The sequence below is a fragment of the Mauremys mutica genome, chromosome 8, assembly GCF_020497125.1.
Source record: "Mauremys mutica isolate MM-2020 ecotype Southern chromosome 8, ASM2049712v1, whole genome shotgun sequence".
In the NCBI taxonomy this organism is placed as follows: domain Eukaryota; kingdom Metazoa; phylum Chordata; order Testudines; family Geoemydidae; genus Mauremys; species Mauremys mutica.
In genome coordinates, this window is record NC_059079.1 from 37,878,479 (window position 1) to 38,005,609 (window position 127,131).

Genomic DNA, 127,131 nt, shown 5'->3' on the forward strand with positions numbered 1-127,131 from the left:
AGGGGCTTTTGGCCCCGGGGGCGGGGGGGGGAGTTTGGGAATGTATGGTAAGCACATTAGCTGGATATTTCTGCTAATGTGATCAGCAGTAACATAATTAAATGCTGACAGTTAAATTGTCATCTTTAATTAATAACCCAATGAGAATGAAGAATTTCATCCCTCTCTTAGAACTTTTGTTTCAGACTCTCTGCAGACTCAGGAGGACAACACTATAGCAATTTACATTCTGTTTATGTTTTCAAGGTTGTCTGTACAAAGATCAGAAATAAAAAAACCCAAACCAAAAGTCTAGATTCTACAGTCGGGGTGGAACTCATGAATCCCTGTCTATGACTCAGCTCAAACACAAGTTCCTCTGAAATAAACCAGAAGAAGAGAGAGGCAATATTCCTTATAGGATCAAGGTACTAGGTTTACAGTCACTGTCTCATGACCTACGTCTCCCCTAGCTGCCTTTGTACAATGTCTTACCAATATTATAGCAAACACAAACATGTAACTAGCCTTATCAGTATTGTTTTAAAACTGATGGTGCACTGTAGTGACACTGTTAGCATTACACCTTCCCACAAAGCCTTTTTAAAAATATCAGATGGCACAATCCAGCTTCATTTGGCTCTTTTGGAGAGGGAGGATGCAGGGGGAACTTACTAGCATCCCCCCGAATTGAATGTTCCATGCTGCAATACTGGAGTGAAACAGTGAAAAGCTGAAGACAGGAGTCATGGAGCCAAAGTGAAATAGAATAGAATATATGGTACTTTCACTTGTATGTGTATTTTCCCATAGATTTTAGCCAATAAATGTTGCTTTAAGCCATCACCCCTCAAAAGTTTTATGTATCCCAATAGCAGTCATGGCTTTAAGGTCAGAGAAGACATGACTCATTTGTGATCAGTATGTGTTGTTATTGCCCCATCTGAATGGGAGAATTCCATCTGTTGTGTCCTAATTTCCACGGTGGAGATGCCAAGTGTCACTGATTGGCTGCTTGCCTTTCCCCACCCTGTCTGTGATTGGTGGATCCTCCCACATCTGCCTTGATTTCTGTCTCCTTCTTTGCTCAGGTTCTTGCATTTCACAGCTGCAGCTGTTCTACACTGACCACAGAGGGACCAGGGGTTGCTCACTGATCAGGACTCAACCAATAAGGTACATTGCTGGGATTTTGGAGGGAAGATGTAATCTGATCAGATGCTATTTGTTCCCAAAGGTTTAAGAGTAGTGGTGGGCCACCAGGGGGCCTACCACTGCTTTAGAGTGTATGTATGGCTAATGAACAGGATTTAGGACTAATAAGGGAAGGAGAAGGATGTTTGAAAAGAATGAGTCTGGGAAGAGGGTGTCTGTTGGGTTTAGGGATGCAGGATTGACCCCTAAACTGCAAGCATGGAAGGGCTCATCCAGGCTATATTTCAAAGGGAAATGTTTAGATTTAATTAAAGTGACATTGTTCATTATATTTTAAGGCTTTGTTTTTAAACAATTTTAGTCTTGATTTAAGGGTTTGCCCAAGATTCTATGGGACAATGGGAATCAAGTCACCCAATTGTCTGTATCTGAAACCCGCCCCCCAGATTTAGGACAGGGGAAGGGTCAATACTGAAATAATTAAATATATCTACAAGGACTTATGTTGGTGTGAAGTTATGCTAAATTAAATGTGGCTGGAGGTTTTGAAGGCCAGGGATTAGAGACTACAGTGATGAGGGCCATGTAAGTATTTAGAAGAGAATGTATCCAGGATGAGGATTGCAAAGAAAAGAATTAGAATTTTCCCATTAGATATGTGCCATATAGATCACTGCAATCAGTGGGGGCTGACTACATGTATCTGAGGGCACAGTTAATGTTTTGTATATTTAAAAAAAAAACCTCTTAGACGCATGAAAATAACATTTTTCCCTAAAATTTGCCTGTTTGCATTTGACAAATATTAATTTTTAGGTTTGTATCAGAAGGATGTTTTCATGGAAAAAATTATAGCTTTATACCAGCAAGAAATTATAATTACACTGGAATCTCTGTACTAAAACAACATTTCCATGGGAGTTTTTTTTCTTTAAGATAGCCACCATTTTTGCTCATTTTTAACCTAGTTCCCCGAGATGCCATGTCACAGATATATCTCCTGACCAGAATGAATAGACCTCCTTTTACAAGTTCTTTGCATTGCTTTTCATCTGAAGGATCAGAGGGCTGATGCAGACAGAAGTCCCTATCACTCATGGTTCAGCATGCTGCCTTTGGTCCTCAGTCTCCTTACCATCCAGAAATTGAGAAAATAAGAAACTTAAGGCCAGTTTTCTTGCATGACAGACCAGAGTACATCTAACTACAGAATAGCTCCAGAAAACACATATTTTAGGGTGAATTTTCTAGTCTCAGCTAATTTAAATGCCATGGATGCTATGCTTAAAAATAAAGCAACTAATTAGAAACCAAAACACTTCTACCTATGATATGAGTCAAACAGAAGAATCTCAACAACACAAAGACTAGTTCTTATTAAATCACAGCTTTTTGCAGCAGTTAATACAGTAGCACCACTTGCTCTACTTAAATTTTAATTAGAAGTGGGCTAAGTCAAAATTTTCACAGGGAAGTTAGTAACCGCACCCAACTGAACACTTCTGAACATCATACTTACAAGATTTCCATTTAAACAGCATTTTCCATGAGAGTTTTGGGGAGAGAGTCTCTTCTTTAAAAGACATGGTTATTTGTTTAGACATCTTATTGATTGTGGCATTTCACAAACCCTCATCAGCTTCTCCTCATGGGATGGATTATGATCCAGACCTCATAACTGTCCATTTTGTTATCTGCTTACATGGTGCCTTGTTGGCAAGGCATTCAATTTCAGTTCAAAGTTAACCCAGTATATTGTTGGTCCCTTGCATCAGCTTTTTAGATTTTTCTTACATCTGATTCTGCCTTCCCCTTTTTACAAGATAGTTTACTCTTTTTTCCACATATGTACAAAATCAAATATTCCTCTATTCTAAATGTGGATGCAGAAATATGGCTCAGTGGGAAAAGGACAGGCATCCCTAGTAGACAGTGTTAGAAATCCTTTAAGAAATCTTGAGCCAATTTCTCCTTTTTGATTTATTCTATAGCCTAACATGTCACCACAAGACAACCCACCAACAGGCAGAGATGAAAAATAGGGAGGGCTTTTAAATAATATTTGGGATTTCAGAATGTATCTGCACAATTATAACTGGGACAGAGTAGAATATTCATGAGGTTTAATGACTGTATCAAATTATGCGGTGGCATGACTCAATATTAAGATTGCTTAGACAGTTGGGCAATAAAATCTAATTTTACAGGCTTTAGCAAACTTTTGGAAAATGTTCTCTCTGTTCTTCAAGAGATTGCACCATTTGTGCCACCACTGGGGTGAATTACAATAATACTTCCTTCTCCCCCAACTTTTTATCTCATTGAAGTTCTCTGTTGAAGTTCTCTGCAGTATGGATGTATTTTCACTCCTGCTCTCCATCATTATTTTTTGTGAAGTGGAACGTCTGAGTGACATTTAGTCTTAACTTATCTGAGACATATACAGTAACAAAAAAATCAAGTAAGAGTTTAACAGGGGATTTAACAATAAATTTCCTGGCAACCATTTGGCAGTGGAAGGGATGGGAAGAAACTCTGCCAGTCATGATTTTTCTTAACAAGAAGCATGCTGAGGGACAGGCTTTTAAACTGGATATGGCTTGACTATAGAGAGGCCTGAACCAAAACGTGGGATCCACAGACCTGGGGGTTTAGTAAAGGCCTCTTTCTAGTTTTGAGAGGCCATCATGAAACCAAAGAACTGGAGAGAAATATTGGTTAGGATCATTTACTGCACCTAAAAGGTTTGTTCTGTTTTCTGGTCTGGGGAACAAGAGCAAGTATGACAGCTGTTGATAGGGGCTGGTCTACAGTGAAAAGTTACATCAGCATAGCTACGTCTCTCAGGTGTGTGAAAAATCCACACCCCTGGAAAAGTAGTTAGGCCAGCCTAACCCCTGGTGCAGACAGCACTTAAGTTGACAAAAGAAGGGCTGGCCTATGCTAGAAAATTAGATCAACCCAGCAACATTGCTCAGGGGTGTCAAAAATCCACACCCTAAGTGACCTAGTTAAACCTACCTAAGACCCTATGTAGAATTCTTCCGTTGACTTAGCTACTGCCTCTCTGGGAGGTGGACAATTACAGTGATGGGAGAACGTCTCCTGGTGCTCTTTTAAGTGTCTATGTTGAAGCGCTACAGTGGTGCAGCTGCACCACTGTTCCATTTTAAGTGTAGATATAGCCATAGCAACTTCTCTATGCTTTCTGTTTTTCCACAGATGGACAGATATCCCTTCTTCGTGTTTGTGTTGTGTGGGGTATTTTTGCCAAGAGTCCTTTGTTTTCCACATGAAAACCTTACAATAGATTGTGATACTATGCTACCGCACCGTGGAGGCGAACCACAAAAATCCACTCCACCATATGTTATTTCTGTATCTTTTGATAAATATGATCCAGGAAACGAAATTGAAGGTAAACTATATAACTCATTTTAAAAACTCTTGTCTGCATGTAAAGATGCAGGCAGTCCTTGAGCGCCCTCTTGCAGCCTGGTGTGGCCTTACAGGTGTGCCCTTCCTTCATTTCCCTAAGTGGAGCAGCAGTAGATTTCAGTTTAACAGCACCGGGGCAAGGAGGAGCTGCCAAAGATTAACAAAATGCCCTCACATTTTAATCAGGTTTCAGGCCAGGAATCTTTACAACAAACAGTTCATCAGACCCCAGGTTCAGGGCATCCAAATTTTATAGTCCTCCACACCCAAGTCTCTGAATCAGGTTAAACTTGTCTCCAAGTGCCTGAGTAAGAAACTAACTGCCTGCTCACTCCCCTGTTCTGCTTCCAGTCCTGTTCCTGTTTATATGGCTCAGCCCTCAAGATGGGCATGGCCTCCTTAATTATCCCCAGGCTGCATGTTGTGGGCTCTTGCCAGTCAATTAAAGGGCTAGTACCCTTTTCCCCAGACACTCTTTCACTCTTCTTCTCCTACTGAATTCAGGCTGCACCAAAATTCCACCTGGTTTCCTTCTGCAGCATCTCCAAAATATATCCCTTTCTTTCATCCCCACTCATCCATACCCAGGTCATATCTTGCCTATTGTTTTTCCCTTGCCTATTGGGCAAATATGATTCCATCCCATTACACAATGTCTGTGATGAAACTAAAGTCAACTATGCTATTATTTATTTGATTTCATTTCATTTGTTGAACACTGGTTGTATGCTGAGCGCTGTACAGAAGAAAGGGGAACTACCCTCAACTTGCTACAATACTGCAGGAGAGTAAAATTTGCCTACACAACTCAACGTGTTAGAGCTCCAAGGGTGGCTTTGTATGTTGTGCCTTTCAGAGGCTCAGCACAGAATTAGCAGCCCAGGCTTTACATCACCTTTGCACCTGCCCAGTCCTGGGCTGGGGCAGCACCTGGTGTAATTTAGACATCCCTGTTTAGGTGGCAGCAGCACTGCTCAGATTCTCACTATTACCAGCCTGAAGCATTCAACACGCATGAGTCAGACCCTGAAATTTCATGAGATTGGATGAAAAGTCATGAGATTTCTAAAAATAATACATTTTTGGGTGCTTTTTATTTGCCTTCTGGTTTCTGAGTCTCCAGGTCATGCTCACTTCATGTTTTCAAGCTTTTTCTGAGCAACTGCGAGGGCTAGAAGCTTTCACTTAGAAAACAAAAACAAAAAAAACACACTAAGATTCTCCTGCAATCTTGAGTCCACCAGCTGGGGCTTTAAGGAATACACCAAAACTTTTGAGACTTGTGATTTTTTTTTCTGAGAGTTGGAAACAATGTCCACAGTTTTGCATGCTACAGCCCCACCCCGACACATTCTTCCTGCCACCATTCCTGACCTCAGCACACCTTCTATGCCGAGGTTTGAAAAGGGGTCCTCAGAAGGAGCGCAGTTCTGGCTCTTTCAAGGGGACAGAGCAGGGGTGAGAGTCTCTCTGAAACCACAAGAAGCTGGGGGCCCAGCTGAGCACATCTCAAGCCTGCTCCCCAGCGCTGATCTGCGGGCCCCTCGCAGCTTGGTGGCAAGGCTCCTAAAGCAACTTCATGACTATTGACTAACTCCAACAACAAGCCCCCACTAAGATGAGCAGGCGGTATGAAAGGGAGTTAGTCAGGTCAGTTTCCACTCTGAAATCCAGGCAGCTCAAAATAGAGAAAAGAGCAGCTGCTGTCCTACTGTGCCCCTAGAATCCCTTTGGAATCCCAGGAATCCAGTCCGATGGAGTTGAGCTGGAGGGGCTTTCATGGGGGACAGGATACCAGGGGCAACATGTGGCTCATTGTGACTGGAAACGTCAGGCAGAATCCATGCAGCTCTAAAAAGAGGTTTTGTTAATAGCTCCTCCAAAGATGGCAGGGCCGTTAGACTACTCAGAAGCGCCTGTGAGTTCTAAAACAATTCTCAGCAACAAAATGATGGTGGATTTTAAAGGAACATTTAGGTGTGGGAGAACAGTCCCATCACATTATAACATTAAGAAACAGTAAAACAAGCAATGGGCCTTAGCAGCTACTAAGATCTTCCTTTCCTGTCCCTCTGGCCTTGCCCTTTTTAAATCCTGCCACTGGCTCCCTATTTTCCATTGCTTCAGGTTTTAAGGTTCCTACACTTGCCTTCAAGACCCTACATAATTCTGCCTCTGCCTGCTCATCTGCTCTTGTCTCTTTTTTTACATTGTCCCCAGCTCCACCAGCGACGTACTCTTTATCTGCTTCTTTTACAGCCACTTCTGTGCCTTAGTCCACACTGCCCCCCAGTGTATGGAATGCCTTCACCTGACTTGGCCTCTAGGCCACTACTCTTGACACCTACAAGAAAGTAGTTGACTAATTATGGGCAGCTTGAGGATTAATTGGAGATAGTCGACTATATTTTTTTAATGTTTGCCCAAGTACAGTATTATCAAGATGTAGCCAATCACTACCTTAACCTTGACTTTTATGTTGTCCCGTGGGTCCTCTATCATTCCTTTGGCTATCTTTGTCTGCAAGACAAGTTCTTTGGGAAAGGGACCAGGCTTTCTATTATATTTGGGAAAACACCTAGTACTTTGTTGGCATTACCTGAATACATTTATAATAATAAAAACTTGTCTGTGTCCCTTTAAAGTATAGTTTCACTTTGCAAAGTGACTCTTCAAAAATGACATTGGGCGGTTCTCTGTTTATTGTCTCTCGATTCTTTCAATAACAAACATAATAGTTTATGAGTAAATCAGTGTGTTTCCTAACTTACAACTCTGCATACTCAGCAGCCTGGTAGCTGAGAGTCAAGTTGGGTTTTTTCCTACCTTGTACATCACTGAAAATAAAGATTCTGCAGCTGGAACTTAGCTAACAAAACACTAGTCCCATACTTCTGGAACTCAGACAGAAGAGAAACCATCTCTCTCTCAATACCTCTTAGCCCCCTGCAGTGTTGGCTCTGCAGGCCTAACAAGTAAAAATAGAAAATCTTTGTCACTAAAGCCAGTAGGTAGAACTCTGAATACACACAAGGAGCAGGTTGAATGAATAAGATTTTGGTTTTATAGTTCACTGTGTAGAGAATCTGTATTGCATTTTAAAGTTCTTTGTAAATTATATGGAGTGTTAAGTTACTTCACAAATGTATTTAGTAATATGTCACACAGATGCCTATGCTACCTTTCCTTTGTTTCTTTTCCTCCTTGTCAGTCTCAGTATTGCTAATAAAAACTGCAGTTAGACATAACATTTTATTTTTATATGCTTTATATATATATATATATATCTACAATAATGCCTTTTATATGGCATTATTGTAGATGCAGGATGCTTTGATGCACGGGAAATGTGATGTTAAGTATTATTTAAGACAGCGCCACAGCATGTGAAACTTACATTTCTTTAAATGACTGTTTTCTCAGTGACTCTAGAGGGAACTGCAGAGCGTGGTTTTCAAGGATTTCATCTACAGGCTCGAGAACTTGAAGGAGATACTCCTGTTGGTTCCTTTAAAATTACAGATCCAAGCACGCAAGCCCTTGCATGTCATAATGTTTCGGTATGTGCTCACTCATTCAGATTAGTTACTTAGCTTGGTTAACTTTTACATACTTCTGTTGATACTGATCAAAAGAAACATACATTTTTCATTTTGCAATACATGTGAAATTATATCAGAACTCCAGGATTCCGGCTCACAGAAAGAAAAGGACTCTTGTTCAGACAAATCAAGAGAACTGTTCACCTGTTTATGGCCTATGATTTCCAAGCCTGTTCGCTATATGACATGTGGGATTTCACAGTGACTAGAATTCAATGTCTAGAAGACACATTTGGATGCAGATCAATACCTTTGGATTTTTAAGCACAATATTGCAGAGGGTCAACTGCAAAATCAGAGTAAAATGGTTGTGGTGCATGGCCCAATTCTTAGTACCAAACTAATGTTCCAGCATGGCATAGATCCAAAGTCCTGACCTCTTGTGGTAGTGAAAGATCATTTGTCATGGCTTTTTTTTTTTTTAACAAAAATCATGCAACAGTCATGCTAAATTTAGTAAAAAAAACATGGGCTTAAGGGGAAATAGTGTGTAAAGTCATGGGTATGGACAGAGAAGGGGGATGGATTCTGTGCACAACCCTGTGCACCAGATCACCACGTCACTTACTCAGTTTGGTCTGGCCACCCTCCATCATGACAGAGGGGCATCTGCGCCAAATCTGAGTGGTGCTGTGACCCCATGTACCATGTCAGAACTCCTTGAGCGGGAAGTTAGGTCCAATCCTGTGGGACAGGAGCTGCTGCTGTGGGGTGAGTGCCAGTAGGTTCACTGTCCAAACCCTCTTCTTCTCCCACACCCTGGGGTCTCCCCTCTGCATGGGTGCTTTATTAAAATCATGGACAGAAAGAAAAATCATGGACAGAGAAATCACTATATCTGTGACTTTTCAACCACCGTGACAAATCTGCAGCCCTACCCATGGTGTTGTAGCCAAATTCCTTTACTAATACATGCAAGCACATATAGATTAAAAAATGCTTTTGCTTTTCATATTTACTTTTTTATTACAGAATTCATCGGTAAGCCACACAAATTCAGAGGTGAAGCACAAAGTTACAACAACTTGGATTGCACCTTCGGACACAAAGAGTATTCAATTTAGGTATATATTTGATTTTTTTGCTTTGATATTTTATTTTCATGGGACAATTCAATATGGTTTCCTTGGGTGTACACTTTCATTCTGGCATAACCATTCTATGCTCTCCATATGTTTTCCCTGATATTGTTTTATTTCATTGTTTGCATTATCTTCCATTGTATTTGTATAATAAAACCACCACCATTTTTATGTAAACTTTGTTAAAAGTAACTACTGTATATGTGGCCCAGTCCTACAAACCTCTACTCACACAAATAGTTCCAAGAAGGTCCATAGCATTACTAGTGGACCCTGGCTCAGAAAGCAATTTTTACCCTTTAGGTCCCCATTCCTTATGCATGTGAGAAACTATATGCATGTGAGTAGTCCCATACATGAGAGAGGCCTTTTATTGATTCCAGTGGGCTTTGGCTCAGGCCCTAATACGACACTGATAAAAATGTTTGCTTTTTTTTAATAAAATTTCTTTCATATTGAGTATGGAAAAAATAATGATTAGAGGTGAGAACCCTTGAAGGCTAATTTTAAACATCACTTTATTTATTTAATTCTGATATTTTCATAACCTGTTCTCAGCAAATATTTTGTTCGTGCCCTTTTGTGGAAATGACCCAAGACACACACTGATTGAGTGAAGAAAGCTGCTAAAGCCAAATGTATGCCATGTTTTATGTAACTTTAATTAGCCTGGCATATTACAAAGTATTGATTAACACTTGGCAAACATATTGTTAGCCCCAGATGTTGTTTTTGTTAATCAAAATCCATTTGAAACAGCTGAGATATTAAACTTCTGAAATCTGAAGTTTACAGTAGAAAGGCCAAATCAGTAACTCCCTTAAGTCCTTACACGTACAAAGAGGAGCAAAAAGACACACAAATGGAGTAACTCTTCCACAGTATGATCATCTCCTCTCCCTGGTCCAATCAAAGCCATGCTTCAGCCATAGGTTGAGACTATATGAAAGCTGAGAAGGTCTGCCAAGGCCTCTCCAACACTGGTGGATATTTGAGCAGATATCCAGACAGGATTCTATGCTTCTCCAAGCAGCTTTCATTCCTCTTCCGTGCCTTCTAACCTTCTATTTTGTTGATCCTTAGCATGATGTTGGACATTAATATAGGAATTAGAAAATACAAAAAATTCTAAGATTTAATTACATACTCTTGAAACTTTTTTCTTACACCTTTTCTTGAAGGCTGCAACACGAATTCATACTGAAAATCATACATTTTCAAATAACTCTAACAAGCCTGAGTTTTCTTAGCTGAAAGAAATCTTGTGACTATATTTCATAATATACTGAAATATAATTTTCTAGAGAAAGTAAATTGTACTGATCTTATTTTCCCTCTAGAGCAACATTTGTTCAAGATTCAAAGAACTTCTGGGTTGGAGTTCTCAGCAAAACTGTCACTCCTAAACATTCTCAGTCAGCCAATGTCACAGAAAGAAGGAATAAGAAGAAGGTATGTTTTGAGTTTATCTTTGTCTGAGTAGCATAAATAAATGTGGAAGTCAAAATATACTCCCATGACAGTGAGCCCCATCTGAGGTATTTCAAATTGGGCATCCATAAACTGAGTCAGGCAAAATCAGTAGCTGCTTTGGAAAATTTGACCCTACCTACTTAATCCTCACAATACTTGAGTTACAGTAAGTATTATTATCCCATCTGACAGTAAGGAAACTGAGTCATTCTAGCCAATGAATACCATACAAGGAACAGGATCGGGGTTAAATTACAGAGCCAGGTGATCCAAGAGGCATAAGCCACATCATAAGTCCTTCATGGCTACCTCGGGCCATAAGGATTGGGTGACTACACTGGATGTTCTTAGCAATGAAAGTTTAAGTATCCAGTTAATTTTCATTTTCAAAGAACTCCACATACTAAACTTTCCCATAGTGTAGGGAGGTGAAGTGTGAAGGAAGAATAAACCAGGGGAGCAGATCTTCCGCTGATGTAAATCACCATTGTTCCATTGAGTTCAATGAAGCAATGCTGGTTTGCACCAGCTGCTGATCTAACCAAGAGCGAACATCTTTCTCTGGCCCTTTGTCTCACCAAGTAAATGGGAGTTTCTATCCCAGGAAATATAATACTCAAACAAGCTCTTTTACAAAGTAATAACTGGCTTCTGTTTTCTTTTTAGGCTTCACGGATTGTGATTGAGATGGAATGTACCAAAGTAAGAACTATTTCTCTACATTTTCCCAGTGTCTTTTATTTTTTAATTGTATTGTGCTATTATTTGTTTTGTGGGAGCATTTAAAAAAGAATATCACCATGTGCATAAATATTTTTCTCCTGAATGTTTGGTGTGGCTCTTACAGAAAATCTTAATAAGACAGACTGACTTTTAAAGGACTGGCATTAATTTGAGGCTTTGATTATCTCAACTTTAGAATTCCCATCCTTCATACTCCTCATCCAGTAATTTCTGTTCCATTCATTCTATTGATGCTATAGGAGGACATGGACAATGCTATTCAAACACTTTCACAAAAAGCTGACACTCTCTGTGGTTTCTACTCAAATCTGAGTGCATCAGTATCCAGTTTGTTTTTATTTTTGGAGAGAGACCCTATCAGTTCTCATCAGACCAATTAGAGTGATAGAATGAAAACAAACTCCTCTGGTCCTTCACTCAAACCAAGCATGAAAAAGTGTTTATTTTCCTGAAACAATATGGTATTTATACAAGCTCTTTAAGAAGAAGTAACTGGATTCTGCTTTTCTTACAGAAAGGAGGCACTTACTCAACTAGTGGCGGATGTATTCAGGTAAACATTCCTTCTCCAGAGAGCACTGATTCACTACTTGCCATCCACAAATGACAAGAATTGCTTACTTAGAGTTTCTCTCTCTTAAATTTGAACTGGTTGCAGCAAGGAGAAATGATCACTCCCCATTCATCAGAATTTCTAAGAATGTTTCTACTTGTGATAGGCAAAGCTATCACAGAAACTGACCTATATCATGTAGTATCTCTAACTCAATTTATTCTTTCCATTTGACAATTTGCCTTTGGGTGAATAAAATCTGCCAAAACTTCTAGATATCTGTCATTCCTGCTATATCCTCCAGATGTTTCTCTCTAAGGTCAAATAAGCTCAAGATTTTCTGCTGTCAGCTTGTTTCCTTTATCTTCACTTTCCAGCCATAATGATTCCTTCAGGTTTTGTAGTTCTACCAATATCACTTACCTCACGTATTCTGAAATCTTCCTTTCAATATACAATAATTTCAAATATGAAATGAATATGAAATGAATAAAATATTAATTTTGTTTAAGAAACAATAGGTGACAGTTCAGTGAAGATCTTTTGTTTTGCCTTTCTTGCTTCCAGCAACTATGCTATACATTTCATACACTCCAATGGTTGTGTAGTCATATTACTAAATAGCTGCGTACAATCACTTTTCATCTGAACATTACTTAGTTTGGACTGCCTAAAAGAATTACCAGCTCAGGCTCACTCCTAGTTCTGGGCATTAAATATAAGGCTGAAACCTCATATTTAGTAAGTAAATGGAATAATGCCAATATAAACCCACTGAAGATCTAGCCCAATATGTATATTTAGGTTTGTTTGTGTGGAGAGGGGAATAGGTTAAGTTCTCTGTAGTACACTTTTTAATGGTGTAGGCTGGTGGAATGAAAGGACCAAAAAATGTCCCCTGTGGTATTTCATTCCACAAGGTAATTCTTTTCTTTTCCTGAAGCAGCAGTTTATATAGAACTAGTCCTTTGCAAAATTAATAATTGATTTCTGATTTGTTCACAGGGTGGATCCTCTGGTTCCTCTCAGACTAGCTATTCTATTGGTCAGGTAAGTACCCTAGCTCCTCTCTATTTATAATTTTTCCCCAGGGTAGATCTTCGTATACTTGAGTATCCAAAATTATAGAGATAGAGACTGACTGATGTTATTCAATACTGTGGTAAAATATGTCTCTGTCAGTAAGCTCAGGGATTCCAAACAGTTACTGATCCACAAATGCATAGTAATAGTCAATCATACAAGAACTAAGTCCTTGCAGGTTAACTTGTTACTTCACTCAGAACTCACCATCCATATCCTCACAACAAACATGGCCACCTCTACTTTATTAACCAAGCATTACACTGATACTGTCAACAAAACAATAAATAGATCCTTGTTTCCTTATTTGTGGTGTTAATGCTATCTGGAATTATTAAAAAATGAAATTATTCCACGTAGCTAACTTGTTGTTTCACCCCTTTAATAGTCACCTTTTTTTTTCATTCCACTTGGACAATAAAAATAGAATGTGCAGTTTCTCTTTTGTTTCTAGGCATTTTCATTTTTTCCTTTTAATTCATTTACAAAATGTTACAAAACTTTCTGACCTAACGTCCTTGACATTCACTTAATTCAATAATATTTGCAACACCATCTCTAGTGCACAGCACATGACCCCTTCAACGTGGGAGTACTTTTGTTACAAGGAAATATATTATTTCCAATTTCTTTATAATTTATCCACGTTTCACAGGACAGCAACAGCTATTCCCAAGTCAGCCCTCTTTCTCTAGTTTGTAGAGGGTATCCCCACGATGCAACTTTTAGTAACTTCCCAGGTGGAGAATTGGTTCCTCACTTCTGTTGTGAGGGGTTTGATGAAGGGCTACATGCCTAAGGATAAAATTGTATGGAAACTAAGAAGATGGCTGAGGTTATCCTACTGAAATGGAATTGTTCCGGGCAGTCACATCATATGTGTGTGCCACAGTTACTGACTCAAACGGTATAATAACATCCACCCATACGTATCCCCAGTCTCCACATATGGCTGAATGGCAATACATACTTTTGGTGCTGAAAATTGCAGCTTTCTTTTCCTGTGTTTCATAAAGCATGGAAATAACTAGCATCTTCTTTCTTTCAGGTTGGAGTCATTTCTCCAGGAGGCAGCCGGGGTGGATGTGTCCCAGTAAGCACTTTTCTCATCTTCACTGAATTTTGTCCCAGTGTGACTATTTTAACTACATGCTTAGCTATCAGTTACATTAGTGTTAATGTAGGAGCTTTTGTTTTATAGTAAAAGTAATGTAGAAAAACTAAGAGATGATTTTGACAATGTACTCAAGTAGAATAGACTCAGCTAATCAGAAAGCGAGGATGCTGCCCAGTTTGTAGACTCATAACATTCATAGACTATGCCTGTCTGTACATTCTGATTTTGCTGCTGACCTCAGAATTCAGCAGCTGTAACTCCACAATAAATATCACTACTTCCATTTTATATTCCTTCCTGTATTAAAGGAACACTGTCAGGTTAAAAATCTAGACAACTAAATCCAATTAGCCGGTAAAGCGCTAAGCACACTCAGTTTCTACTGAAGTCTGTGGGTTGAGAACACTCAGCACCTCACAGGACTGAGCGCTTGGAGAACATCTGAAATGTTCATATCATGAGAGGTTGGAATAAATAAAACTCACTTCTGTATGAATTTTGAATCAGCAGAGAGAAACTAAAATTTAGTAATCAGTGTTTACCTTTATTTTGGAAAAAAAAATCCTTGCTTGTGTTACTAATAACACATAAGATTGTTACTGTTAAAAGAACTTTTAAAATGTACACTACTTTTCACCATATACAGCGGATATGGCTGTAGAGATGTAAGTATTTGTTCGCCTCTTATGCTGGTTCTTGACATATTATGGCATATACAGCGGATATGGCTGTAGAGATGTAAGTATTTGTTCGCCTCTTATGCTGGTTCTTGACATTGAACATTTCATTCACTTTGAACAATGAAAATAGAAGGCTCGATTTAACTTTTATTTCTATTCAGTTTAAGCTCTCTGTTTTACATGCACCAGCAAAATACTTCAATGTTGGGCTGTGCAATGGGGTCTACAAACCGCATGCTGAGCGTAAACAGAAGGGAGAGGAGAGTCTCTCCTGTTTACAAGCAAGCAGTCAGAGAGGCCGGCACGCACAGCTGCAAGGAAACAAGGCCTGCTATAAAGGGGGAGAGTACAGAGAAGGAGGAGGAGGAGGCAGAAAGGCCTGGGACAGCAAAGGGGCAACAGACTGCTAGGTCCAAGAACTGCCCTGACTGAGCGCAAAGTAAGGAGGGCCAGCCAGGAGAAGCAGAAGTCCCTCAAAAGACCATACCAGGAGACAGTGGCAGGCTGCAAACATAATGTGGGCACTTTTTAAAAGCAAACTTAAATTATTTTTCTATTAAATCTATTTACAAAAATCTGTCAAACATTTCTGTTAATATCAGCATATATTAATTTATTTAGGGCCAGAACGTGCCTAGCCCTTTTGTGGAGGTACAGTGCAGAACTGGGGATCTTTTGTATCTCCCAGACTTGAGGACCAGCCAAAGTTGAGGTTCTGTGTACTTGGGCTTACTTTCCTCTAGTAATTACAACAAGAATAACAAAATAAGTGCTTTCTGTTTCCTCTACAGGGCACTGATGGCATATACAGCGGATATGGCTGTAGAGATGTAAGTATTTGTTCGCCTCTGTATTTGATGTTTTCTCCCAAAATGCTACTCAATAACTCAACAGTTTGTTGCAGACTATATTAGCTCCATTACAGTGGTGTTCCAGAGTTGGATTACTCTGGATAAAGATGAGGCAGGAGCTAGAGGATGTCTGAGGTTAGTTAGCATTATCCTGAAACAAAATAGTCTCATCTAACCAAGCACAAACATGTTGTAGGGTTACTGACTCAAAAGTATATGCTAATTGTCAATAACCATTCATTGATTTGTTAGAGGTCTGATATGTCAACATCCGTATCTCTAAAACAAGAAAGGCAACCATAACTGTTAGTTTCTATCCCCAGTTCCATATTCTGCATAACTATTCCCTACCTGCATCTGAGATGATGCTCTTTGTATTATTCTTAGTCAAGTACTGTCTGCTTTTAGGATTCCTCTTTTAAATATTGTCATCCACCCCATATTGTGTAGTATATCACACTCTCACTGATCAATTTAGTCCTTCTTTTCTTGGTGGAGTTCCCTTTGCATGGCTGAAAAACATAATCAACATAATATCAGTTGATTCTTTTAGCAACACTTTTTTTTTTATTTTTTGTATTAATCTAGAGAATTTATGTACTATCAACTTCCCTTTTTTCTTATAATTATATTGAAATGACATTTTCTATTTCTATTTTGAATGCCATAGAAACAAGCAAAATATTTTCACCAGAAAGGTGGCACTTTCTCTGATGTCTACTGAGAACTAAGGCCCTGATCTAGCAAAGCACTGTTTACAATGGGACTACTGCCATGCTGTGCTTAAAGTTAGGCTTGTATTTACATGCTGTGCTGAATCATGACCTAAACATATGAGTGTCAACTTTAATTTCAAAAGAACACCATCCATTAAACTTACATATGATGTAATGCAGTTGAATGTTGGAAGAGTCTGATCTCTGGATTTACACCAAAGTTACTGAGTAGTTTAAATGAAGTCAGAGGAGTTACTCTGAATTTATTCAGATGTATCTGAAATCAGAATTTAGCTTAATATTTGTACCTTCCCCTAGTCCTCCACACCACCAAACAAAGAATTCCATATAAGTTTTATTTCCAAAAATGGTATTTTATTGAAACACACCATTTTACAAAGAAATAACTAGTCTGTGATTTGTTTACAGAGTGCTGTCTCAATTAACACCGGCATGTCCTATGGCCAGGTAGGAACACATTTTCTCTGTTTAGAGTTTAAACTTTCTATGCAACTCAGTAATTAAACAGGTAGGCTCAAATGTTGCCCTACTGTGGAGAAATCCATGGGAGGACCTCAGAGAGGGATGTCCTGAAATTATTAGGTATTATTACTAGCCCAAATGATTTCAGCAGATTAATGCTGCATTTATGGGGCATTACATAGCTCCACCTTGTTAGTTTCCTTCTTCCTGGTTAAACTGACCCTGAGTTAGTCTTTTTTTTTTTCTGCATGTGGACAGCAGATATTTTCTATCTTGATTACTATTGGAAACAAACAAAATATTTTCACCAGAAAGGTTTTATCTGGTGGATACTCAGAACAAAAAGTAAAGCTTACACATAGGAGTTTCCTCTGCTTCTGTCATATGGGAAGTGTATGTGTGGGTCAGTGTTGTGGGAGGTTCCTGGAAATTGTTTTAAACTTCATAAAAACATTTCTGTTCATATGGAGAATTCCATTACTTCCAGCTGGCTCTGTTCCTACAGTCTTCTATGTTCTCCTGATGTTTCTACCTCTGATTAAGGGAATCAAGGTCTAATTTTCTACTGTCAATGTATGACTTATCTTCCATTTCAAATAATCATTTAACTCTACCTAACATTCCACCTAGATTTGTTACTTCTACTATTTGAAACTTTCTTTTCAACATAAATTTGTTGAAATAAATTTGGCAGAAATAACTGGGTATTGTGCTAGAAACAATGGCGACAACTGGGTTACTCTTTTCCCTCTTGTGCTCCCATTAATCTGTTGCCTATGTTATTCATTAATTGCCTCACATAAGAATACTTTTCTTTCGAATGTTTCATGGTTTGGCAATCCAAGCAGATCTTAGAGCTATCACTGTCTCCTGTCTGATAGGTAGTGAATTAAATTTGGCAAACTCTTTTCTGAGTAAATAATTTGTTTCTGTATTCTTCACAGTCTGTCTCCTCAGGCAGTGGTGTTCAAAAGGTAAGCACTCATTCTCTGTTGAATTTAAAGGGCCATGTTCTCTGCAGGTGTAAATCGGTATAGCACCTTTAATTTTAATGAAACTTTACTAGTTTACACCAGCTGAGATGCTGGCTCAAAGCTGTTTCCCATATTATCTCTCAGTAACTGAATATTTGGTTTACTAAATGTCAAATGCATTAGGCTCATTAGTTATATTATGGCGACTGTACTGTGGATAAAATAGTATAGTAAAAAAAATGCATAGACAGCTTTATAAGACATCCTAGGATGGAAGGCACTATAGTTATTGTTACAAAGGGAACTTTAGGATGAGATGGATCTAAATTCATCCCTGGTGTAAAGCCAGTGGAATTGGCACCAGGGATTAATTTGGCCCATAATATTGAAACTGAATAGTCTCAGACAAACAATTGGAGTACAAGGATGTTGTACAGGGACTGACTCACTATTGTATGGAAATGATCGATAAACCCATAGTAGGCAAATCCCTACACACAGATTTGTGACTGGTCAGACCTCTCCATCCAAATCACCATAACCTTGGTCACTTCAATTTTCTATTTATTCCAGCATTAAAATAATCGTCAGGTTTTTTTAAATTACCTATTTTTAAAATCAAACTACTCAGTCCTCCCTCTCATCAGAATTCCCTTGTATATGTGATTAAAATCACTTCCTGTCACAGTAATTATTCCACTCATGGATACGGGCTATTTTCCTTTTTTAATTCAGTCAAAACAAACTTTTCACCAGAAAAATAACATTAAGATCAAAACAACATATTACTATTGAGTTTACTTTAATTTTCAAAGGATGTCCATATTAAACCTTCCCACAGAATAGGAGTCAATGAAAGGACACAAAACAGAGTGTGTCCTCTTTTGGCCTTCCATCCAAAGGACCAGTGGATATGTGAGGATATGTCTACACTGCAGAGCAGCAGCAGGCTGCTTCAGCAAGTCTCCAAGTCCGGGTCTATAGATTCAAGTTTGTGGGGCTCATGCTAAGAACAGCTATGTAGACCTTGCAACTAGGGCTGGAGTTCAGGATCTGAAGCCCACCCTCCACCCTAGGCTTCAGATTCCAAGCTCCAGCCCAAGCCTGAACATCTACACAACTATTTTTAGCACTGTAGCACAAGCTCCTCCAGCCTGAGTCTGTAGGCCCAGGTTATGAGACTCACTGCTGGGGGCTGCCACTTGCTTCCCAGTGACTCACTGTTGGCCTTGGGCAAGTCACTTAGCTCTTGGTGCTTCAGTTCACCCATCTGTAAAATGGGGATAATAATACTTTTTGTAACATGGTTTCAGATATATAAAAACGCTATATTGTGCAGGTGCTAATCATTATCATTCCATCAGACTTTTAAGTGCAGAGAGATTTCTTTTCATGAAACAATACTGCATTTTAAATAAACCCCCATTATGAGAAAATAACTTGTTTCTGGTTTCATTACAGCCAGTGTCCTATCCCGACAGCAAACCCTACCCACCTGTGGTAAGCATCCTTTCTCCACAACTCTTAGAGTTATGAATCTAAGTGCTTCTGAATAGCCACATGCTTAGCACTCAGGTAGATACAGCAGTCTGGTTGTTGGACGGAAGCTTTTGTTGAGCGGGATTATATTACTGATGCAATTGTGCATAGAGAAAGAGGCTGGCTAAATAATTAAAAGTTACATCCAGATCTAAGAGATCACTGCAATGATTTGATGTTATACAGAAATGAAATTTTCTCAGTCAGGCTACAGGAATGTTGTTATTGACTCACAAGTATATGATTACGTTCTGTAATTGTATAGTGGTCTGATTCACTGCTGATCCCAGAACTCACTATCCATTATATCTATCTCAAACAAGGCCACTGTTTCTATTGCAACTTTCTTTTGTAAACTTACTTCAGTCTTTAGTTTCCAGCTGTTGTAATTCTACTGTACCTATTCACTTTGAAATCTTTCTTTCAGACTAAAATAATTTCTGCCTAAAAGTGGATGAAATATTTAGGGCTTGTTTCAGAACGAAATGTGACAAAAAACCCTTTTTTCCATTTGCCTCCAGTAACCTTCCTTAGTACTAAATCCTTCAGATTCCTTTGTTCTTGGTGTAGTCAGCTGACTGAAAAGCTGCACATATCTCACAAATGATGGGTCTAAATGTATGGGGCTATGGACACCTCACTGTGCATCAGAATTCTCCCCCCACACCTCCGCACCCACAATATTCTAAGGTACAAAGAGACTCCAACAGACTCCCGGGCTTTGGCTCAGACTCTGTGTACTCTATAGGAAGACATAGACTACTATCATTTTAGTTGCCATTCAAATGAACACTAGGGGACAAAAAGTGTCATAATATCTACTGTGTACTCAAAACCGAATGGAGAAGTATACACACTACTTTAATTTTCAGAGAACCATCAGACATGGTAAACCTTTCCATAGTGTAGATGGTGCAATGAAGAGAAACAAAATAGGCTGTGCACTTGCCTTTGGTCTTTCACTTCACCCAGGCAATAGAGTTCTTTTTCTGAAGCAGTATTCTATCTTAAACCTTACACAAAATAATCATGTTTCTGGTTTCTTTTACAGCGTGAAACTTTCCCATCGGTAAGCACATTTTTGTTTGTTTGTTTGTTTTTCTTCTGTATTTATAATGTCATGCTATTATGAGCGCAAATCCTGTGCCTGGTTTCTCCCATATGGAAGGATGTCCATGATTCCTGCAGAACCAGTGGGACCGAGCTGTATGGGAGTGGCATAGGGTTCTGGGTGAATTGCTGTTAGGAGGTGGAATGGAGCTTCACCTGAACATTTTCATTACCCTAGATAAAATGATCAAAGGACAGATACTATGCATCCATATAAGGCCCAGGCAGAGAGGGTGAGGGAGATAAAGGCTCGTCCCCAACCTATCCTGGCCCACATAAAGGTGAGGCAGAGTTCCAGTTTGTTCAAGGGCAGCTCTATCCCTATTCACATTGCAAAAAGGCTCCAACCGCCACCTCCCCCCCAAGCACCAACAAGCTGAGCACTGTGGCACTGTCGGTCACAAAGGGCTGTAGTAGCAGGCACTCTAAGGCTATGTCTACACTGTGAGCTAGGGTGTGAGTCCCAGCTCACGTAGACATACTTGTGCTAGCTCTCATCATGTGGCAACACAGGCTAGCTGTGCCAAGTACAACCCCACCTGAAGCCGGTGAGGTACATACTCAGTATCACTAGCCTGTGCCACTGCCTGTGCTACCATGGCTATGCTTCTATTTTTAGCACACTAGCTCAATGAGAGCTAGTGTGAGAGTGTCTGCATGAGCTGGGAATCACGCCCTCAGCTCTGAGTGTAGACATACCCTAAGTTATGCTAGGGACCTGCCAGCTTGCTTCCTGAGCATATATGCAGAGCATATATCAGCCACATCGGAAGATCTAGCCCAGAACTGTATCCATTTTATTTTTAATTTCAAAGAATCTCTATAGTAAACCTTTCCATAAGTATTGTGTGGTGGAAATGGGGAGACACAATCAAGTTTCACTTGCTGCTTTACTTCCTTGAGCAGGGAAGTACAAATCATTCTTTTCCTGAAAGTATATTTCATTTAAACAATTTCAATTCAATAGCCCCTGGTTTCTTTACAGATCTTGGCCAACTCTGGATATGGCAGCCGCATTATCCATTCACAAGTAAGCACGCTTTCCTGATTGTGTTTAGAGTTTCATCCCAACATATCTCTAAGTGAACTGAATGCTTATTCAGCTCCAGTGGATTAGTTGAATGGGAGCCTTCATTGAAAATGGACAAACTATGGACAGAGAGCTAGGGGATGTCTAAGATTATCTGACAGTGGTCTCAGCAAGTCAAAGATGCTATAAATTAGTGACTCAAGACTATGCCATTATTTTTAGTAACAATACAATATGGAAACCTTTGATTCTTTAGTGCTCTCAATATCTACGTGACCTTAAGCATATAAGCCTGCACGTCTTCCAAGGCCAGACCACAAGGTGGTGTAACCTGGCAAAGCTCCACTGGAGTCCATGAAGATAGATTGATTTGTACCAGCTGAGGATTCTGGCCCTCCGTTTTATTCAGTATTAAAAAGATTTTGCAGGTTACAAGTCAAAATTGTAACCTGAAAGTTTACAGGCTCTTTTACATGGTAATAACTAGTTTGATTTCTCTACAGAGTTCTTCCTCTTATGAAATGAAAGTCCATACTCAAATGAGCATTTTCCCTTCTGTACTTATAGTTTTTGTGTCAGCATGTCTCTTTGTAACTGAACAATTAATTAATTAGCAATTAGATTATGCCCATTACTTTTATTAAAGGGTTACATCATACTTTTATATCCTATGAGGAGATAAATGGCTTCTGGATTATATGTAATCTTACCCACAAGGCAAACAGTCACCTGCCCTCTACTCTTCTTCCCTATTATAATCAGTAAGGGCATGGGCCAGATTGTCAGTTTCACTGAAGTAGCTACACCAGTTTACACAAGCTGGCCCAGTGTGTTTATGACTTTTATGGCAAAAAGCAGTTACTTTAAGGATATTTTAATACATTTGCCAGCCCAGTATGGAGAGAGATCCCTCCATGGTTTTTTTTGTTTGTTTTTTGTTGTTTGGGGGTTTTTTTTGTCTAATTTGGCTCTATAAATGGTCACTAGAGGATTATTTGTTTTTTTAAATGGTTTTAAACAACATTATGTTGTAAAGTGAAGATTTGTCTCATAATTGCACATGATTTTTATTTTAAGGTTGTATACCATGGCTTTTTTTCCTTTTTTTTTTTTTAAAAAAAAATCTATAATTAAATGTTTTCATTTTGCATTTGGCCCTGGCAAATCTGTATTAAGACAAATCTGTGTTTGGTAAACAGGATTATTTGGACTCCTTGGAAATACTATAAAGTCAAACAGAACTTATTCTATAAAATGACATATTTTCAGAGAAAATATAACAACTGGCACTAGATGGAGTGGTGGAATAACAGGAGGGAAAACTGAACCTCGTCTAGTTTTTCATACCATAAGTATAGTATGGTTTCTTTTCTTGAAACAATATACTATCTGAACAGTTCCTCATCCAAAAGAAATTGGCTTCTGGGCTCTTTATAGAGTGGACACTGTTTCTCGGGCAGCAGCAGTATTTATGTAAGCAACACATGAAGAACTTTGCCATTGACTTGAGCAGGAACAGTAGAATTTTGAAACTGCTTCCCCAATATTTTATCCATTGTTTAATTCTATTTTAGGTTTCCCAGAACCTTTTTTAAATGTATTTATGTGTATGGTTTATTTTTTTCTGAAAAATCATCTTTATGTTCCCTAATAGATGCGTGTAAAATGTCAGGGCCCCAAAACATCCTTTATCCATATTTTTGTGTGTGATAAGTAACAGCAAATCAGTATATTCCACTCAGAAGAGGACATAGTCCACTTTCTCTTTGGAAAAATTACATAAATAACCAGAATTATCTTGCTGAAAGATGACGTTTTCTCTTACTTGGAAAGAACCCCAACATGAAAACTTCCCATAGATGTTCTTCTTACAAACAGTACACTCTTGTAACAAACCCCGTTTCCAGGTGATAGCTGGTTTCTGATTTCTTTTAAGGAGCTCACAAAAAAGCCAGTCCTATGGCTGAGTAAGCCTCTCCCACCGCAGTTTTACTTCAATGTGCTGCTTTCTAACTAAACATGTGCTTACCATTTGATTCTGGCTAACTGTTATGGTTGTTGGAGCCTTGCTTAAAGAATTAAATAAATGTGATTTAAAAATTGAGAGAGATGAGTGAGACTCTGGGAAAGCTCATCTCGTTAGCCAGTTTGGGATTCCCATGTCATGTAGAGCCAATATGGCCAGCGCATCACCTTCTAGTGTATGTAGAATGATGTAGTACATTACTTAGCCCCCCACCCCTAAGCCCAACGTAGTAGGTGTTGCAGGAAGAGGGAACATGGCCAAAACATTGCTGTGCTCTATCAGTTGCCAGCTATGGAACAGTCCCTTGCGGAGATTCAGGTGTTGTCTACACTAGATCTGACACTACCACCAGTGTGTTAGAATAGACAGGACTTGCCCATTTTTACCACAGTTTACTGATGTGGTGATAAAACTACTTGTGCCTGTTCTACAGTAGTGCATCATCTGGTACTTGCAGGAGGGTAGCACATCCCACTGGGAGTAATGCATGAAAATGTCTAGTGTAGACATGGCTACAGTGGAGTCTTCTCTCTCCTCTAGTCTTTCCCTCCCACATATAGGCAAATAAAAATAGGTGTCTTTTGAGCAAGCAGTAAAACATTCAACATACAGACCCATTTACAAAGAAATAAATGGTTTCTTCACAAGGTTGTCTTCATCACAGAGCGGCAGTATCTTTGGCCAGGTAACCACCTTACAAACAAACAGATCCTATTTGACTAAAAATATTACGTTTCTCAAAATTAAAATTGTCTTTATATTCAGTTTATTTAATATTTGGAGGAATCCCACCCATACTAAACCAATCCATAGTGCAGGGTGGATGAACAAAGGGAGGCAAACCTGGAACCTCCTGTGGTCCTTCACTCCACCAAACCATTTATACATTTCTTTAATTACAACACTGTTTCAAGAAAACAATCTATTTTACAAGGAAATGACTAGGTTTCTGGTTTCTTTACAGGGTGGACAGAGAGTCAATCCTTGTGATCGAGTGAGTATTCTTCCCTTCCCTACTTCCTCCCACTGTACTTGTGTTTTTACCTAACTTGCCTCTTAGTCCAACTCGCAACAAAACGTTTATTTACTACTTCCATTAATTGTTGTGTGGCAGCTTTTGTTGAAAGGTAGCATTACTATGGATAAAGTAATAGAGAAATCTAGAGGATGATGGTGGCTACTTAAATGATAAGTACAGGATTCTTCCTTTTTTTATGAGGTAATAACAATATCCTGGGTTGAGTAAACTCTGAGGCTGAAAATCAAGGTGTATAGAAGGAAAACAACTCCTTGGCCAGAGGTGGAGTTTACTAGCCATTATATGATTTATTACCAAGTTGAAAGGTTGTTCAATTATTATTATTTATTACACTGACATTTTTAATTTGTTTTTTAAAGTTTCAATTAAATAGAAGAAAAATACAAATAAACCGGGCTGTAAAACTGCTGAGACACAAATTGTTTAAAAATGAATTTCCTACTCCATGTCGTTATTTATTTATATTTTCCTTACCCAGGTCAGTAAGGCATTTCTCCACCGTATAACTCTAATATGTGTGTTTACATTGCATTGCAAGACTGAATTGGGGTGCTCGAAAGACCAGAATTTTCTCACTGTTTAAAAAAAAAAAATGAAGATGGGGGTAGTTGGCCCATTAGGGAGAAGACTGTTATCCAAACATTGGATACATCCCCTGAGGAGTGACTTCAGGGCAGGAAACTTTCTATGTGGAAACCATATATACCAAGGGGGAAATTTTCAAAGGAACATGGACTAGTTGGACTCCAGTGGTCACCTTACTCTTATTTTTGCCTTTAAAAAATCTGCCCCGAAGTCCTCTAGGCACACAGGTTTCAAATTTTTATCCGAAGTAAGGCACCTACAGAAAAGTGGCCTGATTTTTCCAGAGGTGCTGAGTACTCACCTCTCCTATAGACATGAGTGGTAGCTAAAGATGCTCATCACCTCTGAAAGTCATCAGTTTTATTTAGATGCCTATAATATGGATTTGGAGGCCTATCATTAGAGACAGATTTGAAAATATTGGCCTTAGTACTTAGGTGCCACACTGCAATTTATACAGGACATTTTGCAGAGCTAGACCAGCATAGGGAGATTTTGGGAATTGTGCTGAAATTGTGCCTCCTAGAGCCCCCAGGGCTACAAACTACCCAAAGTGGGCCTGGAGAGAGGAGTACAAGTTGGGACCATACCTTCTTTCCCCTCTCTAAACACCAGGCAGTGTCAAAGCGCTCTGGTTGTGACGCATTCCCCCTGGCAACTTCTTCTAGATTGGTATGGCTTGGCAGTGTCCTTCATATAGACCAATGTATAATTCACTAATTTGACCCATAATTATCCAGGGTATTTTTGGTTTTGGTGTCCGGTGGTGATCAGTAGGAGCAAAATAAGGACTAGGCAACTCTCTGCAGGCTCTCTCCTAACTGTGTAGATAAATGCAAATCATTTTCTTTTCCTAAAATGTGGTTGTATTCAAACAACCCTGCATCCACGGAAGTAACTGTTGGGTTTCTTTACAGAGTTCATCCTCCTACAACGTCATTATCTGTAAACTGGTAAGCACAATCTTACCACTGTGTTTAAAGATTTGTCCTGATGTGCCTCTCACGGTAACCAGAGATGTAGGGCTAGATTCTGGATGGTCGTTACACAGTCATGCAGTGGGGGGAGGGGGAGAGAGCTTTTTGAAGGATTACCGCAAAGAGAGTGACCAGAATTGCTGCCCCTTCACAAAGGGGAGCACTGTACCCTGAAAGGGCAGATAGGAAGGAGCATAAGTTAACCATGACTCTACCCTCCCCATGGTGGGACATGTGTATGATGTACCCCTTTATAGGGGTGTAGCAGTTTGCACCTCACACACTGCACTGGAGAAGTGTGGGAAGCTTTGAGACAGAATGTGTCGTCACAGCTCCCTATCAATGGTGAAAAGTAAAATAGGGGCTTATCCAACACCTGTTAACTCAAGCAAAACTCTCATCAGGTTAATATTCTGGCAAAACACTTCAGATTCCTCTGAAGTTAAATAACCTGTGTATATACATTTGTCTGACTTTCCTAGGAGATGTTGTTAGCTCAGATTGACACCTAAAGAATGATCATTGAATGTACACACACCTGGACACATCAATGTTCATTAGAATTTGCCTCTTCTATGCCTCTGTATAGATTCAAGGCCACTCAGTATATTTTCTCTGGAGGAGATTTGATTACCATTCAGTAAAAGCAGCAAAGAGTCTTGTGGCACCTTATAGACCAACAGACGTTTTGGAGAATGAGCTTTCGTGGGTGAATACCCACTTCGTCGGATGACATGCATCCGATGAAGTGGGTATTCACCCACAAAAGCTCATGCTCCAAAACGTCTGTTGGTCTATAAGGTGCCACAAGACTCTTTGCTGCTTTTACAGATCCAGACTAACATGGCTACCCCTCTGATACCATTCAGTAAATGGTATTCTTTCACCAGATATGACCCTTTCGTAGAAGTATACTCTCAACTTTCCATACTGTAGCCTAATGGAACAGAGACAAAGCTTGTACCAGTCTCTGTATATTCCTTCCGCCATCCAGATAAGTACAGATGGGTTTCTTTTCCTGAGACAGTATGGCATTTAATCAAGCCTTTTCACAACAAAATTACTGATTTATGGTTTCTTTACAGAGTCAATCTTCTACCTCACAGAACAGCAATACCAAAGGCCAAGTATGTACTTTTATATCCATTCTATGGGGGTTTTTTGTGTGTTTTTTGTTTTGTTTTGCTTTTAAGCACGGCAAGCTTCTAAGCAGCCAAAATCTTAAAAGACAGATTTGGCATATTGGTACCATTGGTGGTGTCAGAGCTGTAAAGAAGGGGGAAAAATGTATATAACTACAGCAATCAAATTTACTTCTATGAATAGTCTAGCAAACCATGTGCCTTTGTGGTGAGCCAACACAAATGGTCCAAAGTCAAATAAAGATCCATTGGGTTGACTGCAATTATTTGTGTTGCTCTTAAACAAGAGCAGAAGGATGCTGTGTAATTACTGACAGTTAACAGATGTATCCATGCAGTGGATAAATCCCTTTATGGTTATTTGTTCCTCTCAGAACTCAATATATACAGATCAATAACAGCTAGAACCTCCGCGGTTTCTTGTTTCTGTCTAACATTAATGTTAATTTAATCTTAACTTAGATATGTTTTCAAGTTGCTGAGGTTCATACAATTAATTTAAAAACCAAGGAACCATTTTTCACTTCTCTGCTTATTCAGACAGTCCTCTTTTTACTCCTGTCCTAACTTTGTTTATTATTGAATAATTCTGAAACAGTTTCCACTTCCTCTGTTTCTTTTTCTTTCATCTTTTTGGCCTCTCCCAGTTTTTCCCAAATTAATTTCAGCAAGCACATTTTAAAAAGGAAACACACTTATTTGCATTAGGGTCACTATTGCTTAGGGAAGCTGTCATATAGTTTCCAATCCTTTTGCAATTCTAGTCATGTCCTCTGTGTTATTCAAATGCCAAGAATCATTTCATAGTTAGATTCTTTCTTAAATGTTGTACGGATGCGATCATGTGGTTTATCCTTTCACAAAAAAATAACTGGCTTCTTTAGAGAAATCAGTCCTCCTCACAAAGCCAGGTAAACCATATTTATTTTTCTCTCATTTTTTCCCCTGAATGTTGCTTGCAGTAGCTGAGCACTCATAAGAAAACTTACTAGCTCAGACCAAAATCTAAAGGATGGTCATTCCATTGATGGGATCATGGATCTCTCATACCTCATTAAAGGCTCAGGTGCACTAACTACACAGACTCCATATATTCACATGAATACAATGTAAATGAACAGCACTTTTCCATCTGAAAATCAAAACGGTCTCTGTGTGCTCAAAACACAACATAACATCACTTTAACTTCTGCAGGTCCCATATTAAATTAGTGGAGTGGAGTCAAAGGTCACTAATACAGTGTTTTCCACCTGTTCCTTTCCTTTCACAAGTAGGAAAATACCAACAGGCATCCCTTGCACAAATAGTATAGTATTCAAATATGCTGCTTCTTTTTTTTTTTTTTACAAATGAAATAAATGGCTTCTGCTTCCTTCACAGGATCCGTCCACTTTCTCACAGGGCAGCCAAGTAATCTCACAGGGCAGCCAAGTAAGCAATCTTTTTTTCTCCCTGCTCTTAGTTATCTTCTGAATAATCAATCGCTTCCCTACTGTCTGGATTATGTCCTTTTAGTTTTGGTATAATTTGTTGTTGCAGGGTTAAATTACTCTAGGTTAATATAGACAGAGGGCTGATGGTAGGGGATACAGAAATGCTGTTTGCAACTGGTCCAAACTAGAACCGTCACAACATAGGCAAATCACTGCACTCTTCTTCACTAGTGCCCTGAAATTATGTCAAAATCTATGGGCCAAATTCTCTACTGGGGTAAATTGGCACCACTCTATTGAAATCAATAATGCTATGACAATTTATATCACCAAAGAATTTGGCGTTATTTGTCTCTGTCAAACATGACTTCCTTGGCTTCTTGTTTCTTCCTGTTGAACGGCATTCAAAGATCTAGTAATGCATTTTCACCAGAAGAGCAGTGATAGCTGAGCTTTGGAGCAAGTGGTGCAGAGCAGGGGGGGGGGGGGGAAGTCTGGTCCTGTGAATAACCTACCTGGCCCCTGGAGTCTGCACCAGGGCATGTGAAGCTGGTCCCTGAAGTGTATATGTGGACTGGAGGGGAGTTAACTGTAGAGTGCTCTAAAACTGTTGCAAGCTAACTTCTCCACGTTGGCCCTGCTGGCGCACTCTAGATCAGTGGATCTCAACCTATTTACCATTGTGGGCCACTTTGCAGCTCTCTGTGTGTTGTGGGCTGCATCCACATACCATATATGTATATAGATAGCGTGTGTATATATATTATCTTCCTGAGGATGTCACATGGGCTGCAGCTGCGTGCTGATTGGGCCACAAACAGCCCAAGGACCATCGGTTGAGAACCACTGCTCTAAAGGGTACCTAGAGCACGTTAACATAGTCCTGATTGAAAGGAGACTACATCCATGAGAACTAGGTACGTTTTAGGCCCTCAGCAGGGTTTAACGTGGGTCAGTAAGATATGAACACTTTAGTGACACACTATAGTCACTGCAGCTTGTGGCTTGGGAATTGAATCCAGTACCTTAAACCCCACTGAAAATCAGTGTTGGCTTCACCTTTGGTTAGACCTTAACTACACATGTGCCTGAGGAGTGGTGGTGGAGGAGAACATCTTGCTACTAAATACGAATTACAAACACTGCAAATCTGTAGCAGGCTTTCTGTGTTGCGATTCATATTTAGTCGCATGCGGGTGCTCTCTCTCGTTCTCTCTCTCTCTCTCACATACATTCTATATGTGTGGACTTGCATACTTTGTTGGGGCAGTGTCCCCAGTGCCCTCTATACTCTTCTGCAATGGCAGCTTTTGTAACGTCTGTTTTCAGTGTATTCACAACCAAGGGCCAGGGGTAGAATTTTCAGTCATCTGAGTGACTTAGGACCCTGACTCACATTTTCAAGAATTTATTTAGACACTTAAGAGCCTAAATCCCATTTGACTTTCAATGAGACTTAAGCTCCTAAAGTAACCTGAGTCTCTTTGGAAAATAGGAGTTAGTTTCCTAAGTCACTCAAGTGCTTCTGAAAATTTTATCCCAGGTCCAAACCCCATTGCAGTCAATGAGACTTTCCATGGATTTCAGTGGACATTGGATCGGGCCCTAAATGTATAAGTACCTTCTTCACTTTCATTTTGAAAGGTAAATCTTTCCATAGTGTAGAATGGCAAGATAAAGGGAGGTAAGTTGAAGAACTTACTAGCCTCTGGTGCTTCTCTCCTTCAAACAGAACCCTGTATATTTATCTGCTTGAAGCATCATTTCTACAATGAAAATAAATTGTTGGGATTTTTTTTTTTTCAGCAGGGTGGATTGTCTTCCTCGGGAGTCAGTACAGGTTGTGGAGAGGTAAGTCCCTTTCCTCCTCTATATGTGGAGATTTGTCTCAATTTATTACTAGTATTAAAACATTTTGTTATAAATTGGATTGTGCCCATTAACTGAAGTAGGAGCTTTTTGTTTCCATTGTTGTGCCTGAAATTATACAGTGCAGAGAACCAGAGAGATGGAACCTTGGCTATTGTACTGAACAGGAATGGCCTCAGTTAGACACTAGTATATAAATAATAGGTACAGTTAATGACCCATCCATTTTGAGACTAATCATTAACCATATAGTTCATAAGTACCTGAATTCGGATTCTCTACTCCTCTAAAATCACAAACAAGTACAGACATGTGTGAGTATTTCTCAACTAAATGTTGCTTTATTTAATACAACTACAATCAGAGATACTTTCTCAGGCTGACTCCTCAAGAATGAGAGTTGAATTAGTAGTTTCCTGGTCAAAGACAACCCTTCGTTAGAATTTCATTTCCCCATGTGCACACTTGAAATGAGCTCAGGTTCAGTAACACTGTATTGAATAGTGAGAACCTGGCTATGTGAGGAGAAAAAGGGAGTCAAATATAAGGTCAAAGTAGTGATAGTGAAACTAGGTAAAAATATAGTGGAGTTAATAGTGAAAAAGACAGATTGAGAGTAGAAGCTTCAGCAGGAAAGATGAGTTGTTTGCAAGGAAATGAATGATTTGAGTGTCTTTTTACACAGGGTACTTCATACGACAGCAATCCCTGCCACCAGGTGAGTAAGCTTTCTCCATTGTTTTTAAGGTTAGCCTTAAACCGGTTTTAGTAATGGAATGTGTCATAAATTTAATTTCTTGTTCTCAAACGGTGGAACAATGCTGCAAACAATTTCTCTGAAAAGTATGTACAAACCTCATTGGATTTAGTTTTTTAAAAAAGCACACACTTTAGAAACTACATAACTTTAGAAAATTTGACTTGTCACTAAAGTGCCTAAATGATTTAGGGCAAAATTTGAAGAACACCTAACTTACTTGGCAGTTTCTTTTTAACTTAATTAAATTGTAGATCCAGATCAGGGCCGGCTCCAGGCACCAGCAGAGGAAGCATGTGTCTAGGGTGGAACATGCTAAGGAGCGGCATTCCATCCATTTTTGGGGCAGCACAGTCCGAGCATGTGTGTGGCGGTTTTTTTTGTTTTTGGTTTGTTTGTTTGTTTGTTTGTTTGTTTTTGCTTGGGGCAGCAAAAATGGTAGAGCTGGCTCTGATCCAGATCATCCCCCTGTCCTACCTGTAGGAGGAGGTGTGGGGAAGGAAGTAGGTGGGGGTCCTTTCACAGTGATCCCCCTCCCCAACACCAATGTCGCCCCTTTGAGGCAGTGAGTTTGGCCCCCTCTACTGGACCCAAGCTTAGCTATGTCTCTGGCCCCTGGCTCCCTGTCATCATGACAACACTAAAGCCATACCCAACAGTATTTTTATATTTTGAAACTCATGTTAAGCACAAGAAGAGAGGGACCCTCACTGTGCTGGGTGCTGGTGAAGAAGCAGCTCCTCAGCACCAGAGAACTGAAAGACAAGTGACCAAAGAATAGAACATTAGCAAAGACAGAATTCCACGGCCTTGTATTGGGAGTGGGTTGTGCCCCTAGCGGAGCAAGAACTAGTCCACAGTTCCCCTTGTGTCTCATGTCTGTGGTCAGCATTAGGGGAACCCAGGCTCTCTCACTCCTCCAGGTTCCGACCTGGGGCCCTGGGACTGTCAGTTCAGGCATGCAGCCTGGGCAAGAGTATCACCATCCCTGTTCCCTGGATCACTTCCTACCACATTCAGTCTCTTTGGAGGCCCAATGTGGGCCCAGCTGTCAATTCACAACATGCCCTCAACTGAGAGGGGTCCAGGAGCTCAACTCCTTCTCCCATGGGCAGGCGTTCTGCTTTCTCTCTGGAGCTGGCCTGCAGCTCCCTATTGAGGTTTGTTCCAGGCAGGGACTTCTGTCCCCCAGCAGGAACTACCTGTGCAGGTCTACTTCCTTGCACTCACCACCCTGAGGGTATGGCTACACTTGCAGGTGTGCAGCGCTGGGAGTTACAGCTGTGTTTGTACAGCTGTGTAGGGAAAGCGCTGGTGTGTGGCCACACTCACAGCTACCAGCGCTGCAGTGTGGCCACATTTGCAGCATTTACAGCGCTGTTGGGAGTGATGCATTATGGGCAGCTATCCTAGCGTTCAAGTGGCAGCAACGTGCTTTTCAAAAGAGGGGGGTGGGGTGGAGTGTGACAGGGAGCGGGGGAGAGAGAGAGAGTGGATTTTTGGAGCCGGCACTGTGTACCAGCTCCCTGCCTTGCAAAATCTGAAAATTTCCCCGACTCCTTACTCTTAACTGCAAACAGCCTGCAGACCAGATAAGCAGCTGCTCCAATGGACTCCCTTATTCCCCCCTCCCACCCCCGCTGTTTCTCTCCTCAAGCAAACACTCATCCCCCTGCCTGCCTCATTCACAGCAAGGTAGTGGGTTATCTCAATTGATTGTTCACAGTCAGTTACAGACTGATCACAGCAAACAGGAGCTGTGTTTGTTTTTTAGATAAGCAGCTCCCGGAGCCCTGAATTCACAACAAAACAAAGAGAGGCATCGTAACAAAACAAAGAGAGTAATTTAGTTAAAAGCATTCTGGGATATCTCCTAATACCCTGGAGGCCAATAACAGCGCTGGTGTGTGGCCACACTTTACGAGCAGCACTGCAGCACCAGCGCTGCAATCATTATACCCCAGGCAGACCCAGGTGTACAGCCAGCACTGCAGCCAGGGAGTTGCAGCGCTGGATGTGCCCTGCAGGTGTGGACAGTTACTAATTGCAGCGCTGGAAAGCCTCCACCAGCGCTGCAGCTCTCAAGTGTAGCCATACCCTGAGTGACCTGTGCTGCACCCTTTTAAGCTCCACTTACCACATGGAAATTTATTCCAGCATGCCTCTTGGTACTGGAATACATCACTGTAATTTGCATTGTATCCGTTAGCTCTTGGGTGGGAATTTTTGTTGAAGGATGACGTTATATAGAAAATTAGAGGTTGAATTATATTATTTGCTACTAGAGAGACAAGGTGTCTGATGTAATAAGTTTTACTGGACAAATTTCTGTTGGTGGAAGAAACTTGAGCTTCACAGAGCTCTTCTTTAGAGAAGGTAAACAGTGTCACAGCTAAATACAAGGTGGAACAGACTGTTAAGCATAAGATGAAGTGGGCAGTTAACACCTCTGCAGTCCTAGAACAAAGGAGAGTTAGGTTACAAATTGTTGTAGTGAGCTATAAAGTCAAGTATCAGAGGGGTAGCTATGTTAGTCTGGATCTGTAAAAGCAGCAAAGAATCCTGTAGCACCTTATAGACTAACAGACGTTTTGCAGCATGAGCTTTCGTGGGTGAATACCCACTTCGTCGGATGCAAGCCGACGAAGTGGGTATTCACCCACAAAAGTTCATGCTGCAAAACGTCTGTTAGCCTATAAGGTGCCACAGGATTCTTTGCTGCTATAAAATCCGTGTCTCTGCCAGTAACCAAACTATAACGTAAGAACATAAAATCCTGGGCTCAATGAAGTCAATGGCAAAACTTCCATTGACCTCAGTGGGGCCAGGATTTCACCCAGTCTTTGTCATACATTTTGTATTTCCCTATAGTTAGAAAAGTCATCTTGCTGTCTGACCCAAGTATGAGCCATTCTCTCCTTGAAATGCCAAAACTGACATTACTATTGTAGATCAGAGTTCCTCCTCATAGATGAATGTTGAACATCTTGGAACCTTCACTTCAGACATTCATTAAAATTAACCTCCTTGAAGCTGCCAAGTTCCCAAGTGACAAACTCATGGCCATTCACTATATTAATGCAATAGAAGGGCATGGAGTGCTCCATTTTTTAATACCATTCACTTAAACAGAATTTTTACTGAAAAATGATACTTTCTGTGGAGACTGTTCAAAATTTGGCATCTGAGTGCAGTGTGGGGATGTTTATTGCTCCCCAGTATTTACCTTTTTTACTATTTTCAGTTTACATTTAAGTCACATAATCATCAAGTCTGCAGTATTCACCATTCCCTAATCCATCCTTCCCCTAAATAAATATCAATAGGGTTCTTTTCCTTAATAAAATCATAGTGAACCCATCCACTTTACTAAGAAATAATTTATTTTTGGTTTACTTTAAAGACTGGATCATTTTCCTCACAGAGCTATGGCAGTAGCCAGGTAAATGGCTCTTCATTTTGCTTCTTAAGGTCTTATTTTACTCCTTATCACAAACCTTAGACTGTAGGGACTCTTTACACTACCAAAGCTTTCTATTTGTGTGACCTTAATTTCCAAGCTACAGGCCCCAAGATCTAGTCCATTGTATTTAAGCAATCCATTTTATGAGGAAATAACTGATTTCAGGTGTCTTTACAGGGTTCACCAAGTAATTCAGGCAGCAGTAACCGTGATTGTGATCAGGTGAGTACTTTTTTTCTACAGTGTCTAAGTTTTTGCCCAACTTGCCTCTTAGTACATGAGCACTAATTTACTCATCATTCTATATACACTCTCCTAATTTTCACCTTTCATTCAGCTGTGAAAACTGCTAGCCAGAGTCACTTCTGTCTCTAGACACAACCACTTTTTTCCTCAGGCACTAGCACAGTGCTGCAGTGCTTTCATTGAAAACAACAAAGGGAATGTTTCTAAATCCCAAATAAAAACTCATGAAAATATTTGAATTAATATTGGAATTTCTAAACTATTATATATGTGACAACACTTGTATTATGTGATCTTTAACATTTATTTAACCATGGTCAAATGAAACCCTCATTAAAAAGCTTTTAGTGAAGCTACACCAATTTATGCCAGTAAAGAATTTTGGCTCAAAATGTACCAGTGTCCATTTTACTGTCATTTTCAATGATACCTCCCTGCAACTCTAGGAAGCCTTTCATTAGCCTGAGATGAGTGAATAACAGGAGACAAAATTGTGCCTGGTCCTCCGTTTTGCACATTGTTCAAAGAATGTACAATGGTAACAGATCAGAATGTTAGGATTCCAGATTAATTTGGAATCTATTTTACAGCAATATAAACGACTAGCCAAGATACAAGGCAGTAAAGAACCAGGCCCACGGTACACAATCTCCTATCTTTTCGTTGCACAAGAGGAGGCAAATTTCTGTAACTTTATTCTATTTAAATAAGTTCTTTAACACATAAATAATTGGTGTCTTTCCAGGATGACTCCTTGTCATAAGGTGCTGGCGCCTTCATGGGAAGCCTGGCCCCAGAATCCTCTCAAAGAGCTAATTTCAATGGGAAGGAGCCTACCTAGGCATATAATTGAATAATAAGAAGCTGAGTTGGATAAAAGGCTATCAGGGTCAAGCTGTAGAGAGATGCTCACAGAGAGACACTACCCTATGGGACAGGAACTCTCCGAGACTGTAGGCTCTAAGCAGTAGGGCTTTGTAGCCCTACAGCCAAGGAGTGAGACTTTATTTCAAGTTTATTTTTATGTAGTAAAATAAAATCCCAGCAAGGGAATTTTGCATTACACTCTTTTGAACTTGTGGAGTTCTTAACATGTCCTGGGGAAAGGGAAGCTGAGGCACGGATTGCCTGCAGCACCATACTAGGTCAGGAGTGGGTGCTATGGGGCAGGCCACCCGGTGTCACTTCTCTATATATGAAGTTAGTGGTCAGGTAAGCTCTTTCTTTCTCCACAGTATTGAAGTTCTTGTGCTGAGGTGCTTCCTACTAACTGAATGCTTCAACATCAAAAATCTGGGCCAATAGTGTGGTGTATGGGATTTTTACCATTCATTTGATCATTTATATGAAGATTGAAGCTATTTGAAATTATATTGATCTGTATTGAACCCCTTCAACCAGCTTTTAATGCTGCTGCATAGTTGTTCAAAATATAGACTTCAATTTTTAGTACTCATATAGTACTCAAACCCAGGTACTCTGACTGAATACTTCCCTGAGAACTCACCCTCCAAATGCACACAGCACATGGGCACCTTGAGCTCTTGTGTCACCCAGAGTTAGCATTCATTTAAATCTACATATATGCCATTTTAAAAAAAAATAGTTCTCCTCTGGCTGCATTTACCCCACCATGGCTCTGCTTCTGGGCTTTCACCTAGTGGAAGCCAGGGTAAATCTAGGCAGAATCTGTCCCAGGGAATTTTATCATTGTGTAGGTGAATGGACCATCTTGTTACTTCTACAAGACAATAACTGTCTTCTGTTTTTTTTCCACAGAGTTCATCCAAATGTGCAGGCAACAAGGTTATTGTTGCCCGGGTAAGCACACTTTCTTCATCATATTTAGGGTATTTGCTCTAGTATGCCTCTAAGAAAATGAACACTGGATTTATTTATTTGAAGAGTAATTTTACCGTAAAGAGAGTTAGGTTTAGGAGAAGGCCTGATCTTGTAAGGTCTTGCTGTAGGCTTCAGGACACCCTTGGTTTCCATTCATCTTGCAGAATTGGGACATACTGAAATTAGTGGACATTTAAACTGCAGTAGAATTGTTTCATCCAAGCAGTTGTCAGGAATGCTGTATAGTTGTTGCGCTCAACATACATGGGAGGTGTGGACCTGGGAATTATGTACAAATAAGCCTTTATATTATAATTATGTATTGTACCATTTAATTTATAGGCCAAAAGGTCTCTGGATATCAGAACAAATAAAAATATAGCCCAAAATGAGGCATTGTGCCTGAGTGTACATGTCAACATTTTCTTGGGTTACTAGCTCATTTCATTGTCTTTCCACAGGATACATCTCGTGCTCTAAGCAGAAGCAGTTACAATGGACAGGTAAAGCAACACCTGTCTCCCCCTCCCCCCGAATTTTGTCTGAGTAAAGCTGTTGTAATGCTAGCAGTTTTAAGGGTAGACATATGCTAAGGCTGTGTCTACACTACCACATATGCTGGCAAAACTTATGTTGTTCAGAGTTGTGAATATTCCACCCCCTAGCTGTCACCTAAATTAGTGGCTAGAGACAGGAATACAAGGTCACTGGACCATATTCACCAGTTTCCATAAGATGTCTCCTGGCAAGTAGTAGTTTTTCAGGATAAAAGACCCAAGGTGATATATGGCAAGAGAGTAGTATTCAGAATCTCTTTTATGTGATGAACCCTCAGAACAGAATAAATATTGTTAATGACTGAAGAGCTCAGAGTCAGAACCATCCAGTGGAGACAGAGCACTTCCTGCTACAAGTGCATTCTAGAGAGAATGTTGTGTGCATATGTGTGGAGAACCCAATATGCACTATTGGCAAACAAGAGTGCAAAACTGGCCTCTAGCCCATATAGTATGACATTTTTGGGGAAATCTTCCAGTAAAATTATGGTAGTATAATTGTTCTCACAGGGAAATTACTCATTTTTGTTTTCTTTACAGAATGAATCCTCTAGCACAAACAGCACTAGTGCCAATGTCCAGGTAATAACACATTCTCTACTGAATTTAAAATCTCCTTCCAAAGAGCTTCCTAGTGAATGAACATTCAAGTTTCAGAAATTACCTCCAACTTCTGGTGTACAGTGAACATGGTAACATAGGGATTCAAGTTATTTGATGAACTGATTTGGAATGTCACCTTCTGATCAGATCTAAACTCCTACATGAGTTATCTCATCTTCCTTAGAATCTCCATCCTTCATACTTCCACAGCTAATAAAAGCCTCTCTAATCATTATACTTACTCCATCGCAGGACATGAGCTGTCTTTCCTTTTGGCTACTTTCAACAGAAAAACAATCAATCATTTCTCCTCCTGTTGTGATGTAAACGGATTAACAGCCACTGAATTTAAATTTTCAAAGAACCTTCATGTAAAGACTGCATAGTGTAAATTGCTGGAGTGAAGTAATGCGAAAGAGACTGTGCATTTTCTGCTTACCCTACACTTCACTAAGCAGTTAAGCACAGACAGGGATCTTCTCTCTCTCTCTCTCCTTTTTTTTTTTTAAATACCCTGAATGAAGTATGGCACTTAATCAAGTGTCTTCACAAGAAATTGACTCAATTCTGGTTTCTTTAAAGGGTGGAGCATTTATCTCATTCAACAACACTTCCAATGGCCAGGTAAGACTACTTTAGGTTTCTCACTCTACGTTAGTGTGTTGTTCTAAGGCAAGGGAAACACAATACTTTCACTCTCCTGTTTTTTGCTTTCATTCCATTAAGCAGGAAAGTACAAATATCTGTTCCTCAAACTGAACTATATTTAAAGACACTCCTTTACACTAAAATACTGGTTTGTACCTTTTTACAGGGATTACCTTCAGGAGGAAAGCAGTCTGGTGGAGATGTAAGTCCTGTTTTCCCCATAGTATTTACCACTTTCTTCCAGTAAAGTGAAAACATAGACCTAATCCAAAAGGATATCTATCAGTTCTGATGTGAGAAATATGTTCAAGGATTACTTTACTCTGGATAAAAAATACATTGGATGTTCCTACTCTGCAATGGAGTAGTAGCACAAATGCTGCACATCACAGTGGGGACCCATTACAGTTTTAATCTATTCTGCCACTCAATAAATCAACACATGTGTAGCGTAATGTAGTTCTGTCTCAAACTAGTCATGCATAATCCCCAGAGGGTCTCGTTTATGATGCAGGCACACTCCAGGTCTGCATGCTCAGTCTGTAGGCACCATCTTTTCATGTAACTAATAGAGTTGTGGTTAGAACTTTATATTCCTGGTATCAGTCTAAGTGCCTTAAGTACAGAGGCTGCAGCAAACTCATGAGACGATACTCTGAGGCATGGTTGTTGTTTGAATGGCACCTATAGTTGTGACATGGGATATTTCAATGAAGACTTCCTTCAGTTTCAAACCATAATGACACTATAGTAATCCCATATAAGGAATCACATCTGACAGAAAATTTAGAGTCATTCAACAACAACTTCCATTTTCATTAACCAGAATGAAATAGTTTGGTCTCCTTGCAGAAAAAAAATAGTGGCTGCTATTTTGAAAATACTTGGATTTTTAATCTTACTGTAGCAGACTTTTGTGCTGTATTAAGACTACATAGCTCACAGTAGTCAGCTCATGTAATGGTGGAATTCACACCAGTGCAGAGGGCCAGCACAAATTTAGGTTGCTTTTCCTCACAGACCTGTAATCACAGAAGTTGTTTTTTTTAAATACGTTATACTTTTTTTTATACTTTTGTCTGCTAGACTGAAGATCCCTCAGTTATGAAATTTCTGTTCTTCGTGTAGATACTTGGATTGTGATCAAGTCATTCCTAACCTTATCTTCTTTTGATAAACTAAACAGATATTGAGCTCCTCGAGTCTTTCACTATAAGGCATGTTTTCTAATCTTTTAACCAGTCTCATGCCTCTTCTCTGAATCCTCTCAAAGTTTTTCAACATCTTTCTTGAATTATGGACACCAGGCCTGTGTGTAATGTAAGGCAGCTGAATGAAAGGAAACAAAATAAATGTTCTTTCATTCCATTTAGCAAGGATTTTTAGATAAAGTAGGTGAGCCTGATTCACTGCTCCATTTTGTCCCGTTTTATGTCCATGCAACTTTGTCTTTGAGATTACAGCAGTTTCAATCCACTTTCTCAGAATAGAGAGTCAAACCCTCATACCATAAATTAAAAACCATTTTACATGTGGGGGGAAATAACTGTTTCCCTTTTTTTTTTTTTTTAAAACAGGGCTCACATTCCTCAGAAGACGGCTCCATAGTAAGCACTCTTCCCTTATAACTTTTACTGTTTTCTTCCAATAGGCAGCTTACATTAAAAATATGGATATAATTTTGATTAGGTCTGTTTGTGATATGAGAGATCTATCAGAGTTCCTTTAGTCCATACAAATATCTGAGAATATTGGACATTATAGTGAAGTATAATAGTCTCATCAAATTCAAGTAGAAGTATACAAAATACTGAATTTCCACTGTATTGCTTCAATTCAGCCTACCACTTAGAAACTGAATGCGTGGTTATTATTTAGATTAGGTCTAATAATTGGAATATTTCATTATTCAGAATCCTCTGCCTTTCAAGGACCACCAGTATTTCCTTTTCAGTACCAGGTAACTGAACACAGCAACCCATTGAAACCCTGCACAACTCTACAGAAATCTCTGGCATGCACCTCCTTAAACCAAGTCTGAATTTGGTGCACAGATTCTGAGTTCTGCAGACAAGCCAAAAGGGCTAACTGTCACACATACTCCTCCCATACAGTATTTTTTGTTTACCCCACCACATAAATAACTTTATGTAACATATAGGCTAGCCAGTACTTCTACCCAAACCACACAGTCAACATTTATTAATGAACACAGATAAGTAGTACAGTTCTCTGGAATTTACCATGCTTTGAGAATCACAATGAATAAAATTGTTCTTTGCTTCAGATTTATCAAATTGTTCCTCATTGCCTGGCTGTTTCTGAGAATGAATAACTTGTCTTTCTTTTTCTTTGTAGAGCTCTGCTGGGAAACAGTCCAGCCCTAGCCTTTTGCTGCTATTCAGTGTTTTGAGTGCCTTTGCCACCTCTTCAGTTGTGCCCAAGTGGTTTATATGAACATCTGAATACGTGACTGGAGACCACGAAGAGTATTCTGTAATAACAGATTAATTTTCTGTATAAAATTCTAATCAAAGTTGAATATATAATTTGTCGGTTTGTTGTAATGTCATTATGTATGGTTAATATGCCACGCTTTTGATTAGTTCTACTTTTTTTAGTTTACAGTATATGCTGGTTTATTTTTCAGTATTTTAGGCATCATTTGAAAAGGAGATATTGTGCCCTAACTATATGAATTTTTATTTCTAACTGACGTGATAAATACCTGATTTGAATCTGATCTAGTTGTGAATCCAACCACTCTGAAGATACCTGGGACCACATGGCTATTAACCCAGGGAAAAAAATAATAGCGGATTGTCATGTGTGCAAGATGAAGGCTCTCACTCATCATTACATAAAATAAAGTCAATCCTGTAATTTTTTATAAAAAAGCCTCAATGGAACAGAAAAGCAGTGTTGGAATATTACTCTTAATCTACTATAGTAATTAAACTAGAGCGAAGTGTAAATCTTGCAATGCAGAAATTTCTTATTGCAGTGAAACTTTTGGATATTCCACCTCTTTCATAAAAAGCCACTGAAGGCAGACATTCTGATACTTAGAATAGAACACCATGTGTCTAGACCAGTGATTTTCAACCTTTTTTCATTTGCAGACCTCTTAAAAAATTTCAAATTGGCGGTGTAGACTCTGTAAATCTTAGACATAGTCTGTGGACCACAGGTTGAAAACCACAGGTCTAGGCACACTCCACCTAGACCTTTAGTAGGGAGTGTAGCCCAGAAAAGGCTTTGGAAGGCTAATAACCTTGGAACTGATGAAAAACACCCACTCTGGGAATGTTTGAGAATTACTCTGGCTACTGAAACGGCTAGTATCTCTGTATCAGCTCTCTTTCAGCAAGTATTTTGCCTAAACTACGAGACCTGATTTATTGTCAAATTTAATTTCAAGAATGATATTGAGATCCATAAAATAATATCGCTGTGCAGCAGATATAGTCCCAGAGAAACATCATCTTTGACTAGCAAGGATTTCAAGGAAACAAATGTGCTATTTCACATATAGCATCTTTTAGCAGTGTTTTCCCTTGGAGATCTATTCAGAAGTGTTGCCTTTTGAAAGGCTGAATATGTAATCTGGGAAGATGCAGATTACTCCCAGAAAATGCAAATGCTAGTAGTTTTAAAATGTAACCTGTTCATACTCACTTTCAAGCAATAAATTCCTAGCAGCAGGTAAATGGTGTTTAATAAATTACATCTTTATTGTACAGTATTGTCTCTAACAGATGTGTACAACTGTCATTGTTCTAATAGCACGGTATGTTTTAAGATAGGTCAAATGTTAACCAAGTGCACCTAAAACACTTTTTAAAAAAATCAATCCAAGACCTATAGAAGTTGTGTGTAGTCTTAAAGCACTTAAAACTACATTCACACTGTAAACCTCCTGGGGTAGGTACATGGATGAAATCCTGTCCCCATTGAAATTGATGGGAATTTTGCCATTGACTTCAATACGGCCAGGATTTCATACATTGCTGTGTTTCCCCCTATGTTCTGTACAGAGCACACTGTGAGCACTCCATAAATTCTTAATATTCTCAAACCAAATCCTGAAGTCATTACTCATTCAAAAGGAGTTTTGCTTGAATAAAAACTCCCAGATTTGACCCATAGTGCATATCTTTAAAACAGATTAATATATACAATAAAATAGTTATCTAAAATACAATATGCTGTGTAGTGTTTATTTGCATAACTTTATTGAAGCAGTGCAATATCTATCATTGGGTCCATACACTGTCTTGCCATTTATCACTTTTCTGAGGTATAAAAAAATGTTTTAAAATGGTTTTTGGTATAATACGTGTGTGCAGTTTTATGTGAGTTTCATAACACACCATAACTAAGTGTGGGCAAGTGAAAATGCAAGGATTGTAGGTGTAAATAATGTGGACCTGAGAATTATGAGTTTGGGTGAAGTGATGTTTGAGAGAAAAATACCACCATTTTTGGTTATTGGGGGGGGGGGAGAACTTGTAAAGTATTCACTGTATGTCTTTGTCTCTAAATCGATAGCAGGAACAAAGGTAACATGGGATAGTTGGCATGAATCTTTACAGTGAATTAATAAGAGAAAAAGAGAGGCTTTATATGTAATATTGTTTTCCTTATTCTAATAAAACTTGTTCAGCTGTTAGAAATTTTCTGTAATTATTTTCCATTGGCACAAGACACCCACCAAGAGATATGATCTAAACCGTTTCTATAGTTAGGTGGGAGTTTGGGGCTGCCACTTCTAGATGGGAAAGAAATTGAGTCAAAACTATTCTTTGGGTAAGATGAGCATCCAGGATGCAACTCTAACAACCAGAGTACACATGTCATGAAGAAAGCTGTGGAAATCAGTGGGACTTCAACTTTGCTCCAAGCACTTGCCAGGATTATTGTTTCTGATAGTGCTTTACAAAAGTATAGACAAACCACATATACATGATCATATCATTAAATCCTCTTGTGAATCGAGTAGCCATAACCCCATTCAGCAAAATTGCACAACACTTTTAGATTGGGAAGTGAAGACTATTGGATTCAATTTAAGTGAGGGGAAGTAGGTGGGCAAAAAGTAATTACCCAAACTGGAACTTGGGCCTTGGCTACACTTAAGAGTTGCAGCGCTGGTGGTTGCTTTATAGTGCTGTAACTCGCACCCCGTCCACACTGGCAAGGCACATACAGCGCTGTATCTCCCTGGCTACAGCGCTGCCTGTAATCCACCTCTATGAGAGGAATAAAGAGTATAGCGCTGCTGCTGCAGCGCTGGGGTGCCAGTATAAACAGGGAATAATCTTAGTACGCTGTGACTGACCTCCGGAAGCTTCCCATAATCCTTTAAAGATAACTCTCTTTGTTTTTGTTGTGAACTCGGGGCTCCCAAAGCTGCTTATCAAAAAAACAAACACAGCTCCTGTTTGATGTGACAAAGCAGAGGCAGGGAGCTCCCTTTGGAACGCCCACTGCTAGTGTTTGTTTGAAGAGAGGGGGAAGGAAGGGGCTTGAGGAGAGAAGCGGCAGGCGGGGGGTGGTCCGTTTCGGAGCGGCTGCTTATCTGGTCTCTGAGGAAAAAAGCAAAGAGGACTATTTGCTTTTGGTGAGTGAGAGATGGGTGGGGGAGGGGGTCGGAACTTGCAAGGCAGCTGCTGACAGAGTGTCAGCTCCAAAAATCAACTCTTTCTCTTCTCCACGCTCCCTGTCACACTCCACCCCACCCCCCTTTTGAAAAGCACGTTGCAGCCACTTGAACGCTGGGATAGCTGCCCATAATGCACCGCTCCCAATGCTGCTGCAGATGCTGCAAATGTGGCCACGACAGTGCACTGGCAGCTGTCAGTGTGGACAGACTGCAGCGCTTTCCCTACTGAGCTGTACAAAGACAGGTTTAACGCCCAGCGCTGTACAGCTGCATATGTAGCCATACCCTTGGCCATGACACCAGGGCATAGCTCTCTATTCTTGCAAAACAAAAAACAAAAAAAGCCATGTGCTGTTTAACAAGTGGTCACATCCTTTGGTTTTGTCTCATCTGAAAAATGGCATTTTCTGTCGCTTAACACCATAGTAGGCCATTTGCCCAGTACTACGTACCTGTTTGACAATAGTACATATTAGAGAAAGTTTGCAAATCTTTCCCACTGTTTGACACTGAGAGCTTCAGTGTTGACTGCTGCGTCCTAGTGTCATCTAGTGTTCGCTGTTAGAGAGATGGATTATTAAAATGTAAGCAGTGGTGAGCTGGAGCAAGTTCCCACAGGTTCCCAAGAACTGGTTGCTAAAATTAGACCTCTGTGGAGAACCGGTTGTTAAAGGGCCAGAGAGTGGGCAAAGAACTCCGGTCTGCGGGCCGGACCATCCTGTTGCTCCCAGGATTCCCAGCTGGGGAGACTGAGGCTCCCCCGGCCCTTCCCCGCTTCCCCACAGCTGCAGCAGGGCCTGCCGCCGGCACCAGCTGGGCAGCTCAGCTGAGCTCCTGAGTGGTCCTGCTGCTTTGAGCTGCCGGCAAGGTAAGGGGGGAAGGGGCTGCAAGCTCTAGGGTTGCCGGGGGGGGGGAGCGGGGACAAGTGGGGCAATTTGCCCCAGGCCCTGCAGGGCCCCCCGGCCCCACGGGTATGTCTCCCCACTTCCCTCCCCCCTTAAATCAGAACTTTTTATAGGGAACCAGTTGTTAAGATTTTGGCAGCTCATCACTGAATGTAAGTATCAGCTGGCCCACAGTAGGAATGCCAACACTGTTAATGCTGGTAGAACTGAGTCAGTACTAGCAACGGTGAGAAATCTTTCTAAAACCTCCTTTAATGTGCACACAACTAGAAGAAAAGTCTTAGCTTGAAATCTTAGGAAATCAGTCAGACTTTGATTGCATGAAATTTAACTGATGGCTTATGGCTGATGTTTTAGGTGTATTTCTTCCAGCCTGTTTTATGATTTCTTCCCATTAAATCTACAATTTGTTTCCTCCTCCCCTCTGCCTGCCCCTCCCCCCCCCAAACAATTTAAAGGGTGGAAGCAGGTTTGCCAAACTTGGCATGTTTGTGAGGCCAGACAAGTTTTTCCTGTTCAGCACAGAATTTCAGATCAGTAGTTCAATTTAAAAAAAAAAAATCACATTTTTGCGTATTACACATGTATGAAGTTTCGGATTTTTTCCTATGCAAAAGAGCCTGTTGCTAACTGTGCCTTCAATGCTAAACCTTATTTCCTTTAATTATGATGTTGAGCATGCATAAGCACCATGTATGTCACACTTTATACAGAGGCAAGTGAATCACTTGAGATTATTATGTTAAATGCTTGCTGTTGTGGAAAGCATACAACAAACTATCATTCCTATGAACTGGAGGTTTCCGTCCAAACAGATGGACAACACACAATGGACAGAGGAAGGTTCTTCCTTAGGTTGTATTTTTTCTTTTCCACTTTAACATACTGGGGCACTGCCAGGGCACTGCGTTTACAAAGCTCTTATTCTGGGGTGAAAGTAACACTCAACACTTATGGGTACGGGGCTGGCTCCCCCAGCCAGCCCATCTGTGCTGCCTGGCCCGCGCCGCGGGGGCTCCAGTGGCAATTTAAAGCACTTTAAGCAGGGTCCTTTGCCTTGGCAGCACTAACGTTGTTGCCTCTTTTGGCCCACCTTCCCGTCAGCAGCCCTGCCGGTAGGGACCTGGCAGGGCCGCAGACGGGGGCCACACAAGGGGTAGTGACACTACACCGGTAATGCTTTAATGTCGGCTGCTACTGACCGGTACTGGTAGCCACTTTTTACCAGTACGCCGTACAGGCCCGTACTGGCTTATTCTCACCCCTGATATTTCTTATTACAAGGTGGGTTACATCTTCTCTTCTCGCTGACTTTCCATCACGCTCCCAGGCCATGACCTCCCTTCTCTGGCTCTGAGTGTTGTTCCCCTGCAGTCTCTGACTCAGGGTTTGGCACAACGTGTGTGTGCTGGGCCTGCCCCTTCCTCTCTTAGTACCTGGGGTGGTGGGGGGGGAGACAGATTGTATCAGCGAAATTATGCTGTCTCTTCCAGGCACTGCCCCAACACCTATATAACTGCTGGGTCCTGACCTCACACCCCATGGCCCCCCCCACCCTAGATACCTACAGCCCCCTGTGCCCCAAACACCCCCACGCACACGCCACGCCCCCACCACCCTAGATACCTACAGCCCCGTGCCCCAAACACCCCCACGCACACGCCACGCCCCCATCACCCTAGATACCTACAGACCCCTGTGCCCCAAACACCCCCACGCACACGCCCCCCCACCCTAGATACCTACAGCCCCTGTGCCCCAAACACCCCCATCACCCTAGATACCTACAGCCCCCTGTGCCCCAAACACCCCCATCACCCTAGATACCTACAGCCCCCTGTGCCCCAAACACCCCCACGCACACGCCACGCCCCCACCACCCTAGATACCTACAGCCCCCTGTGCCCCAAACACCCCCACGCACACGCCACGCTCCTTCTGGCCCTCGCTCCGTTTTTGACGCTGCCCTAAACAGCCTCCGTCCGCAGAGCTGGGGCTGGGGCTGCGGCGGCTCCGGGCCGGGGCGGGGCGGGGCGGGGCGGGGCGGGGCGGGGCGGGCCAGCCCAGCCCAGCCCCGCCCCTTCCCGCGGCGCACGAGGCCAAGCCGGGGGCCGCTGGGGGCGAACGGGCTCAGAGCGAGCCGAGAGCGGAGCCAGTCTCGCTGCGCGCCGGGTCCTGGGAACGGAGCAGGCGGGGCAGCGGCTGCAGCCGGGGCCTTTGCGGAGCCGGACCGACCGGGACCGGGCACCCGGAAGCGCCTGCGCAGCGCCGGGCGGGCCGGCGGCGAGGGGCTGGCAGGGCGCGGGGCCGAGCTCCCAGCGCGGGAGGTGAGACGCTTCCTGGGGTCGGGGCAGGGGCTCAGCTCGGTCGGGACCGGTACCGGGTAGCTACGGGTCTGAGGGGCTGGGCATGGGATCGGGACAGCCCCGGCGAGGGGCTGGGGTGGGGAGAGGGGGCTGTATGGGGGCAGGATATAGGATTAGGGTGGCCCGGGGGAGGAGAGGGGGGCTGTATGGGGGGCAGGGCACAGGATTGGGGTAATCCCCAGGGGAGGAGAGGGGGGAGATGTAGCGGGGGCAGGATATAGGATTAGGGTGGCCAGGAGGAGGAGAGGGAAGCTGTAGGGGGGGCAGGATATAGGATTAGGGTAGCCTCTGGGGGGAGGAGAGGGAAGCTGTATGGGGGGCGCAGGGCACAGAATTGGGGTAGCCTCTGGGGGGGGAGAGGAGGGATGTATAGGGGGAGGGGTGACGTGTGTGAGTGGGGGGGGATAGGTTATGATATTGGCGTAGAGGATAAATTATGGTTTGAGGAACAGGGAGTTGTGTTGAAATAGACAGGGAGAGAATGAGGTGAGATCAGGAAGCAAAAAAACATGGACAGCAGATGTTTCTCAGTTCCGGATGATGAAATCCCAGTTGTCACTCACCTGCCTGGAATAGTTTCTCTGATTCACACCAATATAAAATACACACACAGATCCCTCCAAATAGCACATAAATTATACCACATTTAACACAGTACTAGGTATATTTTATAAGAAAAATGTTGTAACATTGGAACTTTGTATGGGGCTTTTGAGATCAAAATTTTTACAATCTACATCAAGCAAACAGAAATGAAGACAAAGGACACAGTAGCCAAGAGTAAACAATACTGAGAATTGCATTGAATGAAGTTTATAATCTATATTTTAATTGAGAATGTGGCGGAAGGGAGGTCGCTTGTGGAAAGCAAGGGAAAAGCAGTGACTTTTGAGGAAGTATTTGGAGGAGACTGAGAACATTTGATACACTGAAAGAAGTGTGTGTTTTCCACATTGCTCAAAATGACATCCAACAGACCATTCAGCAGTTAAGCTTCCACAACAATGTTAATTCATCTGCATTGTACAGAAGTATAATTTCATTTGTAATTGCTGTTTTTTGCTGATAAGCACCTGTGGGTTTGTCTTCATTGTGAGTTAGCTCAAGTGAGAGTGGCCACACTGTGAAACAACACTTGAACTATACGGAATGGTTGTATTAGCAGTTATTTGTAGCGGCATCTCCGTTAGTAGCTGAGCCATCAGCAGCATTCATGATTCAACCCGTAACCCTGCAAACTAGCTTGAGTTTAAAGCACTAATTAATTCAAATTGGAGTTTTTTTGTGTGTGGACAGGAGTTGGGAAGGGGACAGTACTTGAGTTATACTTGGGACTAACACTGTAGTGAAGACAAGCCCTATGTATGCATTTATATTTGAGGTGGGGTCTGAACCAAAACCCAGAACTTAAGACCCTCAGATTTTGGGGAAATTCAGATTAGATCTGAATTTTGCAGCTCAGGCCTGTCTCTACAGTGATATGTACAATGAATAGTACAGTGTATGCACTGTTTTTTTCTTTGTTTTAAAGAGGGAGAGAGAAATTTGATACTGTATGCCTTACTGCCTATGTTGGCAGACAAGGTTTGGCTTGATAACTGTTATGTCAATATAAAACTTTTGCACCAGGATGCGTGTACAGTAACTCTTAATCTCATAAACACTACTGATATTAGATTCAACTCAATGACTTCCTCAATTTCCTACGTAAAAGAACACTGAACGTTTACAGGTTCAATATTTGATCTCACTGGTCATCTGACTTGTGAGATCTTATTTCTAGGTTCTACATTTGTGTGTAAGAGGTGAGGTAGAGAAGGAGCTGCAGATTTAACCTCAGGTAACTTTAAATATCTCATGCAATACTTGAGCTTCTCAGTTTCCAATTCTTGCTGTTCCTATATATGCATATAGGGTTGTGTTGTTGTTTTTTTTTAATAAAAAGGTTTTCCAAGAGATTTTTCATTTGAAAAATAAAGAAAGAACTTAAAGATGATTTGTTTTGCAATAGCTCCTGAAAGCCCACAATCACAATGGAGTCCCCTAAGTTCCCTGTAAGCTGCGTGGCTACGCAGAAGCCTATTTGGTGCTGCGCAGGCACTCAGGGTACTCGCCCTGTCATGGCCAAGGGAAAGGCGTGGTGGGCGCCCCTCCCCGACCCCAACTCAGCCCTGGACCTGCCACGGCTGGGAGAGGGACACCTATCCTGCAGCCCCAGCCCTCGAGCCTCTCCCCCTGAGCCCAGGTGCTGCAGCGGGGAGAGAGAGCTGGGGCGGAGTCCTCTCTCCCCACTGTAACCCTTGAGCACCTTTGTGCACCCCAAACTCTTCATCCCCAGAACCCGCACTCCCAGCTGAAGCCCTCACACCCCTGTGCCCCAGCGCTGAGCCCCCTCCCACACTCCAAACCCTTGAGCTCCACCCCCGCCACATTAATTTTGTTATGTGCACCATCACCTCCATATTGGTGCACATAACAAAATTGATTCTGCATATGTGTGGGAAAAATTAGAAGGAACACTGGTCCCCATGCTGCTAGGTTTTCTACAAATACCGGAAGAGACAGCCGTTGTCCCAAAGAAGTTACAATAGTATTTGAAACTAGACAGGCCAGTGAGGATAAGGACTCCAATGATGTCAGACATCAGCAGTGATGAGCTGCCAAAATATTAACAACCGGTTCCCTCCTCCTCACCCCACGAGGGGGTCATGCCCCCCCCGGACCTCTGCCCTATCCACCCCCCTTCCCTGTCCCCTGACTGCCCCCTGCCACCCCATCCAACCCCTTCTCTCATTCCTGGTGGCACCCCGGGACCCCTACCCCATCCAACCACCCCTTCTCTCTGTCCCCTGACTGTCCCTGGAATCCCTACCCCTAACTGCCCTCCACTGCCCCATCCAACCCCTGCTCCTTCCTGACTGCCCCCTGGGGACCCTTGCCCCAGTTTAATCCCCCTGTTCCCTGCACTCTGACCGCTCCGACACTAATCCACCTCCCCAACTCCCCTGCCCTCTATCCAACACCCCCTCCCTGCTCCCTTACCGTGCTGCCTGGAGGTGGGGGCCAGGCTGGGCTGGGGCTGGGACCGGAGCTGCCCGGCCTAGGTCGGGGCTGGGACCGGGGGCCGCGCCGCCCGGGCGAGGTTGGGGCCGGACCCGGGACCCGGGCAGGAGCCTCGCCGCCCGGTCGGGACCCGGGCAGGAGCCTCGCTGCCCGGCTGAGGTCGGGGCCGGACCCGGGGGCCGGGCAGGAGCCGCCCGGCTGAGGTCGGGGCCGGACCCGGGGGCCGGGCAGGAGCCACGCCGTCCGGCCACGACCTCGCCGGGCGGCACGGCGGCTGGAACCCTCCTCCCACTGGCGCCCCAGTTCACCTGGTGGAAGCCGCTGCTTCCTTCTCAGCCCTCCCAGGCTTCCCGCGTGAACAGCTGATTCGCGGGAAGCTGGGGAGGGGGAGGAGAAGCCGGAGGAGTGTTCAGAAGAGGAGGCAGAGGCGGAGTGAGGTGAGCTGGGGCCGGGGGAAGGGCAGGGAGCTGCTAGAGCTTTTAAATTTAAAAGCCCTTTTGGAACTAGTTGTCCCTCGCGGGACAACCGTTTCTAAAGCGGCTTCTAAATTTAACAACCGGTTCCCGCGAACCGGTGGGAACCGGCTGCAGCTCACCACTGGACATCAGTGATATTGGAGTTTTCCACTTTGATGTACCAGAGTGTCAGTGACATACCCTCCCTATGCTTGAAGGGGCCCTAACTCTTAGCCACAGAAGACTATCTAATTGAAACAGAGTTGAGAAGGATTCATGGAGAGAGGGAATTTTTAGCAGATAAGTTTTCTTATGTAACTATCCTGTGGAGAATTTTAAAAAAATGCATTTTCTGACACTTAGTCATAGCAGCATGCTTGTAAAAGGGGGAAATGTAGTATTGTGCTCTGGGAGTTCAGTAGCTGTGCTGGAACAATCATCCTGGTTTTTTTACTGGATGCATTTTATATTCCTATCATGAAAATATTCAGTTGCAGGTTGTTGTGTTTTTAAACTCCTTAACTGGATAGAAAAAGTAGAAAAGCTGCCCTTAGAAAAGCTCCTATTGAAAACAAAGCTTTGTGGACTGAGCAGGTTGTTCAGCTTCTGCAAGTGGAGAGAGGGGGAAAAACTTTGTGTGAGCATTTTTTATTTAATGTGAAAACATTGCTGAAGAAAGTATGTACCAAGAGAAATACAACTTGTTTTACGGTATTGGCTGTAAAGTGCCTTAGGCCTGGTCTACACTACGCGTTTAAACCAGTTTTAGGAGTGTTAAACCGATTTAACGCCACACCCATCCACACCAAGAGGCCCTTTATATCAATATAAAGGGCTCTTTAAATTGGTTTCTGTACTCCTCCCTAACGAGAGGAGTAGCGCTAATATCGGTATTACCATATCGGATTAGGGTTAGTGTGGCCGCAAATCGACGGTATTGGCCTCCGGGCGGTATCCCACAGTGCACCACTGACCGCTCTGGACAGCAATCTGAACTCGGATGCAGTGGCCAGGTAGACAGGAAAAGCCCCGCGAACTTTTGAATATCATTTCCTGTTTGCCCAGCGTGGAGCTTCGATCAGCACGGGTGGCGATGCAGTCCGAAATCAAAATCCAAAAAGAGCTCCAGCATGGACCGTACGGATGTGATCGCTGTATGGGCAGGCAAATCTGTTCTATCAGAGCTCCGTTACAGAAGATGAAAGTCCAAAGCATTTTTTAAAAATCTCCAGACAGACGCCATAGCAGGGACTCAGCGCACTGCTGCGTGACAAGCATAACGGAAAGCCAAAGAATCAAATAGACACTCATGGAGGGAGGAGGGACTGAGGACTCAAGGTATCCCACAGTTCCTGCAGTCTCCGAAAAGCATTTGCATTCTTGGCTGAGCTCCCAGTGCCTGTAGGGTCAAACACATTGTCCGCGGTGGTTCAGGGCATAGCTCGTCAATGTACCCCCACCCCCGGAAGGAAAAGGGAAAAAAATCATCTCTTGGCTCTTAAATGTCACCCTATGTGTACTGAATGCTGCTGGTAGACGCGATGCTGCGGCACTGAACTGTAGCATCCTCGCCCCCCCCCCACTCCTTGGTGGGTGATGGTACACTATGGCAGATATCTGTCGTCATCATCAGCCTTGTGGCAGATGGTGTAGTGCAATATGACTGGTATCCATCCTCATCATCATCCCATAAGTACTCCTGACTGGCCTCCCGGTCATTCCCAGTAGACGGTACAGAATGGCTGGTAACCGTCTTCATCATAGCAACTGGGGGCTGAGCTCCATCAGCCCCCGCCCTTCATGTGTAAAGAAAAGATTCTGTACTGCCTGGACTATCATAGCAGCTGGAGGCTGCCTTCTCCTCATTTTATTTCACTAACAAGTCACTGTTTCTTATTCCTGCATTCTTTATTACTTCAGCACACAAACGGAGGGACACTACAACGGTAGCTCAGGAAGGCTGGGGGAGGAGGGAAGCAACAGGTGGGGTTGTTGCAAGAGCACCCCTGTGAATGGCATGCAGCTCATCATTCCTGCGGGATCTGACATGGAGCGGGTGTGCTCTCTGGTTCTCTGATACACTGCATCTCTAGTACACTTGCCCCATATTATAGGCAGGACTGATTCTGTTTTTAGATACCCTAAAGGAGGGATTGACTCAGGGAGTCATTCCCATTTTTGTCTTTTGCGCCCCCGGCTGATCTCAGCCAAGGGCACCTATGACAGCAGCAGAAGGTATAGTGCAATTCGACTGGGTAACCATCACCTCATTGCCAATTTACAATGGCATGGTAGACAGTACAGAACAGCTGCTAACCATCTCTGCTGTCATGCAAAGGAAATGAACGCTGCTGTGTAGCGCTGCTGAATCGCCTCTGTCCACGGCATCTAGTACACATACGGTGACGGTGACAAAAGGCAAAACAGGCTCCACGGTTGCCACGCTATGGCGTCTGCCAGGGAAATCCAGGGAAAAAGGGCGCGAAATGATTGTCTGCCGTTGCTTTCCCGGAGGAAGGAATGACTGACGACATTTACCCAGAACCACCCGCGACAATGATTTTTGCCCCATCAGGCACTGGGCTTTCAACCCAGAATTCCAAGGGGTGGGGGAGACTGCGGGAAGTATGGGATAGCTATGGAATAGCTACCCACAGTGCAACGCTCCAGAAATCGACGCTAGCCTCGGACCGTGGACGCACACCACCAAATTAATGTGCTTAGTGTGGCCGCGTGCACTCGATTTTATACAATCTGTTTTACTAAACCGGTTTATGTAAATTCGGAATAATCCCGTAGTGTAGACATACCCCCACAAAGAGAATCAGTCACAAACAGAAGAACAAAAGAAGGTGACTGAGGTGAGATTTGAAATGATAAAATGATTTAATGGCTTGGATGGAAGAAGTTCCAGCTGTATGAAGAGGTGCAGTTGAAAGTGTGCCTGACGAAGGAGAGTTAATAGGAGGGGACAGAGAGGAAACCAATGTTAAGAGGGCGGTTTGAGAGTGGAGCTGGTCTGTGGAGAGTTTTTAAAACAAGAAGCATAGTAATTGGGATTACTCCAAGTGCAATTATTTACAAAACCAATTGTGACTTTGCACAAACAGTATAGAGACTACATATTGAAAAAATATCATTTTTCTGATTCTTACTATTTAGCAAAGCTTGTGATATTTAGGAAGTGTTAGTGGATATCTAAATTCCGGCACATAAACTAGTTCAACAATACTTTTTCGTAGACTTTTAGTTATTAAGAATTTCTGTGCATTCTAATTGCCATCTGTGTCCTGCTTCCCACTCATTGAATATTTTACTACCTTAGATATACTTTAGGGCTATCGACTAATCGCAGTTAACTCATGCAATTAACTAAAAAAAATTAACTAACTGCAATTACAAAATTAATCACAATCACACTGTTAAACAATAGAATACCAATTGAAATTTATTAAATATTTTTGGATGTTTTTTCTACATTTTCAAATATATTGTGATCTATTACAATACAGAATACAAAGTGTATAGTGCTCACTTTATATTATTTTTATTACAAATATTTGCACTGTAAAAATGATAAAAGAAATTGTATTTTTCAATTCACCTCATACACATACTGTAGTGCAATCTCTATCATGAAAGTGTAACTTACAAATGTAGATTTTTTTGTTGTTGTTGTATATAACTGCACTCAAAAACAAAACAATGGAAAACTTTAGAGCCTACAAGTCCACTCAGTCCTACTTCTTGTTCAGCCAATCGCTAAGACAAACAAGTTTGTTTACATTTATGGGAGATAATACTGCTTTTTTCTTATTTACAATGTCACCTGAAAGTGAGAACAGGCATTCACATGGCACTTTTGTAGTCAGCGTTGCAAGGTATTTACATGCCAGGTACGCTAAACATTTGTGTGCCCCTTCATGCTTCAGCCACCATTCCAGAGGACATGCTTCCATGCTGATGATCATTAAAAAAATAGTGCGTTAATTAAATTTGTGACTGAACTCCTTCAGGGAGAATTGTATGTACCCTGCTCTGTTTTACTCGCATTCTGCCATATATTTTGTGTTATAGCAGTCTCGGATGATGACCCAGCATGTGTTGTTTGATTTATGAACGCTGTCACTGCAGATTTGTCAAAATTCAAAGAAGGTACCAATGTGAGATTTCTAAAAATAGCTACAGCACTTGACCCAAGGTTTGACTCTGAAGTGCTGTCCAAAACCTGAGAGTGACGAGGTGTGGAGCATGCTTTCAGAAGCCTAAAAAGAGCAACACTCAGATGCGGAAACTACAGAACTCAAACCACCAAAAAAGAAAATCAACCTTCTGCTGGTGTCATCTGACTCAGATGATGAAAATGAACAGGCATCGGTCCGCTCTGCTTTGGATCGTTATCGAGCAGAACCTGTCATCAGCATGGATGCATGTCCTCTGGAATGGTGGTTGAAGCATGAAAGGACATATGAATCTTTAACACATCTGGCACGTAAATATCTTGCAACACTGGCTACAATAGTGCCATGCGAACACCTGTTCTCACTTTCAGGTGACATTGTAAACAAGAAGTGGGCAGCATTATCTCCTGCAAATGTAACTGAACTTGTTTGTCTCAGGAATTGGCTGAAGTAGGACCAAGTGGACTTGTAGTCTCTAAAGTTGTACATTGTTTTATTTTTGAATGCAGTTATTTTTTTGTACATAGTTCGACATTTGTATGTTCAACTTTCATGATAGAGATTGCGCTACAGTACTTATTAGGTGAATTGAAAATATTATTTTGTTTTTACAGCGCAGATATTTGTAATAAAAAATAAATATAGTGAGCACTGTACACTTTGTAGTCTGTGTTGTTGTTGAAATCAATATATTTGAAAATGTAGAAAACATCCAAAATATTTAAATAAATGGTATTCTATTATTGTTTAATAGTGCAATTAATCACAATTAATTTTTTTAATCACTTAACAGCCCTAATATACTTTATTGAACCCTTACATCTTGTGCAGAAAGATTTCTGATACATTCAGTTGCTGAAAAAGATTTAAGGAATAGAACAATCATACAAAAAAATTTAGTTTTGTTATTTTAAATAGCCTGTATTCATGTTACTTAATATGGGCGGAAGAGTAAAATGTCAGAGTTGGACTGGAGTTTAGGGAGAAAGAGAAGGCACATATGACATTGTACAGAGAAATTGCATTTGAAAATAGATCCTTCAAATTGTATGTACCAGAAGCTTCATACTCTGTGCATTGCATCAGTTTTTAGTAGAATTCAGAAAGGTTTGCTTCCACTCAGTTTTTCTTCTTCATTTTCCCTTCCTTGTTTGCCAAAGTCTTGTTAATAACATTTCCCTCTGTAGTATATTTGTCAACTGTGGCATTAACAACTCAAAGAACAAGGAGTCTGGTGGCACCTTAAAGACTAACAGATTTATTTTTATTTAAAAAAATAAGCTTTCGTGGGTTAAAAAACCTCACTTCTTCTGTTGCATCTGAAGAAATGAGGTTTTTTACCCATGAAAGCTTATACCCAAATAAATCTGTTAGTCTTTAAGGTGCCACCAGACTCCTTGTTGTTAGTCTGTATCCACAAAAAGATGGCTACCCCCTGATTATTAACATCTCAGTTCATGTCCCTCTTTTGTCTTCCATTTTCCGGAAATGCAAACACAGGTGGTATGCACAGACCTGTTTAACTTGAAAGAATTTACAAACTTTTTTTCACCTTTTTTTATTAACTCTCTTTAATATCTTGTGGTGGGGTGCAGAACTTGAACCATAGTTAAACTTACCCTCTGCTTTACTCAGGTCCTGGATCTGCAGTTCTCTACAGTCTCCCTTTTTGCAGAAATGCAGGTGTCTTGATTAAATGTTTTCCTGTTTTGATTTTTTTTTTTCTGTGCAAAAACACACTGATAGTCAAATGCACTAACATTCCAGCGGAGCAGAACGTCCTGTCACTCAACGCTTATGTTCTAAAAGAGCCTCAACCCTGGAAATGTCAAATGAATTTAGTTTTTAGCCATCCTGAGTGCAGCTTATGTTAGCATATAATTGTCACTGTGAAGGCTGAAAATGTAACAATAGGAACAATTTGAGACTGTTTTATTTATTTTAAAATTTAACTTTCAGTAAAACAAAAAAGAAAGATACGATAGTAACAAAAGATATTTTCTTGCCAAACATTTTTTGTGAATCAGTACAAAGTAGTTTAAACATTGACTCCAGCTCTCTGTTGTGGCACATGAAACAATGTTAACACACACTTTGTTTACTCTATGCTGTCGTTTTGTGATCTACAGCCACAGACTAAGACCTTAATCTTGCAAGCTGTTACTGGTGTGCGAAAACCTGTAGCTGCCTGGAGTCCCAGGGTCTGCCCACATGGTATGTGTTGCAGGATTAGTCTAAAATGGAAATAAATATGCCTTCACTATTTTTTTTTTTAATGTCCCTGGTTCAATCAATACTGGAGCATTTTGAGGATGCATCAGTGATTGCCAATGTTAAGTGCACCCTTATGTGTAGACAGAATTTTATGAAGATGTCACCAGCATGCTTTACTTCCAGACTGAATTAAAGAGGTGATGACCTCCTATAGTTTAAATTGCCTAAGTCTCTAAAGACTTGATCCTCAAAAGTACAGTGTGGCTGCCATTCCTGATGAGGCCTTTGTGAGATGTAGACTTTAAACTTGTGAATTAATTATATATAAATCCCAAGGCCTGACAGAAAATGACAGTTAAAGGAATTACAAATGGATGATAGCTAATAATAAAAGTAAGGAAATAATTATTATAGGAAAAATAGAGCGAGAATTTTCATAATCTTTATACGGCTGCTTTTGAGTACCGTATTAGTCATTTTATAACTGAGAACAAGACACTCAGATTTTTCTCAACTTGTAGTGATAATAGTCTCACTTTTACAAACGCTTAATATCAGAATGTGAAACTCACGGATGCATTGGAATTTGTAACATTCATTATTTAAATCTACTTTTATAATGTTTTTGGGACTCGGGAATACAAAATATAGTTACTGCTACTAAACCTACATGCTCTGTTTTGAAGTTTTTCACAACTACCACAAAGGTTTTGTGTCTTTGTACTCTTGCTACATCTAATTTAATGTTTCTGATTTCAGTAAGACTGACATTTTGTTACTTGGGTGAGAAAATATGAATCAACAGTAGTACAGTAACTCCTCATTTAACGTCCTCCCACTTAACGTTGTTTCCAAGTTATGTCACTGCTCAATTAGGGAACATGCTCATTTAAAGTTGTGCAATGCTCCCTTATAACGTCGCTTGGCTGCGTGCTCTGTCCACTGCTTGTAAGATTCTGTGGAAGAGCAGTGACTTTATAAGGGAGCATTGCACAAGTTCCTCTTCTCCGCCTCCTCCCCCTCCCTCCCAGCGCTTCCCCCACCGGCACTTAGGACTTTCTGGGTGGGAGGGAGAGGAGCAGGGAAGCACCATGTCTCCATTCCTCCCCCTCCCTCCCAGAAAGTCCTAAGTGCCACCAAACAGCTGTTTGGTGGCACTTAGGACTTGGGCGGGGGGGGAGGGGGAGAAGGAGTGGGGATGTGGCTGCTCTGGAGAGGAGGTGCAGTGGAGGTGGGAAGAGGTGAGCCTGGAGTGGAGCAAGGCCAGGAAGAGGCAGGCCTGGAGCATTCTCCCCGGCAAAGTCGGTGCCTGTTCTTCCCTGGGGAAGCTGCTGCTGCGAAGGTGTTTCCTGGCGTCCTTGCCTGCAGTGGGCTGTGCATGTGTGGGGTAAGCCAGGGGCACTTCCCAACCACAGTACAGTACAGTATATGATGCCTTTTGTCTGCCCATAAAAAGTTTCCTTGGAACCTAACCCCCCACATTTACATTAAATCTTATGGGAAAATTGGATTCGTTTACCATTGTTTCACTTAAAGTTGCATTTTTCAGGAACATAACTACAACGTTAAGTGAGGAGTTACTGTAGTAGTATGATGTTTAGTATTGGTAGCTCAGTTATTTGGCAGGAAACTTCATGGTAAATCAATTAGTTTTATTTAGTGTTGTTATAGTCATTTGTAACATTAGTTGGCCCCTTTCTGCTTCCCATGACTTGTTAGCATGAATGATTACTTGCATTGTACTTTGCCTGTTCATCTGTGTAATATAGAATCATAGAACTGGAAGGGACCTTGAGAGGTCATCTAGTCCAATCCCCTGCCTTGAGGGCAGGACTAAGTATTATCTAAGCCCTCCCTAGGCAATTTATTCTAGTGCTTAACCACTCTGATAGTTAGGCTGGACATTAGGAAAAACTTCCTAAGTCCTTGCTGCAATTTAAGCCCATTGCTTCTTGTCCTATCCTCAGAGGTTAAGAAGAACAATTTTTCTCCTTTCGCCTTGTAACAACCTTTTATGTACTTGAAAACTGTTATCATGTCCCACCTCAGTCTTCTCCTCTCCAGATTAAATAAAGCCAATTTTTTAAATCTTCCATCACAGGTCATGTTTTCTAGACTTTTAATAATTTTTGTTGCTCTTCTCTGGACTTTCTCCAATTTGTCCACATCTTTCCTGAAATGTGGCACCCAGAACTGGACACTTCAGTTGAGGCCTAATCAGCGCGGAGTAGAGTGGAGGAATTTCTTCTCAGGTCTTACAGTACTCCTGCTAATACATCCCAGAATGATGTTTGCTTTTTTTTGCAATAGTGTTACATGTTGACTCATATTTAGCTTGTGATCCAGTATGACCCCCAGACCCTTTCTGCAGTTCTCCTTCCTAGGAAGTTGTTTCCCATTTTGTATGTGTGCAACTGATCATTCCTTCCTAAGTGGAGTACTTTGCATTTCCTGATTGAATTTCATCCTATTTACTTAGACTATTTCTCCAGTTTGTCTAGATCATTTTGAATTTTAATCCTGTCCTCCAAAGCACTTGCAACCCCTCCCAACTTGATATCACCCACAAACTTTATAAGTATACTCTCTATGCCATTATCTAAATCATTGATGAAGATATTGAAAAGAACCAGAACCAATCCCTGCGGGACCCCACTTGTTAGGTCCTTCCAGCATGACTGCGAACCACTGACAACTACTCTCTAGGAATGATTTTCAAACCAGTTATGCACCCACCTTATAGTAGCCCCATCTAGGTTGTATTTCCCTAGTTTGTTCATGAGAAGTTCATGTGAGAAAGTATCAAAAGCCTTACTAAAGTCAAGATATACCACATCTACCACTTCCCCCGTATCCACAAGGCTTGTTACCATATCAAAGAAAGCTATCAGGTTGGTTTGACACGATTTCTTCTTGACAAATCCATGCTGACTGTTATTTATCACCTCATTATCTTCTAGGTTTCTGCAAATTGATTTCTTCATTATTTGCTCCATTATCTTTTCGGGTATAGAAGTTAAGCTGACTGATCTGTAATTCCTGGGGTTGTCTTTATTGTCCTTCTTATAGATGGGCACTATATTTGCCCTTTTCCCACTCTTCTGGAATCTCTCCCGTCTCCCATGACTTTTCAAAGATAATTGCTAATGGCTCAGATATCTCCTCAGTCAGCTCCTTGAGTATTCTAGGATGCATTTCATCAGGCCCTGGTGATTTGAAGACATCTAACTTGTCTAAGTAATTTTTGATTTGTTCTTTCCCTATTTTAGACTTTGATCCTATCTCATTTTCACTGGTATTCACTGTTAGACATCCAATCGCCACCAACCTTCTTGGTGAAAACCAAAACGAAGTCATTAAGCACCTCTGCCATTTCCACATTTTCTGTTATTGTCTTTCCCCCCTCATTGAGTAATGGGCCTACTCTGTCATTGGTCTTCCTCTTGCTTCTAATGTATTTGTAAAATGTTTTCTTGTTACCCTTTATGTCCCTAGCTAGTTTGATCTCATTTTGTGTGTTGGCCTTTCTAATTTTGTCCCTACATACTTGTGTTATTTGTTTATATTCATCCTTTGTAATTTGACTGAGTTTCCACTTTTTGTAGGACTCTTTTTTGAGTTTTAGATCATTGAAGATCTCCTGGTTAAGCCAGGGTGGTCTCCTGCCATACTTCCTATCTTTCGCAGTGGGATAGTTTTCTCTTGTGCCCTTAATAATGTCTCTTTGAAAAACTGCCAACTGTTTTCAATTGTTTTTCCCCTTAGACTTGCTTCCCATGGGATCTCACCTACCAACTCTGAGTTTGCTAAACTCTGCCCTTTTGAAATCCACTGTCTTTATTGTGCTGTTCTCCCTCCTACCATTCCTTAGAATCATGAACTCTACCATTTCATGATCACTTTCGCCCAAGCCAAACAGCAAAAATTAAGTTGTTTGTACACAAATGCGAGGAGCCTAGGTAACAAAATGGAGGAACTAGAGTTACTGGTGCAGGAAGTGAACCCAGATATTATAGGGATAACAGAAACATGGTTGAATAGTAGTCATGACTGGAGTACAGGTATTGAAGGGTATGTGCTGTTTAGGAAAGACGGAAATAAAGGCAGAGGTGGTGGAGTAGCATTGTATATCAATGATGAGGTAGACTGTAAAGAAATAAGTGATGGAATGGAGTCTGTCTGGGCAAAAATCACATTGGGGAAGAAAGCTACTAGAGCCTCCCCTGGGATAGTGCTTGGGGTGTGCTATAGACCACTGGGATCTGATCTGGATATGGATAGAGACCTCTTTTTAATGTTTTTAATGAAGTAAATACTAATGGGAATTGTGTGATCATGGGAGACTTTAACTTCCCAGATATAGACTGTGGGACAAGTGCAAGTAATAATAATACGGTTCAGATTTTCCTGGATGTGATAGCTGATGGATTCCTTCACCGAGTAGTTGCTGAGCCAACAAGAGAGGATGTCATTTTAGATTTGGTTTTGTTGAGTAGTGAGGACCTCATAGAAGAAATGGTTTTAGGGGACAACCTTGGTTCGAGCCATCATGAGCTAATTCAGTTCAAACTAAATGGAAGGATAAACAAAAATAGATCTGTGAATAGGGTTTTTTTATTTCAAAAGGGCTAACTTTAAAAAATTAAGGAAATTAGTTAGGGAAGCAGATTGGACTGAAGAACTTGTGGATCTAAAGGAGCAGGAGGCCTGGAATTACTTCAGATCAAAGTTGAGGAAATTATCAGAAGCCTGCATCCCAAGAAAGGGAAAAAAATTCATAGGCAGGAGTTGTAGACCAAGCTGGATGAGCAAGCATCTCAGAGAGGTGATTAAGAAAAAACAGAAAGCCTACAAGGAGTGGAAGATGAGAGGGATCAGCAGGGAAAGCTGCCTTATTGGGGTCAGAACCTGTAGGGATAAAGTGAGAAAGGCCAAAAGCCATGTAGAGTTGGACCTTGCAAAGGGAATTAAAACCAATAGGTTCTATAACCAGGACCAGCTCTAGGCACCAGTAAAGCAAGCACGTGCTTGGGGCGGCACGTTCCCAGGGGCGGCATTCTGGTTGTTGGCTGGGTTGGGCTGCGTGTCGTGCAGCAGCAGGGCCAGCAGCCAGAGCAGCGCAGAGGCGCGGGGATGCACGGGCCGGGAGCGCGGCAGCGAGCAAACGATGGCCAGGTAGTGCTCAAAGCTGAGGCAGCCCAGGCAGAAGGCGGAGGCGAACATGTTGAGCAGCACCAGGTAGCTGCTGAGCTTTCACAGCGCTGAGCCGAAGGGCCAGTGGAAGCGCAGCGCCGTGTAGGCGGCCCACAGCGGCAGGGTCACCACAAAGGCTAGGTCGGCCAGCACCAGGTTGCCAATGTAGGTGTTGGTGGAGCGGTGTGTGCTTGGCCCGCGGGGCCCCCCCACATGATGAAGATCACCAGCCTGCTGCCCGACAACCACAGCACGAAGACCAGCATGTAGAGCACAGGCAGCAGCGAGGACACTTTCCAGTCCACTGGCCACTCACACTGCGTGCCTGGCCTGCTCTCGTTCACCTCTCCATAGTAATATTAGGGCTCACTGCCCAGCGGGTCTGTGGCCACATCCTCCATGACTCCGCATTGTGCCCCCACCCCCTGGGCACAGGGGGGTCCCGCCACTGCCCCCACCCCCTGCGGCGCACCCGGAGAGCCACCCCCAGCTGCCGCTCTGCCAGCCCAGCCTGCCGGGGGCCAGGCTGTCCCAGGCCAGGGTCCTGCTCTCCTTCCCAGGCACACCCTGGTCCAGAATCCCAGCCCCTGACCCAGGCACATCACTTCCCCCCCCCCCACACCTTTCCAGAGGACCCCTGCCTCGCAGCACAGAGCGAAGCTTGAAGAGAGACCGAAAGGGTACAAGGGGGGTGCTCCTGTTTGCTTGGGTTGGGGGACGAGTAGAATCCTGGGGGAGCCAAAACAAAATACAAAACAAAAATAACCATTGCAAAGTGCAAACGTGTAAAAGCCAAAAAAAAAAAAAAAGGTGGGGCGGGGGGCTTCCAAATGTTTTTGGCTTGGGGCAGCAAAAAACCTAGAGCCGGCCCTGTCTATAACCATATAAATAAGAAGAAAACAAAGAAAGAAGAAGTGAGACAGCTAAACACTGAGGATGGGGTGGAGGATAAGGGTAATCTAGGCATGGCCCAATATCTAAACAAATACTTTGCCTCAGTCTTTAATTAGGCTAATGAGGAGCTTAGGGATAATGGCAGGATGACAAATGGAAATGAGGATATGGAGGTAGATATTACCACATCCGAGATAGAAGCCAAACTCGAACAGCTTAATGGACTAAATCAGGGGACCAGATAATCTTCATCCAAGAATATTAAATATTAAACATGAAATTGCAAGCCCATTTGCAAGATTTTTTTTAATGGATCTGTAAACTCAGGGGTTGTACTGTATGACTGGAGAATTGCTAACATAGGTTCTATTTTTAAGAGAGGGAAAAAATGTGATCCGAGTAACTACAGGCCTGTTACTTTGACATCTGTAGTATGCAAGGTCTTAGGAAAAATTTTGAAGGAGAAAGTAGTTAAGGATGTTGAGGTCAGTGGTAATTGGGACAAAATACAATATGGTTTTACAAAAGGTAGATCATGCGAAACCAACCTGATCACCTTCTTTGAGAAGGTAACAGATTTTTTAGACAAAGGAAATGCAGTGGATCTAATTTACCTCGATTTCAGTAAGGCATTTGATACGGTTCCACATGGGGAATTATTAGTTAAATTGGAAAAGATGGGGATCAATATGAAAATTTGAAAGGTGGATAAGGAACTGGTTAAAGGGGAGACTACAACGGATCATTCTGAAAGGTGAACTGTCAGGCTGGAAGGAGATTACTAGTGGACTTCCTCAGGGTTTGGTTTTGGGACCAATCTTATTTAATCTTTTTATTACTGACCTTGGCACAAAAAGTGGGAGTGTGGTAATAAAGTTTGTGGATGACACAAAGCTGGGAGGTATTGCCAATACAGAGAAGGACCAGAATATCATACAGGAAGATCTGGATGACATTGTAAATTGGAGTAATAGTAATAGGATATAATTTAATAGTGAAAAGTGCAAGGTCATGCATTTAGCAATTAATAACATGATTTTTTTGTTATAAACTGTGGACTCATCAGTTGGAAGTAACAGAGGAGGAGAAGGACCTCGGAGTATTGGTTGATCACAGGATGACTATGATCCACCAATGTGATATGGCTGTGAAAAAAGCTAATGCAGTCTTGGGATGCATCAGGCGAGGTATTTCCAGTAGAGATAGGGAGGTGTTAGTACCGTTATACAAGGCACTGTTGAGACCTCATCTGGAATACTGTGTGCAGTCTCTGGTTTGGTGGTCTGTAGTAGACCCCTACCATAACATCACCCTTGTTTTTTCTCACTTTTATCCTTATCCAGAGACTTTCAGCAAGTCTGTCTCTTATTTGTGTCTCAACCTCAGTCCAAGTGTATACATTTTTAATATGTAAGGCAACACCACCTCTCTTTTTTCCCTACCTGTCCTTCCTGAGCAAGCTGTACCCTTCTATACCACTATTCCAGTCATGCGTATAATGTTGTCATGCGTGTATAATGTTGTCACAATGCTTTCTCTTTTACCTTTTCATTGGGGCACTCCTTGTTTCAGTATTCTCTTCTTGCACTCACCACTTCTCTTTTTAATATTCCTGAAACAGTGTTTCTCAGACTGTAAAGCTGGCCTTTCTGGAGAAGTTTCACAAAATGATATGTAGGTGAGCTGTAGTAAGTGTGGGAAGAGGAATACAACAATTCAGCTTGAACTATTCAAATCTAATGAAGGATATTGAATAATTTTGGATAATCAGAACACTGTCAGTGTGAGTGATAGACACAGGAGCAAGGAACCCAAAGTCAGATGATAGAAATTTGGATAATCGTGGTTAACTGTAGTCGTTGTTGTTTAGTTCTTGCCAAAAATAGAACCCAGGATTATTTTGTACGGACTCCTCTATATATGATTTCTCTCTCTGTAGCGGCCAAATTGAAAATGACCCAGCAAAAAAGGATCAGCCTGCCTGCATTCACATCATTGAGATATATTTCCCAAAACAATTTATTTTCTAATTTTCCCCCACAAAATACTTGTGTAATAATAAAAATCAGGTTTGCAGCATGAGAGGCCTCACTACTCTTTCAGCGTTTCAGAAAGAAATGCTGTGAGAGCTAGCAGAGCGCAGAGTACTGGGCTTCCTGATAGACAGTAGGCCAAATGTTCATTCCTGTGGAAAGTGTAAGTAAATAAGCTTTGTTTTGGGGGTTTTCTGTGAGGATCAGGGTAGGACAGAATCTTGTTCCTTCCTAAGCTGTATAGCACCAGTGGAGGTGCTCACATTGCTACTTCAGCAACTGCCACAGCCTTTGCACTCTCCGCCAGTTGAAGTTGGCAAGTCATGGAATTGCTGCTGATGCCCCTGCTTTCAAAATCCCTTGAGTGGTATGATATGAGGAGTCACCACATATCATTGTTCTATGGCATGCAGGACAGGGACTAAGTTCTCCTGTGCAGCATCTCTGCAGCTGGGACTCGCACTCAATGCTGGTTTTGCTGCTCTTGGAGCTTTCTGCAGATCTTCTACAGGAAGACCTTTAGTGAGCAAACAATGTATAGCTCACTAAAACTGGATAGAGTACATATAAAACACTTGATGAGGCCATACTACTCCGACATGAAACTGCTGCTGAGTCCCTCCTTCCTAAAGGATGTTGGGGGCCTTTTGAAGGGCCACTTCTGGAAAATTCTGTGGAGGATTCCAGCCTCTTGATGCTCCTGCAAAAGGAGTTTGAGACCAATGCAGTGTAAGGCAAAGAAAGAAAGGTATGATTTTAACATTTGTTAAAATCCTAGTGTAGATAATGCATTTTGTAGTTTTAGCATGTTAGTTGGTTGAGGTAAACCCTGGCGAGAGCCTGGTTTTCCTCAACCAGCTGACGTATGAAAACTGCAATTGCCTTGTGTGTGCTAGGATATTTACACAGGGTTAAAAACACACTTTTTCCCTCATGAAGTCAAAGTACCTATGCCACCAAATTCCTAGCTTTGATTAGCCCCTCCCTCTGCCTGAGGTGCTGCTGGCAGCCACTGCTATTTTATTGTCTTGCAAAGTGCTGAGCAGACTAGCAACTCACCTAAGCATATGCTTGACTCCAAGCATGTGAGTAGTTCCACTGAAGCCAATGAAACTATTCAGATGCTCAAAAGTTCAGTACCCATTTATGTTTCAATGGATCCAAGTCCAATTTGCACTGAGTTGTACAAGCTGATATGTGATCCTTCTGGAAAAGAAGAAGAAAGACACAAAGCAAAGCTAATAAGCTTACTGGCAAGTTGGAAAGGTGAATACGTGGGTGATTTATTGGAATATGTAAGTTCAATTGTTACACAATTCCTGGCATGTGACGTATCTGATATATAGAACCAGCCCTACCGCCTAGAATTCAATGAGATTATTGTGTACAAACCTGTGTTGCTGAACACTGCTGAGGCCACTTTTTTCATGGAATCTATCCTAAATTCAACTCTTAACTCCGAGAACATTTTTTCTCTCTATATCACTGACCATACTTAGGGTTGTTGTGGTTTTTTTTTTGTTTTTTGTTTTGGGTTTTTTTTGGGTTTTTTTGTGCATCATTTGTAAAACTGTGTGGCTTCTTCAGGGAATTATGAAATGCAAATATGACATTCTACTGCTACTACCGTTTTGAGGCACTTTATCCAATTTAAAAATCTGCTTGGAAGGAGTGTGGGGGGGAAGAATTGGTTGAAAAAAATAACCCAAGGATTTGTAACCAATTTTAAGGAGGCAAGCTTAAATAAATTGATGTTACCATCTTAAAATTTCTGTTTTCCGGAATCATGGCAGCTAATGAACAGAAGATTGTACTACAAAACAACCATTTCTGTATGCATTTTTCACATTTGTCTAGTGTATGTTTGTTTTGTTTTTAATGGAAAAGTTTTTGTGATGGTATTTGTGATGCTGAATATTAACCTGACAGTCGTGATAGCTAAACCATTAGTGCTATTTTTAAATTACTTAATAAAATGATGTGTTTCAATAAATGGAAATGGGCAGTATTTACTGATAATATGACCCATTTTAAAGATCATCCCAGAGCACTGTTCAAAACTCCATTTGTAGGGATGACATATATTTCAGTATTGCTTTGCTAGTTCCCAGAATACAGAAGTTCACGATCAAAGGATTCTGCAAAGGTCTTTATTCTAATTTATATGTATTTATTTCAAAGGGAATTTGTTCAGAAGCATTTTGATTGTGAGTTTTAAAAGTTTTGGAAAAAACTTATCTGTAAATGTATTTTAGGAGAAATACATATTCTCTTTAACCATCTAATGGTGATTGTGTTGCCAGATCCCAAACACTCCTTGTTAAAAGGAAGGGTGGGTACCGTAGAAGGTAGGAGGAATTGTTTGGTGTGAATGAAAATGAGAATTGGCAAAACTCTCATATTAATATGCAAGATCACCTTCATCCAAAAAAAGAATAAGAAAATATGGTGGCTTGGAATTCATACAATGTAATATGAAATTAATTTCATAGAATACTACTGGGTTTCAGCCCTAAGATCTGCTGGCTTCAGAAGCAATCTAATACAACGTGGACATGCTGTAATCCCACACCTATGAAAATTAAAACGGGGAAATATTAGGTCTCTTCTATACTGAGAAAATTAGCTCCTCTGTTTCACCATCAGTGTAGCTTCACTATGCCAGCAACAGTGAAGGCTGTAGTGTAGACAGGACTCAGATGTTTGTCAACTGTATAGCCTCCACCATTGCTACTACAGGTGGAAAGTTATCCAAGTTTTCTTTGTGTAGACAGCCTAAGAATAATGTGCTTATCTCTCAAACTCCAATGCTGCCTTCTACACCATTCCAGGTGTCAAAAATTCCAAGTACAGAAATCTTCAGCTTTACCTTAACATCTTCTCTAAAATAGTACATCTCCAATGCATTGAAGATATAAAAATGTTGGAGTAGCATAAAACTTAATTTAATATCAAATTATGTAAATAAATGATATTGTAGTAACATTCATTTTCATATTTAGTTAAATAACTCAGTTTTTGCATTTATCTAAAACTGCTAAAAAATCTTCAATCTACCTTACCCGATTGCCACAGCGTTGAGGTCAGACTTGCTGCAAAGTACATAGGGCCTTTATATTGCTCAATTCTGGTTGATGATCAACCAGTTAATTTTCAACACCAGTAGTCTTGTATTACCTCTTACTCCAGAAGTTTTTCTACTTAATTTATTCCAGTAAATAGCACAAACAGTACAAATGGGCTTTTACAAAAATGTATGCAGCCAGATACTACATGTTGTAAATAATCTTAGTGCCCAGAGAACAGAAATGCAGTTAATCTCCATCTGTGGCTGAATGGTTACAAATCTTGTCAAATTTTTGTTGTTTCCTTAAGTACCCACATTTTATAGCCACTTTACATACTTACCTGGAAAAAATCCATCTAAACTCTGAGACACCATATCTATGGGTACGTCTACACTACGGGATTATTCCGAATTTGCATAAACCGGTTTTGTAAAACAGAATTTATAAAATCGGGTGGAGTGCGGCCATACTAAGCACATTAAATCGGTGGTGTGCGTCCATGGTCCGTGGCTAGCGTCGATTTCTGGAGCGTTGCACTGTGGGTAGCTATTCCCTAGCTATCCCATAGTTCCCGCAGCCTCCCCCGCCCCTTGGAACTTCCGGGTTGAGATCCCAGTGCCTGATGGGGCAAAAATCATTGTCGCGGGTGGTTCTGGGTAAATGTCGTCAGTCACTCCTTCGTCTGGGAAAGCAACGGCAGACAAGCATTTCGCGCCTTTTTCCCCTGGATTGCCCTGGCAGATGCCATAGCATGGCAATCATGGAGCTTTTTTTGCCGTTTGTGACTCTCACCGTATGTGTACTAGATGCCGCTCACAGAGGCGATTCAGCAGCGCTACACAGAAGCATGCTTTTGCTTTTGCATGACAGCAGAGATGGTTACTAGCCATATTGCACCATCCAAACCCTTCCATAAATTGGAACTGAGGATGATCATGGCTACCAGTCCTTTTGTACCATTTGCTGCTAGTGCCCCTGGTCAATCAGCCAGGGGCGCAAAAGCCAAGAGTGGTTACTAGCCATATTGCACCTTCCATCGTTTTGTACCATTGGCTGCTGTCATAAGTGCCCCTGGCCGATCAGCCAGGGGCGCAAAAGCAAAAATTGGGAATGACTCCCTGAGTCAATCCCTCCTTTTTGGTATCTAAAAATAGAATCAGTGCTGCCTAATATAGGCAAGAGTGCTAGAGAACCACCTGCTCTGTGTCAGAGCCCGCAGAAATTATTATCTGTATGCTATTCACAGGGGGTGCTCCTGTAACAACCCCACCTGTTGATTCCGTTCTTCCCCCAGCCTTTCTTGGCTACCGTAGCATTGTCCCCCCACTTGTGTGATGAATTAATAAAGAATGCAGGAATAAGACACACTGACTTGTTAGTGAGAAATGAGTGGAAGGCAGCCTCCAGTTGCTATGATAGTCCAGACAGGACATTAAGCAGTGTGTAGGAGAGAAGCCCAGCATCCCACTGCTAGTCCAGGGGCAACTGAATCTTTTCTTTACACATGAAGGGTGGGGGCTGATGGAGCTCAGCCCCCTGTTGCTATGATGAGGATGGTTACCAGCCATATTGCACCATCCATCCACCAGAAAAAATTAGGGCCAATAGGCTGATGACGAGGACGGTTACCAGTCCTTTTGTACCATCAGCTGAGGCTGATGATGAGGATGGATTTCCATCTTTTTGTACGATCAGCTTATGCTGATGATGAGGATGGATTTCCATCCTTTTGTACCATCAGCCGCCCATGGCGGGGGGGGAGCAAGGATGTTGGTGTTGAGTGCTGCACTATCGCGTCTATCTGCAGCATTCAGTAAAGATAGGGTGACATGTAAAAGAGTCAGAGGATTGTTTTACCTTTCGCTTCTGGGGGTGGGTGGGGGGTGGGTGAGTAGATTGCCAAGCTATGCCCTGACCCGCGGACACTGTGTTTGACCCTAGAAGCATTTGGAGCTCAGCCAAGAATGCAAATAATTTTAGGAGGCTGCAGGAACTGTGGGATAGCTTCAGTCCTCCAGTCCATGTGCATCCATTTGATTCTTTGGCTTTCCGTTACGCTTGTCACGCTGCAGTGCGCTGAGTCCCTGCTATGGCGTCTGTCTGGAGATTTTTAAAAAAGGATTCTGAATTTCATCTTCTGTAACGGAGCGCTGATAGAACGGATAGAACGGATTTGCCTGCCCTTACAGCGATCACATCCGCATGGTCCATGCGGGAGCTCTTTTTTTTTATTTTGATTTCGGACTGCATCGCCACCCGTGCTGATCGGAGCTCCACGCTGGGCAAACAGGAAATATTCAAAAGTTCGCGGGGCTTTTCCTGTTTACCTGACCACTGCATCCGAGTTCAGATTGCGGTCCAGAGCGGTCACTGGTGCACTGTGGGATAGCTCCCGGAGGCCAATACCGTCGATCAGCGTCCACACTAACCCTAATCCGATATGTTAATACCGATACTAGCGTTACTCCTCTCGTTAGGGAGGAGTACAGAAACCGGTTTAAAGAGCCATTAAAATCGATATAAGGTGCCTCCTAGTGTGGACGGTTTTGGCGTTAAATCGGTTTTACGCTCCTAAAACCGATTTAAACGCCTAGTGTAGACCAGGCTTAAATAAGACAGAATTATATTAATACAGCTGTGCAGATCTGGGTAAGAATAACTAGTTTTATAAAATATATTTTGACACAGAACTGCAGTCATTTTAAAATAGCTTTAATTTCAGGTGCAAATATTCAAAGGTACTTGCATATTTTCTACATGTTCAGCTTTACACACGACGCCTGATACTTGCAAGTCAAGATTTATATATCACCTGTGTGAGCATATGCACCTCTCCACCTTGTGCATGCATTGGGCATTGCATATATCAAGCACAGAAACTTAAAAATGTGAACCAGAATGACTTGTCTTGAATTTTACTCTTTGTTTATTCTACTTGTATGCTCATGGACTTCCCTTTTTTTATCTTTTTTAAAAGTATTATGATTTTGGTTCAATATACAAATAGCGAATGCTGTAATTGGTACGTTTTCCATGGAATGTAAAGTTGATGTGTCTTCAGTATGAATCTATTTGTATGTTAAGCATTCATAACTAATAACTAGGAGGAGTAGAAGAAAATGAGGTAACTATAATGTACTTAATTCCAGTGATACTGTTCTGGATTTCCTTGTTAACATGAAGCATTTTGCTAGTTCTCCTAAAACAGGCCTATTCATCTCTCTTGCCTTCTGTACTAGGTGCTGCTTAGCTCAGATCTGATAAATACAGTGCTTAAAGTGATGGTAGTAGCCAGAGGCCTATATACTTTGATTCCTGATGTTGATTCAGCTTCACTGGTGTAATCAGTATTAGCTTCAGTGAATTTTCATACTTTAGACAGGGCATTTAGGCTTTGCCACTTGCTGATGTATTTGCAGAATTGGGTCTTTGTTCTTTTCATCTTACTGATATGATGTAATTGAAGTTACACCTGTAGTTTCAGCGTTGGCCTTTCTCGAGGCTACATTGTTTGACAGATGAATTTTCAGTACAGGGATTAGGTTCATCAACACTGATTATAACTGGAGTTACTGTAAATGTAGTTAGTAACTATTGTACTGTGAAACATGTTAAACATGTGCATAAGTGTTGGCAGGTTTAGGGCCTCTCAACATTTCAAATGTTTCTAAAGTAGAAATTTGAGGGACTATCTTAGTGACTACTATTTGGTCTCTAATTGGTAAATTAGAAGATAATATGTAGAAATGTACAATGGGAGAACGTGCATTAATAGTTATTGTAAAGATGTCTGGGACATTTTTCATTACCCAGAGCAAATATAAGGAATATTTAATTTTAATACAATATCAGCATATTGTTTCTGACATCACTGCAATGTTTGTTGTCGGATCTATATTCTTCTTATCTATAATCATGTATTATGAAAAGCATTTAAGGTTTTTAGGCTTTTATATCCCTTTTTATTAACATTGTCAAATTAGATTTATTTCAATAGATCTTTGAATGTGCAAGGAACCATTCTATTCATGACTGCCATGTTCCTATACTAAACCTTATTATGTGGAATATTTACTTTCCATAATCTCTTAAGTATCAAAGTCCTATTTAAACATGTTTATTCCACCCTTGACTGGAATGAAGTCTTGCATAGTAATAATAAAAACTGAGTGAGAATCAAGAGCATTATTATTGCAGGTGTTTCTTATGTAATAAGGATTATTCTTCCTAAAACTTTGGTAGTATCACCATGCGTTATTTTACTACATACAGCCCCCTGGAAATGAATTCATTCTTTACACCATTGTTTTCTGATTAGGGAATTGGATAGACAAACTCTCTCTTAATTCCCTTCAGTGACTATGTTCCCTGGATACCCTTTAAAAATGCTAATTCACAGAGAAACTGTCTGGGTTTGGTTTTAACTTTTAATTTTTTTTCCTTTTTATTCTGTTTCAGGAAACTGAAAGTCAAGCAATGTCTACCAATTTAAAATACCTTTCCTTGGGGATCTTGGTCTTTCAGACCACTAGTTTAGTTTTGACTATGCGATATTCTCGGACATTGAAAGAGGAAGGACCTCGTTACTTATCCTCTACTGCAGTAGTTGTTGCTGAATTTTTGAAGATTATGGCCTGCATTTTATTGGTCTACAAAGACAGCAGTATGTTTAAGATTTTAATCTAGAAGTAGCTTTCCTATATTTTATCAATTGTTGTATTTCGGTGACAACTGCAAAAACAGGTGCTCGAATGCTGTGATGATAAGGAGCTATGCGAATGCCAAGATAGAGAGAACAAAAGATTGTTCTTCCCACATCAAAATATGTGAAAAGATCTAAAACCATTTCTATGAGAAAGTTAACCTACAAGCAGGGAAGACTTCTGTTTTGTACTTCATACCTAAGCACGCAATATAATCTTTTGTAAATTTTGTATAAATATATACCCAAAAGATTCCACTTGACAGGTCATGGATGTAGGGGCAAGAACTGTTGTCCTGGTAACAGGCCTGCACCTTCTGTTCACCCAGAAAGCATCTGTAGAGACGAATGAGTAGGAGCAGGAGAAAGGGAAGGCATAAAGCTCTAGATGTGCTTGAAGCATAAGTGACAGTTGCATGAGCCACAGTGAGGTCATTGCAAGCATGAAAGGAGAGAAGCTGTTTCAGTATTATAGAAAGAAGCACAATATCTAAGATCAAAATAACTTGCTGTATTTTCAAACTCACTTTAGTTCTCACATTGTATGTTTTATATAGCACAATCATTTTCCTCTTTCCAGAATCTCAATATCTTGTCCTTAGTTTCCAACCCTCAAACAAAAATCTTCCCATTTGGTTCAAGTGACACATCCATAAACACACAAGGGGTTTCATAAGCTTGGTATAAATTTAAAGAAAAGATTGAGCTGCAAAATGAAGCGATGTTGAAGTTTCAAGTGGAAACATTTCTACTTAATTGCTTTTTTCTTTTTTTTTTAGGAAGCCTTATTAAATTCTTAGTCACAGAAAGTGTAATCAGCATAGGATTTGTGAACATTATTTTGGATAATTGTTTCAGCTTTAGTATTTTGGGCTAATGCGGACACTTTGTATGATAGCAAAGTATCAGGAGTTGCATACCTTATAGAATCAATGTAAAAACCTGAGAAAGATCATACAGCATTTTGAGTTTTCTGAAGACAAAAGTTGTCATAAAAAGTGTGTAGCAATCTAAAAAAACGGTTACAATTTGTAGCCCTCCCGTTTTCCCTCTCTCTTTTTTTTTTTAATCTTTATCTCTTTTATTGTTTCTTTGAGTAGAGTGCAATTTACGGGCTCTGAACAGAGTGCTACATGATGAAATCCTTAACAAGCCTATGGAAACACTTAAACTTGCTATTCCATCAGGGATTTATACTCTCCAGAATAACTTGCTGTATGTAGCACTGTCAAATCTAGATGCAGCCACTTATCAGGTATTGTGTTTTTAGATTTTTCCATGATTGTACAGACAAAAAACGGGTTGTATAGTTATAACTTTATTTTGTCTTTTCAGGTCACATATCAATTAAAAATTCTTACTACAGCATTATTTTCTGTGTCCATGCTAAGTAAGAAATTAGGTGTATACCAATGGTTATCATTAGTGATTTTGATGACGGGAGTTGCATTTGTACAGGTAAATATAGTATGTGTCTAAGTTATTTGGGATTTCTTTTATTCTTTTTATTAAGGAACAGAAGTATTTGAATGTAGGTAATTATATTGTGCCCCCTGGAACTAATTGAGTCAAATACAAAGTTTCCAAAATTTCCAGGGTAGGATAGGAGAGTTTGCGGAGATGGATTACATTTTTTTTGTCTGCTCTGAAGTTTGAGAGTTACTTTTTATTTTTTTAACCTCTTACAGTTCTTAAGAAACTTTTCAATATGTCTTTGCCTACAGCCTTGCATCATTTTTATAAAATAATAAACATCATACACACAAACACTATATATAATACCTATCCTCCTGCCATTCATAAGATATCTTGGGTGAAATCCTGGCCTTGTAGAAGCTAATGAGAGTTTTGCTGTTAATTTCAGTGAGCACAGAATTTTATCCCTTTATTCAACAAGATACAAAGGAAAAAATTTTAACGGTAGATTTGGTGAAATTTTCAAAAATATGTGATAACAGAATACAAGACTTTACAATCGTGCAATAAACCTCTCTGCATTTATCAGCAGTACAGACCCTTGATAGAAAACAAACGTGCATTCTATAAACATTAAAACTTAATTTTATGAAATAATTTGTATCATTTTTTTTAAAATGTACACACATTGTTTTGTTTTTACACTTAGTGGCCCTCAGATTCTCAAGCAACAACTACTAAAGAGTTGTCAGCAGGATCTCAATTTGTTGGTCTTATAGCAGTCCTTATAGCCTGCTTTTCAAGTGGATTTGCTGGGGTTTATTTTGAGAAAATTTTAAAAGAAACCAAACAGTCTGTCTGGATCAGAAACATCCAACTTGGTAAGTCCAGTTTTGGCCATTTAAAAAGGAGATACTGCATTCAGATGAACAGTGAACAAAATTCAGATATACAGTAAAATAAGTATAATCATATTTTATCATGCTGTGGATAATCAAATTATTACATAAACATTTAGTAAGTTTGATATCTATTTTTCTAACAGGAACACCAGGAGTTGCATCCTGCTCTAAACTCACTTATTGTATTTAACTTGCTAATTCAACATTTGTAAGTTTGTTTACTTTGATTTAAAATGGAAACTAATTGGTTCTAGAGAACAACTGGAATATAACCAGTTGAATTTGGACTGTGGAGCATTTGAAATAAGGGTATCCTAAGTGACTTATTTGAAAGATGGTGTGATTGTCTTATAAAGTAACTAAGTAATATGTGTCCAATAATATGAATCCAACACGTTTCATAAACACTGAATTGATTTAAAAAATATGGACACTATCTAACAAGGTTTTTATAGAATTTAGACATACAGTAGAACAAAATAAATGTTTAAATCTATATTTGTGTAAGAATTTAAAAATAAACATAACCCCTATATCTCTGACTATAGGAATTATAGATTGACATTTTTAAAGACACAGTGAACTCCTTCATTACCTGCATTTGTTCACATGTGTGAACTATGATCCTAGCTCTTCACTATCCTCATCTACTGCATGCTCTATCTCTCTCACACCACCCATCTCAAAAGTGGTTCTGAATCCCCTGGAAACTGGCTTTTGAAGATGACAGGGACAATCTGTTCTGAACTGGCTTTGAAACCAGTTTCTTCACGTGGGTGGAAAACAGCAATACCTCCCATTGTTCCCCTGCCTCTTAACGGGTCGTGGAAGGAGACACCCTTCTTCTAGTAGGCAGAGGATGGATTTATAATCTCCATCTATTGCAACTGTAGTCTAAGTATTTACATTTAAGTAAATGCTTCCATCAGGATTTGGACTCTTTTATTTTTCCTTTGAGCTCTCCTTGTTGCAGTGAAGTGAACTAAAAATATTCATAATTTCTCTAGAATATAGAGAAGAGTGTTATAAGATTTGAATACCCTTTGAAAAGGTATTTTAATTTAGGGAACTGCATATATTCTTACTCTTTCAAAACAGAGGGAAAATTAATGCACCTGTTTACTTATGGTTACTTACTGATGTATATATTTGAACAGTCATCTTAATTTATTTTCTGGTTCCTTTCCTCCTGCTTAACAGGAAAACAGGAGTCACTATACTTCTAACTGTCTACACACACACACGTCAGGTCTGAATACATGAGTTATGCTTACTGTCTCTTAGGGTCCCACAGATTTGATCTCACCCACCCTTTTCATGGCATAGAATTTGGGTGGAGGGTGAGAAACTTGCACTGAATCTTGGGTTTTCAGATGTGGACCACAATCATAATCCAAGTACTTCGTAGGGGAACCCATGTTTATTTGAACCAGGCCAAGTCTAAAATTTAACTAAAACTCTGGAGTCATCCTCACTGTAAGGAACTAACAGCAGAACACACATTTGAAATGATCGCAAAGTAAATATTCATAACTATGTTGAAAAGTGATGATTCTTTGATAAATTGTTCTTCAGATTTTCTTCTACAGTGCAGAAAGGAATCTACAAAAACAGTTTGATATTGTCCCTGGTCCGTCCCCCCCAATGTTCCATTACTTGGTATACAAGAACAATTACATTCTCAAAACAGGGTTTTAAAGTGCCTGTATGGGGTAATGATACATTGAGCTATGAGTTTAAATTTGAGGTTTATAATAGTGAAAGGCATGTCAGCTTTTTCAGAAAAATATTTAACATTTGCAGTTATTTTAACTTAAACTGATAGAATAATTTGAATAATGTCTGTTTCATTATGTTAAATGTTTAGAAAGTTTTTAAGTTTTCTATTCAGAAATTAAAGGAATATTAGTCAATTTCCTTTTTAAATATTTTTCTAAAATTTGTATAATACATGATCATGATCTAATAGATTTTTTTCTCATCATTTATTTCTGTAGTAGAAGTAATGCTCTAACACTTCCAACTCCAATACAAACACAACATTCAGGAGAAATTCTGTAACAACACACGAGTTTATGAAATAGAACTTTTTAAAAAATATAAGGAAACAAATTTTAAGCTTCTTAAAGGATTTTTTTATTTTGAAAATTATTTTCAGTTTATAATGAACCTTTGAGTATCTTTTTTAAAAATTATATCCATACACCAGAGTTATCTGCTTGTATGTAAAGCAATGTAGGCCAAGAATACATCGGTCTTATAACTGAAATGATCAAAATCTGTTATAAGAGGAAAAATTATTTAAAAAAAAAAAAAGCTCCTGTCAGATCCACTGGTTGATTTAAACATGGTTGTTATATTGCAAACCAAAGCCTGATATTGAAACTTGATTTACATGGGCAGACTCCAGTAGTCATGCAGATCCAGTTATAGGAATGGGGACCCTCCCCCCCCACCCTTTTTGTTTGTTTGTTTCAAGCTTTCAAGTCTGTCTTTTATCTTTTAGGATTTTTTGGTAGCATATTTGGATTGATGGGTGTGTACATATATGATGGAGAACTTCTGTCAAAGAATGGATTTTTTCAAGGATATAACAAACTTACCTGGATAGTTGTAGTTCTACAGGTAACGTATCTAAACCCATATGCCTACATAAAAGACACTTGGAATCTATTCCCCCATAAATGCTTGGGGAAGTTACACTGGTAGTTCCCATTAATGCTAATAGGAATTTTGCAAGGAAATGTCCCTTGCATCAGTGGCAAAACAGACCTCTAAATAGAGAAATTGCAAATTATTATCAATCCAAGCATTGAGTTATTAAACATTCTGCACAATAAAATTCTGTAACAATACTGATTTTGTAATATTAAAAACAGATTAATAAAGAAAATAAAACCTACCAGCAATTATACAACCCACCCTAATAACCAACTTTATGAGCCAAAAATGTACACTCACTCATTAGTAATGTCCTCTTGATAATATAATCGGTGATCATTATTCTATAGAAAGAGTTCTGTTGCCAATGGCTTTCATGGCGGGTGCAAGGATGTTTCGCGCCCTAGGCGAAACTTCCACCTTGCGCCCCTCCCCACCCCCCGAGCTCCCTGGCAGCCCTCTGCCCTAATCCCCCTTCCCCCCCCTGAGGCGCCCACCCCACGGCAGCTCCCCCCGGCCCGTGGAGCACGAGCATGCCGTCGCCGCTCCACTTCTCCCACCTCCCAGGCTTGTGGCGCCAATAATCTGGCGCTGCAAGCCTGGGAGGGAGAGAAGCAGAGTGGGGCGGCTCAGGGGAGGAGGTGGAGCAGGGGCGGGGAGCGGTTCCCCTGCATGCTGTGCGCCCCCCCCCCCTTACTTGCTGCAGGTGGTCCTCCCTGCACCCCCCTGCCCCCGGTCCCTCCACCTAAATGCCGGCGATGACTGGGGCGGCCAAAGATCTGGCCGCCGTGGTCGCCGCCGAAGGATCTGAAATGCCGCCCCCCAAATGCTAGCACCCTAGGCGACCGCCTAGGTCGCCTAATGTGTTGCACCGGCCCTGATTGCTTTCATCCACCATATCTACAACGGCATAAAATATACCTAGTGCCTTTATACATAGCTAAAACCTTTTTAAGAAATGTGTGCAAAGATATTGAAATAGATGTTACCACTGAAATAATCAATTACATTGAGTTTCAGGTAACAGCACCTTTTAATTCCTGTCTGTGGTCTTCTGAAGGAATGCCCTCTCAGGTCTCAGGCCTTTAGCCTTCAGCTCTCCTCTGATCAGGGGCCTGCAGCCCCACTATCTTCGGACCAGGATTTTAGGCTGCAGCTGCCTGTAGTTGCATTGTGATTCTCTGCAAGCATGTCTGGCCAGTGTCTAGCTCTTTCTCTCTGCTTTCTTGACAAGGACAATGTTCTTATCAGTGGTTAGTGTTCTTATTAGTGGTTACAAGTTACCACACAGCTCTTTCAAAGCAGAGCTCATTCAATCTAGGATAAAAAACGTTAAGAGAACATTTATAAAATGAAAACAGAATCTGAGGCACTTGGCCATAGCTCCCCATCAGTCCTGTGGAGACCCTGACAAGACTCCAGTCTTTAACTGCAACCCTTCCACATGGTTGGGTCCTCCCTTGTAGAAAAGGTCATGTCCTTTTGCCGAATCAAAAAGAAAACCTTTTAGTCTGTTTACACTCAGCCATATACCTCAAAGGCCTTTGTCTCCAAGCCTCCCAAAAACAGGTAAAACCAGTCATTGTCCCTTCCTCTTCAGGCAGCCCAAGCCTCAAGGGGCTGGGACTTTGCATTGCCAGCTTTGGGATTTTACAGTAATTGCCCTCTAGTAATTCCAGAATCCAAAGGAAGCCTCCCCCCTCACCCTGTGACTTAGGAACATACGAATACATATAGCATGTATTGATACAAAGGTCTATAAATATTCCACTGGCTCATATCTTGCTCATCTCATTATAATGGTCTTTGAAATTTTCATGTTTTCAGGGCCTGGCTCAAACACACTGATTAACGTTTCATAACTTTAAATACAATAGTCTGAAGATAAGCTTGTGTTTGCCATATCTGTCGTTTTAAAAAATATCTAAAATATGTGCTAATCTTAAATGTGTTTCAAACTTTTTGCAGGCACTGGGGGGCCTTGTGATTGCTGCTGTTATAAAATATGCAGACAATATTTTGAAAGGATTTGCAACATCTTTGTCAATTATATTGTCAACATTGATCTCCTATTTCTGGCTGCAAGATTTTGTCCCAACCAGGTGAGAGTTATTGTCCATGCATACATGAATATAAAAGTTGCTGAAAAATTAGATACTTAATGAGTATTGGTATATATAGAAGAATGGTTGAAATTATTTTTGAAGGGATTAGATGGATCCCTGAGCTAAAATACAGAGTTAAGGATTCTGAACTTCATTTAATAACATGATAGTTCATTACATTTTGCTTAAGTATTGTAGTATAGGTGACAATATTATGTTTTCTCTGAGAGCTCTCCAACCAGAGCCCAGGAAGTGATGTAGAAATGAACTTCCTGTTGCTGTTTTTCTCGAAGCACTCTGCCCTGATCTTTTCCCCTTCCCAACCCACATGCTTTTTAGCTTGCTCTTTTCCTTCCTCTCTCTTCCCTGTTTGCCACTCCCTGTTGTTTCAGCTTCCCCAAACCTTTGTTCAAGCATGTGGTTTCTCTCTGCCTGTCCTCCCCCCCACACCCTTTTTTAGTTTGTCCTCTCTTTATCATATCTTTATCTTTATCTGGTTCCACTTTTTTTTGTTTGTTTTTTATCTTTAGCTGGTTCAACCCCCCAAGTCCTCAGTTTTTGCCTTATCCCTCCAAAATTTCTGTCCTTTCCCCATTCCCAATTTTACACTTCACTGTTTTTTACTTCACTGTTGATAGGTTCAGGCTTCTTCGTTTCTTTCCATCTCTCTCTATTCTCATAGTTTAAGAATAATAGATGAGTAAGTTGCCAGTTCATTACAAATTGAAGGAACATATTTTCCCCCCACTAGAAATAACATAGAGAATGAATGTTATTTCTTCTGACCAGATAATATATACAATTGTACTGACTGAAAAGGGTTACTTTTTTTTCCCCCCTATTCCATTCAGTGTCTTTTTCTTTGGAGCCATTCTTGTGATAGCAGCTACATTCCTATATGGTTATGATCCAAAACCTGCAGGCAATCCTATCAAGGCATAGCAGATTTCGTTATCAGCCTGTTTCTCAAGACTGTGCATTAGGGACCTCAACAAGAATTCCTTATGAAAGATTTCATCATGCACTGGAAGGAAAGGATCACTACACTGAATCTGAGCAAGAACATGTTAATGGTTTTGGAGAACCAAAGGGTTAAAGACAGAAAATAATGTATGTAAAGCTGATTGGAAAAAAAAAAGGGGGGGGGGGAAAGCCTGGTGCAAGTTGCTTATAAAAACTTGAAAGGAACAAAATGTTTCCAAGTAACTACAATTAGGAATGTTTACAGCTTGAACTTGAGGTTATATTAGATGATTTTACTGTTTTGATTGCTGCAGAAATATATCCTATGCACTCTTTGCAAGAGCACATGACAATATTTGTCAGACTGTATCTGTTTTTGCAAATTGATTATATTTAATGTTAGTAAATGTGTTTTTAACTGTTTGTCTATAGAGATCAAATTGAATATAATGGTTTTGATTAGGGGTTCCTTATTAAAGCTGTGAAGACTGTGATTGAAAGACATTTTCACACATATCCAAGATTTTTATATTTATGGAAGGCTGATTTTAATAAACAGAAATCTGAATTCTGTTGCTTAATTATATAAAGTTTTTATAAGGTCAAGGTTCTGACCTAAATCTGTAAAAGAGAGAAATTCAGAGTTGGAGCTAGACATTCCAAACTTAACTAAGGTGGTCACTAGTATTATAAGCCATCTAATAACTCCACATGAACACACACCATAGATTCCAGCAATTACCCGGCACAATGGCATTGGTGTTAAAGATGGAGTGCTTGCTTGGATAACATTCATTCCTTTATCCATATTGATATAAATCAACTTCTTAGTATTACCTTAAAGTAGTTTTTATGGTTTGTTTCCTTTGGAGATTTTTTTTTTAAATTGTGTGTTTTTGTTTTTTGGAAACCTTAACAAATAAATGTTTTAAATTATTGTTATCTTTTACAGCTTGTTTTGGATCCATTATGATATATAATGTACCCAGCATATACCGTAATGTACCATATTACAAAGGTTTTTTTAAATGGGTGTTAACTCATAAGAACTCCTCCACGGCTGTTTCAGTACATTTTTATATAATGGCTTGCTTAGAGATTTTTTTGTTTCCGGTGTCACTGAACCAATAGACTAAATGAGTCTTCTGGATCTATTCAGTCTAGTGTTAGAATTACATAATTAGGAAACATGCTGATTATAGTAAACAAGAAAATCATGGGGAATAGTTACTGTGTAATAGATAAATAAAAACATATATTTATCCTTTTTTTACCTAAAAATACCAAAAGCAATTAGACCATGTTATGGACAAATCTCTTGCTAAATTATTTACGTATACCTATTTGTTCCACTCATATTGTTCCCTCTTCTCCCCCGCCCCCCAACCTTCCCCAAAGGCTTAAAAATAAATTGTTTTCATAAGATCTTTTATGACAAGTATTAATGTGGAGTAACTCCTCATCTAAGTATTACACTTGTGAAAGTATAAATTTTTAATAGAAATGTTGACAGTCCCTTACCTGTAGCATCACAGATAGTGAAAATCCAAGTATTTAATGTCACACATGTACGGGTCAGCAGAAATTAAAATTGTTATGACAGAAGAGTTTTAAAATTTTTTTACCAAAGTATTGCAACCAGTTTTCCAAAATGTTTTAGTGATGGACTAATAGAGAATTCCACAGAAAATGCTGTAAAATGCCATGAGATTTTAAAGTAAACTATTATAACAGAGAGGGCAAAAATCATTCTTATTTTCAGCAGGTAAGAATAATGCTTTTTTTCTAGGTAACGATATGGGTTTGACTTTAATCAAACTTTTGTGTTTACTACTAGGGAAATAGAATAGAGGACTCCCAAAATGCATGCAAGTGGTTGAACTAGAGATACTATTGGCTCTAAGATCTATGGATAATTGTTATGCTCTGTGATCTCCAGATCAAGGAATATCATACCTTCAAGACCGATCTTATAGGTTATCATAAAGTGATTTACAAACTGGATCACTTCACTCACCACTGAAATGTGCTGCTGAGGTAAAGTGTGGTAACTAGCAGTGCACAGCAATACTTACATAGCAGTTTAGGACAGGAAGTGAAGGATTCCTCATCTTCTTGAAACTGCATAAGGAATTTATATAGTTGGAATACAGTTACCTGAATTGGAACTTGGCCAGGACAATAATATCCTCAATTTCATGATATTTATAGCAGTGGTAATTAGCAGGTGACTTCTATTGACTAATCCATTGAGAAACTTCTTTCAGTTTGAAGAAAAGCAAGGGAAGGTGTTTTGGGGGAGGAACTAGAGTCAAAAGGCACTGCGTTGTCAGACCCTAGACAGTGATTGGCAGGGTCTGTTGTAAGAAATCCAGTCTTGCTCTTTCACCCAGGGCTGGACCAATATCACAACAAGCATCAGTTTAAAGGGAGGAACAGACACATATGACACTGTGAATAAAATGGGTCACCTCCAGGCTTTGGAAAACATCTCTCTGCTGCATTAAGGGGCATATCCTGTTCCTGAGATACATGAAACCAATGTGGTTGCTGTGGAAAGGAATAGGACAGGATTTGAAGTGGTTACACAGGTTGTCTGCATCTCATGGGTGAAGCAATGCTGTCCGGAGGGCACAGTTACACTTTCTCACAGGAATAGTTTCAGAGCCAGGTAGGATGACATGCAACTGTGGATCCACTGGCCAGCCATTCCTATGGAGAAAGCACAGGAATTGAAGAACCATGGCCATTGCAGAGCATTCAGAAGCCTGGAAAGTAGCAGGGACATGGTATGCTTTACACATATCCCAAAGCTAAATTTTAGCACACAGACTAGCTTTCTGACCCATCTTTTCATTCTTTAGAATAGCTGATTGATTAATTTAGTTTGTATATTTAGGTTGCTTATGTATACTTAGTACCAAGCTTTTATTTTAATATTTATAAAGTTATAACGCAGTATTTATCTACAACAACATGAATGTGTGATCATTTGTTTTTTGAAAGGCACGCAGTATGGAATTACCAGTATTTTATTTAATACTGTATTTGGAAATCATCTTAGGACCTCCTAGCATGTGCAGCAACAGTAAACTGTCAGGCCAGCTAGAACAAAAGAAAAGCAGCATAGCTTAAAACTACTGATATATTGAATTTATCCTGCAAGTGAAATAAACCAGCAGCTCAGTGGTGGGAAAAACATGTGAGGTTAAAAAAATACATTTTCTTCACAAATTGACATAATCTATCCACAAGTGCCCATTAAAACTCTTGTATCACAGAGAATTCAAATAAGTTTGTAGCTTTATTAAACTTTCTTGTTTTTGACAAAGTACAACACAGTTGCTCTGTCACCAAGAATTTTGAAACCTGTGGGTAGATTGTTAGATTAGTGTTCTAGTTCTTAATTTTATAAAATAACTTGTGTTTCCTGTGTTTTTTACCTTTTTGTTTCCTTTCTCTTCATGAAATGGATCTTGTGTTTTGGCATTATACTTGCTTTTCAGTTACTTAGACCAGTTTCACATGCAGTTGATTTAAAAACAAACAAACAAACAAAAAAAACCTCAAGGAATGCAGTACGTGTTTGGGGAACATGTAATTGTTTCGGGGGGGGGTGTTAAACTTATTTTCATGGGTATAATTTAGAAGAATGTAGTTGGTTTGCTTTTTTTGTTCAACTGTTTTTCAATTGACAAATAAATCTTGGCATTTGTTATGCCACCGGTTCTCAAACTTTAGCAACTTGAGGACCCTTTTATATCCTACCCTCCTACCTTCCCCGTCCCTCTTCAGGGACCCTTCTCATGACCACTTACTGCACACAGAAGTGGCGCATCTTCTACAACTAGGTGCAGTAGAACCTGTGCCAACACAACATCAAGGGACAGGTTTCTACTCCCATTACTTTCTGACTTGGAAAAAGACCGGAGGATGGAGGCCTATACTAGACCTATGCCAACTGAACAAATTCATGAGGATACAAAGATTCAAGATGGTCACACTGGGCACAATAATACCTGCACTGGATCAAGGGGACTGGTTCACAGTCCTCGACCTACAGGATACTTATTTTCATATATCAATTCATCCAGCTCACAGACGCTTCCTACGATTCACAATCGGTCATGCCCATTTCAATACAGAGTTCTTCCTTTCGGACTCTCCACAGCACTGAGAGTTTTTTCCAAGACTCTAGCCGTGGTCCTGGCTCACGTCCACAAACATGGGATCACGCTGTTCTTTTTCGAGTGATTGCTCATATCCATTCCAGTTAGGTGTGTGCGCGCCGCGTGCACTTTCGTCGGAAGACTTTTACCCTAGCAACCCCAGTGGGTCGGCTGAGCGCCCCCTGGAGTGGCGCCATAACGGCACCGCATATATACCTCAGCTGACCCACCCGACCCTCAGTTCCTTCTTACCGCCCGTGTCGGTCGTTGGAACAGCGGAGTGCAGCTTGTCTGACCTCCGCTTCCCTAGCTTCCTCATAGTTTTCTCTGTAAAAAATTGTATATAGTTCTTATCTTAGCTTAGGTTTTCTTATTTTTGATAGTTTAAAATCAGTTTAGTGTAGATAGTTAGCAGGTTCGGGGGTTCGCCCCACCCGCACCCGGGACCGGAGCGTATGCCCGGCTCCCCGGGTTTCAAGCCGTGCTCGGCCTGCCGCAGGCCTATGCCTACAGGAGATCCTCATAGCTCCTGCTTAAAGTGCTTAGGAGAGTCGCACTTATCCACTAAGTGCCCAATTTGCAAGGCTTTCAAGCCTCGCACTAAGAGGGAGAGAGACATTAGGCTGAAACAGCTCCTAATGGAGGCAGCCTTAACCCCTCCGGCCGCGGCACCGCCCGCTGCCCCGAAGGACTCTCGCAGCACCACCATGGCGCCGGGCCACTCTGCGGTGCCACCGAAAACGTCTTCGGCACCGAAGCCGGCCCAAAGACGCTCTCGCCTAGGGCGAAGAAAGGAAAGGCCGCTGCCTCCACAGCACCGCCGGCTCCGAAGCCACAGAGTGCGCCCTGTCCGGACCGCCCGGCACCAAAACCTGCCGTGGCACCGGTTCCTCTGCCGCAGACGCTTCTGCCGGCACCGGCGACTCCGGCCCCTGAGAGGCCGTCGAGCCCGGCACCTGTAACCTCCCCGGCTCCGGCCGCGGTTGAGATGCCACTGCCATCAACTCCTGAGACCTTCGAGGCGGCACGGGACCTCATTGCACTGACAGAACCGGTTGTGCCACCGCCCCCGGCGCCGCCGGTGCGGGCGCCCCGCTCCATGGGCAAGCCGTCCATGTTTAGGCCACCTGCCGGCACTGACTCTGACCGGCACCGAACCCGTTCCCGCTCTCGACGCTGATCCCGCTCTCGGCGCCGATCCTGATCTGGCCGTCGATTGCACCGCCGCTCGCAGTCCCGGCACCGCTCAACCACGCGGCACCAGTCGGACTCGCGGCACCGGTCGTTTTCTCGATCTCCGACCCGTCACTCCCGGCACCGATCAAGTTCTCGGTACCGCTCTGGCCGCCGCTTCTCGCGGAGTCGCTCCCGGCACCGATCGTGGAGATCCCGATCGACCTCCCGGCACCGCACCGGTCGCAGGTCCCATTCTCGCTCCTGCTCTCGGTACCGAGATGCCTTCCGGCACCGTTCACCACAAAGGCGGGAAATGAGATCTGTGGGCACTTCGGCGCAAGGCTTATCTGCTCCTCCTTGGCCCTCTCGACACGCTTCGGCCTCCTCACACGCCGACAGCTACTATGTTGATGACCACGACTCTCAGGTCCCATCGGGAGTTTTCCGGCAATCCCATCCTGCGGACCAGGACCCAAATCAGTGGGGTTATTGGACTCCGTGGGCCTACCACCAAAGCCAAGGCCCTCCTGTGCCTCCTATGCGCACTGTTTCGCATGAGCCACGCGTCCCAGAGGCTACCGTAAGCCGCCCCCCAGTTGACACTGAGGTACCACCTGGTGCGGACGAAGGGGCTCAGCCTGCCCAGGAACCTCTGGGGCAGGAACCTTTACAGGGCCCGGATGCTGATCAAGATGCCATTCTGCCCGGCACTTCTTCCTCCTCCTCTCCCCCAGATGAGGTGGTAGCAGGCTCGTCATCAGCGGGTCCCCCGCCAATTGACTTAAGGGCGCACCAAGAGCTCTTTCGCAGGGTGGCACTGCGAATGGATCTCCAGGCTGAGGAGGTATCGGAAGTCAGTGATCCAATAGTGACCATTTTGTCCGCGGACGCTCCAACCCACATAGCTCTTCCCTTCATAAGGACTATCCAGGCGAACGCCGATACCTTGTGGCAGACTCCGTCGTCTATGGCGCCCACAGCCAGAGGGGTGGAACGCAGATACATGGTCCCTTCCAGGGGGTACGAACATTTGTATGTGCACCCTGCCCCCTCGTCCTTAGTAGTGCAGTCGGTCAACGACAAAGAGCACAACGGCCAGCAGGGCCCGGCTCCTAAGTCAAAGGAGGCCAAGCGCATGGACTTGCTTGGTCGCAAGGTCTACTCTGCCGGTGCCCTACAGATCCGTGTGGCTAACCAGCAGGCCTTGCTCAGCCGCTACGGCCATGACACTTGGGCTGAGGTAGAAAAATATAAAGAGCTTCTGCCTCAGGATTCCCGACAGGAGTTTGCGGCCTTTGTAGAAGAAGGCAAAAAGGTAGCACGCACCTCCTTACAGGCCTCGTTAGACGCGGCTGACTCGGCGGCACGTACTGTAGCCTCGGGCGTTACCATGCGCCGGATCTCTTGGCTTCAGAGTTCGACGCTTCCCCCTGAGGTCCAATATACCATCCAGGACCTTCCTTTTGATTCGAAGGAGCTCTTTTCAGAAAAGACGGACTCCAAGCTTCAAAATCTAAAGGACAACAGGGTTATTATCCGCACTTTGGGGATGCATACCCCTGCTACCCAGAGGCGTCCGTTCTGTCCTCAATTTAACCGCCCTTACTATATGCCTTGCTACAGGCAAGACTCTGGTCGACGGCGGGGTCGTGGCGGCCGGGGGCGACGGCCTGGCAACCAACCGTCCCAAGGGCGAGCCCCCTCTAAACCACCGGGGCCTAAACCATCTTTTTGAAGATGCGCCCGGGGACGACATACCAGTTCTTCCTCCCAATTCCTCCCTGTTTTTTCCAACCGCCTTTCCTATTTCCTCCCGGCGTGGGCCCGGCTGACCACCGATGCCTGGGTCCTGCGCACGGTGGAACGTGGTTACCAACTCCAATTCGTTTCACCTCCACGTTCCCACCCTCCTTCCTGGTCCCTCTTCAGGGACCCCTCTCACGAGCAACTCCTCTTACAGGAGGTGCACTCGCTCCTAGCCATCGGAGCGGTCGAGAAGGTTCCGGACGCGGAACGGGGCAAGGGGTTTTATTCCCGTTATTTTTTGATCCCCAAGTCCAAAGGAGGCCTCCGACCCATTCTCGACCTGCGAGAACTCAACGCATACATGCTGAAGTTGAAGTTCCGCATGGTATCCCTCGGGGTCATTATCCCTACTTTGGATTCAGGAGACTGGTATGCCGCCCTCGATATGAAGGACGCTTATTTTCATATCGCCATCTTCCCACCGCACAGACGCTTCCTCCGTTTCACAATCGCTCACCTACACTTCCAGTTTGCGGTACTCCCCTTCGGCCTCTCCACGGCCCCAAGGGTGTTCACAAAGTGCATGGCCGTTGTCGCCGCCCACCTCCGTCGACGCGCCATCTCCGTTTTTCCCTACCTGGACGACTGGCTCATCAGGGGGGACTCGCAGGCCACGGTCCAGCAACATGTCACAGAGATCAAGGACTTATTCACGCGCCTAGGCCTACTTCTCAACATAGAGAAGTCCACCTTAGTTCCAACTCAGAGGCTGGATTTTATTGGCGCGACCCTGGACTCCTCTAGCCAGAGCCTTCCTTCCGCAGGTCCGGTTCCAGGCCCTTATGCAGCTGATCCGCGACCTTCAGGCCTCTCGCATGGCCTCGGCCCGTGCTTGCCTCCGCCTCCTCGGTCATATGGCGGCTTGCACACACGTCACCCCGTTTGCCAGGCTCCGCCTCCGCCCGCTTCAGCTGTGGCTCCATTCCAGGTACCGCCCACACAGGGACCCCCTGGATACCATACTCACCATCCCAGCGGGTGTCCTTCAATCCCTGGATTGGTGGCTGACCCCGTCCAACGCATGTGCGGGCGTCCCATTCCAGGCTCCTCAACCTTCCCTGTCTCTGACAACGGATGCCTCGTCCCTTGGATGGGGAGCCCACCTCGGCGAGCTTCAGACTCAAGGTCTTTGGTCGCTACAGGAATTAAACATGCACATCAACATCAGGGAGCTCCGGGCAGTACGCCTGGCCTGCCAAGCGTTCCAGACTCGCCTCCACGGCCGTTGTGTCTCAGTCTTTACGGACAACACAACGGCCATGTACTATATCAACAAGCAAGGCGGGACTCGCTCCTCCCACCTCTGCGACGAGGCGATGCTACTGTGGGAATTCTGCATAGCCCACTCGATACATCTAGTAGCGTCGTTCCTTCCTGGCGTCAAGAACACCATCGCGGATCGCCTGAGCAGGTCCTTTCTCTGCCACGAGTGGTCGCTGAGAGCAGACATCGCTCATGCCATTTTCCAACAGTGGGGGTTTCCCCACGTAGACTTGTTTGCGTCCCAATTGAACCGCAAATGCCAGAAGTTTTGCTCCTTTCAAGGTCTGGCACCGGGCTCTCTGTCGGACGCCTTCCTCCTTCCATGGACTCGTCACCTGTTCTACGCCTTTCCTCCGTTTCCCCTCATACACAAGGTCCTGCTGAAGCTCCGACGGGATAAGGCACGTCTCATCTTAATTGTGCCAGCGTGGCCCAGGCAACACTGGTTCACCATGCTGCTCCGTCTGTCGGTAGCCAGCCCAATTCCTCTGCCGCTTCACCCGGATCTAATAACACAAGATCACAGCACTCTCTGTCACCCAGACCTGCCGGCCCTCCACCTCACGGCGTGGCTCCTCAGTGGCTAGACCAGACGGAGTTGCGCTGCTCTGCTCCCGTGCAGCACGTTTTATTGAGCAGCAGAAAGCCTTCCACTCGATCTACCTACCTGGCCAAGTGGAAGCGCTTTGCTTGTTGGGCTCAAGCGCGTGACGCTATTCCTTCGGAACTCCCGCTTCCGATGGTCCTGGACTATCTCTGGTCGCTAAAACAACAAGGTCTTGCGCTGTCCTCCATCAAAGTGCACTTAGCGGCCATCTCTGCTTTCCACCCCGGTGAGGGGGGATATACGCTGTTCTCTCACCCGCTGACTGCTCTCTTCAGAAAGGGCCTTGATCGTCTCTACCCCCAGGTTCGTCATCCGACTCCCACCTGGGACCTCAATCTGGTCCTCAACAGGCTCATGTCTCCGCCCTTTGAGCCGCTGGCCACCTGCTCCTTGCTGTACCTCTCATGGAAGACGTTTTTTCTCGTGGCTATCACATCCGCCAGACGAGTTTCTGAGCTCAAGGCGCTCATGGCGGACCCGCCATACACCGTTTTCCATAAGGACAAGGTACAGCTACGTCCACATCCGGCGTTTCTCCCGAAGGTAGTGTCCGCCTTCCACATTAACCAGGATATCTTCCTGCCAGTTTTCTTTCCAAAGCCTCATGCATCTCCGAGAGAACAACGACTTCACTCCCTCGATGTTCGCAGGGCGTTTGGCTTTCTACGTTGATCGGACAAGACCGTTCCGCAAATCCCCGCAACTGTTTGTGGCAATTGCTGACCGGATGAGAGGTCTTCCTGTCTCATCGCAGAGAATCTCCTCCTGGCTCACAGAGTGCATTCGCACCTGCTATAACTTGGCTAATGTCCCCTTGGGCCATCTCACCGCCCACTCTACCAGGGCCCAGGCATCCTCCGCTGCCTTTCTGGCGCAAATACCCATACAAGAGATATGCAGAGTGGCGACCTGGTCATCCATTCATACTTTTGCCTCACACTACGCCCTGGTCCAACAGTCGAGAGGTGACTCAGCCTTTGGCTCTGCGGTCCTGCATACCGCCACGTCTCACTCCGACCCCACCGCCTAGGTAAGGCTTGGGATTCACCTAACTGGAATGGATATGAGCAATCACTCGAAGAAGAAAAAACGGTTACTTACCTTTGTAACTGTTGTTCTTCGAGATGTGTTGCTCATATCCATTCCACACCCACCCTCCTTCCCCACTGTCGGAGTAGCCGGCAAGAAGGAACTGAGGGTCGGGTGGGTCGGCTGAGGTATATATGCGGTGCCGTTATGGCACCACTCCAGGGGGCGCTCAGCCGACCCACTGGGGTTGCTAGGATAAAAGTCTTCTGACGAAAGTGCACGCGGCGCACACACACCTAACTGGAATGGATATGAGCAACACATCTCGAAGAACAACAGTTACAAAGGTAAGTAACCGTTTTTTCCCCTACCTGGACGATTGCCTCATCAAGGACAACTCCTATGGCGAGACACTTCAAGCTACCCATTTCGCCATCTCCCTCTTTCACAGCCTAGGCCTCCAAATAAACATCCAAAATTCCACCCTGACACCTACACAACAGATCGAGTTCATCGGAGCTCATCTCAACTCAATCCAGAGCAGGGCCTCACTCCCATATCACAGATTCCTCGCTATCACGCAGCTCATATGCACACTGTCTATTCATCCCAGGACACAGGCAAGAATCTGTCTACAGCTCCTTGGTCACATGGCAGCCACCACCTTTGTGGTTCAGCACACCAGGCTACACATGAGATGTCTCCAGGGCTGGCTCAATTCCAATTTCAAACCCAACAGACAGACCTTAGGGATGCTTCTAACTCCTCCTCCCAATGTTATAGCTTCCCTACATCAGTGGACAAGACCAGAAAACCTCTGAATGGGGGGTTTCCTTCCAGCAATGATCCCCCAATGCTCATGCTCACCACAGACACTTCCCTAATCGGTTGGGGAGCGCACCTAGGGGGACACAGGGCACAAGGACAGTGGTCCGCATCAGAGACACATCTACACATAAATCTCTTTGGAGCTCAGAGCAGTGAGACGAGCTTGCCTTCATTTTCTTCCCCTCATAAAGAACAAATCTCTTCAGGTCTTAACAGACAACATAGCATGCATGTACTACATAAACAGACAAGGGGGAGCCCAATCACATTCCCTTCGCATGGAAGCCATCTGACTATGGAATTGGTGCATACAGCATTGAATACAAATCATTGCTTCCTACCTACCAGGCTGCCACAACACTACTGCCGATGCACTTAGCAGACATATCGACAGAATACTAATGGGAGCTGCACCCTGCAATACTCCAACAGCTCTTCTTCCTCTGGGGCACCCCATCAATAGATCTCTTTGCTACAACCCAGAATCACAAATGTCGTCTATTTTGTTCCAGAGCGGGACACACACACTCAGGAAGATTCCAACGAGATGGGAGATGCCAACTGAGTGCATGCGTCCCGACCAGGCACTGCTACCGAAAATCTCCGATCAACGGCACCGGGATGCACCGTCACGTAGAGGAACTAGAGTGGAGCACCCACAGAGGGACACATATTGAAGAACTTCAGTTCCTGCAAGGTGAGTAACTCTCTTTTTTTTTCCCCTATAGTAAGTCAATCCAGAACTAAGGAATTCCACTCTTTCCAGGTGAACACATTGTGTGTATTCATGCATACATAAGTGCCTGAGAATCAAGACATTAGTGTGAAAGATATAGGGAGAAGTAAGCAAAATACACGGCTTCATACTGGATGACCTAAATGATCTCTTCTGACCCGTCTCTTTTTCAGCCAAATTCTTTCCTCTGATGAATGTATGGTTTCTACTAGAATCAGAGGTAGCCACAAACCAAATTCTGCTCTTGTGCAATGTGACGTCCATTCCTCAATGAGTGCTCCAGGTACACTTTCAAGGGCAGAATTTGAACTTGAAGAGCACAATCTATTTAGCTCACCAAAGAGAAAAGTGAGAGGTGACTTGATTTACTGTGTATCAGTGCCTTCACAGGGAGAAAATACAGGGTACAAAAGGGCTCTTTAAACTAACCGAGGAAGGAATAACAAAAACCAGTGGCTGTAAGCTGAAGACAGACCAATTCAAATGAAAAATAATACACAATTTTTTAACAGTGCAATTAACCATTGGAACAGACCACCAAGGGAAAGGGGGGATTTGTGATCTTTTGCTGTGTTCACATCAGGACTAGAGGCATTTCTGGAAGACATTCTTTAGTTGAACATAAGTCACCAGGCTCAGTACAGGAGTAACTAGGTGAAATTTTGCAGCCTGTGTTATACAAGATGTTAACTAGTTGATCTAATGCTTCCTTCTAGCCTTAAAATCTCTTTTTAAAGTCCTGCTTTGTGGGTGTGGACAGCCCTTATTAATGGAAGTACAGTGGGAGTGGTTCTGTAGAGGAGGGAGAATCTGGTGTGTGGGCTGAGTGGTCCTGAAGGAAGAACTCTAAGAGCAGCCGAAGCTGGAAGAAAGGTCTGATCTTTATTATTTTATTGCTATTTTGTCAATGAAGCCAAACCCCAGATCCATGTTTGTGAAGCAGCTTTGGAAAGGTGTCTGCTCACACATGGCTTCTGAAAAACCTAGGGTCTCTACCTGCCATAGGACCCACTCATTAGAAAGCAGGTCTACAGTATTACAAATGTGGCTGAGGCAAAAACCATAATAATCCTGATCTTTTCTGAAGGCAATTATGAGGTGGAGCCCGAATGCCACTCTTAGAGTGGCAAAATTGTAAATTTAATAATGTATTAATAAGAAATAATGTTGGTGAAGGCAGGTGGCAGCCAGAATTCATTAAGCAGCAGAATGATAGTGCACACCATGCTCCTCTTGTGCTCCATCTCAGTCACACAACTAAGTGTCCCCTTTGCTTCCTTCTCCGACTCTTGTCTCTGTGCCGTCTTCTCTGATGCTCCCTATTACTGAAATTCCCCTTCCTATCCTTGCCCAGCATGTCTCTACTCTCTCCTTCACATCTTTCCTTAAAACACATCTTCCATGATCCCATAAACCCTTAGTCTCTATTTAGAGAAGAACTGACATCACAGTTAACCACTTTGATTTCTGTTGCATCTCAGATCTCTTTATCTGGTCAGATTAGAAGCCCTTCCATGTAGGAGTCTTCGCTTCTGCAAAGTGCCTGCTTCAGTTTTGTGGTATATGAATAATAATACATAAGTAGTAAAAGGGTGGTAGGAAGGGGAAGGTGTTGTGGGAGCTGAAATACTGGTCAGGCCCCACTGGGACTCTCACAAGGTTTGTATATTTTAATTCTTTAATGGGCACATTTGAGGTGACTCCAGGCTTTGAACAAGCTTCTCCCCTTGTACTGTGGGAGGGACTCTCATAATCAACCAGTAGTAGCTGGAGAAAATTACAAAAAACATTGCCATGGCAAGTAAGCAGCTTCTGTTTATCAGCTGTGTTGTGTATGATACCAGGCAGTGCAATGTACATCTGCTAACTCCTCCCATGAGCAAAACAGCCCTTTCTTTCTTCCACTCTGACTCCTCTCCTAGCTGTAAATTGGTGTTTTCCAGTCTGTGTTATTGCACTCCCCCAGACAGTAGAGATTGGTAAAATCTGACAGGAGGTAGGCAGGAATACTGACATGTAATGGTACAGGCTCAGTACTGCTTAATGGGGCCTTATTTCATTGTGTTGACTCTTGCAGAAGACTAAAGGGCTGTCGATAGCAATTTGTAGCACCCAGATGTTTTGCACTGATTTTAAGGCCAGGTAGTGTAGTAGTTTCTGCAATACATTGAGGATAACAGAGCTGATATAATACGAACATAGTCTGAACAGTAAAATAAGTACAGTATATGGTGAGGATATGAACACTTTCCCTGCAGGATTCTACAGCAGATCTTTTTTTTTTTTTGGCTCTTTGCAGCACATTACAACTGTCATGTGTTATTAATAGACACAGGAGAGTGACACTAAAACACAACACTGCAGGATACATGTGAGCTGAGTAGAGAGGCACAAATGATTTTCTTTTGTTTCTTGTGTCATCATATATGCTATTGTACGCTCTAATTTTCTTAAGTTATACCTGCTGCCTGGTAGCAACCATCATATTTACAGTAAAGTAATAGTTGCTGTCTACCCAAGTCAGACAAAAGAATAGTTAATGTAATAGTTAACTTGTAACCTTCTGTCATCATGTGTTCATAACATACAACAAAATGCGCAAAACTTTCTATACTTTGTCTCAACCCAGAGGTGAATAATTTTTGGAAAGTTTGAGGGGAAAAAATGTCTCAGCTGTTACTGGAGGTGCAAGGAATATGAAAAAAAAATCAGCCTTTTGAGACTACTTTTTCTCCCTGAACAACTGAAATGAACACAAACTCTCCAGACTGTATATGTGAATAGTCCCGTTTGAGGACTCCCAGCCCTCTGCTGGGTTTTGGAATTAAAGAATTAAAAACAAAATTAAAAAAAAACCAAAAACTTCTGAGCATGCTCAAAATCATGTGCTCTGGCACTAAATTAGCTGAATGAAGCCCTTCTTTTGTGCACAATTGCCCAGGTAACAGTAGATATTGAGATTCCTGATGTGGCAAAGGATAGTGGCCTTTATTCCCATGATCCAGAGCAGGTGCCAGGAATTAAGTTCAGACAATACTTCTATAAGTTATACTTGTATTAGACCAGTGGTTCCCAAACTTTAACAACCTATGAACCCCTTTCACTAAAATGTCAAGTCTCGCAAATCCCCTTCTAAAAATGAATATTTCCTGGGATTTTTCTCCTTTACCTGAGTATAAATTATAAAAGCAGTGATCTTGGAAATATAATGTTTATGATATGCTTATTACACACTATTATTAATTATTATTCACCATTACGGTATTTTATTACATTATGAAAATGGCAACGTTCTTCCAAGATCTCACTTTCGTAGCTTGTATCACTTTGAATAACCCTGTTATAAGACAAGGCTCCTATGTTTTCTCAAGGAGTATCAGATGTGAAACAGCATGAAGGTATTTAAGAAGCCAACTCAAAGAGTTCCTCCTACACAAGCATTCAGGTCTTGAGCAGTCCATGCAAACAACGCATGTTACAACAAAGCTTAAATGTATTGTTTTTAAAATTATTATGAAGAACACTAACTGCCTGTTTAATTTTGAAAACAGCAAAAAATATCCACTTTCCTTTCCATTTCTTATGAGTCTTGAAGTTTAAATTTACTCAGTGTGTTAGATATGCTTGCTTTGATCTGCTTAGCTCTTGGAAGTCCAGGGGCTCTGGCCTGCTGGCCCTATGAGGTCCCTATGGACAACTCTGTCCGCCATTAGGGATTTTTTTCCTGAGAACCCCCTGTAACATTTCGCGAACCCCCAGGGGTTCATGAACACCAGTTTGGGAACCACTGTATTAGACCATGGACTCCTGACAGAGCAAGCTATAGGAAGGAGATTTGCCACATAATCTTTCAAAAGATATAAATTCAGGGCACGAGCCTATTCCTTTGGAAGGCAATAACAGAACTCCCATGGGCTTCAAGGACAGCAAGATGAAGACATTAAAATGTATCTTTTTTTTTTTCTGGTTCTGTTGCCATCATCTGTTGCTTTTTTATATATATGGTGCAGCCTTATTTGTCCAGCCCTGAAGAACAATCTTTCTCATTGTTTTTTTTCAGAAATCAACCAACCAACCAGCAAACAAAACAAAAAACTAAGGAAATTAAATGCAAAAACTTATGTGAATGCAACATTGAGGGCATACGTTTAAATACAGAAAGGTAGTGAAAGTAAAAGTTATGGTTTTCAGAATAACAATTTTCCCACTTAGCGCACCTATGATATTTTAGATTACTTGTTAGGGCATTATCAAGAATTAGGATGAAATGAAAAGAAAAGCTGTAATATCACATTTTGGAGTTAAAAGGATTAGAGCAGGGATTGGCAACCTTTGGCATGCGGCTCGCCAGGGTAAGCACCCTGGCGGGCCGGGCCAGTTTGTTTACCTGCCACATCCGCAGGTTCACTGATCACGGCTCCCACTGGCCACAGTTTGCCACTCCAGGCCGTAGTGGGAGCTGCGATCGACCAAACCTGCAGACGTGGCAGGTAAACAAACCGGCCAGGCCTGCCAGGGTGCCAAAGATTGCCAATCCCTGGATTAGAGGGAAATGTGATTTTTATCAGTTTTATTAGAACAAATATTAAAGAACCAAGCCCTCCACCCCATACAAAAACCCCAAATAAAAACAAAAGAACAAAAACTTTCATTGCTTATTTTTGTTGCAGCGAGAGACTCGGCAACAAAATGGCAGATGAAATTCAACATTGGTAAGTGCAAAGTAATGCCCATTGGAAAAAATAATCCCGACTACACATATATAATGATGCGTTCTAAATTAGCTGTTACAACTCAAGGAAGAGATCTTGGAGTCGTCATGGATAGTTCTCTGAAAACTTCATCTCAGTGCTCAGCAGTGATAAAAAAAGCTAACCTTCCATTTGAGGAGAGACTAAAAAGATTAGGGCTGTTCATTTTAGAAAAGAGACAATTAAAAGGCAATATGATAGAGGTCTATAAAATCATGAATTGTGTGGAAAAAATGAATAAAGAAGTGTTATTTACCCTTTTTCCCAAAATACAAAGTTAATAGGTAGCAGGTTTAATACAAACCAGAGGAAATCCTTTTTTGCACAACGCACAATTAGCCTGTGGAACTCATTGCCTTGCAATGTTGTGATGTCCAAAAGTATAACTGGGTTCAAAAAAGAACTAGATAAGTTCATGGAGGATAGGTGCACCAATAGCTATTAGCCAAGATAGTCAGGAATGTAATCCCATGCTGACGGCAACTCTAAACCTCTGATTGCCAGAAGCTGGAATAGGAAGATGGGTAGATCTCTCCGAAATTGCTCTGTATGGTATACTGCCTATGATGCTCTGGTATTGGCCCCTGTTGGAGACAGGATATGGGTTAGATGGACCATTGGTCTGACCCAATGTGGCTGTTCTTACATTCCTACCTTATGGACACCTCCTGTTACCAATGATAATTTAGTGGCAGAACATTGTTATAATTGAATGGTGGTGGGTTTGGGGTTTTTTTGTTTGTTTTTTGTTTTTTGCTTTTTTGAGGGGAGGGAGGTTGGACATGGGATATAAATGGAATTTTATTTATGGTGACAAAGGGAAACATGTGTTTCCCAGGAAAGCACATAATGTTTCCAGAAGTTGCTAAAATTGCCCATGCAAGGAGAAATGTTCCAGTGTTTTCTTTAAGATTGGTATTGAGGTTGCACTACATTTCCTATAAGTTACATTTCAATAGGTCTATCTTTATAGGTTTTGATGACACCAGGAGGTTTTTTAATTCTAGCATAAAACCCTCTGATGACTTTGAAGAACTTCACCAAGATTTAGGAAATTAGTTTGATGTAATGAAGAATTTTCCTTTTTAAAAAAAAAAAAAGATTGCAATTGTTACGTCAGAACCTCAGATATGGGTGAGGTGCTTGATAGTGCAGATTAGCTGACATAACCCTGTCATGTGCACTTTACAGTCTAAGTTCCCGATCCTACACAGAGCTCTGCAGGGGTGACCCACCTACTTCACTGTGCTTGAATGCAATGATTCACCTGCACAGAATTCACTGCAAGAGTATAGCCTGGGGTTCTAGAGTGGGCACAAGGGTTGCAATCAGATGGCCTGCATTTGATGCAGATTTTATCTCCAAAACCTGCTGCAAAATTTTAAAAATCAGGATGTTGGTTAAGGGGGGGATTTTCTAAGGTGTCTTAGGGAATTAGGCTCCTAACTCCCATTGACTTGGCTCCCTTAGGCTCTTTTGAAACACCTGCATTAATGGTTTAAATGTCAATAGCCATTTTGGGCATTCTCTTTTTTCATTTTTTCTTCAATACTTTCAGGCTTCTCCTTATATGAGGAAGTAATTGCCTAGTGCCTTCTCCCAAATGGACCATTTCACACTAAATAAATTGAAACCTGGAGAGTTTTTGGCTTGGAAGAGTATTTGAAAGCAATGTGGATATAACACATGCATGAAATCTATCATGCTCCCATTACAGAGTGGAGAATCATAGAACTGGAAGGGACCTCAAGAGGTCATCTAGTCCAGTCCCCTGCACTCAAGGCAGGACTAAGTATTATCTAGACCATCCCTGGCAGGTGTTTGTCCAATCTGCTCTTAAAAATCCCCAATGATGGAGATTCCACAACCTCCCTAGGCGATTTATTCCAGTGTTTAACTACTCTGACAGGAAGTTTTTCCTAATGTCCAGCCTAAACTGCCCTTGCTGCAATTTAAGCCCACTGCTTCTTGTCCTATCCTCAGAGGCTAAGAAGAACAATTTTTCTCCCTCCTCCTTGTAACAACCTTTTATGTACTTGAAAACTGTTATCATATCCCCTCTGTCATCTCTTCTCCAGACTAAACACACCCAATTTTTTCAATCTTCCCTCATAGGTCATGTTTTCTAGACCTTTAATCATTTTTATTGATCTTCTCTGGATTTTCTCCAATTTGTCCACATCTTTCCTGAAATGTGGCACCCAGAACTGAACACAATACTCCAGTTGAGGCCTAATCAGCGTGGAGTAGAGCAGAAGAATTACTTCTCATGTCTTGCTTACAATACTCCTGCTAATACATCCCAGAATGATGTTTGCTTTTTTTGCAACAGTGTTACACTGTTGACTCATATTTAGCTTGTGATCCACTTTCTGCAGTACTCCTTCCTAGGCGGTCATTTCCCATTCTGTCAATAGTCAGCACAGAGGAAGATTAATTTAAGATAGGAAATCAGCAAAATAACCTTTAATCTTAAAAGCAGTATTGAAGCCAAGCGTACAACAGTTCTAGAACAGAGTGCAATGTGTTTGTCCTCCAGTTATCATTTAGGGGATGACTTGATCTCTCCTTTTGGCTTTTGGCTTATTTTTCTCTAAGGGACAGCTGTTTCCTTTCGTGATAATCAGTAAGGCCAAGAGAACAGTGCTTTCTTCTTTCCCATTCTGGTCTTTTTGTGTGCTGACACAGGATGATATTTATGGGGAGATGGATCGAGCTTCGCCTGCGATTAATCTGAGGTGGTGGGACTAGGGATCAACTGGTAGCCTAGTTGAAGGACTACCAAGAGCTCCGTTGAGGGAGTGAACTGCAAGTAGCAAGGGAAAGAACCCAGTTATTAGCTGCCTCCCAGATGGCCTGGTAAAGGAGAATTGCAGGGAGCAGGAAGGCTCCCACAGGAGTCCCTGGGCTAGTGCAATGACTCAGAGGGGCTAGGAAAAGCCTCTGGGAACTGTAGCATTGGTGGGCAGAGGAACTACTTTATTTTGATATTTTACTTAAGTTCATGCTTAACCAATAAATTGTGTCCTGAGGCAAGGGCCTGAACCAGCTTTTGGCATGGCACTGATTCTTCTCTGTCTGGTGAGAGAGCCCACCAGCTTGCACATGGGTACAGTGGTTGAGCGTCAAGCACACTACACTGAACTCTTGATAAGTTTGAGACAAATAGTTCTGGTGAAAATCTGAGCCAGCCCCGAGCCAGCCAGGTTGAGTTGGCAGGACATCGTGAACTGGAATCAGTAGACATGCAGCATTGCATGTCGCAATACTGACATTGTCAACCCAAGTTTTCAAGACAGAAGAGCATCTCCGGGAGCTGCTGCCACTTTGGGATGTGGCATGTCTCTGTGAACAATCAGAGGTCCATGGACCATAGAAAGGGGAATGCTGGGTTAGATCAATGTTCATTAACCTTTCATGATCTTAGGACTATTACTTGGAGGTTGCTACATCAACCCTTTTTTCAGAACTTATTCAGACTGCAACTTACATAGTGGGTGACCTCCTTCATATGTTAGTAGGTAGAACCCTCTAGGCTGAGACTGATGCAAGATTCCAGTTCATTCTGATCTGTTTTCAAATGGTAAAAGTGTATATTGAAAAAGGGGCTTCTTGAAACAACACACTTGGGCTTTTGTTTTCAGGTTACATTGAACTTGCTGACAAAGCCCTCCACAGTCAAGCTAAAAGATTATTCGAAAGAAATAATAGCAACACTATTCCTTTAATTCCTGGGAACAGGCTAGTTTCCATTGCCATCCAACATCTGCATTAGAAAATAAATTACAACCAACCAGAGATTTTGGAACTGGATATTTTGGCAAGGGCTGTTTCTGAAGCAAATTGACTTATTCTTGCTTGCATATTTATACCTGCCTCTGGAAATTTCCACTACATGCATCCGACGAAGTGGGTATTCACCCACGAAAGCTCATGCTCCAATACGTCTATCAGGCTATAAGGTGCCATAGGACTCTTTGCTGCTTTTACAGTGCATAGTGAAAATTACCATAAAGTACAGTATATGTGATTTTCCTCTTACACACTGACCTCAGAACCTAACCCTTGCATAAGATGTGGCTCCACTGTAGTGTAAAAAAAAAAAAAATATATGGGCATTGCTTTTTGGTGCCCCCAAATCTTGTCGCCCTGCCTGGAGCCACTTTAGTCAGTCCTGGCTGACAGGTGCGGTGGGGATGAGGGACAAAAATCTTCAGCGCTTGTGAGCTATGCTGGCCTAACCCCTTGGGCTTACGATACTCTCAGGGCTTGTCTGCACGCCACAGCTTTTAGCGACAGGCTGTGTCGCTACAGCCGAGCTGCTAGGGCTGCAGGAGGAAGGCGTACGCCCCGTGCCCCAGCGGCCCCCGTGAGAGGGACACTCTGTCGTCCCTGCCTGGGGCACGTAACCCCCCTCGGCAGCGGTGGGGAGCGACAGGGAGGCGCTGCGGGGGCTGAGCGCCGTCCCTCCACCCAGAAGCGCGGCGGAGAGCGGGGGCGCCGGGCGGGAGCATTGCAGAGCTGGGAAACCCCAGCGGCGGGCGGGAGCGCGAGCGCTCGCCCACCGTCAGGCGTTCCCGCCCGGCTGCCTCGTTCCAGATCGTGAGGAGGCGGGGTATCCGTGCCCACGTGCCGCGCTCAGCCAATCGGGGGATCGCGTGATGTGAGAGTGGCCGGTGCTGTTCCCCAAGATGGCGGCGTGTGGTCGGTGAGCGGCGGCGCTAGCTCGGAGCGGGGAAGCGAAGGCCTGGCTGCTGGGGAAGGGCCCGCGCCGCTCGCCGCCCAGCGTGCCCCCCCCCCGGGGCCCTAGGATGGTAAAATGACCCAGGGGGGGAAGAAGAAGAAACGGGCCGCGAACCGCAGCATTATGCTGGCCAAGAAGATCATCATTAAGGACGGCGGCACGGTGAGGCCTGGGGGCTGGTCGGGGCGTGGCGGGGGCTGGTTGTGGCACCGAGGGGAGTGCGAAGGCCGCTGGGGCGAGGCCTTGGCTGGAGGGAAGGGGCTGGCCCGGCCCGGCGGCGTGCGGGGACGCTGGCTAGACCCAGTGAAGCAGGGGGAGGAAGCGTGGGGTGAGGTGAGGCCCCAGTGCATGCAGGGAGTGGCCTTTGCTGTGGGGAGGCCAGGCTGGCGCAGTGCGCCCTGGGGGGTGGCCCGGAGCCGATGAGGCCTGGTGCGTTGGGGTTCGGGGAGCTGGGCCTGGGAAGGGACGGACCTAGCAAAGTGAGGCTAGTCTAGCTAGACCCCGGACCGGGGAAGGGCATTGAAAGGCTGAACGCAGTGCTGAGGTGGACACAGGAGCCTGAGTGCCCAGAGAATCCCTCTGGTCTGGTCTGCAAGGGAGTTTGGGGTTGGCATTAGGGTGGCCCACTGCCTGGTTTTTAGCCAGAAAGTCTGGTCAATAACGGGAACCGGACAGTGTCTGGTCAGAGCTACTGACTGGACACTCAAAGTCGGGTTACTGCTGGTGGGGGAGGCGAAGAGGCACCAGTCATCACCTGTGTCAGCTCCTACTCAACTCGGGCTGCCTCCTACCTGCCTTGGGTGGCCCCAGCTTCCACCTGAGCTCCACAGGAGAGGCTCTTTGGGGGGGGGGGGAAGGAATGGATGGGGTGGGCCCTTGAGGGAAGAGGTGGGGGAGAGCTGGGGGGGGAGGTGCAGTGGAGATTCCAGCATGCCTACTGAAGTGTCCTGGTTTTTAAATATTAAATTGGTAACCATAGTTGGCATGGTAGATTCTGGCTTGAGGGCAATGCCTAAAAGAGGTCAACCTGGGACAGAAGTCTGGCACTAGCTAATGGGGTCATGAAGGAGACAATGCCACATTGTCTCTACTTGCTAGTTTGTGGGGAGATCCTCTATTTCATCAGCTCTCAATCAGGAGTCTGGGACTCCTGGGGTGGGGGCTGTAAGCAGGTTTCAGGGTGTCTGCTGAAATAAACCAACCGGAGAGCAGGGCCAGCGTTAGACTCACAGGGAAGAAAGCTGTATCCCGAGCCCCGCTGCCTGGGCTGAAGCCGAACCCTGAGCAACTTAACTTTGCGAGGCCACCTGTGGCATGGGGCACCTAGGCTACTGCTCTGCTTGCTATCCCCTAACTCCGGCCCTGGCTTTTAATCTACTGAAAAACAGTTGTTGTGGCACATGGAATTTTTATAGCATGTTGGGGGGGGGGGTGGCGGCTCACAAAGGAAAAAGTTGAGAAGCCCTGCTCTAGGTGGAGCTACCTGGGACCTGTGATGAAGAAGCTACCTTATAAACTCTTCTGTTGCAAGGGCTCCTGCCTCTGACTTCTTGTCAGATGAACATTTGACCTGAGGCCTAACTTGGCCTCCACTCCCTCTGGTTGCTTTCTACCAGAGCTGGGTCCATGCTGAGTTCTGAAGGTAGCACGTGGGCTGGGCATAGGAACTTTGTTCCCAAAGAACTTCTGACACTCTTTTCCCGGTGGGGCTGGCCGGCAGCCTTAGGTGGGAGGGACTAAAACTATGTTCTTTGCTGCTGCCTCATGTGGGATCAAGAATTTCGGGCTGTGCAGGTTTTTTTGCCATTATTTCATAGGTTTCCTTGCTGTCAAGTGTTTCCTCTCTATCTTATTGGCATCCATCTGGTCATCATTTGTTAGTTTAAAAGTATTTCTTAAATCTATACCTAGTATGGTGATTTGCCTTTACTCTCAAGTAGTAAGTTTGAGTAATGAGCATTTGTGTCAAGATTCAATATAAGGTAACTTTACTTAAATCCATGCATTTACCATTCTGTATAAATATGTGTAAGTCTACAGCATTTATGGATTAGATAATATTTAAACTCTTAATCTTGAAAGGAAATACCACCTAGAAAACTGCTGTGCGTTTTCAGACAGCAGTTGGTTTACCAATAGCCTAAGTCAGGATGATGGCAGGCAGTAAACCATTGTAGAATAGAGCAGGGAGTTCTGAGTATAATAAGTAGGATGTGGTTCTGCTGTTGGTGAAAAGCCCATCTGTGATGTGCTTTACCCATACAGTGTGTGCATCGCCATCATGGGATCCTTTGGTCTTTGTTCTGTCTCCTTCGGCTTCCATATTCTGAAAAAGAATAGGTGGGTAAGTGTGAGACAAACTTCTGTATCAAAGTAGTACTGTAAGGTTTTCCAGTTCACTGGAAGTGTGATAAAATGTTTCCCAACAAATAGATAAGTATTTTATGTAACAGAACTTGGAATACTTAGTGATTGAATGAAGTTGCCATAGATGCTTTTTAAAAAAATCTATAAGCAGCATAAGTCAGTTACAAGAGAGGTATACCTTGGTCAAAATAACGGTAACAACGTATGTCTTGCTTTACTCCTGTAGTTTAGATACCTTTTCAAAATGCATTAAAATCATATTGCTTTAAGATAGGTCCTTCAAATAAAGGTAAAACATCAGTTTGCTGGTCTTTTGTATAAGCAGCCAAGAACTGCCTTCATCAACTTGATGAGCTACTATGTAGATTACTTAAGGGTCGGAGGCAAAGCAAGTTCATATTTGACTGATAAATATCTACTGTGAAAGACCAATATTACTGTTTGTAATTTCTTTACAAAGTAAAAACGTATGGCATTACAAACATGTAGGCACATATGTTTTTTACAGGACTAATATAGTGAGTGAATACAGACAGAGCATAAATTTTTTTTATGCTCCACTAGTTCATGCAACTGGTGAAATTAGAATTTCTTACTGGAAAAAAATTGAGTTGTTACAAAAGTGCCATTCCTCTAATTTCCACTTGGATGAACTGCATCCAGGGATAAGGAGAAAAATTTAATGTCATTCAGTTATACCTAAAATAGTGCCTTTGGTGTCAGTTACCAGTATTAAAAGCTGAGTGCAAGCCCATTTGAAAGTTCATTGAGTTCAAATGTATGGAAACATGCAACTGTTTGGGAAGATATTGGTATGTGATCTGTTTGTGGAAATATTTGCCTATTCTCAAACCCAGGTAGGGAAAGGGTATTCGGACTTTTTATTTTTTGTGAGTTAATGACCTATTGAGGCTATATGCTGTTATACTAGACTATGTTCTTTATAATGGCAGCAAGAACTGCTTAGATGCATGGATCACACTGTAGACATTTAAAAAAAAAAATCCATAAATTAGCCCTCAGTTCTATTCTCATCCTCCCCAATTCCTCACTTTCCTGACATGCTAAATGATATTTTGGGGATCAGGTAAATTGAAAGGGCCTTGAATTTCTCTAATTTGCGGGCCAGTAGCAATAAAAAAAAATTAAATATGCATATTTAAATTTATCAATTACTTGTGGGGTAAAATCATTATATTTTGAATTTTTTAGCCCCAAAGAAACTCAGTAGTCCCTTTCTCTGCAAGAATTCATCGTCAGTGGCTCAAATGCATGATAGGGTAGGTCTTTAGGTCTAATATAGTATATGCTTATCCCTAGTGATTGAAACCATTATTACCCTGGTTCCCCTGTGCCCCTCTCCAGTTCTGCTACACTAGCCCAATGTTAGCTTTGTGATTAGGTTTCCCATCCAAGCACATTCACAAATCTTTTTCAGAGCGTGGGAGTGTATACTTACCTCTACACCTTGTTTAGGAATACACCATTAATTTCAGCAAGATTTTCTGTAAAAAGACTAGAGTATGGTGGCAATGTGTAGGAATGTCTTTTGGAATAATAATGTGGCTTCTTGTGTACTCTGTAATGTCAGAACATCAGTCAAACCTGATTTGGCAGTAATGTCACTATGTATTCTTATAACTCACAGTCCTGATTAAATTTAAGAAGGTGCTTACAGCAGTGACTGCAGGTAGACTTCCTGTACAAGTGCAATAAAGATCTTATAGTAGTGCTATCCTCCTTTGTACAGTTGTTAAATAGCCATAGTCAAATAAATGAAATACAAAATACATTTAGTAAAATACTTGTGATGTAGACTTACCAAAGGAAGATAATAGTAGTTCAGGCCCTCTCCTTAATTCATCCTGTTCTGATGATTTATTGCAATTCATATCATAGGTACAATACTCATTCTTCTCAGACCATTGATGAAAGGAAATTTGAACTATGATACTTGGGTATGACAGGGTGACTTAGAGCAGGAGAACTCAAATCTTTTTCTTGTAATTTACATCTAAACTTATTCTGTTTTGTAAACTATATTAATTACAAGTGGAGTCTCAGCTTTTATGATTGTACATTTGAAGTTGTCCTTGCTTTAGAGGTTTTTTACAGCGTTGTATCAGTAGAAGTATCTTCTAGCTATGATCCACGTACAAATTTATTTTATCGCTTCGTCTATAATACAAAATCCTCTTGGACTAGAAAGACACCTATCTGACCTGGCAGATGGGATTTCTGTAGTTCAACTAGTGTGCCACCTGTCCCAACACAACTGCCATGCTCGGAATAGATAGTCAAAGAACATCTGCTTCTACCATGAGTGTCAGATTCCAGTTATAACTTGAGTATGAAGCTACACTTTTGCCTTTAGACTTTAATTTTTATAGCTAAAATACATTTCTGTTGTGGAAGATGTAAAAATGTTGTTTTGAAATACCTTTAGTGTTTTCTCCTTTATTTTGTTCACACTTAGTTGATGCATACTACTACAGTGTTTTATGTAATTAATTTTCAGACTCCAGGCCTACTTGATGTATTAATCAAATCCCATGACAGTCAAGGTTCTGCAGAATCTTGAAACTTGCATTTTTATAAATTAAGTTTCTTGTACTTGCGGTTATAACAAAAAATATTCTAAATGTAGTAGTATCTTCTCATTCAGTAGACAGAGAAGCTGATATGGTAGCTCTGAGAAGTTAGCTCCCTCCCTCTCAACTTAGTTGTCTATTACTGCTTAAGTCTATTGGTTTAAATTTCAACACTAATTCATATCTGATCATTTTAGCACAAACATCCACTTAAATGATCTTATGGCTTATGCAGTGGCAAATAAGGATAGTCACCTTCCCCCATCTCTTTAAAAATATTTACTGCTGTAAGCAGTGAAGCTCTTCAGTGCAGTCTCTGATTCATTTCCTTGACCTGCTCTCACCTGCCCAAGATAAGGTGTTAGTGGGGTAGAGAGAAACTGTTATTTCTTCATGCCTTGCCCATAATAGAAATGTTGGAAAAGCTCTTGACCTCTGACTCTTGGGGTCATAAGGTGGTTGTCTGCTGAGCAGCTGCCAGTAACTACTTCTCTTACCCTGACTCTGCCAACTGTTTCTTTACTCCCTGGTACAGTGAGGAACCAGCAATAGCAGCTGAGAGGGAGGCTCCATTGTGCAGGAGCAAATCTGATGCTGATCTGTAGCCTGGGAGGGAAAAGAGTATTTGTTGCCCGTGGTACTTACAGAAGTTTACCCTTTGGATCCTGTACTGTAGTCAGGGTGTGATGGGAGTGAAACTTAGAGGAGCTCCTGCAGGCATGGGTGGTGCTGTGAGTTCAAGCTGCTCTCTGGCCCCTTTACAAAATTGTAAAGTCATCTCTGCTCACTGGAAAACAGAAAAGTGTAGCAAAAGAATATTTATGAATATGCTGGGCATGTGTGTGGTGATTAGGGAAGGAAGAAGAAAAGGGCAGAAGTAACCATGGTACTGAAAGTACTCTGAAACATGTTTTCCACTAAACATTACAGAATATAAAGCTTTTATTAGAGCTGGGTCGAAACAACAAGCTTTTTTTCAAATCTGTTCAAATTCTATGGGTGGTGGGTGCAGTTTACCAGTTCCAGTAGCTGTATTTAGACCTGCTCCCATAGCTTTGGTTACAAATCACCTGATGCAAAACCAGAAAAATTATTTTTCTGGCTTGGATGGTGCCAAAATCTTGTAAGAATAGCTGAGTTAGAGTGGCAGAAATCTCAAGATGGCAAGAACAGCTGATAAGATTTGAGCACCATTAAATCCAAATCTTTGTCTGTTTGTATTTAGTCATATGAACACAGTAGACCAAATCTAATTCAGGGCTGAGAATTGCCTCTTCATTCTCCAGTCTCCCTTGAGTGTTGAAAGAGTAGGTGTTGAGACAGAGCTTTTGACTTAAAAATTTAAAAAAAAAAAGTCCACTTGTGTAGCATTTGTTAATTTGCAGGTCATTCATGTCATTCTGTTGTGAAATAATTCTCCAGTGTTTCCTGGCATATTGACATAGCATATAATGAAGTACCTGAGCCTGATCAGGATTTCTCTCCCCACCCCAAATCCCTTCCACACTTAACTTTCTATCTCCATACATTCCCTTCTGTGGAAGCCACTTTTAGCTTAACTCAACAATAATATAAAGAAACATTTCAAACTCTGTCCCACATTTGATGTACATATTGAGTCTATTTGTTGGCTTCCCCAGCATTTGGGGAAAACCTTCTAATACTAGTCTCAAGTTGTGGTGGACTTTCCGTTGTGTGAATTTATTTTCTTTCATATGGGTTTTAGATAATTTATTTCAACAAGTTTTTGTATTTAGTTAGACACAAGCTTTTACTAATAGAAGCACTGTTTGTTGGTAAGAACCAAAGTTGGTTATTAAGCCAGTTAATCAGGATTTGGAATAATTAAATCTTGGTTTTTGACTTCTAATTGCTATGTGAACTTAATTGTTTCCTTCCCTGAGGAGGAAAAAGATATGAAATTCCCCAAGAAAAGAGTCTCACTTCAAATAGTGGAATCTTGTTAGAGGGAAGTCATTTTTCCTCAGTTTTCTCTATACGTGGAGGTTTATAATAATTGCCATTGCAGTTTGTACAGTGCTGTTCTTTAAGACACTTCTAGTCATTCATTATGCTTCACCATATGCAAGACAGTTATTCAGATTCCTAAAACAGCTTGTTTTGAGCCATACTTCATCTTAACAATTTCTTGCTTATAAACCAACATTTGACAACTTTCTTATTAATAAAGCAGCTTTTAAAATATTCTGTAGTAACAACTTTTTTGTTTTTGTTTTAGCCTCAAGGAATAGGTTCACCTAGTGTCTACCATGCTGTCATAGTGATTTTTTTGGAGTTTTTTGCTTGGGGACTTTTGACAGCACCTACTTTGGTGGTAAGTAATGTGGTTAATGAACTTCTGTATTGCATGAAAAGTTTATTTTAGCCTTTTATTATTATTATTATTATTCAGTTCATTGCAGTATTGTCACAGCATTAAACTTGAAAATAAAGTTTGGGTGGAATTGAGCTGGCCTGAACTTCACACTTGGAAGAACATCTTGTGTGTTATGTTACTGAATGTGGTGAAGATTAAACAATCCATGTAGAGTTGGGTTTATTGATATTAGCCACATACCAACATATGTAATCTATGCTAATTGTACACACTTTTGAGACGAAATACTTTAAAAAAACCCTCAAACTTTCTATTTCTGTTACCCCCCACAGACAGAGGTCTATCTTGAGCACAAGAGTAGGATCTAGGAATGGGGCGGGGGGGGATTCCAGTCCCAATTTTAAGAACGTTGTGACTTTGATCTTAAAGGAGCATTACTGAACCTGACCATTCTTTAAAACTAACTCATTAAATATTGTGTATTTTTCTGTACTGTCTTTTTAACCTTTGGTAATTAACAAGGTGATGGCAAGTAGAAACTTTCTCTTTTGTAAACATGTTTTCACTCTGGCCCTAAGTAATTGATTTATGCTACAGTCAGTGATATGACTTAACTTCTCTGAAATAAAGTGTGATACCACCCACCCCTGAAGTCTATGGACAGATATTGTATCCTGATAAACTGCAATATAAGGAAAGAAGATTTTTAACTTTTGTTCTTGTTTATGCCATAATTATGCACCATGGCTTACAGAGATTCAGGTTAGGGTTAAACTTAAAAGTTTTGCCAGCATAGCTCTGTTGGTTAGGGAAGTAATGGTTGCGGGGGGGGGGGGGGGTTGTGTCATGGCTGCATTGTAGAAATCTATAGGTAAAAAAGTGTGTGGTGCCTTGTAGACTAGGCTTAAGAGTATCAAGCACTCTGGAGGTATAGCTCAGTGGTTTGAGCATTGGCCTGCTAACCCCAGGGTTGTGAGTTCAATCCTTGAGGGGGCCATTTAGGGATCTGGGGCAAAAATCTGTCTGGGGATTGGTCCTGCTTTGAGCAGGGGGTTGGACTAGATGACCTCATGAGGTCCCTTCCAATCCTGATATTCTATTCTAATGAATCCTATCTTGTAAACACTTCAGTCAACCTAATGCCCATTGTAGATGTAGGTAGGCTGACCTAATTATGTTGCACAGGGCACAAAATTTGCACAGCTCTGAGCGCTGTACCTAGATTGATATAATTTGTAGGTGTAGCTGAGGCTTTAGTATGCAAAAAAGTGTATTCAAACCATCTGAGCAGTACATTCATTCTCCATGCAGTATCTACCTGTGTTTTGTGTTCCATGATATTGAAGTCCTTTTAAGCAAAACAAGACCTTTGTGAAAAGTAGTGTATTTGGTGTCTGAACCAGTCTATCACATAAGTATAGCATATCCTTATTTAAGGAAATCCTACAACAGTATTCCTCTTCATTGAAGTAGTAATGATACTTTTATCAAACTTAATGAAATTTTCACCAGTCTTATGTGGTAAAAAGTGGAGAAAATACACTGTGATTTTGAAGATTCTTCTTTCCTAGTTTTACTGACCTGCAGCTTAGTGCTAACATTGTAGCTTATCCACTGGTGCTTTTATTTCTGGAAAGTAAGAAGCATAGCATAATTTACTATTAGAAATAGTAGACTACACAATGCAAATGTCTGTAGTGGACTATTTGACAATGAGATTATTGATTTGAATTTCATGGTGGATTTTACCGTAATTTATATTAAAATTGTTGGTATAATATGCCTCAGATATATTAATTTTTGAGTCTGTATTCATATTTAGTACTGTGAAATATAGATAATGCAGTATGTAATGTACATAATTCTTTCATAGGTGTTACATGAAACCTTCCCAAAGCATACATTTCTAATGAATGGCCTAATCCAAGGAGTAAAGGTAGGATGAAAATTCAGTCTAAATCAATAGAGTACAACTTAAAATAAATCAATAAAGGGGTACATACATGAGTGCTGATGCTTCCTTAAGTGGAATAAGGAGAGCCTTCCAATATAGCTTTCAAGCTGTGAATAAAATGTGAGGGTAAATTTACCACGGAGAGCTCAAATGCAGCACTTTATTTTAATCTTGCTTTTGCTTGGTTTGACTGAGGAATAAATAGGCCATTTGAATAGCCCAAGATCATACAATCAGTTGGTGTCACACCACATAAGAATGTAAGATACCTGTTGACACCCAGTCCTTTGCTCTGATTGTTAGACCACATGTCCTCAATGTGTTGAAAAATGGTCTCTCTCCTAAATACAGCATATAAAAATGCAACATGCATTTTATTAAGCTGTGTGTTGACTGCATTTGGATTTCACATTTTGGGTTTCTGTGGGATAGTAAAATTCAAATTGCAGGTTGCTGCTGAGTGGAAAAGGGGGATGACGATAGAAGATACTGCTTGACACATTGTTCCATATAGCCAACATTTATCATTAATCTGCAAAACAAAATCAGTCAGTTTCTAACAATCTTTCAACTATTGTATTTTCTTTCATTTCTTGGTTTTATTTAAAATTTGTTTTTCCTTTTCAGGGCTTGTTATCGTTTCTCAGTGCCCCCCTCATAGGTGCTCTCTCTGATGTTTGGGGACGAAAGTCCTTCTTACTCTTAACAGTATTTTTCACTTGTGCACCAATTCCATTAATGAAGATCAGCCCATGGTTAGTAACAAGCATAGTTATTTATGGCTTTGTCTTTAGTGTGTTCTTGCTGTACATAATTTATAATGTAGCATTTATAATAGTACTTGTGTTCTAGTTAATTTACCAGATGTTTAATTCTTAGCGCACCTCTGTGAGGTAGGTGCGGAAGTACTAATCCATTGCAGAGTTGGGGAAACTGAGATGGGGTGAAGTGACTTGCTGAACGCCTCAAAGCCAGGCTTAGAATTTTGGATCTCCAGACTGTTAGCCCCGTGCTTGCTTCTAAGCTAGTCATTAGTACTGGAGTGACTTGTGACTTTTTAGTGGTGTTTGCTTATGTAGCAGAGAGAGCCCAAGAACTTGGCCTGTGAGCTGGTATGTTTCTTGTACTTTTAAGCCTCTTGGGGGTCAATAACTTAATAGTTGAGTATAATTTTATACAGTATATTTCCCAGTACCTTCAGAGAATGTCTCTAACGCTTGCATATCTTTATTTGGCTGTAATTTTCAGCAAAATCATTTCAGTACTAAGTAAATAGTCACTAAGAATTGAAAATAGTCTTCAGAACTAGCGTGTACCTTAAGCACTAGTGTGTAACATTAAAACTGGTACTGAAAAAGTAACTGCAGCTTTTTTATTATAGTTGTGCTTATCAAATATTAGAATCTAGCAAATTTTGACTAGCTGGAATTTTAAGTAGTCTGATACACCTCCATTCATGAGTCTAATGTCCCTAGGATAATGGCTAGTTCACAATTGTTTCAGATTTGTACTGCTCCTGAAGATAAATCTGAAATAACATAAGACACGGTTTTAGCACTGATAGAGGTCTGAGAGTCAACTGTTCATATTGTATCAGAAGCTAATTCAGTTTGCTATCTAGTCTTAACGTCTTTTGTGGTCTCTCCATTTTGATCCCTATTCCTGGATGATAGGCTTTTTGTTTAATAGTTTATATTTTGCAATATGCATTTTGAGTGAAATAATTGCTAGTCTGTGGACTCAGGGCTAGGGGCTAAGGCTAATGTTGAAGGATCTGTAATGAACTATCCTAATTTAATCCACAAAGCATTTTTTGTAGAATGGCAGGTAATTCTGTTATACACTCAGTGCACACTGGAGAGATTTCTTAACCATATAAAGACATGCATACTGACTTTATAAATATTTAAATTACTTGTCAGGAATAAGTTGGACAGTCATAGATACCTTAATCTGTCTGGAAGTGTTTCAGAAGTTCACCGCTGGTTATGTTTAGCTCCACTGAGCTATTCTTCTCTTTCTGATTCCTTTGTCCCCAGGTGGTACTTTGCTGTTATCTCTGTTTCTGGGGTTTTTGCAGTGACTTTCTCAGTGGTGTTTGCTTATGTAGCAGATATAACCCAAGAACATGAAAGAAGCATGGCCTATGGGCTGGTATGTACTTAATTCTTCTGTACCTTTTAAGCTTCGTGAGGGTCAACAACTAGAGTTCTCTTAATGAAGCTTTGTCATATTGCTGCAGGAGACACAAGCTTTTCAAAGTTGATATCTTTCCCACTATAAACTTATTTTGGCCACTCAGTTTTTTTTTTTTAAAAAACACTTCCAAATGGAAACATGGTCCTACTTTCCAGTTCTGCATCTCCTGTTGAATGTCTTGTCAGCTTAAATTTAAAATGGCCATTGTATAATCTTTTCTCTCCATTCTTTTCTGGTTGTCAGGATGGTGCTATTTTCCATTTTGTTTGCATATGCAACTTTTACTATATAATGTAAATTCTGTGATTTATTAAGAGCTGTGGATGTTGTGCAAATAAGCATAGTTTCTAATACCACCCCCAAAAGAAAATGTTATGCTGAGTCTCCTCGCCCCCCCCACCCGCCCATCAGACCTCTGATGTGTCTAAACTTCACACATTTGACAGTCACAAGGCTATACAGTGCTGCTCCACTTAACCACATTTTTTTCATTAAAAACTTCAGATGTCTGAAATTTTGGTTGCTGCTGCAATGCTGGAGAAAAGAACTGTACATTAGTTCAGAACTTGTGCACCTGATTAGGGTGATTTGTAACCAAGTTTATGGAAGTGAAGGTGCCGAAAGTGAAGTCAGAAAAAAAGATTGGATAAGTTTGATCTTCCTTACTGGAAAACTTATTCTCATACTGACTTTTGCCTGTTACAGGTTTCAGCAACTTTTGCAGCAAGTTTAGTTACCAGCCCAGCTATTGGTGCCTACCTTGGTCGAGTCTATGGAAACAGCCTGGTAGTGGTCCTAGCTACAGCTATAGCTTTGTTGGATATTTGTTTTATTCTTGTTGCTGTACCGGAATCACTGCCCGAGAAGATGAGGCCAGCATCATGGGGAGCACCCATTTCTTGGGAACAAGCTGACCCCTTTGCAGTAAGCTATTTAAATGTTTAGGCATGGAGTGGTGGCTTGATATATGCAAATTTGGATTTGTACTGCTTTTGAGTCAGGAATGGGACTGATAGTAATTATCTCCTGATTTGGGTTTTAAAAAATTTGAGTTCCTAGGTTTATTGGAGAAGAGTGTGAGTAATTTCAAATTGCTGCTTAGCAGGGATTAGCAAATGCAGATTAGCATGTGCTGAAGGACATGTTTCAGCAGTGATGTATGTATTAAAGGGCATCTGCCTCTTTCAGTGTTCATTTTGTATATCATTGCTTAGGAATGATGAGTAGATGTTTTCTGTTGTTGACCTTACAGCTGTGTCTTTTTTGTCCTAGTCACTAAAGAAAGTGGGTCAAGATTCCATAGTGCTGCTAATCTGCATAACAGTCTTTCTTTCCTACCTCCCGGAGGCAGGTCAATATTCCAGCTTCTTCCTATACCTCAGACAGGTAAGAATCTGCATATAAAGAAATGTCTGATAAGGAAAACTAAATTTATAGAAGGGCGTATTCTTTGCACTTGTTACATTACTTTAGCAATATATGGGTAGTCAATACGATTAATGGCTGTTGATAGTAGCTTTTAGTTACTCTGATAGTTGTTAAAGAGATTAATCTGTTCTCAAAATATTTCTCATGTTTCTTAGTCATTTGCATTATTCCTTGAAGTACAAATTCCACTACATTGCTGTGGTTAAAAATTAGCTTTCGTTAGCTGATAAAATATTTGTAGTCTCTTACAGTATGGGGTCAGTTTTCTTTCAAGTTCCATACTCAATTATAGAAGTTATTTTCTGTTCCGCAGTAGATCTTTATTTTATGCAAGAGTAAATGTTAGTTTCAATGGATTATGGGATTGAATAAAATCAGGAATGTCTTCCTCTATTTCAGATTAAGCATTTTTCTGGTTACTTCATTTATTTTTTCCACTGATGTCACAAAACATGAAAGACGTGTCAATATACATTTGAAGTTTAATGATCAAATTACTCCTTCTCTAATGTAGATAATGGGATTTTCACCTGAAAGTGTTGCAGCTTTTATAGCAGTTCTTGGGATTCTCTCCATTATTGCACAGGTGAATATTAATCTATAAATTTCACTAATATAATGGGTTCAAGTGAGCTAAATATTATGACAGTACCTGTAACTGTAATTCCAGGAACCCAGTCTATCTGGTTTCAGAAGGTTAGAATAGAAAAGGAAAGATGCTCTGAATTCTGATCTCATTTTATATAGCTTCCTTTTTTTTCCCCATCACCTAATGTCTGACCAGTTCATAACCAATTCATTCTCACATCTGGGAAGTAGAAAAATATCACCATTTTGTGGAAGAACTGTGATGCACAGACATTGAGACTGCCTTAAATCTGTCAGAGCTGGGAATATAATCCATATCATGAATTGCAGTCTAGTGCCTTAACCTTAATTTATTTCTTCCTTAGCCACACTCCCAAACCTCTTAGAAGTTGATTCAATCTTCTCCTTAAGCTTAGTTTGGGTTGAAAAATAGCTTGTTTAAGCCATCAGGGCAGATTAAATAATATATTCCCAGTGTATGGAGTCCTCAAGGAAAATCTAAATTGTTGCACATCAAGAGCAAGGTAACAATCTCTTCACATATCTCTCTCCTTTATTACATGTTTCAGTCTCTGTCTAGAAAATACTACATCATAGAACTTCACTAGTTTTGACAGAAGCAAAGTAAACATTTTATATGTATTGCTGTATAATGTGAGTAGTCACAATTAAAATATTACATTCTTTTTCCTATCAGACAGTAGTTTTGAGTTTACTTATGCGGTCCATTGGAAATAAAAACACCATCTTACTGGGTCTGGGATTTCAAATATTACAGCTCGCATGGTATGGTTTTGGCTCGGAGCCTTGGTACGTACATTTCATTTTAGTTGAATTAATGAACTGACATGCTAAGATTTTAAATTACTTCCTACTTAATAAACATTCACAAAGGCTTTTTTTGTGTGTGTGTTTTTTACATGTATCTGTTTCACATGAGCTGTTATAGGCAACGTGTCCTTTGTCTCAAGATGGAACCTTTTTTTTTTTTTTTTTTTAAGATGTAATTGGTTTATACTTGGTGTAGTCAAAGAAACATTGTCTGGTGAACCATCCCAAACCAAGAATTTGGTATTGTGCTGTATGATTGACCTAAACAATGTCAATCTCTTGTGCCAATAATCTTCATAAGACCAAAAATTGTTCATGGATATTTTCCATCTATGGACACCAAACAACATTGAAAAATGCTTTGTTCTCTTTTCTCTAACAGTCAGATTTTCTTGGTTTGTTTTTTTATTTTTGGGGGGCGTGTCTTGTTGCTTGTAGTAGACTGCATTGACTTGTCAATATGTCAGCTTGCATCAATTGTAGCACTCCCCGGCCCCCCCATGATTGCACCCTTTACACGTGCTAACATACCAATGACCTAATGGGGGAAAACTAAGTTAAGTTCACTTTTTGGATGTTCACCTCCTCTTAATTTGGGAGGAGAGTTTACAAAATACATGATCAATGCTTCCCAGCAAGCATCAGGATTTTTCAAGGATTGGGGACTTTTCTAATCATATCTTAAATTATTTTGCACCATTTGTTAAATTTAGAATAATTGATAGGTATGAAATCCAGCAATGATAATTAACTTGTGACTTCATTGTTGCATGGGGAGCGTGTGCAGTTCTTTCTAAACTTTTAAGTAAGAGGTATATGGAAGGTAGAAATTCAGAATTCTTACCTTGATTTTTCTCTTAACACTTTTATGTTTTTCAGGATGATGTGGGCAGCAGGGGCTGTTGCAGCAATGTCTAGTATTACGTTCCCAGCAGTAAGTGCACTGGTTTCACGAACTGCTGATGCTGATCAACAGGGTATGTTTTATAGGTCTTGTTGTTAATTTTAAGGAATGTTCAAACTAGGAATATTCTGACCTCCTTAGCATCAGATGTATCAATGCTGTCTTACTGGTACTCAAGGATTATCCTTAACTTCTATGCTAGTTTGCAGGACAAATTAGCCAACATAATAGTATGTTAATGTAAATGAGAAACATTAGTGTAGTTTTAACCTCACTGTAGAAGAGTGGTAGTTCTCAAAGGCCTGTGGACTGTTTGGAGGCAGCTGGGCTATCCTCTTTAAACAAGGTAGATGAATAATGAGTGTGTCTAGCATAGGGAAAACCAGAGGTGAAAGTAAGCCGGTCCGGTACAGCGTACCGGCAAGAGCCAGTACGCTGTGCCAGGCTGGACTGGCTTCCACGGCTGTGATTTAAAGGGCACAGGGCTCCAGCCGCTGCAGGGAGCCCCGGGCCCTTTAAAGCGCTGCCGGATCTCCAGCAGCCAGGCTCCCACGGTGATTTAAAGGGCCTGGAGCTCCACAGTGGCCGGAGCCTTGGGCCCTTAAATTCGCCCCAGGGCTCCCAGCTTCCTCTGCAGCTGGTTGCTCCAGGGTGATTTTAAAGGCCCTGGGGCTCCCAGCCACAGTCGGAGCCCCAGGGCCTTTAAATCTTGAAAGGCCCCATCTCTTCCGGTTGAGGCCACGCCCCCGCTCAGGACTCCAGTGTACCAGTAAGTCCTTTAAGTTACTTTCACCCCTGAGGAAAACCCATACGTTGAAGGTAGCATAATACTACATCACTACTTCTTTTGATTCAGTACATCAACTGATCATGTTTCAATTCTTCTCTCCCACCATGCATGGATTTACTCAATTCTTCAGGTGCATTTATTTATTTATTACTGTAGTGTCTTGGAGCCCCAGTAATATGTGTTTGCTTTTCTCTGAAGCATAGATCGCTGTCAGAGGCAACATACCAGATTTGATAGTCTTTTGGTCAGTATGGCATAGGAAACACTGTGCTCTGACTAAAACATAAAGTTTGTCTTGCCTAATGTTCCTCATTGTTTTGATTCTGGTGTAGGCATGATTCTCCTCTCATATCAGTCTTACAGAGGTGTATCCCGACTGATTTTAGTGAAGTTACTCCTAGTTTACACCAGCATATGGGGAAAAAGTGAATCAGGCCCCATTGCATGTTAGACAATTGCCAAAAAGCATTTTAAACAATCTTCATTGTATACACATTTAATTTTATGGAATGCCTTTTTCTTTAGGTGTTGTTCAAGGGATGATAACAGGAATTCGAGGATTGTGTAATGGTTTGGGACCAGCACTTTATGGTTTTATATTCTACATATTCCATGTAGAATTGAATGAACTCCCAATGACTGAAACTGAATTGGGAGGTAACGTGGCCACACAACACCATTCACAACAGGTATTGTTACTATTTATTTATAAGTTACAAGAAATGCAGCAAAGATAAATCCTAGACCAGTGGTTTCAAACTTTTATTTTTTTTCCTGCAGACCACTTGAAAATTGCTGAGGGTCTCAGCAGACCACTTAATGATCTTTCCAAATGTTGTTCGTACCATTAGCTAACTATTGTAAAGCACTTTGGATAAAAGTGCTATATTAAAAAAACACAACTCATATTTTAATATCAGTAGTCTAACCTTTCTGGTGTGTTGGATGTGCCCTCTCTCGCCGCAGCAGCCCCCAAGCTGGGGCTGGGATGGAGGGAGGTCTCTCCCCTGCCGCAGCAGCTCCCGAGCTAGGGAAAGTCGCCTCTTTCTCTGGCCGTCGCAGCCCTGCATGTCCCAAATTCCCCCTCCCACCTACCCTCTATTTCCCCTGTCTCCCACAAGGCCACCACCTCACCTTACATGTGCATCTTCTCCAAAGTCCAGGCACCTAATTAGTGGAGTCATGCCTGTGTGGCTCCACTAATTAGGTGGATGTTCCTTCATTCTTTTGTGTGCGGCTATGCATCTTAGAGGGAACTATCCATGGGCCACCTGAATGGAGCTTGCGGGCCACTGGTGGTCCGTGGACCACAGTTTGAGAAGCTCTGTCCTAGGCCTTGGGGGGGGGGGAAATAAATTGGATACTCTAGTTCATCTCGCTGCCCTGTGACACATTCAACAGTGCATTAGACAGTCCAGCTTTAAATGAATCGAGCAAAGGGACTTCTCTAACCACTTCTATTGTGAGACTCTTGACCTGTCTGATAACTCTTGCAATTAAGACAATCCTCTTGATATTGAGCCTAAATTTTCCAGTGACTAATCAATCCCATTGCTCCTTTGGATCACCCTAAAAAGAACCCCATTGGTACATGTTTTTAAACACTTTCCTATTCTCCATCTTCTGACCAAGTTACACATCTCTTCATTCTTTCCTTGTATGCTGGTCTCTCTTGCCTGTTAACTTCTGCTTTTTTCTGAATTTTCTTCAACTTGTAAATACTTTTTTCTGGTACTAATGTGCCCAGAATTGTATCTTAAGTCTACTGAATATTTAAAAACACATGATTTAGACTGGACACTAAAAAGCTGAATATGCTTTGCTCTTTTTGTACTTTCTTGTGGCACAGTTCTTGTCCTTGCCACTTTCTCCTCTTTATCTGACATTGGAAAACGTTCTGGCCTGTCAAGATATGCCTCTGCCTAAAAGGAGGCATAAATTGCCTATACTCGGGACAATACGGTAGTTAGTACCTTGGCTTTTCTTATTTAAATGTGGCTGTTAATGTTGATGGATTGGCAAGCTAGATTTTGTGTGTATTTGAAAGGAGCTGGGCTCTGGACAAAGCTTGAGTTTTACCCCAGGCCAACAGGGCAGTGAAGACTAGCCCTGTACTACATCTGGTAGCTACAGTGAGTTTTAATTACATGGCTGGAAATAGCAGTTCAGCTGTATGATTCTATAAGTCTGTATTTCTGGCAGGTAAGACACTAGGCAGTGGCACGTTTCCTGTGAAGTTAGAGAATTCTGCAGTTTAAAAAACACCCAAAGAGAAACTCATTTAACAGGTTTCTCCTCTTCTGGGTTTCCTCCCTCAACCTTTGCGAATGACTATCATTCACCTATGAATAAGGTTTACTAGGGCTGGGTATTGAAATAGCCCACTCATTAGGAGTATTCTGCCCTAAACTAATGAAAGCATAAAATATGTTGTTTTTTTAAGTACAGAGCCTGATGTGGACCAACCAGTGTCTGTGAACTATGGATTTACTTAACTGTTCCTCCTAGAAAATAAGTGTTTTTGTTATTTTCAGAACTCCATAATTCCTGGACCCCCTTTCTTGTTTGGAGCATGCTCTGTGCTGCTGGCTTTGCTTGTTGCCTTGTTTATTCCTGAACACACCAATCTAAATGTACGGTCCAGCAATTGGAAAAAACACAGTGGTGGTCATGGTCATCCACACAGTCCACAGGCCCCTGGTGAGGCCAAAGAACCTTTATTGCAAGACACAAATGTATGACGACAAAATCCAGAAAAACGTTTTTATATTTCATAGGTCTTGTTTCCAGTTCTGGATACACATTCCATTTACATAAAAAATGTAATTTCTTAACGTTATCTTAAGAAATGTATCTTTCTGCATGAAATTTGTAGGAACTACAGACAGGAACTGGAAATTTCTCCAAAGATGTTACAATTAAATTAACTTGCTTTTAAAAAGAAGAAACTAAGCACTGGTCTCATACTATTAATATAATTAACCTTTTCATCCTAGTTCTGAGACAAAAAGGAAAACATATTCAAGGTATCAGCATGTGTCCCTGTGTCCATTTCCTTAAGGTGTAAAGCTTTAATTCTCTTCATGCTAAGTCTCAATGAGACATACTAGCATATTTGTGGACCCATTCATTTTATGTTGTAAAATTTTGGGTCAGATAGTACAAAGCCTTAATGTAAATGCACTCAAGTAAGGAAAAGGTGAATTGGTTTCATTTTAAAATCACTGTATGGGAGGTTTTATTTTAAGTTTCTGCTAATACAAAATCATGTGGTGAGCACGCTTGATGAACAGTAAAAGTTTTGTGTGTAAGTGCATTACTTTAATTCTTCCCAATCTTTTGGAGTACAAGATAGTATCAAACAGTTAGTATTTAAATTAGTGGATCTTTTGAGCCTACAAGATTTTAATATGGGCTCTAAAACTCTGCTTTCTCAAATACAGTTTATACCACTGTTTCTGATGTTTGTGTAATCATAAGGACCTCAAAACTTGAATACACAAACTGAAATATAAGCTGATAGCCTTGAAAATGTCCGTGTGCTATATAGTGGCCTTTCAGGACTGGCTAGTAACTTTTTACTTTTACAGAGCTAATGTTTCAGTCCTAAATTTTCAGGACTCTAGTACATGAGAGAGAGAGCTTTATACAGTTACTGATGTGAATTTCTCTAAAAATGTATATTTTTGTGTCCAGTTGTATTATTTAAACAAGTATTCCTTTGTATAAATTGTGTATAAGGTATAGTTTAAAATGTTGTGGTTACTGCTTACCGGTTTTTTAACTTTGAACATTCACCATGGTTGACTGAGAGCTGGAAAATGTGTAAATATATTGTTAATAAATGAATATTTTAATGAATTTTTTAAATTGTCTTCAGTTCAAACCATAGATCGTCTGTATCTGAATTCTGTAATGTGTCTTGTAGCCTGCTGAACATATTGTAGCTTCAATATTGCTTTCTCACTTCCTGTCAAGTTTTTGGGTTCTTAGTGCTTTGAATGTAATTTGATTCAACAGACAAATACTAATTGTAGGTAAATCGTGTGAATTTTATCCTTTTCATTCCCACATACCTGTAATAGCTTATTTGTCCTTGTACTGCAAAATTTTAATGAAAAGCTTCTGCTTAATAGTGGTATTGTATTAAATCAGCAAGAAACTAATGGGCAATCTATTGCCAAGTAGAGCGCTACATGTGACATTTTTAATCCCACTCCTGGCCTGCCCTGCAACCCACTCCCACCTGGTCCTGCATTTTTTTTATCCTGCTCCCATCCACAAAAACCTTAGATCCTGTAAGAGATTCCTTGCTGTTACTTAACTTTTTTTAAAGCATTCAAACACAATTTTTCCTCCTGCAGGGTCTGCTTTGTTTAATTTTGAACTTGTCATTGACATTAGCAAGCTGTTTATACCTTAAATCAGGTTAGTTCTAAACGAAGTGTGATGCACCTATCCTATGAATACTTATTCTGATGCTGTAAAATGTACAGCTGGGCCTCCATGTGTTTTGAAAAAAGGAGTATGGCAGATACTGTAGCAATAAAATCAACTTTGAGCTGAAAGGGGTGGGCAAACTTTTTGGCCCAAGGGCCACATCTGGGTATGGAAATTGTATGGTGGGCCATGAATGCTCTTGAAATTGGGGGTTGGGGTGTGGGCTGGGGCCAAAATGAAGAGTTCAGGCTGCAGGAGCGGGCTGGGGGTGCAGGAGGGTGCTCAGGGGTACAGGTTCCAGGTGGTGCTTACCTCAAGCAGTTCCTGGAAGCAGCGGCATGTTCCCCCTCTGGCTCCTATGCAGAGAGGCAGTCAGATGGCTCTGTGCACTGCCCTGTTTGTAGGCACCACCCCTGCAGCTCCCATTGGCCATGGTTCCAGGCCAATGGGAGCTGCAGGGGCAGCATGTGAAGACCCTTGGCTGCTACTATGGCCTGGTCTACACTAGGCGTTTAAACCGGTTTTAGGAGCGTAAAACCGATTTAACGCCACACCCGTCCACACTAAGAGGCCCTTTATATCGGTATAAAGGGCTCTTTAAACCAGTTTCTGTACTCCTCCCTAACGAGAGGAGTAGCGCTAATATCGGTATTACCATATCAGATTAAGGTTAGTGTGGCCGCAGATCGACGGTATTGGCCTCCGGGCGGTATCCCAGAGTGCACCACTGACCGCTCTGGACAGCAATCTGAACTCGGATGCAGTGGCCAGGTAGACAGGAAAAGCCCAGCGAACTTTTGAATATTTCCTGTTTGCCCAGCGTGGAGCTCCGATCAGCACGTGTGGTGATGCAGTTAAAAATCAAAATAAAGAAAGAGCTCCCGCATGGACGATGCGGATGTGATCGCTGTAAGGGCAGGCAAATCTGTTCTATCAGCGCTCCGTTACAGAAGACGAAATTCAAAATTTTTTAAAAATCTCCAGACAGATGCCATAGCAGGGACTCAGCGCACTGCTGCGTGACAAGCGTAACGGAAAGCCAAAGAATCAAATGGACGCTCATGGACTGGAGGACTCAAGCTATCCCACAGTTCCTGCAGTCTCTGAAAAGCATTTGCATTCTTGGCTGAGCTCCAAATGCTTCTAGGGTCAAAAACTGTGTCCGGGGTGGGTCAGGGCATAGCTAGGCAATTTACGCACCCCACCCACCCACCCCCAGAAGTGAAAAGGAAAACAATCCTCTCTTGACTCTTTTACATGTCACCCTATCTTTACTGAATGCTGCAGATAGACGCGATGGTGCAGCACTCAACACCACCATCCTTGCTCCCCCCACGCCATGGATGGCTGATGATACAATATGACTGGTATCTGTCCTCATCATCAGCCTATTGGCACATGGGGCAGTGCAAAAGGGCTGGAAAACATGCTGACTAGCATCGGTAAGGTCAATCAAGGGCGCCTGGTCCTAATTTTTCATGGTAGATGGTACAGTATGGCTGATAACCATCATCATAGCAACAGGGGGCTGAGCTCCATCAGCCCCCACCCTTCATCTGTAAAGAAAAGATTCAATTGCCCCTGGACTAGCAGAGGGATGCTGGGCTCCTCTCCTCCACACTCCTTACTGTCCTGTCTGGACTATCATAGCAGCTGGAGGCTGCCTTCCACTCATATCTCACTAACAAGTCACTGTGTCTTATTCCTCCATTCTTTATTACTTCATCACACAAGTGGGGGGACAATGCTACGGTAGCCCAGGAAGGCTGGGGGAAGAACGGAATCAACAGGTGGGGTTGTTGCAGGAGCACCCCCTGTGAATAGCATACAGCTCATAATTTCTGCAGGATCTGACACAGAGCAGCTGTGCTCTCTGGTTCTATGATACAGTGGTTCTCTAGTACACTTGCCCATATTCTAGGCAGGACTGATTCTATGTTTAGATACCAAAAAGGAGGGATTGACTCAGGGAGTCATTCCCAATTTTGGCTTTTGTGCCCCTGGCTGATCTCAGCCAGGGGCACTTATGACAGCAGCAAATGGTGCAGTGCAAAAGGACTGGTAGCCATGATCATCTTATTACCAATTTATGGTATGGTAGATAGTACAATATAGCTGGTAACCATCTCTGCTATCATGCAAAAGCATGCTGCTATGTAGCGCTGCTGAATCGCCTCTGTGAGCGGCATCTAGTACACATACGGTGACAGTCACAAAAGGCTAAACAGGCTCCATGATTGCCATGCTATGGCATCTGCCAGGGCAATCCAGGGAAAAAAGGCACGAAATGCTTGTCTGCCGTTGCTTTCCCAGCAGAAGGAGTGACTGATGACATTTACCCAGAACCACCCGCGACAATGATTTTTGCCGCATCAGGCACTGGGATCTCAACCCGGAAATTCCAAGGGGTGGGGGAGGCTGCGGGAACTATGGGATAGCTACGGAATAGCTACCCACAGTGCAATGCTCCAGAAATCAACGCTAGCCTCAGACCGTGGACGCACACCACCGATTTAATGTGTTTGTATAAAATCAAGTGTGCGCGGCCACACTAGATTTTATACAATCTGTTTTGTTAAACCGGTTTATGTAAATTCGGAATAATCCGGTAGTGTAGACATACCCTATGTATAGTAGCTGGAGGAGGGACATGCCTCTGCTGCTAGGAGCTGTGCAGAGCCATAGCATGACCCCCAACCCTGCTCCCTGTTGGGAGCTTATGAGCTGGATTAAAATGTCTGAAGGGCTGATGTGCCTGGGCTGTAGTTTGCCCACCCCTGTGATAGAAGGTATTCACTGGATACAGGTTCCCAGTTATCCCCTCAGAGGAGTGGGTGGGCAGGCTGCAACTCACATTACTTGCCATAGGAAACATGTCTATGGATATTTGAGGGGAATGACTGGACTTACCTTGTTTCTCAAATCAGGATGGAATAAATGATCCTGTCATTTACTGATTATCTTGTTTTATTAAAAATGTATCTTTCCCCTGCAAAAAAGGGCAAACTAATAATTAATTCTAATTTGAATGTTTATCTTTTGAGAAGTACTAATGTTGCCCAAATCAAAACTTACTCATGGACTAACTTTAGAGCAACTTAAAATATATTCAATGAATGTTACTAGCATACCTCTTTTCTTAAGGTTTCATTTTCTGATTCTTGCACCCATCTTGCCATGCAACATCTAAAAAAATGTTACTGAATAAAATTAAGTAATACCAAGTAAATTTAAGATTAGGGTTTTTAAGTCATTTATCACTGAATTAAGGGGCCACATACCTGAAGCAGGCTACTTTTGATTAAAAGATGGACTTATATTCAGAAGTATTTTTTTCCCCTTGGACTACAGCACTGCAAAAGAAGTTACCAGTAATCTTTGATAGAAAAAAAGAGGTAGAAAGTATTGTCAAGCAGCAACCTAACAATTAGTTTAGGTTAAACTTTGCTAAAAGTCATTGATGTCCTTGCCACAATAGCAGATGGTGTGAAGTTAACTTCATTATTAATAACAATCAGAAACGTGATAACACTTGAAAGAGAACAGTATTTTAATGTGTTGGAGTAAAGCAGAGTCCAGTCAGATGAAAATAAATTGTTGTGTCTGGCTTGGAATTACTAGAATCAAACAATGTTATCTAGTACACAGATGAATACTGTATGACTAAGATTCTCTCTCTGCTGTTTCCTGTATTCAGTCTCCAAGTCTGCTTAAACCAGCTCTTCTCTTTACTAAATGAATTACAGGTAGGGCTTGAGCTGGTATCACCTTTAGCTGTAGGATCAGAGCCACCTGCAGGAAAGGAAGGACTGACAAAACTGCCAGCTAGGCTCTTACTTTATCACTGTTAAAATACCTGCCTCTTTAACAGAGGAATCAATTTCAGTGATTATTCTATCTGTGTACAAGTGATATTAAAAAAGTCTTGTGTGTACCTCTGGCCAAATGCAAATACATGGACTCAGGCTGTAGTGCACTATCCAAGTTTGGCCTCTTTGTGTAACTTTTC

The 127,131-nt window shown here is 41.7% G+C and overlaps 4 protein-coding genes across 9 annotated transcripts; all 4 read left to right on the top strand.

Annotated features, from left to right (window-relative positions):
* Positions 1 to 1,088: 1,088 nt before the first annotated feature.
* LOC123375806 (putative ferric-chelate reductase 1) lies at positions 1,089 to 16,060 on the top strand. Its single transcript, XM_045027089.1, has 11 exons — positions 1,089 to 1,155; positions 4,357 to 4,552; positions 7,996 to 8,132; positions 9,147 to 9,238; positions 10,597 to 10,708; positions 11,396 to 11,431; positions 11,988 to 12,026; positions 13,032 to 13,076; positions 14,158 to 14,202; positions 15,698 to 15,736; positions 16,010 to 16,060. Exons 2-11 carry the CDS (start codon positions 4,357 to 4,359, stop codon positions 16,058 to 16,060), a joined length of 792 nt encoding a protein of 263 aa, XP_044883024.1. The 5' UTR covers positions 1,089 to 1,155.
* An 849-nt stretch (positions 16,061 to 16,909) lies between these two features.
* Positions 16,910 to 43,458, top strand: LOC123375462 (hornerin-like). 2 transcript variants are annotated; one of them, XM_045026346.1, is made up of 19 exons: positions 16,910 to 16,941; positions 17,901 to 17,930; positions 19,392 to 19,430; positions 20,521 to 20,538; positions 21,565 to 21,609; positions 24,600 to 24,629; positions 26,177 to 26,212; positions 27,322 to 27,363; positions 28,760 to 28,810; positions 30,619 to 30,663; positions 31,367 to 31,399; positions 35,079 to 35,123; positions 36,927 to 36,968; positions 37,451 to 37,492; positions 38,087 to 38,128; positions 38,732 to 38,773; positions 38,964 to 38,999; positions 40,375 to 40,404; positions 41,156 to 43,458. In XM_045026346.1, exons 1-19 carry the CDS (start codon positions 16,927 to 16,929, stop codon positions 41,252 to 41,254), a joined length of 762 nt encoding a protein of 253 aa, XP_044882281.1. In that variant the 5' UTR covers positions 16,910 to 16,926; the 3' UTR covers positions 41,255 to 43,458. The 2 variants fall into 2 exon arrangements, with proteins under 2 accessions (XP_044882281.1, XP_044882282.1); XM_045026347.1 differs by having other exon boundaries at positions 28,760 to 28,789.
* Positions 43,459 to 47,485: 4,027 nt separating this feature from the next.
* On the top strand, positions 47,486 to 82,521 carry SLC35A3 (solute carrier family 35 member A3). Of its 3 annotated transcripts, XM_045028356.1 has the most exons (9): positions 47,637 to 47,694; positions 57,562 to 57,646; positions 73,293 to 73,497; positions 74,637 to 74,791; positions 74,872 to 74,994; positions 75,662 to 75,833; positions 78,361 to 78,479; positions 80,484 to 80,617; positions 81,472 to 82,521. In XM_045028356.1, the coding sequence occupies exons 2-9, from the start codon at positions 57,644 to 57,646 to the stop codon at positions 81,560 to 81,562; spliced, it is 1,002 nt and encodes a 333-aa protein (XP_044884291.1). In that variant the 5' UTR covers positions 47,637 to 47,694; positions 57,562 to 57,643; the 3' UTR covers positions 81,563 to 82,521. The 3 variants fall into 3 exon arrangements, with proteins under 3 accessions (XP_044884293.1, XP_044884291.1, XP_044884292.1); XM_045028358.1 differs by lacking the exon at positions 57,562 to 57,646 and having other exon boundaries at positions 47,486 to 47,694; XM_045028357.1 differs by lacking the exon at positions 47,637 to 47,694 and having other exon boundaries at positions 57,411 to 57,646.
* Positions 82,522 to 102,575: 20,054 nt separating this feature from the next.
* MFSD14A (major facilitator superfamily domain containing 14A) lies at positions 102,576 to 122,543 on the top strand. Of its 3 annotated transcripts, none has more exons than XM_045028227.1 (13): positions 102,576 to 102,854; positions 104,958 to 105,036; positions 109,890 to 109,985; positions 111,862 to 111,924; positions 112,570 to 112,697; positions 113,982 to 114,096; positions 114,847 to 115,065; positions 115,414 to 115,527; positions 116,084 to 116,155; positions 116,855 to 116,967; positions 117,868 to 117,965; positions 119,208 to 119,371; positions 121,217 to 122,543. In XM_045028227.1, exons 2-13 carry the CDS (start codon positions 104,974 to 104,976, stop codon positions 121,421 to 121,423), a joined length of 1,452 nt encoding a protein of 483 aa, XP_044884162.1. In that variant the 5' UTR covers positions 102,576 to 102,854; positions 104,958 to 104,973; the 3' UTR covers positions 121,424 to 122,543. The 3 variants fall into 3 exon arrangements, with proteins under 3 accessions (XP_044884162.1, XP_044884161.1, XP_044884163.1); XM_045028228.1 differs by having other exon boundaries at positions 102,788 to 102,854; positions 104,958 to 105,032; XM_045028226.1 differs by lacking the exon at positions 104,958 to 105,036 and having other exon boundaries at positions 102,577 to 102,854.
* The last annotated feature ends 4,588 nt before the right edge of the window (positions 122,544 to 127,131 follow it).

Coding starts and splice junctions, on each gene's coding strand:
- LOC123375806 (XM_045027089.1), top strand. CDS start 4,357: ATGGACAGATATCCCTTCTTCGTGTTTGTGTTGTGTGGGGTATTTTTG. Junction 8,133..9,146: donor TTGCATGTCATAATGTTTCG/GTATGTGCTCAC, acceptor TTTTTATTACAG/AATTCATCGGTAAGCCACAC. Junction 9,239..10,596: donor ACAAAGAGTATTCAATTTAG/GTATATATTTGA, acceptor TTTTCCCTCTAG/AGCAACATTTGTTCAAGATT.
- LOC123375462 (XM_045026346.1), top strand. Junction 27,364..28,759: donor ACAGCAATACCAAAGGCCAA/GTATGTACTTTT, acceptor CTTCCTTCACAG/GATCCGTCCACTTTCTCACA. Junction 39,000..40,374: donor GAAAGCAGTCTGGTGGAGAT/GTAAGTCCTGTT, acceptor TTTTTAAAACAG/GGCTCACATTCCTCAGAAGA.
- SLC35A3 (XM_045028356.1), top strand. Junction 74,792..74,871: donor TAGATGCAGCCACTTATCAG/GTATTGTGTTTT, acceptor TTGTCTTTTCAG/GTCACATATCAATTAAAAAT. Junction 80,618..81,471: donor CAAGATTTTGTCCCAACCAG/GTGAGAGTTATT, acceptor TATTCCATTCAG/TGTCTTTTTCTTTGGAGCCA.
- MFSD14A (XM_045028226.1), top strand. CDS start 102,768: ATGACCCAGGGGGGGAAGAAGAAGAAACGGGCCGCGAACCGCAGCATT. Junction 115,066..115,413: donor AACAAGCTGACCCCTTTGCA/GTAAGCTATTTA, acceptor TTTTTGTCCTAG/TCACTAAAGAAAGTGGGTCA. Junction 116,156..116,854: donor TTCTCTCCATTATTGCACAG/GTGAATATTAAT, acceptor TTTTCCTATCAG/ACAGTAGTTTTGAGTTTACT.